The sequence below is a fragment of the Macaca mulatta genome, chromosome 13, assembly GCF_049350105.2.
Source record: "Macaca mulatta isolate MMU2019108-1 chromosome 13, T2T-MMU8v2.0, whole genome shotgun sequence".
NCBI lineage: Eukaryota > Metazoa > Chordata > Mammalia > Primates > Cercopithecidae > Macaca > Macaca mulatta.
This window is the reverse complement of record NC_133418.1, coordinates 10199805-10315652: the sequence shown is the minus strand read 5'-3', so window position 1 is coordinate 10315652 and position 115848 is coordinate 10199805. Positions and strand designations below refer to the sequence as shown.

Genomic DNA, 115848 nt, shown 5'->3' with positions numbered 1-115848 from the left:
GGAAATCTCTGATTTCATAATTGCATGGTATTTATGCTTAGAAGTCCTTCAATTACTACTTGGGGAATGTACTATATGAAAAATGCTAAACCAGATCCTGACTTGCTAAAATGGGATTAGGTAGCAGCTGTGATCACTTAAAAGTTAACACCAACATTATATCGCCCCTCAACCCACACACACACCTAAAACCCTAGCATTTGAAAAATATATATTTTGGATGAATAAGTTTTTTTGTTTTATCTGTACTCATCAAGTGATAAAACTAAGAAAATATATTTTGAGATTCTATCCCATATACTGGACAGAGGCTTTCTACATATAAACATCTTGTAATATAGGAAGTCCTGTTTTACACATGAGAAAATGGAGGTTCCATACAACCAGGTGCTGTGTTCTGGTTTCAAAGCTGTGACAGTGCAGGAATTTAGTCCCGGGTCTTTTTCTACCAGATGGCATTCTTGTTGTAAAATAATTCCACAGACTCCCTAAAAACCTATTTTGCTTTTACTGGGGAAAAGTTACCTGATGAAGAGAGGAAAAAGGATGACTTTTAAATGGTGGTTAGCACTGATTTTCCTAATGGTTTACACATTAACTGGTATCATAACCAAAATGTGGTGCAAAGCTCCCTGAACTCCTCCAGTGAGAAACATTCTTTCAGGCTGGGGGCTGGTGGAGGGGCTGTGGGCTGGACAGGCCTCCTGGCCTCTGTGGTTATACAACTTCAATTTGACATTGTGTACTTTGTCCGTAGTGTCAATTGTCATTTCTAATTTATAACTCCTCTCTATCCCTTCCATTTGCACATTCTAATAGGACTTCAGATAAGCAATTCATAGAACTGCTACTAACAAAGCAACCATTTTCTGAGAACCAGCTTTAGGCTAAGCACTAGACTTGTCATAATATATTTAATCTTTTTAATCCTAATTCTGTGAGTTACATATTATACCTATATAATGAGTAAATTGAGGCTCAAGTACTTTGCCTAAAGTTTCACCCCAGGTAGATGGTGGAGGCAGTGTTCATTCATAGTGGACTCAGACTCTAAGCCAATCTGCCCCTTCTCCCCAGGTACTGACAGAGTCACCTGCCCTTTAGCATTGCTATGAGGTAAGGAGGCACTGACTGGGTGTCATCTCTGACCATCAGAGTTAACAAGCTTTAGAGCATGCATTTTGGAGAGCAAGTTCACCAATTTTACCCACCTTCTGGGTCAAAGGAAAAAATAAAAGCCCTTTGTAAAATGTAAAAGTCTATACAAATATCCCCTTCATCATTTTTGGACAGGTAAATGGTAAGTGAATAGTAAATTCATAAGAAGCCAATAAACAAGTTAATGATAAGGCTCACATTTTAATCCATTTTAGAAGCAGGTGAGCAGAGGGAGTAGAGTTTAGCTAGAAGAAGGGAGTTAGGGCTCACTGTTAGGCCAATAGCCTCTGACCTCCACTCCCCTCCCCTCCTCCAGCCCCTCCCCACCCCCTCCGCGCAACAGGAAGAACTCTCTGCAGCAGGTCTCCTCACCTTGTTCAGGCCTGGGAATGTGAAGATGCGCAGGTAAGCTGTGGACCAGACAAAGAACAGATTCTCAAGGATAACACTCAGTACAAAGTCTGAAACTTTTATTGGAAAATAAGTACAGTCTATTGATCCGTGATGCATGCTGTACACGAATTTGGTGTTTTAATATACAAAAATTTGGCTTCTGCTGCAAAATTATATAAACAGGTTTAAAAAACTCCTTCATCATAAGCTAGTACAAACATAATTTATCAAAAATGTCAGTTAAAAAAATGGCTCAATACCTTTTCTTTTATTGCAAATAAGAAAGGCAAGAGAGGGAAAATATAAATTGTGCTAAACCAGTTTTAACAACCGGTAATTAAATATTTTGTTGCATTTGCAAACTCTTCTTCAACACTTAGGGCATCTTTTTAATAATACCATTAAAAACTGCAAGAAAATCTAATTAAAGTGGAAGGTATTAAACGTTTTTTGTTTTGTTTTAGTGGGGGGACAATAAGTCAAAGGAAGTTCACGGGGAACTAGGAATGTGTCTTCTTCCTCCAGAATCCAACCCTTGGAAGATAGGGAATAACTCTGCACTTTTCTGTTTGGATCCTCCTCCACCCAGGCTTATCCACTGATTCTTGTCCTTCCTCAAATTCCAGCTGCCATGCTACTTGTAATTCTTGGTCCTCGTCACCCCCACTCTCTGGCCAATTTTGTCACTAACCTGAGTTTCCAAATTGGCTTGCTTTCTTGGCACTATGGGTGCTCACACATTTTCTCGATGACAGACTAAAATAATCTGCAAAATTAAATTTGTAAAACTTCTAATAGGCTTTTCGGGACGTGACATCCCTGACCCATGGGCTTCCGGCTGCAGTCTGTGTGCCAAATGAAAGCTAGGCCCTGTCTGTTGGAACAGCAGTTCCCGAACAGCACTGGTCCTTAAAACAGGCAAAGTGGACCCAGGAGAAAGCAGGTGGAAAGGCAAGAGTCAGAGAGTTCAACTCAATGTGTTTTTGTTTAGGAGGAATATTATTATTCCAAATAAACGTTTGTGTTCACCCATATTAAATACGAGAAATATAAACACCAGAAGACCCGCCCATGTTCATACAACTCAGAAAACTGTGCTTGTGTCCTGCAATTGGTGGCATATAAATTTGGCTTTCTGGTTTTGCAGGGTTTCTCCAATTATTCTGAGGCCTGTCATCCCATTTTTAAAAATATTTTTTCTATACCAAAAAAAAATGTGCTTTCATTTTTAATGAAAATGAAACATTTTAAGAAATGTTTGCCTCTAGGGAAAGAATATATGAAAGTAGAAGAGTTTTTCATAAAATCTAAATATAATTTTTGAAAATTCCAACATTCAGAAGTTCGGAATTTGGTGTCTTGAATAAAAGCATTGCTAGACTCGGTCGCTTCCTAGCAAAATGTCATTTCTTCTCACAAATGTGCCAGTGTGGAGTGAGGGGGGACCATGATTGACCTGAAATCAAGTACTCAGAACACCAGACTAAAGCCAGAAATGAGGCTCAAGTCCTGGGTTCAACAGAACTTAGAGTGTGATTTTTTAAAAAAATAGGTCACTTTCTCTATGTATAAAATTAAAATAATTGCAAAAATTAAATAAGATAACTGGGGGATGTTTTTAAACATAAAGCACTATATAAATCTATGTTACATGTGCAAATTGCTCCTGGAAGGCAGTGAGGGACAGAGACAGCCACCCACGGCCTCTTCCTCAGACAGCAGCGATTCCAGCTGGAGGGAGACCAGCCTCCCTGACGTGCTCACTGCCGTCACTGCCGTGGGCCTGATCGGAGAGAGAGGGCTGGAGAGGGAGTCGCCTCTTAGGGAAAGAAAGTCTCCTGGAGACTGTGGAATTGGAGGATGTTCTGAATTTCGGTAAAATTCTGATCAGCTGGAGAAAGTAAGAGAAGGCCTTTTAGGCAAAGGAGGAGGAAGGGGGGCAGGCAAGAGCACAGACAGAGGAGTGCTGGGGGCAGGCGCCATGGCCACCAGGCCAACCTGGGAATTCACACAGCGGGACAGCAAGGGGAGGCTGGAGGACAGGGCAGGGAGGCGGGCTGGGAGTGACGTGCTGCTGGGAGAGCATGGGCTTCAGCTCCAACAGGTGGAGCCTGCGGGAGGTGTTTGAGCAGGAGCGGGATGACAGAAGAGCAGCATCACAGAAAGGACGGTTCATGTGTGGGCTATGCAAGGGACGTTGCGGAGGGACGAAGCCGTTAGGGAGCTGTCCCTCCGAAGATGTAAAATGCAGAATAATAACAAAGGACAGGATGGTCATGCCAGGGAAGAAAGCATTAAGAAGTGGATCAATTCCCTGCTACTGTTGCTTTTTAAGTTCTGTCTCTCCTGTGGAAAGCTAAGATGACTTCAAAACCTTGGAATACCAGAGAATGCCTTTGTTCAGTGAAGTGAGCTTTCAACATATGTAAAATAAAATTCGGTCTTTGGAAACTAACTTCTGCCTGGGGATGTGTATGGAAAATGCAAGCAGATGGAAAGTTCTCCAAGAATACATCTCCCTTCCTCAGTGAGGTGTCAGTCTCACTTCACCTGCAGCACCTCTCAGGAGAGCTGCTCCAGGGCCAGTGACTCCACGGGATCCCCAGACAAGGCACAGCCCCGCCCTTGGGCTGTGGATGACTTAACAAAGCCATCTATAGATGGTGGCCATTTCCTGCATGCCCTTTCCTCTAGTTTGCTGTCTCCATGCCTTTTCTTGGCAGTTCAAACATTCAGAGAGGGCATTTATTGCCTCTTTTTTTTTTTTTATTTTTTGAGATGGAGTCTCACTCTGTTGCCAGGCTAGAGAGCAGTGGCCCCAACTCAGGTCACTGCAACCTCCGTCTCCCGGGTTCAAGCAATTCTCCTGCCTCAGCCTCCCATGTAGCTGGGATTATAGGCGTGCACCACCATGCCCAGCTAATTTTTTATTTTTAGTAGAGATGAGGTTTTGCCATGTTGGCCGGGCTGGTCTCGAACTCCTGACCTTTGGTGATCCACCCACTTCAGCCTCCCAAAGTGCTGGGATTATAGTCGTGAGCCACCACACCCAGCCTACTGCCTTTCTAAAAGATCTTCCCAAGCCCTCTCCTCCGAAGTGCCCTGGGCTGCTATTGACATCATGGCTTATTCCCTTAACAATCTGATTCCTGATTCCAGGTGACCTCAGGGATAAAGGATGATACAGTTACATTCCATGAACTCTACAAGTCAGCATGAGGCACAGCCTGGCCTGCAACGCCATAAGATAGGAGGCACCCAAAGAACTCTTGGCAATTTCTCCATGCTACCCGAGAGGCACATGAGCCTCTCTCTGCAGTTTTTCCTTAGTGGCCGGTGACGGTAACTGGTGTTTAGATGAAGGTGACCGTCGCTGGACTGGCATGTGGTACCTGACATTCTTCCAGAACCTTGTCTTTGCAGACTGTGGCCCCTGTGTAAAGTCCCCTGACCAGCGGATAACCCCATGTTTCCGCTTAATGAATTTAATTGATTCTGGCATTTTCTCATAGTCTTGGATTTTCTCCAGCTCAAGCAGGACAACTTTAATTCCATCCTGAACAAGAGCATTATACATGGCTATTTGCTCTTCAGATGAACCACCCAGCCAGCTGAAGCCTGATATTTCTCTGACTAAAATGATAATCAGTCTTCTGCTTTTCTTTACGTTTTCATTAATGACCTCAACAATGTCTGAAAAACAGGAAGCACAATATAGTAAGTAAATTTCTATTTATCATCATTCTCTCCTGAACCAAAGTCACACACGGCTTTCTTCAACCCTATGGCTCCTAACGCCTCTTTCTTGCCTTATGTAAAATTAAAGGAGTTTCCCATTTTTAAAATTAATTAGTTAATTAATTAATTTTAAGAGACAGGCTCTTGTTCTGTTGCTCACACTGGAATGAGGTGGCATGATCTTGGATCACTGCAGCCTCAAACTCCTCAGCTCAAGCAACCCTCTCACCCTGGCCTCCCGGAGTGCTGAGATAACAGGCGTGAGCAACTGCAAACCTCCCATTTTATAGACGAATTCAAAAATTGGCCCTCAAAAGACAAATATGTCATTTAGAACTCAGAAAACTTTGTTGGAATTTTAAAAACTTACTATTCAATCATTTGATCTCTACCACTCCTGTTTTATTGTATCAGTTGTAAAGCAACTGTTGGGTTTAACTAGTCATTAAGTTTTTCAAAACGAAATGAAAATCACTTGATTATTTCTCTGACAAAATATGTGAGAAGTAAATACTTTGCATTTAATGTAAAAATCATCATACACTTCTGAAGAGGTTCTTTAAATTGTGAAACATATACCCCTATGCCACAATCTTCTGGAAAGATGGAATCCACATTTTACTAAGTAGTTTTATAACAATAAGCCTTTACTTTGTTCCATGACACACATACCTTCCCCAACGTAGTCATCCCTTCCAAAAATGAACAGCTTATATCCACACTGTTTTTCCAAGACCTCAGGCAAGACTTTAAACACAAAAATATCACAGTCAGAGGTAGACCCTTCCCCAGCTGTCTTTGGATACAGTATATATGCGTCATAGGTCTTTCCATCTGAAGCTAAAGGAAAAACATAATGTATTTAGAACCACAAGGCAAAAATAAGAGATTTGATAAAGTTAATATCACAAACATTCATTTCATAATGAACTATTCATCTTTTTTTGTACAATGGCATGACTGAAGCAGCAATACCAAAAATATAATCCCTTTAAAAAGTGTTCATCTCTTACAAGGTTTCTATTTCTTGTGTTTTACAGCAAATTTGCTCTTCTATTTGGAGGCTGCCTCGTATACTCTTAGTATAGAGCCATCCTTAAAGTCTCACTGTTCTCATCTTCTTCCCCAAAGGTCTCAGCCCTGAATTCTATCCATTTTTTTTAGACATTGTGGTATTCCTTTTTTTTTTTTTTTTTTTTTTTTGCAAAGTTTAAACAAAGAAGAGAGAGAGAACCTCCCCGATGCACAAAGATCTAGTCATTTAATTTCTTTCATTAAGGTAAGATCTATGTCTGTTCTACTCATCACAGAGCAAGGCCTCCCAATGGCTTGTGCATAACAGAATTTATAAACAGATGCTCTAAATACCTGTTTATTCTACCAATATGAATGTTGAGGCAGGAACTTAGAAAACAATGATATTCAGCCTAATGAGTTATAAAACTATAATTCTGTGTAAATATAACTAATATTCTTATATATGCCACTTTTCATTTTAGAACTTAAGTAAAAACCCTCTTAGTCATCTTCTACATCTCCTAACTATCCCCTATCTCCAACAAGAAATACTGCATGGAATACAAAATTATACCTTTTATTGGGAGAAAATCATAGCAGGAATCCCTGTACCAAAGCACAATGTCAACCTTGAAGATTTTATAGATGAAAACAGAACACATAATTATGACTGTCAATGTGACACATATACCAATCATGTGCTTCTGGAATTTAGTGACTATAGGAAAAAAAAGAGGAGAAAAAATATTAGAACCAAAAAGAATTAAAACTTTGAGCACAGCAAATTAAATATCTTCATCTCAGAAAGACCATATTTGGGACTGGCCTGTATTCAGACAGTATTAACTCATTCATGATTATCACTTTGGAATGGATACTAACGTACAAAGCAATCTAGCATGGATTATATAAAACTAAGGTGCATTCTATGAAGTTTCTACCTAAATAGTATAATATACAATAACACGGAAAAAAAATACCAAAGACCACAGGATACAGCATTCCACAGTAAAACAGGGAAAAGTTAAAATCACTCAAAAGCCTACAAAAGTTCCCTGAGGTCAGAGAGTCCATTGGGTAAAGACTGGTGGAAAGGGAAAAAGGTAGAGGCTTAGGGAAGTTTCACATTTCCACATTCTCCTGGCCTCCTTCTCTACTTAGTTATTCAATAATTACAGAGGAAGTCGGGGAGCAGATGGAGTAGGTGATGGGGAAGGAGCTAGAGAAGAAGAAACAGGAAAGAAAAAGAAAGTACCTTCTAAATATCAGGAACCATGTAAGCATCCAGAAAAGGGAATCTAAAAGCTTTATTTACTTTTCCAATTTAGATGATTTGGATACAAAATAGAAATCAAGTTATACCATTTTCCAGACAAATAACCAGCTGGCCCAAATGATAGTTCACATTTACGATCTTAAGTACTGTCTCTTCATACAAGATCATGATGCCTGTAGTAATAATCCTCCAGATTTATTTTTCCTATTTAAGACCACCAGGACTATACTTGGTCCTTTACAGTTCCCTGTGACTTTTACAGGTGTCCACAAAAACACACCCATACAAACACTGACTCTCACTTGCACAAATGCTGCTGAGATTTTGATTAAAATTTTTTGGAATCCATACATTCATGTCGGGGAGAACTGACATCTTCATAATATTGAGTCTTTCAATCTATGAACATTGTATATCCCTCCATTTAGTTCTTCTCTAATTTATCTCAATATTTTTTGGTTTGTATTACAGAGGTCTTGAACAACTTCTGCTAGATTTATTTTTAAGTATTTGATGATTTTTGATGCTACTATAAATGTTATCTTTTAAATGTAATTTCTATTTGTATGCTGCTAGTATTTAAACATAGATAGAAGTTAATTTTTAGGGTCTTTCAGATATTCTTCCATGCACACAATTACAATATCCTATTTTTAATTAAACCACAAATTACCTTAAAATGTTTCACAAATACTTTCAATATTATGTTTTATTATACCAATTCATGAAACCCAGTGACTTTTGATGTCCTCTTTGAAAGTGGATATTTATTTAATCTTACTCTATGTATCCATCAATGTAGTCACTTACTTCAAAATATTCATTAGGTACCTACAATGTACCAGACCTAACTTGCCATTAGCTGTGGAAATAGAATGATTACTAAGATAAATGGTTGCCACCATCACAGAATTGACAGTTAAGTATAGAAAACTAAGTACCAGAGATCCTGTGACATATGGTGCTACAGAAGTAAATACAGAGGCCCTAACCTCCTCTCTTTGGGCTGAGAGCTGGGTTAAGGGCAGGCAGCAGGACAGAAAAGCTTCCAAGAAGACAGAGTAAAAGAGAAATAGAAGTTACCTAGGTAATGAGGAAGTGAAGAGTGTTCTAAGCAGAGGAAATGGCATTTCAAACTTCAAGGTCATGGAATCTTACTACGGTAAAACAAAATTGTGTTTCAATTAGCTTGTTGTTTACCTGGATATATTAACTGGACATATGCTGCATCCATACCATGTGTATTCCTGGCTAAACAGGTAAATGGATGTTTATAAAATCTACTTTCAGTTTCTGATATATTAAGCACTGTGATGAGGGTACTCCTCCTTTTGTTTGCAGGATTTTCCACACTATTCACGAGAGAGAGTAAATAAACTTGTGTAAGTAAATTGCATCGATTACAAATACGACATGTATACCCTGTGTATTTCCTTATTGGTGACAAAATTGCAGCTGAAATAATCACCCTGCCCAATCATAGTCACAATATTCAGACTGCTGGCAACACTAATCTGAGATTTTACAACCCCAAGACCACTGTCAGTAACAGGCTCAGGAGCAGAGAAAGCAAAAAATTACCACTTCCAAGAAGAAAAATGTAGACCAATGCATTGTGGTCTCCATGGGGCACAGAGAATAATATACAATATACTAAACAGAGGAGATTGGGGCAGATGACAAAGTGCTTCGCAGGTGATGTGAAGGAGAAGTCATAGGACAGGAGATCCTTGTCCCATAGATGAGCAGTAGGAAACCAGTAGAGGCTTTTGACAGCAGTGTGGATTGCCTGATTCTTGAGCTCATTAATGAGTCTCTTCTAAGCTACTTGAGGAATATGAAGAATCATGAAAGATAATTGCTTCGTTGAAATGTTGCAACATGTATAACTTAAGAGAAAGGCTTCTAAGTGGCCTGTAATTTGCACCACAATGGCATGTACTTTTTATCTTAAATTTACAAGATCTTGTAAATTCTACTTAGCAAAATAAAAAGGGCAGCAAAGGGTGAGGAGCAACTAACACTTGCTTTTAAACTAAACCAACAAGTTTATAGAAAATACCATGTGGGATTTAATATCAAACTGTGAATGACTCTGAGCATACATACCTGTAATAGTCTTCCCCTAGCACTGGGTCATCTTCATCAATGAAGGACCCATTCCACTTCCAGTAGGCAGTGTCACTCAACTGGCCAGTGACATTACAGATCAATTGTATCTGGGATCCTGCAAAGAATGTATTTTTAATCGTAACATTAATTGATCTTTTCTGATCTATCTAGATTAATAAATGGCTATTGAATTAAAATTTTAAATATAGAAATGCACAAAGAAAAAGGAAAATTACCCTAAACCCACCACCCAGAGAAAACCACCATTAGTAACCTTATGTATCTCATTCCTTATCTTCTCTGTGAACACATGCAATTTTTGAAATGGGGTCTTATTGCCTACTATTTTGAAATTACTGTGGATTGGGAATTTGGGCCCACATGATTTGTCTTCCAAAATGGACTGTGTCATGGCTGCTTAGCACTCCATAATACATATACACTATGATTAACTATTTCCTATTGATGAACACAATTTCCTAATTTTTCATTATTAAGATTAATATTTTAATGAATATCCTTGTTTGTACACATCCTGAAGTACTAAAATCTGGAAGTAGGATTGAATTAAAGAAACATATTTTAAAAGCTAACCCCCTCTCTTTAGTGAGGCTGTATCAGTCTACATTCTCTGCAGTAGAGTATGTGAGCACGATTTTCCCCCAAACCACCAGATAACAAGTGTTTTTGGTTAGACATTGCCTTTTGAGAGAAGAAAATGTCACTTAAGTTTTCATCTACATTTCTTGAATTCATGGTAAGTCAACATGCTTTTTGTTAGCTTGGTGCTCATTGACCTTGCTTTTAAAAACTGTTATCCCTCTATCCATTATTTAATTGCATTTTTTTTAATGAGACAGAGTCTCGCTGTCACCCAGGCTGGAAGTGCAGCGGCGCAATCTCAGCTCAATATAACCTCCTCCTGAGTTCAAGCAACTCTCATGCCTCAGCCTCTTGAGCAGCTGGAACTACAGGCATGCACCCCCACACCCAGCTAATTTTTGTATTTTTAGTAGAGACGGTGTTTCAACATCTTGGCCAGGCTAGTCTCAAACACCTGGCCTCAAGTGATCTGTCCACCTTGGCCTCCCAAAGTGCTGGGATTACAGGCCTGAGCCACTACACCCGGCTGGATGCATGCTTTAAATTTCAGTTTTCCTGAGATTAATATTCAGGGTTTTGGTTTTTTTTTTAGTTTTTTTCCTCTCTTATAAATTCCACATATTTTCAAAGTTTTTCTAAGATATTTTATGGACACTTCTAAGACATTTACTGGTGCAAATGGCATTTGTTTTCCTATTATGCTTGCTAGCTGGTTATTGCTAAAAAAGTCTTATATTTTAGAACATTAATTCTAAATGTTAATTTGTTATCTGACCAATTTATATAGAATTAATTCTAGTATTTCCCAGCGATTTTCTTGGGATTTGTATGATCTGGAAACACTAATAAAAATGTCTTTTTTCCCTTGTGGTAAGCATACCTTGTTTTTTTCCTTCAATTGCATTAGGAGGCACTTCTAGACTGTGTTCAGTAATAGTGGTTACATGGGCATCTTTGTCTTGCTCTTGGCTTTAGTGAGAAGGTCTATAGTATTTCACCATTAAGAATGTTAGTGACTATTGGCTTGCACTGATGTTATTTATTAAGTTAAGGAAGTATCTCTCAATTCCTATTTTTCTAAGTCATCTTAGGAGTAATGGTATGGGATCTTATTGCCTATTTAACACCCTTCAGGATAATCTTACGACAGGGTACTATATGCTTCTGATCCACTGTCAATACAATACATTAAAATAATTATTTCCTAATTTGAAGCTTTTTTTTTTAGATTGAGAGATCAATGCAGCCTAGGCATCAGAGCCCTCAATTACACACTTCTGGGGCAGGCACTTCCAACAGGGGCTGTGGCCAGCAGGGCAAAACCTGGTTCTTGGGGAAGAGGCAACAAAACCTTAGATATTACATGGTTTGTGGTACTCCAAAGGGCCACAGTATATCAGCAGATATAAAAATCACTGTGGTATTGAAATTTGAAGACAGGAAAGAGAATTAGGTGGAGGAAGACTTTTTAGACTCTAAAGGGGAACAATCTAAAACAAAAAAGATGATTGAGAAACATTATTCTAGAGCCTATTGGCCCACATTTAATTTTGAGTTTTGACATTTTTGTTTCTATCTAAGAATGCCTTTCTACCACCTTCTACCATAAATAACAAGTACAGAACTGGCCAAGTACAGAATTCGCAGATCACAAACATGAACCTTCGAACCTCTGTATGGTTCTTGACTGCTGTCATGTAGTTACCGTTACAGAAGGCAATTCCAAGGCCAGCCTATTTTGGGTCCTCTGATACAAAGAATCACTTTTTCTCTCTGGATCAGTGGTTTCCAGTAGAACTTTCAGTGATGATGGAAATGTTCTATATTCGTGCTTATCTCTACAGTAGTCACTTGTCACATGTGGCTGTTAAGCCCTTGAGATATGGCTAATGTGACAGATGAACTAATTTTTAATTTAACTAAATGAATCGACTGACTTAATTTAATTTTACACGTCTGTAACCCCATGTGGCTAGTAACTACTGCACTCAACAGTGCAGAACTAGACGCTTGTGGGGTTCTTTATTCTTGAATAAAAAATGTTCACTAACTTGGAAAAGTACTTTTCTAGAATGACTACCATCTTTGGGGCCTGTAGTCTTACTCTTCTGACTCAAAGCTTGGATCTGGTCATAAGCAATCCAGTCCTGAAATTGTAACACTGCTGATGTCTATCGTACAATAATTAATTCTTCAGAAGTTCTCTAAGATGTCAAATATAATTTTTGTTTAATTCAGAGATAAGTAACACCTGCTCTATTGATTCACTATTACAGCAAACCCTAATTTTGTCATTAAATATTTTAACTTTGTACCAGTCAACAGCATTGCTGGTTCCTAGGCCTTTTAACCTTGGTGTCTGGTTGGTGTTTTCATGGTAGTAAGTGTCCACAGAAAAGTAGGGCTGGAGATATCAGACATGGCAAGATGTTTGCCATAGAGGCAAGAAATAGAAAAAAATTAAGATATAATTTGTGTCACTTTCCCTCTAATTATAGATATATGCAGTAAATGGCTTGGATTATATATAGTAAAGATACAATTTATCGTACTCTCACGTTTAAAAAAAAACTGATTCCAACATATCCTGACTGGAGCCCACTTACCCAAGTCTACTTCTATTGTCTCATTAGCTGGGCTCACAATCACAGGCCTTGTGGGTTTGTTTTCCTCTGAAAGAAAAACATTCATAAGGTTTGTCAGTCTCTTATAGATCAGAATCTCAAGTGACGACAACACTTAGCAAAATACACTAAATTACTTCTGGCCAGATACTCCATCAAGTGTTCAAAGCACATATGCCAGGAGACAGGAGGCAGAAAGTGAAGGAAGAAAGCTGAGGCAGAGGTCACAGCACCCTGTGAACCCTGGGGCAGAGCTAGACCTTGTGAACCCATAGAGTGGGGTGCAACTGAAAAAAAACACATCACCAGGTCCCTGGGTCCCCAGACAAGTGCCTCTCGTAAGTGAAAGCACATCAGGAAAGGCAAGAGTAGTGGGAAGTTAGTTCCTTGAATTGGGTGTTATTGGCCAGCAGGGCTAATCAGTACTAGACCTGCTTGCATTTAATGACTATGGTAATGACCCAGTAGTGAGAACTACAGGGTTATGGAATAATGCTGTAATTTATTAAAATAGGCAAAAAGAAGTATCAAGGAGCCCCAGAAATTAATCTGACTTCTTTATGAAAAGATTGGCTTCAGGGGTTGACCTGTGGCCATGAAGAAACTATGAGAAACTATAAAATTGAGTACTCGGTATTCCCCCAGTCAAAAAAAAAAAAAAAAGTGAACACCATGAAGGTAGGATATTCTCTCTTTTGTTCCCTAACGTATACCTATAACAGTTCCTGAAACATAGTAAATGCTTGATAAATATTTTTGAATCCTTGAGTGAACAAAAAGCACTAAGCATCATTGGGGTGGGCCTTGGGAAGAAAACAAAATATTACCCCACCCGGAGTAGAGTATATTGTTTCTACAAATGGGATCAGAAAAGGGAACAGAGAGTATCTAAAACACACTCAACCTAGCTTAAATATTCCCCAGTGCCCAGTTCTTTCTCAGGTTCTACTTGCTGGTTTGGTTGCTATGTTTCAGGAAAGACAGACCAGAGCTACCCAATGACAGGCTGCTAAAGACTCAAGAACATGGTTTGATACAAAGACCACTGAAAGTTAGGATTCACTGATGCTTGTGAATGGCAAGGACCATGGCAAGGAATTAACTTTTGTTTAATAAAAATATTTTTAGGAAAATAAAGTATTATATAACTAGAAAAGTGAAGCCATTTATAGGGTGATCATATTCTGAGATTGCTTGGGATAGTCCCAATTTATACCTGTTGTCCCAGCATAACTACTAATAGATACCCCTCTAACCTACAAAAAAGTTCTGGTTGGAATAACACTTCTTATATTACATAAAGCTTACAACATCTCATTATTTACAAAAAGTTTGAGCATTCTGACTATCCCCTGGTAATTTGCGCATTTTGTTTAATTTTGTTGTGATATAGTTTTCAATATGAAACATGGTTAATGCAGAATTGAAAGACACAAGAAAATGAACAAGAACAATCACCGTACACCTATTAATTGCATAGCTGTTTTGCACCAAGCATTTCTTTGCACCAGGCACACGAGTTTAGTGGACCCCATATCTCTAATCTTCCCAATAATCTTGGGAGATTGCATCATCTTGTTACAGAAGAGGAAACAGGCTTAGAGAGGTTAACACCTAACACAGAACAAACAGGAGGTAGATGCTGGAAATGTGACTTATTCCAAAGCTCATTAGTGTCCACACCCATGCTTGCTGCTAGACACTGAGACTCACTGAGATTCCCCAAGTGCAAGCTCTCAGAACATTCCCATATTCCAGCCAGAGGGAGCCCCAGAGCTTTCAGTAAGAACCATTTTTAGCCATGCCAAAGAACAACCCTCTTAGATCAGTTGGAAAACACAGCTCATAATGTCTCTATTTAATTAAAACTACATCTGAAGCAGGAATGGAAAACATTACATAGTGTTTAGTAACAAAAAAAACAAAACTAAAGCCATGTGACTTTTGTGGTATCACTGAGGTCGTCTTGGATTTTGTTTCTTCATGGACAATGAAAGTAATATTACAATCATAGTCTCTGGGCCTTCCCAGATCTAAACCTTCTAGGGCTGGAGCTATGACTCACCTAGAGTAATAAATTCTATTACCCGGGTAATAGGATATTGCTTGCCCAAGTATGTGTAGGATGCATGACAAGTATAGTTCCCTCTATGCTTTTCAGCCACATTCATCACGATGAGCCTATCTTTGACTCCACTAAAGTGTATATTGTCAAGAAGTAGAGGTTTGCAATCCTAGATAAAGGGAGAGAGAAGCATTGAAAACCAATAACCAATAACTTTCCCCAATCTACCAGTCAAAGGAACTCCATTTTTTTCACCTTAGCAAACGTTATATTTTTAGAAAGAGACTGGAAAACTTCCTTACATAGAGTAAGTTTTAATATTGGTTTTTTGGAAACAGTTAACTATATTCCTATGACATTAAGTTTTCAAGTCTATGAGACTTCATAGTACAAGAAGTGAATGCCAATTTATTTTACAGGAAAAACATGTTTGAAAAAAAGTTAACACTATATAGTTTCTTCACAATACTGCACTTCATTTCTTCATTGATATTATTTATTTAGTATGTCTTACGCTCTACGAGAAGATTCCCCATTTGAGTTCTACCAGACTAGGCAGATTAAAGATACCACAACATGGGGTGTTACATGGAAAGCTAGTCGACTCACTTTTAAGACAGTTATGGAAACTAGCAGGTTATTTGAAGACCATAGCTTTAATAAAACACACATAGTATATTTTATAATAAATAGTTATATCTTAAATACCTTAAGCTTATAATCAGCCTTCTCTTTAAATATCTATTTATAGTACTTTTCTCAATTACATCTTATTAAATTAAATAAAAACAATAGCAAGTAAGTTTCTAGTTAACCTTCAAATTAAGTGAATGCAGTCTTATTATTCTTTTTAGGTTCCCTATCAAGTGTCACCATTAAAGAGAAAACAATATGCAAAATAAAAAGGTACCTTGCAGATTCATTCTATTGTCCAGGGAACTATTTTATTTTCCGGAAAAGTGAAATGTCATATTTAAAATAAAATTACCTTATACCACAGTAATTTAGGTAACTCATTATTTTCGTCTTTAAAAAACTCCATATAAGGGCACACAAGTCCTCCATCTCCTGCAACGGGTAGTCTCTGCTTAAATATGGCTTCTGCATTATAACACAAGTTAGGCTCATTCTCCACAAATTTTGCAGTTATTTTAATTCTGAGGCAGTAAGATGAATTTCTAAAATAAAATAAAATAGGTAAGTTAAGCATTATTAAAAGTATTTCTGTCCTTAACAACTGCAGGAAACTAGAACACGTTTGTAACATACTAATTCCTCTCTCACCTTACCACACAGTAGTAATGTCCTGAATCTTCTACCTTAGCAGGAACAAACCAAAGTTTCTTTTTGTGCTGATGAATCCTGGAGGCTTGTTCTGTAGATATAGGTGTCTTGCTGTCATTTTTATACCATGTTATAGTGCCTTTGTATTCATTTGGGTTAAGAGGACAGGGACGAACATCAATTTCATTTGCAGATGACACTAAAATTATTTTTTCTTCACGTTCATTGCATTTATCTTTAAAAGGAAGAAGGGGGGAAGCAATTTATATAAAAAATCTGTCAGTGTCTCTTGATTTAATATCTACGAAGAAATACATCGATTATTAAATATATCAATTCACATTACATATAAAAGCTTCACAGCCTTGTGATAAGGGCATTATCCTGGGAGTCTGAGAAGCGTATTCAAGTCCAGCTGTGTCACTTACTGCCTGTGTGCTGTGCCTTTGGCAAGTTATTTAACCTCCTTCACCCACTTTTCACTCATCTAAAAACTGGGGATAATGTAGGAGAGTCATGCCTTTCAGCACAAGATGGAGTAACAGAAACTGGATTTACCTTCTCAGATGAACAACTAAAAAATGGACAAAATATATGAAACAACGGTATTCAAGACATTGAACATCAGAAAACAAAGGACAGAAATCCCAGAAAGATGGGGAAGAAAGGAGGTGAGCTCTACTGTTGTCCAAAATTACAGCCAGGCCATGACATTGCCGAGAAGAAACACAGGCAAAGCCCAGTGAGTTGAAGAGATGGAGCTGAGAACCTGGGTAGAAAAGTTTGCAGGGCAGAGTCCCCAAGTACTTAGAGCTGCATGATGACAGGGAGAAAGAGTCTCATGATAACTGAGAGTCTCCCCCAAGTTTTCAGCTGAGTATCTATCAGTCAGCGTAAGCATATAAGAAAATTACCCAAGGCCAGAGGGAGTATTGTCAAAAGAACTGGAGGGAGTAACACGTGGAGCACAGCCAATGCTGGAAACAGTTGCTGTTCCCAACAGCCAGAGTGGAAAGCCTCATGAATGACAAGGCATCAGGCGCAGTACCCAGAAGGCTTCTGACACAGGCATTCGGGAAAATTAGGCCTAGAATAAACTTTTTCCTGATCCTAATAAAGCTTAAAAGCAAGACCCGAAAGGATTAAACCATTTCCAAGTAACAATCATATGGCAGAACAAAGCTCAAGAACATTTTGGGGAATATGAAAATATCCAGCACCCAACATGGTAAAATCCACAATGTCTAACATTCAAAAAAATCATTAGGCATGCAGAGAAGCCGTAACATACAACCAATGATAAGGAGGAAAAAAATCGATCAGTCAAAACTGACCCAGAAATGACACAGACAATAGGCTTAATAAATTTAAAAATTAAAATAGTTTATTACTATTGTATTCCATTTATTCAAGATGCTACAGGAAAGATCAAACATGATTGGTGAAGACATGAAAGAGATTTTTAAAAACTTTTAGAGATGAAAACAATAATGTTGAGTTATAAAAAAACAATGGATGGGATTAACGGCAGATTTGACATTGCAGGGAAAAAAAAGATGAGTGAACTTGAAGACACAGCATTAGAAATTATCCAAAGTTAAGCACAGAGAAGAAAATAACAGAATAAAATGGGCAGGGAATTATTTTACTTAGGACAACTTCAATACATGTAGTATGAATCGCTGAAGAAGAAAAATGTGGAAAACAGAAAACATATTTGAAGTTTTCCAAGATGTGACAAAACTGATGTATACATAGGCTCCCAAATCACAATGAACCCCAAGCAAAAGAAACATAAAGCAAACTACAAACGCATAATAATCAAATTGTTTAAAACCAGTGACAAAGATAAAATCTTCTATGTAGCCAGGGAGAAATGACACAATTATTGCAGAGGACAAAGACAAAAAATGATGCAGCCTTCTTTCCAAAAACAATACAAGCCAGAAGAGAGTAAAACAATATTGTTAAAGTACTGAAAGAAAAAGTCTACTTAGAATTCCATATCCAGTGAAAATATATTTAAAATTTAGGAAAAAATATTGACTTTTTCAGATTTGCCAAAGCTGTAAAATGTCATCACCAGTAGACCTGCATTACAAGAAATATGTAAGTCCTTCAAAAAAGACAATATTCTAAGATGAAAATGAATCTACACAAAAGAATGAATAGCAACAAAAATGGGTAATTATAAGACCATCTTTCTTATTATTTAAATCTCTTTAAAGAAAACTGAGTGTTTAAATAAAAAATAACAAAATGCTATAAAGTTTATAGCAAAGAAGTAACACGTATGGAAAGAATAGGGCAAAGTTCAAGAAAGGAGAAATGGGAATATAATGTCTTAACTTTGTATACTATATGTGAAACTGTATAGTGTCACTTGAAGGCAGACAGAGATAACTTAGATATGGCTATTTAAGCCCCAGAGCAGTCATTAAAAAACACATACACAACAAACAGTTATGACTAAAAAGCCAAAAAGCGAAATAAAATGAATCCTAAAAATGCCAATTAATCTAAAAGGCAGCAAAAAGAGAGAAAAAAATAACAGAATTGATGGGACTAATAGAAAAACAAATAGCAAGATCCCAGAACTAAGCCCTAATATATGAATAATCACACTAAAATTTCAAATAGTCTAAACACTCTCATTGAAAGGCAGAAATGATCAGATGGGCTAAAGAAAGGCCCAACTATGTGGTGCCTAACATAAACACATACACCTACATACACAGATTTTATAAATAAAGGTAAAAATAGATTAAAAAGAAAAGAAAAATATTTGCCATGCTAACACTCATGAAAAGAAAGTTTGATTAATTAGCTAGGCTTAACCATATCACAATTGTATACATATACCAAAACATCACATTGTACATTGTAAATATATACAATTTTGTCAACTATACCTTAATAAAAATTAATTAAAGCTTGAGTGACTATTATTATCAAAGTAGATTTTACAGTAAAAAAAATTACAAGCAAAAAAGGGGCATTTCATAAAAATAAAGAAGTCGGCCGGGCATGGTGGCTTATGCCTGTAATCCCAGCACTTTGGGAGGCTGAGGCAGGTGAATCATCTGAGGTCAGGAGTTTGAGATCAGCCTGGCCAATATGGTGAAACTCTGTCTCTACTAAAATACAAAAAAATTAGCCAGGTGTGGTGGTGGGCACCTGTAATCCTAGCTGCTTGGGAGGCTGAGGCACAAGAATCACTTGAACCCAGGAGGTAGAGGTTGCTGTGAGCTGAGATCGTGCCACTGCACTCCAGCCTGGGCGACACAGTGAGACTTTGTCTCAAAAATGAATAAATAAATAAATTTTAAAAAAGTAAAGAAGTCATTAATCAACAGGAACACAATAATACCAAATGTTTAGGTAGTTGCTAACAGTGCTTCAAAATACATGAAGCCAAAACTGATAGAACTGCAAGAACTACAGAAACTAGTTCTGCAAGAAACTAGAGAAACCCCACTCACAAGGAGTGATAGAACAAGCAGTAAAATTAAACAATCAGTAACAACATAGAAGATTTGAACAACACTATCAACCAATTTTACATAATTGATATTTGCAGAAAATTCCAATCAACAACAGTAGAACATTACACTCTTTTATAAGTGCACACATAAAACTGAGCAAATTTTCCATATTCTTCCCCATAACCCAAGACTCAGTAAATTTAAAAGGATTCAAATTAAACAAAACTTATTCTCTGGTGACAATGGAATTAGATTAGAAATCAATAACAGAAAGATATCTAAAGAATCCCCATATATTTGAAAACTAACATACTCCAAGTAACTCATGAGTCAAAGAAATCAAAAAGAATATAAAGTATTTTATCTGAATGATAAGGAAAACATAACATATCAAAACTTGTGGCATTCAATGAAAGCAGTACTTAGAGGGAAATTGCTAGCATTAAATCCTATATATTTTTTAAAAATTTCAAATTGATGACTTGAGCTTCTACCTTAAGAAACTAGAAAAACAACAAAGTAATTCCAAAGTAAGCAGCAAGCAGAGATTTTACGCCTGAGTCTTCATTTATGGAGCTGACTGAGTGACAAAACAGAGACTAATGCCATTGAAAGATTTGTATTACTTAGTGGTTTGGACAGAAGGGGTATGCCATACCACGCAAAACCACAAAGAGAATCACCAGATTGGGTTAGGAGGCAGAAGCAGAAACAAAAAGAAAGCCTAGGCCAGAGTCTTCACTGGGGTTCCCATGGGAAAGGCAAGGCAGGACAGCATAAACAGCTTCAGACTGGGCTGTTTGAACCATTTTTGCAGGCTTTGGGCATAGAGGCTGTCCCTAGTTCTCTGGTACCTGGCCCTGTGTTGATTGAGGCTGGGGTAATATTGGTTTGGGTGTGTGAGAGTTGGATAAGGAGGCGAGTGGGGTACAGTCTTGGGTCAGGCAGTCTCACAGGAAGGGCAAGCTGTGAGCTGTCCACAACACACCTAGGAACTGCTTAGCCCTTGGTGGGCAGTCTCTCCCTAGATATGAAACACCTTCCAGAATGTCAAAATATGTAAGACACAGAAAATAAAAAACACAATTAATATAGCAGAAGTAAGAAGAAAATAGTAATATAGATCAGAGAGGAAATCAATGAAATAGAAAACAGAAGAACAATGAAGAAAAATCAAAGATACCAAAAGCCAGTTCTTTCATAAAAACAATAAAATTGATAAATCTTTAGCTAGACTAATCAGGGAAAAAAAGAGATGACATCTCTTTTTTAAATAATTTGTAAAGGGTCATGAGGAAATATTATAAACAATGTTATGCCAATAAATGTAATAACATAAATGAAATGAGCAAAATTTCCAGACTACTAAAGCTCCCTCGAGAAGAAGTACATAGCCTGAATTGCCCTATATCTATTAATACTATCTTCTATTCAAAGAAATTGAATTTGCAGGATTTCCGATATGGCGGGGGGCGGGGGTGGTCTCATAAACCATTCCTCCAAAAAAGCAACAAAAAGACTGGCAAAAAATTTCAAAAATCAACGGCTTGCAATAACCAGAAGAGCATTTATTAGAAAATAAGGAAACAAACAGAAACACGCCAAATCACAGATCAGCAGGGTTTGTAGCTTTATAACTTAAATGACTCCCATCCTACTCTTCCCAGCTCTACGACAGCCATGAATAGCAGGAGCTCCGCAGACACAAAGGCTTTGAAAACCAGCGGGCTTGCAAGAACAGAGAGGGTTTGGAGCACCTCAAAAAGTCCCATTTCCAGAGCATTGCCACTCTTTGACTTGACCAGTAGGCCCTCAAAGTCACATTCATAGGGTGGCGTTGTTATTGACCTCACCAAGAGCTCCACAGAAAAAGCACTAGCCCCAAGGTGTTTGCTGGAAAAACTCAGTGTTAATTGCTTTTTACAACTACCAAAAGCTGCAATACCAGAGCCATAACTTCCAGAGGGCCTTGAAAAGCTCTGACACATTCCTGGGGAACCTAGAAGGGTGCCCATGTATGCAGGGCTGTGTGCATGCCCAGGAAATTGCATAGAAGGCACCAGACTCTCATTTCTGGATGACTCTGAGGTCATACACAAGCAGGAAGTGAAGGCTAAGGCAGAGTTGTAAACAGCCTTAATGTTGAAGGCATGCTCCAACACACATGGAGCCCCTCAGCAAAGGGGAGAAAACTTACTGAACCAAGGAATTTAAGTCAATCTCTGGCTCAGTCCTTAAAGTTCTTACCTTTCCTAACTACACTCCATGATCCCATTCAGTCTCATGGTTCTCATACCAGCCGCTTGCTGAGGTCTCCAATTTTATATATTCAACCCAGACCTCTCCCTCAGGCTGCAGACTGCCTAGTCAAAGCCACCATTTAAACATCTAACGGAAGCTAAACTTAACACGTCCAGTCTGAAAACCTGATCTTCCCTATCCCATCAATGGCAGTTTCACCTTGTGTTTGCTGAGGCCAAAATTTCCTAAGATAATTCTTGATTCTTCTGTTTCCCTCACACCTCACATATGACCCAACTCCAAATCCCTCTTGGTTCTGTTCCCAAAATATTTCAAAATGTGTCTGCTTCACACTTCTCCTTGCTATGCTTTGACAAGCCATCAACATTTCTTGCCTAGATAAAGCCATCATCATGGCTTACCTCTTAACTGGCTTCTCTATTTCTCTCTTTGGCTCCCTCGGTTCTATTCTCAAAACAGGAATCAAAACATAAGTCAGATCACCTCTCTGGTTCTGAACAAAGAACCCTGCAGTTTTCCCATCTCAGCCAGACTACAAGCCAAGACCCTAAGAAAGGGCGCAACATTCTATATAATCAACCCTCCGCCATCTTGCCATTACCCAGATAGCCTGGCCCCTTATGACTTCCCTCATCTCTCACTATGCTCCAGCCTCGCTGATATTTTTATTCTGAAAGCACGCCAAATACTCTTGGCCTCTGGGCCTTTGCACATGCTGCCTGGAATATTTCCACACCCCAATCTGATATCCAAATAGCTCTCTTTTCCCCTTCCTTAAGGTCAACTCAAAAGTCAACTTCTCAGGGAGGTTTTTTCCGGCCACATTCAAAAAATTAACCTTCTGCCCACTCTAATGACAAAACCTTATACTCCTTTTTCCTGCTTTTTTCCTCCCTATACTTGCCATCATATGACACAATATATATCTACTTATCTGTTATCTGTCTCTTCTACAAGAATATAAACCCTATGCAGGCAGGTATTTCTGTCTGCACTATTCCCTGCTGTATCCCCAGTAGCTAGCACCTGGCACACAGAGAACAGATTAGAGAAAATGAAGAAATGGAAAGAAGAAGAAAAAGAACTGTATCTTGATGACTTCCAGCTGTGGGTTCATAAAGACTATACATAATATCTCCTCCAAATGAAAGTCAGAATTTCCTGTATCACACTTTCAACCAGCAGTCAAGTAGAAAGAGGCCTGAACCTAGATGGGAGACCTAGATTTTAGCTTTATGTTCCAAAACCAGCCACATGACCTTGGGCTCTTAACCTCACTGGGCCTCAGTTTCCCACTCTCTATGTGAGAGAATGAGAGGAAGATGCTGAAAGGAACTTCCAGCGATACAGGTCTATGACCAGGAGGCTCTGTGCCCAGGGATTCAACAGAAATGAGTATGAGAAATGACTGTTAGGGAAGGCACTTCATGTATTCTAAATAACAGATTTTCTTAGCAGACAAGAACACAAAGAAATACTTAACTTACCAGCCTCCAGAAAAGAAATCAGTAGAGCAATGAAACAAATAAGTCGGAGTAACACTTTCATATTCTCCTGGAGAAATGGAGGAATGGAAGAAAGACAAAAGCAAAAATGTTACTTTTCCAGCAAATCTCTAAAACTAAATATACCGACACCATCCCTGTCCCCACCCTCACCGCCAAGACAAACTGATGAATTGGTTTTTCTACATCATGAATGTTATCATGTTTGACTTTTGGTTAAAAAATGGGATGGGGAACGAAAAGGGATAAAGAGTTTTCACAAAATTGAGAACAAACTCAACAACTTAAGATTTTAAACATTTCTACCTTCTGTCCCATTATACATTTCCAGTCTTACATCCCATTTAAATTTCCCCAAATCTAGTTTACATCCAAAGTCAGCTATGCACTCGCCCCTAAACCAGTTCACCTCCGTTTGTGTGAGGATTTGTTCCCCACTTATGTCCCCTGCCATCAGGACCCATTTGCAAAAATCAACCCACACTTTTGGCCAGTTCAAAGGTCATGCCTTCATTTTATATTGCAAGATACTGAATTGCTTGTACAATAGGATATAGCTACATAGAAATTCACCCAAAAAACCTAAAAGAAATGATAACAACAATTAAAATTGGGTTGGGTGGGTTTCCCCTTGTCGGGGCTTTCTATACTTTCTAAAATATCTACAATGAACTTTGTATGAAAAAAAGAGGAAAGGACAAAAGAGAAAAAAACTCTTATCCCCTCTGCTCAATCTTAGGAGCAATGTCTACAGTAGACCATGTAATTCTGTGCTTTGAAAACATCTGCCTCTTAATTTTTACGGGAGATTAAATTTGCCTATATTCTTATCTGTAGCTATAAGTAAGTAAATAAATATGAAAACACAAAATATTTTAACACAACACTCATTCAGATTCTAATGACATGCAGTCATTTAAATATTAGCTGGAAAATGTCCTATTTAAGATGATGTATTGTGGCTGGGCATGGTGGCTCACCTCTGTAATCCCAGTACTTTGGGAGCCCAAGGCAGGCAGATCACTTGAGGCCAGGACTTCAAGACAAGCCTGGCCAACATTGTGAAACTCCATCTCTACCAAAAGTACAAAAATTAGCTCGGTGTGGTGGTGCATGCCTGTAATTCCAGCCACTTGGGAGGCTGAGGTAGGAGAATTGCTTGAACCCAGGAGGCGGGGGTTGCAGTGAGCCAAGATCATGCCACTGCACTCCAGCCTGGGTGCCAGAGTGAGACTCCATCTCAAAAAAAAAAAAAAGAAGGTGTATAGGTATTTTTTTAAGTTACAACATGCTTTTTAAAACAAATACAGGGGGGAAAAAAAAAAAAAAAAGATTATCTAACCATGCAAGACATACCCATTCATATTCTCTTCACTTTACCCTCAGTATCAGGATGATGATCCCTAAGCCTGGTTCAAGCCTTGAAACCTACCTCAGAGGAGCAAAACTGCATTCCTTCATTATCTTTTAACTCTGACCCTTTATTTACATTACTGGCTTCCCAAAATAGTCTAGAATACCAGTATTATTACCATATTTACCTTTAAACTATTTTCAGATGACTAAATAAGATAGAAGCCTTTGAAGCCCTGCAGCCTGGTCTATGAGCTCTTTCTGTGACTGCATGAAGTGTGTTTTAAGTCTTTATGATAGAGAGGAAGGAAAGAAGGGTTAAAATGTTTCCCAATCACCAGTTCCAGGCCAACCAGCTATTTGCATTAGTTTATCAACAACAAAATAAGGGCATTGCAAAATCAGCTGAACACTGCCAGCTGTCGGTTCATTTAGTTACAAGATCTGGTTTGTCTGATCATTAGGCAAGGGAGAAGAAAAAGAAGGCGTGTGACTGAACTTTATGGAGTGTATCATGAGATAATAATTCCAAATTAATTGTGGACAATGTTTAATCACAGGTCCGAGGTGGGTGACCTGTACCACAAGGCAGGGTGATATTGGACGCGACTCTCCCTGGGCCCCAGTGTGCTCATTTGCACAAGGGGTAATGAACCAGCTGAAGTTGGACCTCATCCTCCTCTAATAGACGATAAAAGGACAAAGGGCCATGACCCCGGGTCCAAGTTTACTTCTGCCCCAGAGCTGCTCTGGGAAACAGTCAGGGGGGGTGGGAGTGGCCCTGTCCTCTCAGGAGCAGGCTTGTGGGATCCATGTTGATCCCCAGGACCCTGGGGCAAGGAGTCAGCACTGAGCTTGGGAATGGGCATTAAGGGTCACATGACCAAAGGGAGCGAGGACATCAGAAGGGAAGGAGATGAGGGTTGTACCTAGATTAACCCACACACTCCCAACAAAAATCAACGCAAACCCCATTATGCCCCTGAATAACAGAAATTCCAAGGCAGGGCCAGGCTGACTGGCCTCCATAGTGCTCACAGTTGAATGGCCATACAAGTCAGAAGTCCCTCAACATAGATGGCACATTGAGTAAAAGCTCAGCCTCCATGCCCCAGTTCCCCCTTTTGACAAGCAATGCAGTGACAGCATGTCACTGATGGCGCTATGTGGGTGAAATCAATGGCCGCATGCAAAGAGCTTAGAACAGTGCCTGGCAAATGGTCACTCCCAAATCTTAGCTATTGGAAATCGGCCCATGCTCTGATGACAAATAACAGTTTTGATAGAATGTTTTCAGTTAACCATTCATGTCTTTATTCACTTACTGCTGCATTCAACAATCATACATCAAATATCTATTTGGCTCTGGGAACAAAAATAGGAACAAGGGTCCCACAGCCTGGCTCCAGGAGCTCAGCAGTCACAGGAAATATGGACACAGCGTTAGACTGTGATGTGGGGGTGTCTACCAGAAAAGCCATGCCCAGGGCAGGAGGGGAGACAGAGGCTAACTCAGCCTGGAGGAGGCAGAGGGGAGGGTCCAACAACATCATGTTCTGGAGCATAAACCAGAGGTGGGTTCTGAGGGGGAGACTGAGAAGCCCCAGGTTCCCACAACATGCGGAGGTTTGATGAGAAACTGGGACTGTCATTTGCAGGTGGCAGAGAAGCGTGTACAGGTTTTAAGCCATGGGCCAATGTATGTTAGATCTCCATTTTTTGCAGACATTTTGGCACCTGTGTGGAGACAGGGGAGCCAGGGAGAGCAGGCCACCACAGAGGTTCATGGGAGAGAGGATGAGGGCTGGGCCAGCTGCAGTGACAGACAGGCAGGCGGGGGCATATTTGAGAACGCCCGGGGCCAAAGGGGAGAATCAGGGATGGACTGGGCCAGACTCACTGAGGTTGGGGCAGGGAGGGCAAGGGCCAGGTTGGGGGGCAGGTTTAGGTACCCACAGATAGCTCAGAAAAGATGCTCAGAGGGTGTCACCCACAGCATCATAGACCCAGGTCTCCTGGGACGAGGTGAGCAGTACTGACTCAAGCAGAAAGCAAGAATTTGAACATGCAGTGACAGTGGAGTGAAAATGGACAGCAAGGCCTGGAAGGGGCTGAAATTGGGAGAGCTTGGACACAGCACTGGAACCCACCATTTTACTGTAGCACAGCCAAGGTGACCTGGGAAAGTGGACAGGCATTGACTCTTACTGGGGCTGAAGCCTCTTTCCAAAATTTAATAAAACCATCAAGCTGCCCCAAAGAGTAATGTGTCAACAGAAATAAAATATTTTTGCATACAATGGGAGATAGTCCAGGGCCCCTGGATCTGAGCGTGGAGGATTTCAGCTATGTGTGAGAAAACGCCGTCCGTGGGACCCTGGGGTGACACAGCCCTGTTACCTTGGAGAAGGCCTTGTCTTTTACCAAGGGGTCCAGCTTCTCAGGAGGGAGTCACCATCTTCAGAGGGTGCGTCTACCTGGGGAAGGAAAAACACATGAGTAAAGTGTGAATGAAGAGGTCCAAAGGCACCAACTGCTGTGAGGATCTCAAGAGGTGTGTATTAGTCCGTTTTCACACTGCTATAAAGAAACCTGAGACTGGGTAATTTATAAAGGAAAGAGGATTTAATTGACTCACAGTTCTACATGGCTGGGGAAGCCTCAGGAAACTTACAATCATGGTGGAAGTGGAAGCAGGCACATCTTACATGGCAGCAGGAGAGAGAGCAACGGGGGAAATGCCAAACACTTTAAAACCATCAGATCTCATGAGAATTCACTCACTATCATGAGAACAGCATAGGGGAAACAGCCCCCATGATCTAATCACCTCCCACCAGGTCCCTCCTGGACACGTGGGGATTATAATTTGAGAGGAGATCTGGATGGAGATACAGAGCTAAACCATATCAAGGTGTCAGAAAGGTCATGACATTTAAATGATCATGAAATGATCATGAAAATGAGTCCAACGTTTAACCAGTGTATGTTCCATAATCCTTGGGGACAAGATACTTTCAGGAAATCAAATCACAGGGAGAAAAGAATACCAAGAGCTTGACAACCACAAGCTATTCTGATTAAACATAGGGAAGAAAGCAGTGCAGAGCAGACCCTCCCGACTCCCACACCCATGAGGAGGCCCATCCTACACATCTTGCACATCTGTCGTAAGAGCTCAATAAATACTTGTAGAAGAAAGGAAGGAGGGAGAGAGGGAAGGAGGGAAGGAATCCACCTACCTACCTACCCACCCACCATTTTTGCATGAGACATACAGGGATGAAAACCCAGCCTAGAATCAAAGAAGAGAAAGGATGGAATAAGGGTACTGGATGTGGGTCAGAGAATAGGATTGCAAGGGGAACCGTCACTGGGGTCTGGAGATGGCCAGAATCATATAAGAGAGGGTAGAATCCTACATAAGGAGTTAGATAAAGAGTTCACACCCAGATGGTTATCGAAAGAGTTGAGGGGTGGGGATGACCCCAAGGAGAGGGAACTACAGGAATAGGACTACAGACTAAGAAATGTTACTGCCAGAAGGCATACTAGGTAAAGAAACCTCCCTTATTCAGAACTAGTTAATCAAAGTCCATTGTAATTTTTTTTAAATGACTTATAGTAACATTCAAAACGTATCTTTAGAAAATACCAGTAACAATAAAAAGTCACAGATGTGTGTATGCCACTGTGTTATTTTTCAGATTGAATTTTCCACATAAAATAAAACAAGAAAGAGAAAAGGATTAACTTACTGAATACATTAATAAGCCACAGCATACGGTTCCCCCTGTTTAGCCTTCAAGCAAGGATGCCTGTGTTATGTGTGAAATCCCCGGACTGGCTAACATCCTCTCCATAGCAACTTCCAAGAACGACAGCAGGGAGTGCTCAGATGCTGATGTCCAGACCCAGGGAGTCAGCCAGATCCTAGGGTGACCCGAGGCCTAGGCTGGTCATCCCCACTTCCGGAGGCCTCGTCCATTCACTGCAGCACACCACGGCTTTATGTGACAATCACATCCAAAAGCTTGTGATTGTGAAGATCTTCCCGAATACGGCCCCCATGGCTGTTTGGTGATCGTGACGTATTTGGAAACACTGGCGTATCACAACATGACTACAGCAGCACGTGCAACACACACAAAAAGTTATTTGTTGATTAAAGATAAAATGAAAATGCATATTTGTGGCATAAAGTAATTTCCCACTAGTCCCAGAAGGAGAAACTGTAATGTGAAACAAATTACAAAAGTAGAAATTAAGTACAAGAATTAACAATGAACATATTGGCCCCCAACAGAAGCCCCCCTTCCAGGAAATACTGACTTCATCCAACAACGCCTTCCTGTCCCTCTGCAAGGAATTTCATACCCAGGGCACGCACGGGAAAAGTGGCAGCTGGGGAGAGAGGGGCTGTCACAGGAACCCAGGTTTCTTCCTCAAGGCCTAGGCCTAGTGCAGGGGAAGGAGGCATTTTTCCTGCTCTGTAGCCACAGTGCATTTATTAAACAGCTTCTTTTTCTTGAGGAATTTCCCACAATGTTGAGGAATTCCATTCTTATTCTGAGTAATTCCCCCACATTGTGAGCCCTGCCTTCTAGGATAGAAGCTCGGCACAGGCAAGATGGCACACAGCAGAGGCACCCCTGATCGTATCAGAATCTCCTGGAGGTCCACTTCTGGGAACAGCGGCAGCAGAGGTGCCCAGAGCTGGGGGAAGCTCATACTGGCACCTGGCATTCCATGTCTGTCCAAACACAGGCTGCGCTGTCCTCACCATGAGACCTGCACACAGCAGTCCCACCGCGCGGCTCCTGCTGTGTCGAGCTACGTTAATCTCCATTCCTCTGTCTCCAGCCTTTCCTATTGGGAGGGGCCCTGAGCATGTACACGCCAAAGTCTACCTGTGTCTATCCCGCTCTGTACAGCCCTGGCCGGTCTATGAACCAGGCAGTAGAGTCCATGGGAATGACCACACAGGCCCTGGAATTAGGGCCCAGGGTGTTTGGGGAGGGAATTCAGGGGTCCCAGGTACATGAGGGACATGATTAAGAACAGGGGTGCTGGTGGATTAGGATTAGGCCAAGTGGGCACATCCTCTTGACCTTCCACACTTCTTGCCATGCTGAGGGATGTGTCTGTCCAAGCTGCAAGAGCAGAGCCCTCCAAGGCACAGGGCCAAACCTCTACAGAGGCCCAAGAGGAGAGAAGAGACAGCAGTAGGTGACTCCTCCTTCTTCCAGGGACCTGACATAGCCAAGCCCCAAATCTGAGATTTACAAGAAAATCCTCACTGCACTTTCTACATTTCCACCTGATAGCAACACACTCTTCTACCTTCCCATGCAGTGATGAGTAAATGCATTTACAGCATCATTTAATACAGCCTCTCATCCCTAATATTAACCAATATGTGCATATGTGTAGATCTGATGTAATGGAGAAATACTCAGAAAATTAGGCTCCAACTTATTTGCCATAACTGAGAAGTGGCCATGGATGAGTCCTGAAAAAACAAGAGCTAAAGCAGGTTCGTTAGCTCATCAAATGTCAGAGCCCATGTGTTCTACTGAAAATCGGTGGAAACTTGTACGGGGAATGTGTTACAGTACTGAAACCAAGCCCATAATTATGATGTTCTCCTGTTACCCTTTGTTTGTTTGTTTGTTTTTTGAGACAGGGTCTTGCTCTGTTGCCCAGGCTGGAGTGCAGTGGTGTGATGACAGCTCACTGCAGCCTTGACCTCCTGTGTTATTCCTTTGTTATAAGAATTCAGTCCTTAAAAAGTCCCCATCATTGTTAAAAACAAAAATGTCAGTTTGAAAGAGAAGATTAAAGGAACTTACAAAGCCATAGAACCACACACTTATGGAAAAGACAGTATTTCCTGGAAGGGGGGCTTCTGTTGGGGACCAATATGTTCATTGTTGATTTAGACATCCATACTTACCCAAGCCCTGGTTTAGAATCCACAAATTCCCAGGGAGAAGCTACAGACAGCCGGAGAGCCTGAAGTCTATCTCCCTGGGTTACTAATTTCACCCATAGATTTTCTCAGGGGAGTTATTTTTCTATTAGAGCAAACATGGCTATATTATGAAGCAGAAAGAAAAATCTCCACGATCTAAGATAAAACATGAGGCTTCAAAGAGGCATCACTTACAGTGAGCTGCTTTGGAGGGCTAGGTTGAGCCTTTGCTTTTTATTTCCCAGAAGGAATCCCTGGGAGGTAAAATCCGAGAGGCACTGTCCTAAGTAAATGTTCATAATAATCTCTATGCAATTCTGATGAGAAATGGAAGCATCAGGGCCCCACACACTCACACCTCTAATTAGAGTAACCAATAGGGGTAAAGTAACCTACCCCTAATGATCACAGAGCCCACCCAGGAACTTCCATACCCAAGCTAGAGCAGGAAAGTGTGGAAGTAACCACAGAGCGTGCTGGGGACCACTGTGTTACGTTCCAAACGTGACACAATGGTTTCCACACTGTGGAGATTAGTCACCCTCACGCTATCACATGCACACAACCCAAAAACCCAACTGTGTGTTCGATGTGGTCACCTCTGCTTTTCCCCCAGAGAAACAGCTCTACCAAACTATGAGCAAACACTCCCACGGCAGGGAAACAGAAGCTCACTCACCCTCTCAGAAAGCCCAGGAAACACCAAGCCTGGCAACATTCCTATCACTAGAGGAATTCTAAAGCCTCGCTCATAGTTATCAATGGCTTATTTACCCATATAAATGGGAGAAGGAAAGTTTTATTTTTCATTGAGGATGCACAAGGATATGAAGACAAAGTAAAAATTTCCCAAGAGGTTTCAGGTGTTGCTACGAAATCTCAATTATTCAGCTAATACAAGGCGAAAAGCCACAAGATTGGTGGTTTCAACTAAGGCATGTGGATTTTAAGGGCAAAAGGGGCAATGAGACACAGTGAGACAGGATCACTGTCACCAGATGCCACAGATGGGGATGGACCTACCCCAAGCCTCTTGACCACTAGGTTCTAGGTTGAAGTCTGACTTTTCCACCTCACCCCTACAAACCTCCTAGGGCTCCTGGACAACAGAACCAGAAGCCAGACACAGGGATGGGCCTCGTCTCCTGTCCCTTGTCCCCTTTCTAAATGCCCTGCCTTGGGTTTCCCAGCCTCCCCTGTACCTCCAACACACCTCCTCTCCAGCCACCAGGGGCTACGATGCCAAGGCCACTGTTGCACTGGACTTGTCAAAAAGTTGACTCAGAACCAGAGACCTTTCTCCCTGGGGCACTGCCTCCCAGTCAGGCAAGAACAGCTGTTTCTCAGATTGGGATCCACAGACAGTTTTAGAGGACTAAGCCTTCGCTACAAGAAGTGTTACATTGTTTTCACTTCTATAATTTTTTTATTGGGGTAAATATTTTTCACCATATTGCACATGGTGAAACACACAAAACTTAAGTGAACAGTTCCATAAATTGCCACAACTGAGTGTACCAGGAATACTTTATCAGGATGTAGACCTGCTACCCCTCAAAGTTCCCTTGTGGCCGTTCGCCCCCACGTACAAAGCACCAACATTTCTGATTTCTAATTTGACCTCTACGATCCTATAGCAAGTAACGGAAGTGCATTCCTGATGGCTGACTTAGACATGTCCGGTGCCCTGCTATCTCAGCACCCACGCCTGCAATGGCACTTTAATCACTCACTACCCAGCAATGCAGGGAAAGCAATGGTTCTCACTGGGGTGGGTATGACCCTTGAGGGAACATTTCGGAACCTGTGGGGAAGGGGACCCTGGGTGATCAGGATGCATTTAGCATTGGAGGCCATCGAAGCTTGACATCTGGAACAACACAGGCAGTTCTGCTCAGTAAAGACTTGTCCTGCATGACCTCCAGGGGTCTCACAGACGTTCCTACTGATGGAAACATATTTACAGTGTTTGAAACTAGCCCCCCAACTCCCTTCCACATTTATATAAAATACATACATTGTTGGCACAAGTTTATACACACTAAATTTTTCAGGAATGCAATCACTGTGAAAATTGAGAGAAGAATGGCCTTTGGCTACCATCGAGACCTTGACCAAGAGTCACTTATCCTTCAGTGGCATTTGGATGGCCACTGAGACTCACCTGTACCCACCCCATGCCAGCTGTCCTGCAGTCTACAGAAAGCACAGGCTCACCTCACTAGGTTGTAGTTCAGCTTAGCTCAAGCGTCTGCACACTGAAATGCATCATTTTAATACAAATTGCTTTTATTTCTCCTTAACATCTAAGCATTACATTGATTTTTTAAAGTTATGATGTAGATAAGTTTTATTATATTGTTTCAAAATTATAAAAGGGGTGTTTTAAAATATTTGCATTAAGGGGGGTGCTGGGTTTTAATGAAGTGAGACCCACTGATGGGAAGTGACACCATCTAACTTTTCATTTAACTCTTGGTCATCAGTCATTGGCTGTATTTTCAGGGATCTATGAGTTCTCATGTTTGGGATGCCAAATGTGCAGAGATCCGCATGGCTAGACTCTTCCTGTTCACAGCTCGCTAAACCATGATTACCGAACTGCACTTACAGGGAGGGTCATTTCAAGAGACCACCGAAAACTCACTATTCTCACCTCTTTTTCAGGGATCTTTAAAAGAAAGTTCCCACTTCTCTTTGTGCCAATAATGCTTTTGCTCCTGAGCACTTTGCTTTCATCTTGAAGACACTGCTAGCTGTGCCCTGCAGGGTTTCCTCTTTCCCATTGCCTACAGGAAAAAGCATTTATGTTGTCAACCTTGGCTATGCGTTAGAACTACCTGGGGGGCTTGGAAAACACCCCTGCCCAGCACGCCCCCAGAGATGCTAGTTTGTTTGCTCTGCATCCAGTCCTGGCATTTCCCTGAGTGCTTCAGGCAGTGCTAAGGTGCAGGCAGAGCTAAGACCCAGGCTTCCCTCCACATTCACGGCCCTACTTGGGTAACTTTACCAGCATCTAGGTCATCCAGGTTTACACTGCACATGTCAAGCCTCATTTCAGGCTCCACTCCATCTCCACTCTTGTTTTCCTTTTCCCCTACTTTTAATTTATGGGACCCCTGTCCTCTCGTGAGCATGAGTCCTCTTGGGAAGTGATAGGTGTCTCCATCAGGCCACCACTATGTGTGAGCTCCTGGATGTGCACGAAGAGGAGACAGCACACAATCCAATATGCAGGTGACTGGGGCCTCAAAGAGCTCCAGCCCCTTTCGGTACTTGGTAAGATAACTCGGTACCAGGGCTTTCCACGTGCTCCCTGCACTAGACATGGCCAGGAGGCTCCGGCAGCATTTCCTGGAAACACAGCAGACAACCAGAGGAAAAAGAGGCTGCTGACAGTTCTGATCCTCGTCTTGTGCCACCAGCCCACCTCACAACCTCAAGGAGATGAAAATGCAAACCAAGCACCCACTCACAGCAACAGATGGGCAGCATCCTGGAGCTGTGCCATGGCAGGTGAACCACAGGTGCCCCTGACAACTTCTTTTCAAATGGCAAGTACCTAGCATATCCATTATGTAGCATAAGAATATGAGGATCTCTGCACTTCTCCACCCACTATGCTGTTGTAGTTTCACCGCAATTGTCCAGCTTTGCCTCTCTTATTACTGAGATGTCTTTTCTGTAATGTCCCAGCTGGCAGGTGGACACTCAACTCGCACTGATGCATCCCGGCCACAGGGTTTCCATCCACCCTGGTCCCTGTGCATGGCCAAGCCACAGAGTGTAGCTCCACATCCTAGAGCTCCACATCCTAGGAATTGAGGCAAGGGACACCATGAACTTGGAGAATAGCAGCCCTGCAATTCTCTAAGGAACGGCAGAGCTGCATCTATGCCCATCATCTCCTGGTCCTCTCCACTGGAGCTGCTGAGTGGTGTCCTCTAGGCAGCCAGTGCATCCACAGCCTTGTACAAAGGGGCAAATTTCAAAGACCCCCCTTTTGAAGAGAGACTGCTGACATCCTATGTCTTACCAAGAAGACTCACATCCATGAGGGGACAGAGGTTTTCCTTTGTTGTACTCACTGCTGTCTCCCCACCACTCACCACAGTGCCTGGCACATAGTAGATAGTCAATAAATCTTTAATAAATTAGTGAATCTAATATTAAGCAGTGTTTCACCAATGGTGAGAGGTTGACTCAAAACATGTCACAGGTTTCAGAACCATTAAAAAAAAAAAAAAAAAACTTGATGTCACATTATGACATACAAGCAGGGACTATTAGAAACGAGGGGGGCGGGGGTGCTGCTCTGGGCCTGCCAAGGTCATGTAAGAATTCAGATCAAATACCCTTTCCTGAACAGCAATGGAGGCCACATGAGGGCGGACGGGTGCAGGAGAAGTGTCACACACAGCAGCTTGGCAGCTAGCCAGAGACTGAAAATAAATCAGAGTTCCACATCCCTGCCCCAGCAAACCCCATTCCCAAAGGTTCTACCTTTCTGTCTAGCATAAACGTTAACGTCGGATATGAATACAGAATATTAAATGAAATATCAAGTGAGATATCACACAATAAATTAGAAGGGATTGAGAAAGAAAACAACGCCAATAGCCGCTTGGTAAACTGAATGGCAAAAAGGACAGTGAACGTCCCCATGCCACCTCTGGCTTTCCTCAGATCATCAATAGTCATGGAATTCTGTTTCACACATTCCATTTCCAGAAGCCTGGCACCAAACCGCAGTGACTGAGACATCCATCACATTCCTGTGACAAGTGGACCCTTGCTCCTTGGTATCAGGAGCCCAAGTTCATGGTGTCCCTTGCTTCAGTTCCTAGAATGCAGAGCTAAATCACAGGAATGTGCCCATCTGAGGAGATACCCTGCCCCAAAGATAGCGCAGTGGACAGCCACCCCACCCTGGAGCCAGCATCTGCATGGCTTCCCAGCGGCCTTCCTTCCTCCTGGCAGTGCAGAGGAGAAAGCCCTGGCAGGCAGGGACGAGTGGGAGGGAAGACAGAGGAGCTTGGATGCAGAGGTCTTACCCTCCTTCAAGACATCATCCTCCAACAAGTTAGTCACCTAAGCTTCTGCTTCCTCCTCTGAAAAACAAAGGTGATGACAGCACCCTCCTCACAAGACTGTAGGGAGGATAAAAGACCAGTCGCTGTAAAGAGTCTTATAAACTGTAAAGTGCTGGGCATGCCTGTGGTAAATAATGAGTGTCTTCTCAGTGCCTACTTGCTTGTAGCTACATTCCCTAGCACCATTCTTTATCTGGAGGCGCAACAAGTTACCCTCCCCAGTACGGTTAAGGCCTCAGCCCTTACCTTGTTAAGGAGACTGACGGTCCTGAGCCTAACCTCTAAGAGGGACCCTCCCGAACCTGTAGAACGTAGCCAGATAGAAAACCTGACAGCCATTCACACGGGAAGTCACACACCTACTAGAACCCACCTCCAGAACAATCTGCAAGTTCCTTCCAACGACCTGAACAACGTTAACTCCTGCTCCACACAGGAAGCACAAGCAGACCTCACTGCCAGCCCTTCTTACACAACACACTCTGACAGCCAAGTACCACTCACGGAGGACGCTCACGGCGCCCTGCAGAGCGGGGCACTCCTAGGTGTCAAGGCCGGGTCCGTCTCACCCCTACCTAGTCCCCGGATGCTCCAGCTTCCTCGTACCTGGACGGGCGGCCTTGGAGGGTGATGGGATCCCAGCCCCCGGCGGAACCCGGCTCAGCTCGGAGGGGCGAGAGCCTTAAGAGCCGAGCGAGGAGTGCTTCGCAGTGCGGGCGCGCGACTGTCACATTCCTGCCGCTCCCTGGGGCGCGCGGGGCAGGCCGGCGCCCCCACTGCCCGGCCCGGCCGCCCTCCGGCTCCTCCCGGCCGGCGCCGCGCGCTCCGAGTCGGCTCCGGGCGGCGGGCAGTAGCTGCGCCCGCCCTCGCGGCCGGGAACTGCCGGGCGCGGCTCTGGCTCCAGCCCCGCCGCTGCGGGGGCGGGGAGCGGGCGGAGACGGCTCGGCTGGGCCAGTCCGCTGGCGGCGAGCGAGCTGGCCGGGTGTCCCCAGCTCGCCACCCGGAGGAGTAGGGGCAGCTGGACAGACCCCTCCGGACGCCGCCCTGCCTCAGGCAGCCCGCAGGGGTCCCGCCGGCTCCAAAACTTTGGAGAGCTGCCGCGCGCTCCCGAGTCGCAGCCCGGCTCCTCCAGGGCTGCGGCGGCTCCACTAGAGTTAGTTGAGACAACTCACCTAGCCACCACGACCTGGCTCTACTACCCCCATGGAGCCTGGCGGCGACCCGCGAATTGAGTTGGCGACTGCAGGGCATCAGATCCCGAAGCAAACGCTCGCCAGAGCGACCTCTGGAGCTTGGTACCTGGCCCCGGGCTCTCTCCGACTGGCTTTGTGCATTAATTTCTTTATACCTCCGTTTCCTCTTCTTTGAAAAGGGATCATAACAGCACTCATCTCATCTCCGGAGTAGTTGAGAACAGTAAAAGAAAAATGAGCTAATATATATAAAATAGTGCCAGGCCCAGAGTTGATACTACTCACGCGTCATCTGCTGGTTTCATTGTTGCTGTTACGCGCCCGGATGAAAAAAGCAATTTAAGTGTCATACCATAAAATCTTGATACCACACTTGGGGGCAGACAGGGTTTTTAAAATTTTAAACTTCAAACCCATTTATGCCCACCAGCTCACTTTGTCAATGAGAATTCACACCCAGGGGAATGGAAGGATGGCCAAGGTCATGCAGCGAACGCCTGGCAGGATCACACCTTGGGTTCCTTGCAGGGAGGGGAGGGGAGGGCGCTGTGGTCAAGTCTGCAGCTCCCTCAGGCTTTTCCCCTCCACTTCGCTAGTCTTCAGCAAGTGACTGGCCCCTCCAGCTTGTTTAGAGGTCTTCATGGGCCATCCTCCAAGAAGACTTTTAATAAATGATGATAGCTTCCTTCCTTCTAGTACACACCGCCCCTTCCTGCATCCCTTTCAGACTGGGCAGGCTCTTGCTCGCCTAACCCACCCCTGGATATGCCCCTTTAAAAACTCAAGAATTGAGGTAACCTGAGCCTCAGCTGTCCCGGAACAACTCCAGGCTGGAGGAAAAGATGAAGGAATGAGCAGCAGAAAGAAGCTCATCTGCCCTAAAAGCTGTCTTACAACCTGGCATGATGACAATTTCTCATTCTTAAACAATCTGGTTCCAGAAGCTTTTATAGTTCCTTTTTCTTGAGAAAGCAGGCTTTCATCAGAGGCCAGTGACGTAGCATGATGAGAATTCCTTAACAATCCCAGCTCTCAATATTCCTTTACACAGCAGAGGGTCTCACAGCCTTGACTCCACTCAGAATCACAGAAGGACATGACACTCCTGTATTCAGATCAGTTACATCAGAGTCTCTGGGGCTGAGGCCCAAAGGCAGTGTTGGTAAAGCTCCCAGGTGATTCCAGTGCGCAGCTAGGGTTGCAAGCAGTTGTTCCTCTAAGCTCCCACAGTGATGCCATTACTGTGAATCCTCCAACTGAAGGCCGCTTTAACCACAGGTTCAAATGGCAGTTCTGAAAGCTACAGCAGGTGGGCCTGGCTGGATGCTGTGGAACCAGCCCAGAAGCACTATGATGGTGAACACAAATTCGTCTTTCCATTTACATAGCAAAGGGTTTTAAGCAGTTTACAAGTAGGAAGTGAAATTGATTTGGGCAACCATGTAGAAATAAAATCTATAATTTTTCTCTTTTGTAAGTGTTGTCCCCTTTCAGCCACTCCTGCCCGGTGTCCTGTTAGACATGCAGGCCTCTAGACCCCGGTGGGACTCTCAAACACCCGCGCAACACAGAAATGGAATTGGAAGACCTCCTCTTTCTCACCTGATAACCACTGTTCTATCTGGGACTTGAAGTCACTTTCTCCCTCACTCAGTTGTCCTGACCACTTTCACTGACTCTCTCCTTCCCTTTATTTCCTTTCCTTGGATAACTGGTGTGCCTGCCTGCCTCACTCCATCCCCTGGATAGGAGGTTCCCATAAGGTGGAGACTATAATCCCTGTATCCCTATCTCAGCACCACAAAAATGCTCTGAGAGCACATCAACATGCTTCACTGCAAAGCCTACCGCTTACACTGACATTGTATACTAGTGACGCAATCCAATGGTCCACCTCTTGGACAAAAACTTACAAGACACAGAAATAGCATTCTTAGCCTCTGGACACCTTCCGGGGTGTCTCTCTCCCACCTCTGAAATGCTTATCATTCAGGAGACTTGACTGAGACCCTGTCCCCCCATTGGTTTTCAGTTTCTCCTCCACTGGTCTAGCTGATCAGATCCCAGGACCCTCTTTGGGAAGAGTCTCTGATAATGCACATGAAACAAAATCATATTGACCGACACAACATAATCCAATGCCTGAAAAATAAAACATCTCCTATGGCACATGTGGCAGGACATTTTGAAAGACTGTCCATTATAAACATTAAGGCTAGGCTTGAAAGAAGAAGTATTTTATGCTTTTCTTCATTGAACCTCCAAAGCCAAAGTATTGGACAACTTAGACCATAACGTTTACATCATAAACCATGGAGTACAGAAGAATGTGTGATAATGTCAAGCTATTTGTTTTTGTTCCCACTCCAAGGACTTGATCAGCAGGTGGGAAGGGGAGAAGCAGAGGGAGGAGGCTGCTGTTTACTAGACCCTGAAAGGTCTCTGAGGGGTGACTCAAAGCTTCCACTCTTCAGCACCACCTAACAAGAGAAATCCTGGTGTATTAGGCCATTCCTACGTTGCTGTTAAAACAAACAAACAAAAAAACCTGAAACCGAGTAATTTATAAGAAAAGAGGTTTAATTCTCTCATGCTTCTGCAGGCTATACAGGAAGCATGGCACTGGCATCTGCTGGGCTTCTGAGGAGGCCTCAGGAAACTAACATCATGACAGAAGGTGAAGGAGGTGCAGGTACGTCACATGGCCAGAGCAGGAGGAAGTGAGAGAGAGGTGTGGGAGGTGCCACTCACTTCTAAATGACCAGATCTCATGTGAACTCAAAGCAAAAGCTCGCTTATCACCAAAGGGATGGCCTAAGCCATTCGTGAGGGATCTACCCCCATGATCCAACCAACTCCCACCAGCCCCAACCTCCAACATTCGGGATTACGTTTTAACGTGAGATTTGGTCAGGGACAAATATCCGGACTGCATCACCTGGACTCCTCCTGAGGGAAGAGGTTGATGGAGAAGACTGGAAGAGAGGAATGCCACTTGGTTTCCCAGGCCTAGTTCTGGACTTCACCAGGGTCATAGCAAAGCCCTGTGTCCAACATGGCCTGAGCCAAAGAGCAGGCCTGGCAGCAGATATGCCTGGGCCTCGGGACAGGCTGCCTCGAGAAAAGTCCAGTGCATCCCAGAGTGTTCAGGTAAAGCAGCTGAGAGTCCCCAGACACTCAAAGGGGGCAGTGAAGAAGCTAAGAAGACCAAAGAGCCCTTGGACTTAGTCTGATGGGACAAGCATGGTCCTAGCTGAAGTTTTCAAGAACGGAGGATAACTCACGGACCAGAACCCCTCCTGGGACACCAGGACAACCATTCTTCAGCTCTGTCCACTTCAGCCCCACCACCCACAAAGAACTCCATTGATCCTTCAGAAAAAACAAATGCAGGGTTTGGAAGGAAAGAATTCTGAAGAGATTGTGTTCCTACTCCCAGAAAGACTGAGTCTTGAACCAGTGGAGACAAAACAACTCTAAATTAGCGAGATCTTTTTCTACCATCAGGTGGAAATGAGAATTCCTAAGTCAAGTTGACTTCAATTGTAAAGAAATAAAGAAAATTACATTTTTGCACAGAGGGCCTCTGTGATTCTTAATTTGCTACACATATTTTTGTTATTTATGGCACTGCCGGTAATCTCTCACAGAACCACAACACAGATTGGAAACCACTGTCCTAGATGGACTTCCTTCTACAGCCTAGGTTTGTTTTCCCACCTCTCATACATTTTCCATCTGCTGACTTTCAAGTAACTATTTTCTTATCTACATTTCGCTTTACTCTTTCTCACTACAACTTCTCAGTTTCAATCTACTGAACACTCTCCCTTTCCCTAGGCAATTGGTGGTGGGCTACTATGATCATCTTTCCATTCAAATTCCTCTGATTTAATAAGACCTTTACCAACCAGAAAGCCACATGTGAACAGGAAATAAGAGCTGATGAGAAAGTGTGACATATTTCATAAGGCGGTCACAGGCAATAAACCATTTCTTAACCTCTTTAATAAGAGAAGGAAGATAAGACATAAGTGACAGGCAGACCAGCCAACTGTTTGTTCTAATTGCAGCTTGAATCTTGCTCAATGAAGGCAAATGACTGAAAGAGGCTTCTTGCACCTGGTTTTTCTCATGTTAACAGATATAGCACAGTAAGTTCCAGAGGCCAATAGACTTGACGACATCCAAGTACTATTGCACCTAACAGAACCAGATTGGTGGCCTCTGTCTCTCATGCCACTGGCTTCTGATTGCTTTAACACATAGAATTTGAAGCACCAGGAAATGAACTGTCCATGGCCACCCAAGAGGCAGCCCTTCCCATCATCCAAGAAGTGGCTATTCTAACCTCTGTGCTTCATCATATGCCAGACATGTGACAAGAATACAACCCTTTTTAAACTTATTCTTAAATTTAATACTCTTTCCCTTGTAATTCCACACAGTCCCACCAATCTTTGGTTTTCTGCAATTTTTTGTAACTGATCTCTAAGTTTTGTCACTTTTCCTTTTACACAATCAATTTCCAAAATCTAGATTTTCATGTTGGAGTCTTTCAACCTTTTAATCTTTCTGAATATAACTGTCAATGTATTTTCTCTAGGTGGCTTCCTTTTAATAAGATCAATGTAGTAAACTAGAGATAACTGCAAATTCTTTGCTCCTCATCTAATTTAGAGATAAAGTCTAATTTTCCTCCTCTTGAATCTGGACTGGCTTAGTGACTTGTTCAAACAATTTCAACCAATAGAATGTGGTGGAATTGACTTTTTGGGATTTCTGACCTCAATCATAAAAAGCCTTTCAGGTTCTTCCTGGGCCTCTTAGAACACTCAGTCTTGATACCCTGAGCTGCCAGGTAAAGACCATGACTGTCCCGAGACCACCATAGTGTTAGGAAGCTTGAGCCACATGTAGACCATGTACAGGTGCTCCAATCCACAGCCCCAACAGTCAGCCACAGTACATTCCAGCCATGGGGTGCACCATCTTGGATGTTAGGCCAGTCAACTCTAGTTAGTGGCTGGCTGGCTACATCTGCATGACAGGCCCCAAAATGAGAACCACCTAGCTAAGCCTTATCAACCCACAAAATCATGAGAGAGAATAATACACTGTTGTTTTGAGTCATCGAGTTTCAGGGTAGATTGTAGCACAATAATAGACAATCAAAACAATAACTGTCATAGTTCTCCATAGCTTATCTTGTACTGTATAACTTCAGTCTAGCATGCAAGGTGTCTCAGAATTAAAATAACACCTATCCTCCCTTCTCCAGCATCACCTCTGAGCAATGTCCAATTATGAAGGGCTTCCTTAAGATTATTATTATTATGACCAGCAAACAAATAAAAACTGAGAACTATGAGACGGTCAAATAGGTTTAGTTTTGAATATACTATTTTGAGTAAAAGAATTAGCTATAACTATGTACTTTCAAGGAGATGCTAACTAGAATGATTTTGTTTCTAGTGTTGTTATTCAAAGATTTTCTAAGAACTACTAACACAGCCCATGAGAAGTAAGTCTCCACTAGTAAAGACACTTGGAAGAGTGAACAGCAGGCCACTATCAGCAAAGGAAGAATAAAAATCTGGTCAGATGCAGGAGTGCCATATTTATTTAATCATTTCCCTAATGTCCAAATATTACATTCACATCCAACCATTCCTCTTATATTTCTTCAGAACAAACAACTTGGCAACAGCTCAGCAATAGGTGAATGACTTTCCATCAAGAATTACTGTTATCCAGCTGGGCACAGTGGCTCACACATGTAATCCCAGCACTTTGGGAGGCCGAGGGGGCTGGATCATGAGGTCAGGAGTTCGAAACCAGCCTGGCCAACATGGTGAAACCCCGTCTCTACTAAAGATACAAAAAATTAGCTGGGCATGGTGGTGCACGCCTGTAATCCCACCTACTTGGGAGGCTGGAGCAGGAGAATCGCTTGAACCCGGGAGGCAAAGGTTGCAGTGAGCCAAGATCGCACCACTGCACTCTAGCCTGGGCGACAGAGTGAGACTCCAACTCAAAAAAAAAAAAAAAAAAAAAATACTGTTGTCCATGACTGCCCTGAGGGAGAATGGGAGCTAGAAAAGTTCCCTGCCTTGGCCCCAGGGGTTGGGAGAAGAGGTGATGGGACCACTGATTCCTTCTTTGCTTCTTGCACTATGATGAATAAATTACTATCTTAAGAGCCTGGATGGCAGTGCTGAGTTGTTCCTACTCTGGGATGGTTAGACCTGCTGATGAGCTCAGCATACCATCTAGAATATAAGCTTGTTTGTCCTCAGAGGCCAAAGCCACTGGATCTTGAGTCCTCCTGAGAGAGAGAATAATAGAAGCCTATCATCTGAATTCCCCAGTAATGGCATGAAAGTCTTAGGACCCAGAACTGGAAAAGATTTGGGGCAGAGGTTCCCTGAGTGTGACTTAGGCATGGGGTCTCAGAAGGTGGCTACAGGATTCCCCTTTTTTCCTCTAGATCTGTGCTATGCAATTCATGTAGCCTCTGGAAACATGTGACTATTTAAATTATTTTAAATTAAATGAAATTTTAAAATATAATCCCTCAGTTGCACTAGCCACATTTCAAGAGCTCAACACCCACACATTGCTAAAGGCTATCATATTAGACAGAACAGATATAGGACATTACTTCACTGCAAAATGTTCATTGGACATAACTGCTTAAGGTTTAGATAATTCAGGGACTCTAGAACAAAGGTCCTTCTCTGGAAAGCCAGTCTTCATCCAAAATGGACAATCTGGTCGTTTTAAATCCATACTCGAGCAAGAATCTTCTTCACACTCTTCCTCTTTCCTTTTGATCAACCAGGTGATCATTCATTTTGTATTTCATTGCTTGATCAAATCCTACTTGCTCTCACATGTCCTCTGGATATTAGGTTCTCAGTTTGAATAATATTATAATTGTTATATTCATTAACATAATACTTTGTAAATACAAGGATTCGTGCCAATATTCTAATTTTTCTAGTAAAAATAAATGTAAAATCTTCAGAGACAGGAATGCATGTACTTTGTAGGGGTGAGGAATTTCTTCATCCCCTATCCCAAAACACTCATGGGCAACTCGATCAATGCTCAGAATGTCAGAGGCAGTCAGCTAAAAAGAATGTAAAGCATTTTTTATTGTAGGTATCGCCCCAAATCAACAAGAGTGTTTATTACCTTTTGATTAAAAAAAAAAACAGATTTTAATAGCATTACATTAGCCAATAAAATTGTAAAATCTTACCATGTTCCTCATTTTGTCATTCCTTTTTGTTTATTCTCCAAGAAAAACAAATGAGTTATGGTCCTCTGCCCTGTTCCTTTGACATATTAACTGTGTGCTGCCCCCACAGTGATATCCAGCAGAGGCAACACTGTGGTTCCCAGGCATGGGGTCATAAAATCAGTAACAGAGTGTTTATTACGTTTTGATTTAAAACAAAACAGATTTTAAATAGTATTACATTAGCCAATCAAATTGTAAAATCTTACCACATTCTACATTGTTGTCATTCCTTTTTGTTTATTCTACAAGGAAAAAAAATGAGTTACAGTCCTCTACCCTGTTCCTTTAACATATTAACTGTGTGCTTGTAAATAACCTAGCAATATCCCAGCTAAATCCGGGCATGAAAATAATGACACAGGGAAACAGTCTCTAAATTAGAAGATGCCCATGAAAAAGAGGTGTAGGTATGCACCCAGAACCCAGGTTTTCCTAAGCGCATGAAGAATGAGTCCCAGCATGTAAAAGTTTAAATGAAGAAGAAAGTCACAAGTTTACTAGAATGAGAATTTCTTCCTTCTGCAGTGTCAAGAGAAGGAGAGACCCTCAGGAAGAACATGGTGATTGAGAAAGTATTGATTGCTTTTTCTGTTTTCTCTGCTATCTTCTTGAAAGTAGTGATGCCAGCCGGGCATGGTGGCTCATGCCCGTAATCCCAGCTACCCGGGAGGGCAGAAGAATCGCTTGAACCCAGGAGGCGGAGGTTGCAGTGAGCCGAAATCTGTGCCATTGTACTCTAGCCTGGGCAACAAGAGTGAAATTCTGTCTCAAAAAAAAAAAAAAAGAAAGAAAGAAAGTAGTGATGCAGGTATTTGAAGGACCCAGAAAAAGCTGGTAATTTGGAAAGACCCTGAAATAGACTGCAGAGAGAGCAGCCTAAGCCAGGAAGGGTGGGGTGCAGTGAACACCGACAAGAACAGTGTCAGGCACATCGTGGACTTGGGGGCAGAATAGTCTCTGCCATCACCACCACTTCACATACAGATCTTGCATATCTTTGGCCAGATGTATTCCTGTTTTTCATAGTACTGGATGCTATTGTGAAGGCTATTGTTTTTAAATTTCAATTCCTGAATGCTCATTGCTAGCATATAAGTATACAACTGATTTTTGTATATTGATCTTATAACCTACAAAACTCACTTATTAGCTCTAGTAGATTTTTAGTAGCTTCCATAGGGTTTCCTACATAGATTACCATGTTGTCTACAAATAGAATTTCTTTTCTTTTCTAATCTGGATACCTTTTATTTCATAGATTGACTTTTTTTTTTTTGCACCAGCTAGATCCCTTAACACAATGTTAAATAGAAGTGGTGAAAGTGGACGTTCTTGCCTTGTTCCTGATCCTGGGAGGATAGCTTTCATTAAGCATGATGTTAGCTGTAGACCTTTCGTACACATCCCTTGTTGGGTTGAAGAAGTTTCCTTCTATGACTAGTTTGCTGAGAGTTTTCACCAGGAACAGATTTTGGACTTTGTCCAGTGCTTTTTCTGCATCTGTTGAGACAATTATATGATTGTTTTTCTTTTTTTAGTTTCATTACTATAGTGAATTACATTTATGGATTTTTCCAATGCTAAGCCAACCTTACATTCTTGCGATAATACCTACCTGGTCATGATGCATTAGCTTTTTTATATACTGTTGGATTTGATTTACTAGTATTTTGTTAGAATTTTATATCTATGCTTATGAGGAATACTGGTCTGTACTTTTCTTGTAATGTCCTGTTTGGTTTTGATAGCTGGGTAACATTAGCCTCACAGAGTTGGGGAGAACTCATGAGTTGAAAAGCATTTATTCCTATTCAATTTTCTGGAAGAGTTTGAGTAGAATTACTATTATGTTGTTCTTAAATGTTTGGTAGAATTCACAAGATGTGTTGTCTGGGTCTGGAATTTGCCTTGCAGGAAGAATTTTTTTTTTTTTTTTTTTTTTTTTTTTGAGACAGAGTCTTGGTCTCTCGCCCAGGCTGGAGTGCAGTGGCGTGACCTCGGCTCACTGCAAGCTCTGCTTCCCAGGTTCACACCATTCTCCTGCCTCAGCCTCCCGAGTAGCTGGGACTACAGGTGCCCACCACCATGCCCAGCTAATTTTTTGTATTTTTAGTAGAGATTGGGTTTCACCGTGTTAGCCAGGATGGTCTCGATCTCCTCAAGATCCACCCACCTTGGCCTTCCAAAGTGCTAGGATTACAGGTGTGAGCCACCGCACCTTGTGGGAAGACTTTTAACTACAAATTCCATTTCTTTAATAGATAGAGGGCTAGTCAAGTCATCTATTTCTTTTTGAATGAAGCTGGTAGCTTGGGTCCTTCAAATAATTAATCTATTTCATCTAAGTGTATATGTTTTATGCGTAATTTTGTTCCTAGTATTCTCTTATTATTCTTTTACTATTTGTAGTATAGTGTAGTGATATCACCTAGTTCCTACCATTGATTGTTCTGTCTTCTCTTTTTAATCCACAATCAATCCAGCTAAAGGTTTATCAATTTTATTGATTTTCTCAAAGGTGTCATCCCTTTGGTGTCCTTGATATTCTTGATTGTATTTCTGTTTTCTATTTAGTTGCTTTCTGCTTTGATCTTTATTATGTCTTGTCTTTTGCTTGTTTGGTGTGTAATTTATTCCTTTTTCTAGTTGCTTAAGGTGGAGGCTATGGTCACCAATTTCACAATTTTCTTCTTTTTTAAATAGGTATTTAGTGCTAAAAATGTTCCTATAAATGATACTGTATCACCCTACATATAAGAACCCTACAGTAGTATAGTTTCATTTTCCCTTGCCTCATCTTTGTGCTATTTTGTCATTCATTTTACTTTTACATATCCTATAAACCTCACACTACATCATTATTACTTCTGTTTAAATAATTTTCATTTAAAGACATTTAAATAATAATTTGGCATTTCTAGTGCTCTATCCTTTGGATAGATCCAGATCTCCATCTAGTATCCTTTTCCTTCTGTCTGAAGGATTTCCTCTAACATTTTTGTAGTGCAGGTCTGTTGGTGATGAATTCAGCTTTTATATATCTGAAATGGTTTTATTGTGTCTTTGTTTTTGAAAGATATTTTCACTGTGTATAAAATTCTTGGTTGACAGTTGTTTTTTCCTTTAGTGTGTTAGAGATCATGCTCCAAACTCTTCTAGCTTGCATTGTTTCTGTGAGGAATCTGCTATCACCTGTGTCACTGCTGTTTCTTGGTAGGCATATTTTTTTCCTCAGGCTTCTAAGATTTTTTCTTTATTGCTGATTTTAAGAAATTTAATTATGGTGAAATGATGTGTTTGTCCTCAAGTTTCTTAAGGTTCACTGAACTTCTTGGGTATGTGGGTTTGTAATTTTCAGTTCAGCTTGGAAAAGCCCTCGCCATTATTTCTTCAAATATTTTTTTCTGTCACTCCCTTTTTCCCTTGAGTGACTTCAATTACATGTGTGTTTTCATGACTTGAAATTTTCCCACTGTTTCATGATGCTCTGTTCTCTACTTGTTAGTTTTTCCTCCTCTGTGTTTTTTTTTATATAGTTTCTATTGTTATGTCTTTAGATTCACTAATCTATTCTTCTGCAATATCTATTCTGCTATTAATCTCATCCAGTCATTTTTTTTTTTACCTCAGAAATTGTAGTTGCTATCTCTAGAAGTTAGATACAGGCATTTTCACATCTTTTACTTCTCTACTTACCTCTTTGTGTTTATGGAATACAGTTATAACAACTGTTTCCATGTCCTTGTCTGCTAATTCTAACATCTCTAGGTTGGTTTTAACTCATTTTCCTCTCCATTATTATCACCCTTACTTGCAGACCTGGTAATTTTTTGGTTGAATGCCAAACATTGTGGATTTTAACTTGTTAGCTGCTGAATATTTTTGTGTCTTGGGATGCATTTGAGTTATTGAAAATAGTTTGATTCTTTTGGATCTTACCTTTAAGACTCGGCAGACAGGACCACAGCACCATTCACTCTAGGACTCATTTTATCCCACTTCTGAAGCTTGACCCTTATGAGTCCTCTAACAAATGCCTGTGACTTATGAGACTTTCTAGTCTGGCTGGTGAGAATAGGAATTATTCCTCCTCTTGTCCACTATTTCATCTAATGTTTTAGGGAGGTGCTTTTTCTGACTTTGGGTAGTCTTCTCACATGCACTGGTGTGCCAAATTCTTGAGTGGGACCCTCTGAACTGAAGAGCTTTGAAGCTCTTCCTCTCTATAGCTTTCTCCTTTCCTGTGAACTGTAGCTTCCTTGATCTCCCTTGGTTCTCAGCTCTGTCTCATCAAGTCAGGAAGTTCACTGGACTCTGCCTGGGTCACCCTTCCCTGTGCCATGGCCTGGAAACTCCCTCACATCAGTAAGCCAGAGAAGTCATAGGGCTTTGTTTTCTGCATCTCAGGGATCACTGTCCTTCCTTAGCTGATGTGCGGTTCTTAAAAACCCTGGTTTTGTATATTTTGTCCAGTAATTTAGTTGTTTCTTATGAGAAAGTAACTCTAGGGCCTATTACTCAATCCTGGCTGGCATCAGAAATCAACTGACATAGTTTCTGAAGTTCATCAGTGAAGATGCCTGAGATTCTTTACACATGCCCATCCCCACCCTGCAAGTTCTTTTTTAAACTTTGGTTGAAAAGGTTTTTGATATCTTTATAAAACATAACCAAGAATTAATACATTTTAGTCAAAACCAAGACTTTTGGGGAAGGAAGTAAACTGTAAACGATGTCAGATAAAGAACAGCCTGGCAGCTGTCAGGCCCTAGAGGCAGAGAGAGAGAAGACGCACCGGCCTGGATGGAAAACCCCCAAGGTTGTGCCACCAAGAGTGAAAAGGAAAGAACAGCTGTCAAGGAAAGAGGAAAGGTGAGAGTGAGGAAGACATCTAAAGGTCAAATCTACTGTCTCCAGGGTTGCCAAATCTAAGAATTTTGAAAGAAGAATCATTAACAATTGTGACTGCGTGAACACAGGCACCAGGAGGAAGCTGAGAGGGAATATTGAGAATGTTCAAAAACATTATTACAAAGAAAATGATGTGATATTATTGGTTCTCAAAGGTTCCTGAGATCCTTTCAGAGTCCTCAAGGTCAAAACTACTTTCATAATAATTCAAACACGGTATGTGTCTTTTTCATACACATGTACAGGGGACTTTTCCAGAGACTGCATAATGTATAACTTCTCCAACATTGAATGCAGAAACAGATGTGAGAACTTATCTGTATTCTATTGAGCTAAGCATTAAAGAGATTCACAGAACAATGTAAACAAAGTAAAAAAAAGTAATTCTTTTTGATACTTTTGTTTTTTAAAAATAATTGTTTTTATAAAAGAGATTTATGTTAACAGGCAATGAGTGTATCAGCGTTTTTAAATAATTGCTAAAATTTTATTTTTTTGACTTTGGGCATGGGTGTGTGTGTGGAATGGGAGGGCGCGCTGTCCATGGGTGCCCCTGGCCTGTGCCGCCCAGATCTGGTGTTAAAAGTGAGGATCCAAAGTGAAACTCCAGTGAACCTCAGGACCACCAGGTGACCAGGAGGCAAGGTCTATAAGGATACTTAAAGCTCATTACACGTGGTACTCTATGGAAGGAAGTGTCAATGCTATGGAAAACAACCCCGATAGAGAGAACATCATGAGAGTTTGGAATGACTACGTTATTGGCAATGCCATCATTGTTACAGAAAAGCCATGAAAGCCATCAAGCCTGAAACAACAAATTCCTGCTGGAGAATGCTGTGTCTAGAAGTGCATGGCTTCACAGGATTTATGACTGAGCCAATCAATGAAATCGTAAAAGAGGTTGTGCGTATGGCAAAAAAACAAAAAAAGTAGGGGTAAAAGGTTTCAAGATATGGGTCTTGGATTAATTCAGGACCTAATAAACGCTACACCAGAGAAATTCACAGTAGGTGACTTGATGGAGATGAGTGCTTTCGAACCAGTGCCAGATGATGAGGAAGAAGTCATAGAGGATGCAGGACCAGGAAACAAGTTGACTTTAGACACTCTGGGGGGAGGGTTCCAGTTATTCAAGAATGCTTTTGACTTCTTTTATGACATGGGCCCTTCTATGATACAGGCAATAAGATTAAAGCAAATGATAAAGAAATATTCATACTGTATAAAAACATTTTTAGAGAAATGAGAAGACAGGAATTCAGATAGAAATTATGGTGTATTTCTGTAAAGTTACACCAAGTGTGCCTGCTTCTTCTGACTACTCTTCCACCTCCTCCCTATCTTCCACCTCTATCACCCCGAGACAAGACCAACGCCTTGTCTTCCTCCTCCTCAGCTTACTCGATGCAAAGGCAACAAGGATGAAGATCTTTATGATAATCCACTTCCACTTAATGAATAATAAATGTATTTTTATAAATTAAAAAAAATTATTTTTTAATTTCTCAGTTTTAATATCGAATGTGGTTAATAGCAATGGAATTAACCAGGTAGACGGAAGCTCTTTAAAGTTCTGGAGAGTTTTTAAGAGTATGAAGGGGTCTTTAGACTGAAAGTTGGAGAACATCTGCTGTACATAAAGCTTCTGCAGCCCTCTGAGACCACTGCGTAGTTCATGAAAGTGTCTACCTAGGAGCAAGAAGAAAGGACAGACCAAGAGGTCAGAAGAGAGGGGCACCCTCATCAACAGCTGCTTCATCCCTGACCCTGATTTCAAAGCAATACTTCGCAGCACAGCAGCCCCTGTCAGGTTCACCATAAGGACCTACGTCCTAAGTCATCACTGAGATATGAACTGCTCTTTAGGGGGCCCAAATCCTGCCCCGAATTCCCCAAAATCACCAATTCCCTTTCCAATGAACTGCACCACAGCTTTCTTAACTGTTCATCTGACCTATGTTCAATAATTGGCCCTTATGCAGGAATGAAATATCTAGATTTCAAGCACCTATCGGGTTCCTGACCATGATTTAGACACTTCAATAGGACATCACATTTAATGCTCATAAATATGAATGGTATTACTACTTTTGTTTGGGAGGGAGTTTTTTTTGTAGGTTTTTGGGGTTTTCATTGTTGGTTTCTTTTGTTTGTTTGTTTGTTTGTTTGTTCGTTTGTCTGTCGTTGAGACAAGGTCTCACTCTGTCACCCAGGCTGGAGTGCAGTGGCACCATCTTGGCTCACTGCAGCCTCAATCTCCTGGGCTCAAGTGTTCCTCCCACCTCAGCCTCCCAAGTAGCTGAGACTACAAGCCTGGACCACCACACCCAGCTTATTTATTGTTTACTTTTTTATTTTTGTAGAGACAGGGTCTTGCTATGTCACCCAAGCTGGTCACAAACTCCCAGCCTCCAGTGATCTTCATGTATCAGCCTCCCAAAACTCTGGGATTACAAGAGTGAGCCACTACACTGGCTACTACTCTTGTTTTGTAGACGGCAACGGACATCCTAGAGAGAAGTTAAAGAACTTGCCCAAGATTACCCAATGAGCAAAATAACTGAACCAGGATCCAACACACTCTCCAAAACTGATGGTTTTCCCCCTTCACATTGCTGCCTTTTACTGTTCTACCATTGACCACTGCCATTGTTTTTAAAGTTAAAAATGACCCTAAAATATGTAGGAGTTTGAGATTTGCTCTCTAGAACTAGAGGAAGTGCAGAATGATGGTTACTAACATAGGCAATAGAGCCCAACTGCCCCAGATGTATCCCAGCTCTACTATATACTGTCTGTGTGGCACTAAGAAAGTCACTTAACTTCTCTTATGCCTCAATTCCCTTGATGGCAAAGTAATGTTATCAGTAGTCTCCACCTTATTGGGTTGTTGGGAGAACCAAATAAGTTAACACATAAAAAAGTATTTAAACATAGTCAATGATAGAGATGATTATTATCTGCCAAACATTCATTATATTTGGGTACTTATATACTCAGCCTCTTTGAACTTTTACAATGAGCGTAATATACCTATTTAGTAATACCATAGAGGTATTGAGAAAATTACAGAAAATTCGTGTATCTGACAGTATTTCTACTATGCAAATAAGCAAATGTTACTGGAGCTTCATTAGGCATAAACTCATAGTGTGATGTCATTTTGGAATAGGGAGTTTTCGGGTAAAGAGCAAGCTAATATTTCTGGCTAACAGAGTATATACGAGTCACCACAGCCGATAAATTCCTCATTCCAAAAGCACCAACCGAAACCACATTTAAAAAGGAGGGTATTTCGACACAAATACTCAAGTCTAAAGTAACCAAGTGTAAAATGCATAAATAACTTGATCTCTGCATGATAGGACAGCAAACTCCGTCAATATGTGAAGAACTACTGAGAATTGAAATCTAAACACTCAAAGATAATAAAGAACTTAAAGGAAACAAAAGGTTGGCTTGCAATGAGAAGTTTCACAACATTTTTTACGTAAACTCAGAAATCTAATTATTGCCATGTCAAAGTGGTTTTGCTTCTCTTCATTTTCATTGTTAAAAAGTTCTATCCAAACTTGAATCATTTCCTGTCCTGATAATTGCAGTATGGCTTTCTCATTTCTCCTATACTACTAATATCCAAATCACTATTGCCAAAGAGATTTTCCTCTCTTGTTGCCAAATAGGTATCCCAGATCATTGGATGTTGCATGGACACACACACACACACACACACATCTCTGTCTTACCTGAAGTCCCTACTGGGGCTTCCTATCATGTGTCACCATCTGACTTACTGTATATATTACTTCTTGATCTTGTTAATTAACTGTCTATCCCCTCTAGAATGTAAGCTCCATGAGGGTAGGTTTTGATCTGTTTTTTACACTGTTGTATTATCATTGTCTTGAATGAAGCCTAGTAGGTGGTAGATGCATTTTATATATTTATTGGATGAATAAATGTGTCATTTAACTCTGCCCATTAAAGGTTCTTGCACTTGATTTCAATATTTTTCAATCTCTTCCATTTAATAATATTTTCTCTTCTCTCCCTCAACTCTTTTCCACAACCCATTATAGCTATCTCTGCCATCTTTGCCTCCTCTCACCATGCACTGTCCATGAATGTGCCGGTATTAATTTTAGGACAACCTGTCCTGGATCCTTCTGAAGCTAAGTGGGGAGCTGACTCACCCAATGGGACTTCAAAGGATTGAGACCCAGGGCAAACTGTTCCTCACTTTTGACAAAGCAGGGGGCCTGAACATGACACTGGGCAAAGCAGAGAAGGGAGAGGCTGAAATCTGGATCACCAGTCAACCATCTCCAGGACAGCCACACCCAAGGGCTCACAAGAGGAGTTTGCACAGGAGCTTAGAACAACCTTCTAGGCTGACAAGGGGGCCTCTGCATTAAAAGGGCCGGGAAGAGAACTGAACCTACTAACATTCTTCACTGAAACCCAGCACCTTCAAACCCAGACTGGACAGCCATTGGCCCAAGATATGTCAGAGGGATCCGGTGAGTCAGAGAGAGGCATGGCTTGAATCAGTGGTTCCCATGCCTAGCTGTGCAGCCTCTTGGACATTCTAGAGCCCTACCTGAGCAGAATCTCTACAGACAGTGCCTGGGAATTAGCTATAACCTAAGGGAGTTTTAAATACAAGCAGGAGTATTTTTGGTTGGGTGCGCATCTACCAGGCAGAAGTTGGGGCTACCAGACATTTTGCAATACCTAGGACAGCGCAGCACAACAAATTGTCCTCTATCCTAAAAAAAATAAAACCTTTCAAACATCTCACCAGACCTCAATGGAGGTAAAATCTGAGTTTGAAGCCTAGCTCTGTTTGTCATATAAACACAAAGTATTTTTTGCACAGTTTTAATATGCATTAAATTTTCTAGAAAAGCAGCTACCGTGTCAATTGAGGACAAGCTGAACTTGATTTTCTTCTGAAAGTTTATAAAAGATCTTTCACGATGGGGGGAAAAAAAATCACATCCCCAACAGGAATGCCACTCATTCTATTTGGCTCTCCAGCGAGGCGCAGGCTGTTTCAGTCTGCATTTGCCGCTGCTGCATTAAAGACCTCTGTGCATAGCTAAAGCATCTGACAACTTCTTTCTGTCTTCTAGCTCAGTCATGTCTACACGTGTATGTACGGAACTGAATATGGACTAGCTTTTATATCTTCTTTACATTATAGCTAAGGTAATATATTTAAATTTTTAATATCATGCATAAGTAGGTTATGTTGTCAATGAATTTCACTTAGAGGATATTACGAAATAGTTGTTAAGAAAAAGAACATTGTAAGTCTGAAGAACCACTGATCTAAACCTTCTAATTGGCCCCTCAAAAAAGCTAATGGTTGGAGCTGAAGACACTATTTTCTTTGATTTTTCCTGACTGTCTACTCATTCACTCTTGACTGTATTCCACTCCTCATCCACGGTTTGTGACCTATTCAGCAATAAGTCTTCTGGGGAGAACCATTTCCAATTCCGTGCCTTATTGCATCCCAGGCATCACAAAAGAGTTTTGTTCATGGATGGATCCCTGGGAAACTGTGCATTACAGACCCTCTTCACATTCCTCAGTTTTCCTTTAGAAGCACAGACGACTAATTAGACCTTGTTTTTATTCATGTGAGCCCTGATTTGAAATATTACACCCAAGACCACCAGGAGTACTGCACCTGACCATGTCAGCTGACACCCCAGCAGTGAGTGCCACAATGGGGCTGGAAGGGCCTAACAAGGCCTAACATTCTGTGTTTCTTTCTCCCTTTTAGATACCCCACTTCTTCCTTGTATCTTGCCTGGGTGCCACCCTGTCTATCCTGACTGCTACATGTGACTTCATTCTGAACATACCTTCATGACTGTCCTCAACCCATGCCAGAAACTCTCCCCTTCACTTCCTCAGGAAGCTCCCAGTCCATGAAACAATAAGAAGTTTATCAAGAAGAACAGGAGACCAAGAAGAACAGGAGACATTGTTTGTGCCAGTCTAAATCCAAGCTAGAATTATTCTTGATGCAAATATGAAGAATTTTCTTTGTTGGTTTCTTTTGTTTGTATGTTTGTTGTTGAGACAAGAATTATTCTTCATGCAAAGACGATGAAGGGAGTTGCAAGAATATGTTCTCTCCCGTGGTTTTCCTAGCAAGACACTCTACAGAGTAAAGGCAGCACGTGTTAAACAATCAATGAGTTCCAGACAGTTGTGTGGTAACTGAGGAAGAGCCACCATGAGAGGCTCCCAGCAATCAGCCTGGCAAGCCACAAGGGTGAAGATATGGTTTGGCTCTGTGTCCCCACCCAAATCTCATCTTGGATTGTAATCTCCATGTGTCAACAGAGGAACCTGATGGGAGGTGATTAAATTATGGGGGTGGTTTCCTTCATGCTGTTCTCGTGATAGTGGGTGAGTCTCAGGAGATCTGATTTTTTTTTTTTTTTTTTTGAGATAGGGTCTTGCTCTGTCACCCAGGCTGGAGTGCAATGGCACAATCTTGGCTCACTGCAACCTCTGCTTCCCGGGTTCAAGCGATTCTCCCACCTCAGCCTCCCGAGTAGCTGGGATTACAGGCGCCAGCCACCATACCCAGTTAATTTTTGTATATAGTAGAGACAGGGTTTCGCCATGTTGGCCAGGCTGGTCTCAAACTCCTGACCTTAAGTGATCCACCTGCCTCCGCCCTCAAAGTACTGGGATTACAGGCATGAGCTACCGCACGCAGCCAGATCTGATGGTTTTAAATGTGGCAGTTTTTCCTGTGCTCTCACTTCACTTCTCCCACCTGCCACCATGTTAGATGCACTTGCTTCCCCTTCCAAAATGATTATAAGTTTCCTGAGTCCTCCCCAGCCATGTGGAACTGTGAGCCAATTATACCTCTTTTCCTTATAAATTACCCAGTCTCGGGTATTTCTTCTTTTTTTTTTTTCTTTTTTTTTTTTTTTTTTTTTTTTGAGATGGAGTCTTGCTCTGTCACCCAGGCTGGAGTGCAGTGGCGCAATCTCAGCTCACTGCATCCTCCACCTCCTGGGTTCAAGCAACTCTCCTGCCTCAGCCTCCTGAGTAGATGGAATTACAGGTGCGCCACCATGCCCGGCTAATTTTTCTCTTTTTAGTAGAGCTGGAGTTTCACCATGTTGCCCAGGCTGGTCTTGAACTCCTGACCTCAGGCAATCTGCCCACCTCAGCCTCCCAAAATGCTGGGACCACAGGCATAAGCCACCTCGCCCAGTCTCGGGTATTTCTTTACAGCAGTGCAAAAACAGACGAATACAGATGGCTACCTTGCCAGCTCCCACACTACGCTTGCCTAACCTTTCCCTGCCTCAAGAATAGAGGAGGTAGTGTGTGAGTACTTTACTTAGGTGATCTCACCAGATAAACCCTTTTCTTTCCCTCTTCCCCTTTCCATCCCTTTCACCTCTCTCCTTCTCTCTCTTGTTCACCATCTCCTTCCTAATCTCTGCCAAGCCTCATTCCTTTCTATCAACCAAGAAAGACCCACATGAGGTGCTGTAGGCATATTTCTATATTTTTTTACAATTGAATTCATGTTACATTATTTTATTTTATTTATTTTGTTTATTTATTTATTTATTATTTTATTTTATTTTATTTTTTTGTTGAGACAGAGTCTCACTCTGTCACCCAGGCTGGAGTGCAGTGGCGTGATCTCAGCTAACTGTAAACTCCACCTCTAGGGCTCAAGTGGTTCTCCTGCCTCAGCCTCCCAAGTAGCTGGGATTATAGGTGCACACCACCACGCACAGCTAAATTTTTTTGTATTTTTAGTAGGGATGGGGTTTCGCCATGTTGGCCAGGCTGGTCTGGAACTCCTGACCTCAGGTGATCTGCCTGCCTTGGTCTCCCAAAGTGCTGGGATTACAACCGTGAGCCACTGACTGGCAAATGTATATACAAAGTATTATTTTGATACAATTTAAAAAGATTTCCCCTAGCCTTTTCATTTACCATTAATATTTATGCTAAATTCTGCTTTGATTTACTCTGATTTGTTTTAACCACGGACCTCTGGGTATACCTCATTCCATAAAAAAGTTAAATGTATTTATTAAAAAATCTCAGCTTGCTTCTCAAAATGAGTTTCATGACACTTTTTCCATAAGATACAAACACAACTTCACAGATAATAAAGATAGCATGGTATTATTACATGTGCAGTAATATGTCTCTGATTGATAAAACTTTGGCATTATACTACATCATCTGATGTAATACAATGCAATAAACATTACATCGGAATGCAGAAGTACCTTAAGGAAATAGAGTGAGTATCCTGCATTCGATCTTTCACGATTTCCATGTCTTTGGGTTGATGTTTACTCAGTTGATATCTGCTCAGCATGCCTGTATTTCGTAGTAAAGTAAACCAGTTTCCCTGATCCCTGCCTTCAGTCTACAGGCATGGGCCTAAAAGACACCCTGGCCATGACGGATGGGGCCATGAGAATTCACATGCTCTCCCCAAGAATTTCACACTGAAACTGAAATACGTGGAGTTAATGCCTATGTGTTATAGATGGAGTCAAACCAAAGTGTTTAGCATTGGACATCACTTGGGAGATGCAGAGTGGCTGTTTTCTGAAAACAAGGAAAGGTGGTTTTCAGAGAGAGAGAGAGAAAAGCAAGGAATGCCGACAAGAAATGAAGAATGATTCCTTCAGACCCTGGCAGACAACCTCCCGGGCTGGTCCCAGTTCTTCCAGAAACGTGGCTATGTCCTTGCTCTTGGGTTTCGCGAGGCCCTTCTGAATATTAACTATAATTTTTCACTTGAACAAACCTGGCCCATACCTGATCCTGGTGCTTAAAATCACCAACTCATAACTGAGCGCCCCTCACTCATGCCTGTTAGTAAACTGTTTTTTTAGATTCAGTTGCTATTGCCAGTTACAGCACTTCTCTATTTCATGTCCACTCGTTCATGATTGTCTGTGCACGTGTGCGCACAGGAGAGAGGGAGAGAGAGAGAACTGACACAGAAAACTGACTTCATTCTAAAAGTTTTAGGCCTGGATCTCAGCAAGCCTGACCCAGAAATGCAGGCCCTCCATGTCTCACACTCATAATGTTCTCATGAGACAGAGGCATGGAATGGAATTCTGCCTTATTCGTGGAAAATTACATCTATAACTGCCAAAGGGCCAAGCTATTCTTATTTACTGACCAATATGTTTTCTTCTTCCAGGAAGGCCAGGCCCCTATGAGATGGACACATCTTTTCTTTGGCCTCATTTCAAAGTATAGCATGGAGTCCCAGCTACTCGGGAGGCTGAGGCGGGAGAATGGCCGGAACCCGGGAGGCGGAGCTTGCAGTGAGCCGAGATCTGGCCACTGCACTCCAGCCTTGGCGACAGAGCGAGACTCCGTCTCAAAATAAATAAATAAATAAACAAACAAACAAACAAACAAACAAAGTATAGCATGGAAACCAGTCCATGGCCTTAAGGTGGCCCAACCCCGTGTGTATTGATTCAAAGGGTGATCTTAGATACCGGGAATCCTATTTTTGAATGTCTGAAACAAACGTATATCTTCCAGGGCTGCCCTTTTCTTGATTCTGGTTGCCTGGCAGCTTGACAACTTTAAAGGAGGGGCATCTATTACCTTGAGGTGAAGAAGATGAAGGCTGAGAACAAAAAAGGTGTTGCGTGGCTTTAAACTCCAGTATAGAGTTTAAGTCCATAGTAAGACAATAGCCTAAGCAAAAATATCATTAGCTGTAATATGTACAATAAGAAAAAAAATGCTGCCAAATAACTAGGACCTACTATCCACTGCAAGATGCATCCTAATTTCAGAAATATTAAAATGTGGTTTTAAAAAATGTGGTAGGCTTTGTTGAGAGAGAAAAAAGGGTATTTTTTTGAAATCCCCAAACTGGGCTTGACATCTCAAGAGTCATGGAGGAAGACTGGACCCATAAACCCTAGAGTGAGCCAGGCTGGACTTGGACAGTGGAGACCTTTTGACCACACAGCCAGGGAGGCCCTTCCTGTAGAGCTAGAGGGAAGATCTGCAGAAGGAGAAAGAAGGAAGGCAAGAGCTCAGCTCTGATGGTCAACTCTGGAAGATGGAGTAGAAGCTGAGTCACCGGGCTGGCAGAGGAGCAGCCTGGAAACGGCAGTCCCCTTCCAGAAAGCAGTGCTCAGTGACACCTGGCTCCACGGCTGCAGGGGCTGCCTCTGGCAAAGTGGAGGAAGCTGACAAGAATTCCTAGGTGCCGAGGAGGGGAATAGAAGTTGCTAGAGAAACCAGAGGAACAGAAGAGGCCTGGAAAGAAACCAAGGGGTTGGCGGAGGCACATCTGCAGGCAACAGCAAAGTCCACGGTGGTCAGCACCGGGTGGCTGGATGTCCCAGACCCCTGGGTCAATAACATACAGGGCACAGCCTGCAGCAAGGACCCAAGGGCACAGCATGGCCATTGACCAAGCAGAATGAACCATCTCCCTGGGGCCAGCTCCATGATGACAGCCTAAGAGGCAAACCCTTCAGGACGCAGATTGACACTAGGGCCCGACAGGAGCAAGAGGAAGAGTCCCCAGGAAGCTGCTTACCAAGACCTGCTGAGATTTAAAGTGAATTGTGACAGACGTCATATGTTCCTATGTTCCGCTAAAAACCTGGATGTGGACCAAATGTGCCAGAGCTCATTTACTCTTGCATTTGATCATTAAACCAATTTTATTGTGTGCACACCATGTACCAGGCAGGGTTCCAGGTACTTGAGGTGTACCTGGGAACAAATCCGACAAATCCCTACCCACCTGCAGAGCATGGAGGGATAATACATGGCAAACATAACAGCAAAGGGGATTGTGTAGTGTGTGCAAAGGTGAATTGAAGAAAACAAGCTTCTGCTTCAGGAAACCTGAATTGAGAGCAAATTCGTGTTTAGTTATACAATACATGTTTCCTATCTAAGCCCCACATTTTATGCTGGAGTTGCCTGCGTCTGTGTGACACTGAAGGACAGAAAAATGAACGCAACACAGGCCCTGTGCCTAAGGAATTGACAGTTCACCAGTGAGTTTACACAGTGAGCTTCATGGAGGCAGGAATTCCGCCTTTCCTACATGTCACAAATGTTTACTAAGCACCTAGTAAAATACATGCCAGGTACTTGGCAGATGCACACAATGCACACATGACACACATTCATGCAACCCACACCCACATAGCACATGAAACACACACAAAACACACACAACAGACAAGTACATTCACACCATACATACAACACTCATATACAACATATGATATACACTGACTCAACACACATGAAAACCCACACATACATTCATAAAACTACACATGAACACCCACACACTCAAACACGTACACTTACACAACACACACATCAAAGGTTTCATGCTAAAGACTTTTCACTTTTTTCACTTTAAAGACCACTGAGGGCTGTAGGTCGATCTGGCCAAAGAAGCACTGAAAGTTAATTATACTGAGGCAGTAAATGAAAGCTTTGATGCCTCAGGGGGAGGTTTGCAGACTGAGCCATTTCAGGAGATCACCACTTGTCCACCTGAGTTCCCAAAGGGGCCATGACAGAGTTCTGAGAGGGGACTAACGACCACAAGAATGATTTACAGAAACTAGAGTGGTGGCTGCCAAGGAGGGAAGGGGGAAATGGTATCAAAAGGTATACATTTTTCATCATGAGATGAATAACTTCTGAGGGCCTAATGGACAACGTGGTGACTATAGTGAGTAATACTGTATTGTACACTTGAAGTTTGCTAAGAGAGTTGATTTTAGCTGTTCTCACCATGCACACACAAAACAGGCAACTATGTAAGGTGATGAATGTGTTAGCCTGATTGTGGTGATCATTCCATAATGTATACATACAACAACTCCTCATGTTGTATACCTTAAATATACACAATTATTGTTGGTCAATTGTACCTCAATAAAGCTGAAAACTAAGATAATAAAAGAAAATCTACCTATGGAACCACAGCTAACAGTCTGGGGTTCTTATGTAACTTTTGTTTAAGACTCTTCAAACTATGTCCCTGTTAGGCTGAGAAAGCCACTGAGCCCCAAGTGGATCAGGGATCCTTCCCAAGCCATGGTGTTTAATGAGTGCAACAATTGCATTCTGAAATTGCATCATTGGCATCACAGTTCCAGAACTTAATCTCATGTAGTTAAGTTTAAAACAATAACCTACTGACTATACAACATTTCTTTTCTAATTTTCAGCAGACCAAAGGAAATACAATTTGGTTTCCATAGCAAATATTCCAACTTCATGAGGAAGCACAAAGTGTTTTGAGAAGAAATGCCCTCCATGGACAAAGGAATATTTCTGAAGTGCAATAAAGAACTTACAGTATCACTAGATATGCTTGAATTATCGAAGAGAAGTTACCACCCAACATCAGCATGAAGTTACAGTGTTTACCACCATTACCCTCCCATAAATGTTTTCATTGCTCTACACAGCAGATATAACCTCAGATATGCTTATTTTGAGTAATCTAAAATAAATGTGAGATGGATAAAAACCAACTATTTTTCCTTTTCTATACCTGCACTCCACACACTTCTGTGACCAGGGATTGAAGGGATGTCAACGAATACTCTGCCACCAGCTGAATGGCACCAGCTGAGTGTCCTAAAATTCAATTCAATTCTGATACTAACCAGAGTTAGCACAGACCTCAGGTTGAGGGTTCAGTCCCCCAAGACTGCCCCCTATTTCAGACACCAAATACAAGTGCCAGGTTGTCACCTATATGTCTGACTGACTGGCTGTAAACCAGGATTCCTACAATGCCCTCCTTGGGTTTGATAATTTGCTGGGATGGCTCACAGACCTCAGGGAAACACATTTCCCAGCTTATTATGTGCTAAAGAATATGATCAAGGATACAGAAGACAGCCAGATGAAAAGATACGCAGGGTGGGGTGTATGGGGGAGGATGTGCGCTTCCTTGCCCTCTCCGGTGGGCTACCCTTCACATGTTCAGCAGCCCTGGAGCTCCCCAAACCCCAGAGTCCAAGGATTCTTACAAGACTTTGTTACTTGAGCATCACTGATCATTAACTCAATCTCCAGCCTCCAGGCCTTCCCAGAGGATGGGGGTAGGACTGAAATTCCCAAGCTTCTAATCTGTTCTTTCTAGTAACCAGTCTCCACCCAGGAGCCTCATTAGAACAAAAGATGCCTATCACCCAGGAAATTCCAAGAAGTTAGGAGCTCTGTGCTGGGAACCAGGGCCAGAAATCAAATATATATTTTGATTATGTCTCTCTATATATTATATATATATGTATATTTCCTATATATTTTTCCTATATATATATATATTTAGAAAAATTATATATTTTTTTTCTTATTCCTTTACAAACGTATTCTTCACCATGCCAGAGGACTGATTTTGACGGAAAACTCCCAGGAAGTCACAGTTTTGGTACTCTTCCAAGGTCCTAATAAACGAAGGTAACTATGGAAACTCAAGCACTCGGAACACTGGGCAATGTAAACGCTCTCTGCTCGGCAGGGTTCCCTCACACGCAAACACCATTTCTGAGAAATCCTTAGTACACCTCCCCGAGGGGACCGCACAGACTCAGACCACATCTAAACAAGCCACAGCCTTGTTCCAGTTCTCTTTGGAGTGGGTGAGATTCACTAGAATAAATAAATATGCAGGGAACAGGCCAGAAGAAAGTTAGGATGGATATTCAGAAATAGCTCTTTGTGTACAGAAATAACTGAAGGGAAATGTTGGTAGCTATTTAAGGGTCCAAGAAGTTGGAAGACACTAAACAATAATATTTGCATCCATTTTATTTTGTAATGTCAACAGGACATGTCCACGCCTGCAGAGGCCACAAACAGCACCAAATCACTGACAGGAGAGGCCCACGGTGACCCCCCGCCCCTCTCTTTCCAGCTGTTTCATCAGCTTCTCTTCCCTCATCCGTTCATGGGGATGACAATGTCCACCTTGGGGGAAGCACAAGCATATGGATGAATACAGACCGAGTCCTTGTTGTGGTTGTTGGCACTCAGGGCTTTGTGGTGTTGTTTGGTCAAGCCAAAAACAGAGAGGCACCATGATTGCAGGCGTACCATTAAGTACAGTAAGAATGTCTTCCTAATCCAAAATTGGACATGCGGTTTGATGAGAAAAGGGATAAACTTGAGATGGTGTTACCCAATATTTAAAACCAAGACGTCAATATTTTATTTTCTTACTTAGTCATGTGTCTCAGATTCATGTCATTAAGCATTACCTTTTATTATAAAAGTCATTTTTTCCTTCCCCACTTATCATGAGAGTCTTTCAAACTCAGCCAAACACGTCACAATGGAATTATGAATGAACATGAGAACAGTAAGAAGTGGAACTGAGAAATTAGAGACATGCAAATTTTATCTAGGAAAATGTTACCAGGTCATAAAGAAGACAGTAGGACAAGAGCAGAAAGTGCTAATGTAATTTCACCATTTCCCCCGCTAGAAGGAAAAGTGAACCCAAGAGGAAGGAGGTTTTCGGCACGGGAGGGTGACCTTTCTGCTGCTGCTGTTGTTTTGTTGTTATGGTTGTTTGTATCCTCTAATGTTGCTAACACAGTAAAAACCACCCAATTTAAAATCAGACTTGGAAAAAGTGATCTCAACTTTGCGAAAGTTGACCTCCCTCTACTCTTCTTTTTGGCTAATCACTAACAGCACTTATGAACTTTATTACAAATAAAATTATCAGAATACATGCAAGAGCAATTAGATGTAATAAAATTAATCCAGAAATGCTATTTGTAGAAGAGTCAGCCATTTATGCCAAAATCTGGCTTCCCTTAAATTTTATCTTCATATTTTGAAAAGGAAAAGCAAAAGCAGTTACCATATTTACTTGAGAGTCAACACAGCCAAAAATTTTTAATGCCATGCTAAGCAATCCAGTCTCCGAACATCAACACTTCTTTCTATCTCCAGGGTTCACTGTTATTACTTGCCAAGATTATGTGGGGGAACAAGAAAAGCTCTTAAACTTTTTTCTCAGCATGGTGGTTGAAGAGAGACAAAGAAAGTGTTGGAAGCTAGAGAAACGGAGAGATGTCGAAGGCAGCAATGCATTGGGGGACGTCTGAACCATCCCAACCCAGGGCAACTCACCCACCTCGTCAATGCAAAGTTGAGGATACTGCAACTATGCAACCTACATGGGCCACACAGTGAGACAAAAACACAATTTCCTTCTAAATAATCCAGATTCACCATATAAATACTCCTGAGCAAGCTCCTACTTGCTGTTTGCTGTAAGCTTGGATGTCAAAACCTGCCATGCAGGACTCCACTCTCTCCCAAACAAAGCCCAGACCACTCAGTCTAGCATTCCAGATGCTCCTCAATCTCCCTTGATCCTACCTTTTGGAACATGTCCCTCTCCTTGCCCTTGATGGGCCTATGTTTACTATGCACCAGTTTCCTTGCAAGTTTCCCTCATCTCTACCTCTTTTCTTGCTCATGCAGTTTCCTCTGCCCAGAATACAATCCTTCTTTCTCCTCCAGCTCAAGTCCTCTTCTTCCTCCTTCTTCCCCTCCAACACCTATCCTAAATACTGCACCACTTCTTTAGGGTTTTCCCACCCCTCCAATGAAGAGAAACAGGCAACTATCTCTCCCTGCTCTGAAACCTTGAGGTTTTTCATCTCTCCGTCTCCGATGGCACTCTGCAGCCCCTACTCTGTATTGCTTGAGTTCTCTCCCCTGCTGCACGGTTAATATGCTTAAAAGTAGGCTGAGATTGAGTACAGCTTGAACAGAGAAGATGTTTAAATATTTGCCAAATAAATGAAAGTGGCTACGTTTATACAACTTATATCTACAGTGCCTTAAAAAATTGAAAGCACACTTACTAGGTGGAGAGCCCTTGATAACTTCCAGTACAAAGTTTTCTGGGGAAATAGTCCTAAATTCCCCCACCAGGTCAGATTTGGCAATCACTATGGACAGGTTTGGTCTAACCAGCTTCTTGTTTACTTGGGTAATGTACTGACTCGGTGACTGTCTACTTCTCGGGTCAGTGGTTCTCAATCCACATTATACTAACTGCACAGTATGATTACCTAAGGAGTTTAAAAGGCCAGGCTGCATGCAGTCCCATCACATTAGAACCTCTGGGGTTAGGATCCAGGCACCAGTGTTTAAAACGCTCCAGGCACCAGTGTTTAAAAGGCTCCCAGGTGATTACAATATGCAGCCGAGGTTGACAACTACTGGCCTAGATGACAAAGAGTAATTCCACACAGCAGACATTTCCCCTATTTGTATGTCACTGAGGCAACAGCAATGTCCACTTTCAACACTGATGTGGCGGACTGGGGCCCAGCCAAGAAAGAGAGTTCAACTCTAGAGGCTTATGTTCACACACACTAGGTTTCCCTAGAACAATAGTTTACAATCTGGACATCAGTTCCAGACTAAAGTCAATGTCTGCCTCTACCTCCAATCCAAAGCATTTTTTACCTTCCTATGAGCCTAGGTTCTATATATACACACACACACACACACACACACATAAATTTTATATATATACACACACACACATATATATATTAGACATATACACATATATATTATACATATATAAATATATATATCACATTTCCTTACCAACTTAAAATAAATTTCAGCTGGAGAAAAAAAGAAGCTTAGAGTTCTGATCTTGCAGTTACATAAATCCCAGAGTTTGAGGTTGATGATAAAGATTCAAGCACAGTGAGTGATACTGAGTGTAATTTCCCACATTATCAAAATAGCAAAAATGTAACCCCCCCCTTCTCCCTGTGAGTCAGTCCAGAAACCCACTGTGTTAATCTTGAGAAATGCTTAAACCTTGAGGGAAACTTATTCAAAGAGGTTGTCATGGCAGGTTCACATGAGACTTTTTAAATCAAGTAAGTTCCAGTACACATTTCCTTCACTGTTGACAATCATCACATATTTTCCCTCCAGGAAAGAACCCCTGTGAAGTGAACCTCGCGTGTGGTTTTACAGATTCTTTAGCAGACAGCTGACACTATTTGTGAAACCAAGTTTCCCCATGGACTCCACGCGGTGTGTTTAACCATTCCAGAGAAACACCTACAAAGTCCCTACTTTATTTGAAGTTGTACTTTATTGTGATATGCATTTCATTTGTATTAATTTGGGCTTCAATCTTATATACTGATCATTTCAGTAATCATATCTCTTTTAAAAACTAGTTTATGGGTACCATGCACCAATTTTGATAACTCATAGAAGTGGCAGAAGAGAGCGTGAATGGCATGCTCGATATGAATGGACTCAAAAGCCAGTGCCCGAACAAATATGACTGCTTGAAGGACATCTGAGAAAGAGCTCTTCCATAAACTGGTGTTTCCCTTCCTCATGTTCCTTACTATTTCAGCATAATGATGTGTACAGAGCTGAGAGAGTCCAACAGACCCATGTTCAAATTCTGACTCTTGTTTTTGATCTGCCGCAACCTGAAGAAACTCACCTGCTATTTTTAAGCCTCAGTTTCCTTAGAGACAAATCAAAATCATAAAGCCTGCGTAAGGAACACAGACAATGTGTAAAGCTCCCAGTCATCGTGGGGAGGAGACGGATGGCTGCTGATCCTGGCTGGTTCTAGAATAGCAGATGAGGTGGGTACCCGCGCTCCAGGACGAGGAGGCTGAGCGTCATTGGTGCAGCCTCCAAGATTGGCTACTAATCAGCCTAGAGCAGGGCAAGTGAGACTAAGGAGACAGCAAATAAAATCGCAGGCAATGAAAAGTCTAGAAAAATTGTTCCAGGATTTCCAGTCAAGTTCTACCCTCTCACTAACTCCAGGAATAGAATGAGGGAAGCCACATCAATATTCAGGGGGCATAATTGTGGCTTTGGAATGTTTTGGTTTTGTGGCCCATGTTGGAATATGTTATTGGTGTACATGACCAAATGGCTCTGGTCACCAAAAGCAACACCGCCTCCCTCAGACAAGAAGAGACTCATGGTTAAGACGTTCAGCATTTTTGGAGAAAAGATGGGTAACTTATAAGCACATTCACTGCTAATAATTTCTCCCCAAAGGATAAAAGAAGGCAAACTTCCACAAAAGACATAAATGTGCTTTGAGCCTATTCTATAGCAATGGCTCATTCCCTTGTTCATTGATTCAGGAAACAGACCTGAAACTTAGTAAAATCCTTAGTCATACCATTGTCACCGGCTGCTTGAACACAGTGTCTTAGCCTGGGCTGCTGTAACAAATGATCACAGATTGGATAACTTAAGCAACAAATATTTGTGTCTTACAGTTCTGGACACTGGAAGTGTAAGATCAAGGTTCTGACAGATCCAGTGTCTGGTGAGGGCCCACTTTCTGGTTTGCAGACAGCTGACTTCTCATTGTATCCACACATGGTAGAAATAGAGCTAGCTAGTTCTCTGACCTCTTCTTATAGGGGCACTAATCCCATTTATGAGGGCTCCACCCTCATGACCTAATCATCTCCCAAGCATCCCACCTCCTAACTCCATCACTGGGATTAGGGTTTCGACATAGGAATTTAGTGGTGGCTTGGGGGACACACAGATATTCAATCTATTGTACACAGATAAAGGAAAACCCAAAGCCTAAAAAGAAAATCTATTAATCTTAAAGTATTTATTTCCATTACAATTAACACAGACACATTTCAACTTTTATAACTACATTTCTAGACTTTTCTATGGTAAACACACCTTTTGCTGCCTCTTTCACCTGGCATTAGCACTTGACAACCCCCATCCCATGTTGCATCTGATTGGGGCAATTCTGTCTGCGTTGAGTACCTGGAATTCACCAGAAGTCCCTTCTCAGAAGCAAGCCCTGCCCTCCTTTCCCTGGACTGGGAGGTGAAGCTCACTGAAGGGGGTGAGCTGACTTTGCAATCGTCCCACTTCCTGCCCAGATGTTCCTGTGTCCGTGGAAACCTGATCCATCAGTACCTCCTCAGGGCCAGCAGTTCCTGAGACCTCCCCCAAACACCTCCCACAACACACACACTCACACTTGCGCACACACACACACACACACACACACACACACACACACACACATTAATCCCCACCCTGTGCTGGCCACAAATGATGGTTTATGACAGTTTTGCTTCCAAAATGGGCCTGAGTGTCTTATCAACAATATTTTGTCTCAGTCTCCTATGTTTCTTCACACAATGGAAGCACCTCTGGGCTTAGAGTCACCAAGACCCTAAGACTGGTAGAGTACACACCCCTTCCCCAGAGCCGTGACAACACTACAGACTCATAAGCAAAGCAGCCTCATCATCATGGAACCGGGGTGGCCAGCATGAAAGACGATGCATAGTAGAGACACTCTCCTCAATTCCTTCCCCAGGTGGTTGGGCTTCAGGAATTTTGTTCTATTCTGAGCACAGAGAGCCATGGCCTCAGATTTCAGGGGTGGGAGGAAAAGTTCCAGTTCTCTTTGCCCACTCAGTGGTCCTGAGGAAAGCTCTTAGTTGGTCACCTCTAAAGTTAGAAAGATAACCCTACCTACACCTGGAGAAAAGGATGTCAGAGAAGCCCTACTTGCGGCTCTCTCCTGAGACCCCATCCCTGAAGGACTCCCTGGCACCAAGCAGGCCCTGGGGGCAGATTTACCCGTGCTTTGGTCCAGAACCTAGAGGTGGCTAGGTCCTCTTCACCGTCCCCTTCCTGCGTTCCTTCTCATTGCTGACATTTGATTCTATCTCGCAAATGGACTATAAGCTGCTCTGAATTTTCTTCATCTTTCTATTTCCCCTTCCATTCCTTCTTCCTCTCACCATCCCCAGCACTTAGCACAGGGCTTAGCACAGGTTGGACATGCAATAATAATCTGTCAAAATTATCAGTCAGTTTATTAATGCATGAGATAATGAATGAGAAAGCCCTTTATAAACTGAGTTTTATTTCAGAGAGACGTAGAATGTATTTTCGTAAACTGTCTCCACTTGTCTCACACGGAGGACAAGGCTGGCCAAGAGAAACAGTGTTCTGGTCGCCAGCCCTATATGCAATGTCAGCCCCATCGTGATCTCTTGTGGCAAATACAACACAGTCTGACAGATGCTTGTGTATAGAACCACACCTCCCTGGTGTCATTCAGGTGGGCATTTACATCTACAAGGTAAGAGTTTACAGACCTTGGCACCATCTTCCCAGCCCATGACTAAAGTCAACCTGAAACTCACAATAAAAGCCAAACTCTTACCATGGCCCTAAACGCCCCCCATCCTCTGGCCTCTGCCTGTGTCTCCGGCTCACCTTGGTCTCCCTTCCACTCTCTTCACTGGCCATACATAGAGCTGCTTTCTGCTCCTCATGCTGGGCTTCTATGATCTGCTTCTTCTGCCCTCTGTCTGGCTGGTTCCTTCTCATGCCTCAGACCTTATCGCTTCACCTCGAACAGTCCCAATCACCAGGCTAATGTAGATCATGGCTCCCTAGTCGCTGTCTCTGCAGCCTTTTGTCTCTGTGTTTCACAGTGCTCAGCCCACGGGTGCCAACTCCTGCGGCTGCCTAGCTGTTTCGTGCAACCCTGGTGGGGTCCACTCACCCTTGTGCCATCCCATGACTGGACACACAGCAAGGTCTCAAAACACAATCATCAAATGAAAAAAGTTGTGATTGCAAATGGTTTTAAACCAATTGAATAGATGCCCAACCTGAGTCAACAAAGTACATGTCAAACGTGGTTGTATTTGCCACAAGAGATCACAATGGGGCTGACACTGCGTGGGTCATGATATGAGATAGGAAAATTCAGAAAACTTACTAAGTTTGCAGCTTTTTCCTTTGAGACTGCCAAAGTCTAATAAAAACCAGTTTGTTAGCAGGCACTGTTGACAAGCACATGGAGAAGCATTCTTTCAAACATTCCTGGTGGTGGTGTTAATTGGTGTGACCTGGTAGGGTGGGGGTGGGTAATTCTGAAATATATATCGAAATCACAAGAGTACACAGCCTCTGACCCCGCAATTCTGCTTCCAGGAATTTAACCAACAACTTGTAAACACTTCCGCAAAATTACAAGGGCAGGCTGTTACTGGTTGCAACATTGGCTGAAATAACAAAAGATTACAAACAACCGAAATGTCCAGTGAGAGGCTGAAAATGCACCTCCTTTGATACAGCCATGGATCAAGGTACAGAAGGTGCACACTATAAGTATGAAAGAGGTGGAAGAAAAAACTAGAAACTATTAACCAGACTCACCTATTGGTGACGAAGAGGGAAAGAAGAGTCTGCAGAAAGGGAGGAGAAGGACACTTCCCTGAGGAACCTTTTAAATTGTGTTACCCCTTCAAAAGCAAATAAACCACGTGTCATCTGCTCAAAAAAATTAAAGAGTTTCAAAATCATATGGAAAAGTTTAACCAAAAAAAGTAAAATTCCATTTTATAGTCTTTTCCCCCGTTTTATAACTGGAAACACTAAGCAAAGGAAAGGGAGATAAGTTGCCCAGGAGAAATGAAGCTGCCCTTGGATCCCAAGCTAGCACTCACCATACTCCATCCCAGCCTCCTTGGAGACATTCTCTGGAGTTCCTTGCTGCAGATACGGAGGGTCAATAGACAGGAAATATAAAGAAATATCTCTCAATATTTTAAACGCCCATCATGTCTGGGTTGGCGTGATAAATTGGATGGTCCTTCCAGGGAGGATCTGGTCTGAAAAATCAAATCCATTTCACATTGGCCCATGTGGGTTCAGAGAAGCTGAGGCTGAGCCCTGCCTGATCCCCAAGTTGAGGGGTTGTTGGGGCTGAGTTTTCAGGTTCAACACCTCCAAATGCAGTAGAACTGGACTCTCAGCACCTTGGGATGGAAGAACCGAGTAAATCGGCACTCAATTGTCCAGGCCAGCGTGGCTCAGGGGCTCAGAAGGCACATAGACTTGGCGCAGGCTGATGGATCTCTCCTCACTAGCCCGCAGCTTTGGGAAACTGAACTTCTCAGGGTCTCAGCTTGTCTGGACCTAGAGTTGGAATAATGTTTCAAGGTTGTGAGAAAGATTCAAGATAATATACTTAAAGAACCCAAAAGAGTGCATGTTCCTTTAGTAGGTGACTCAATAAATGGTAGTCATATGTGCAAATAAACAGCACAAACATCACCAGTGGCCTAAAACCATGTGACATTGTCTCTAAAGTTCGGTCCGACCTACCTTCACTGACCCACGGGCTCCAGAGTGAGCCTGTCTGCATTGTAATTCCAACTCTGCACTAACTACTGGTATAACCCTAGCAAATCACTTCTCTGTGCCTGTTTCTTAATCTGTAAAATAAAATAATAGTACTGATTATTTCATACGAGAAGTACTTAAAACCAGGTCTCCTACCTAGTAAGTGCTGTATTACATATTAGTTTTTATTATTATTATTCAGTGCCAAGTTCAAACCATGACTAAATGTCAGTTTGGTCCTGATCTCTGCAGCCCAGCACTGAGCTGGGAGTCGGAGTGAAAATCGATGCCTCCTTAAAGTTTTTGACATTCATGCCAAGTCCATGACACTTGTACCTATAAAGACAGTGTTCTCCATTTTCCTGGTCCTATCCTTGGCTTGCATTCATTTGTTTAATATCCTTTCAGAGCGTTAAAGATTTACTCAGTAGAAACTGAGACTCACCCAAACTAAACTAAATAAATAACGAGTTGCCCCTAGAAAAGCTCCATTTAGGTTGTTTTTTTTTAATCTTCTGGGATTCCTTTTTGGAATATTCCTTTCTCCACAGAACTGGGTAAATATGTTTCTACCTCCCTTACATTGACTCATTTGAGAAACATTGATTGATCCCCCCTGTGGGTGTCAGACCCCAAAGCAGGCCCTGGAGAGAGGTATACACATGAAACCAGCCCCTGTCTTTGAGGAGCTCTCACCACTGGGGAGTTGAGCAAAGCCCATGGATGATGAGAATTCTACAGGAGGGGGATGGCTGGTTTTCCTCCAAGCGAATGAAATAGATAAGCAACAAAATAGAAACCTTTTTAATCTAAAATGTATCCATGCACTGCTGGAACCCACCAAACACTGCTACTGAATCTAAGAACCAAGAAACATAGAAATATGTTATACACACCACATACACACACACACACACACACACACACACACACACACACACACACACACTTCCCAACTTTAGAATTAGAAGACGTCAAAATTTCGGCATGCAGCTCTCCAGAAACTATATATTTTAGAAGGCAAGACTTATCACTAAACTTTACAGTAACAACAATAATAATAATGCCATTTTGCATTTTTACTTTTCTACTATTCAAAAAGCTTGCCTCTATCTTGCCTCTTTATAATCCCAGTACAATCTTGTGAGGTGGCTAGCACAGGCCTTCTCTCTACATTTTATAGCTAAAAAGGAGACAAAATCACAAAGACTGAGGTTTGTCCCAGGTTACTCAATCAGTAAAAATTCAGAGCAAAAGCATCCAGTTCTCTCTCTCTCTCAGCAGACTTTCTGAGAGACATCAAATGAGGTCAAAGTCCTCAGAAATTAGGTTGGCAGAAGTTACTGTTAGAGGTGACTGCCTTGGCAATGAGTAACCAAAAAAGATGAGAGGCTGAACCCAAAGGGGCAGAACTGGACGCCAGCAGATTTTGCAAAGGGTTTCCTTAAGGTAAATTAAGACAACAAAATATACCTTTGCCTATTATTAGAGTAGTACACTTTTTAAAAAATTATAAAACCCGATGCCGATGAGAGTGTTAGAAAATGTTCACACAGTGCTGGTGGGCATGTAAATTAATAAAACTTTCCTAGGATTAATTTAGCAGCAGGGATCTAGAGTTTCTAAAATGCCCATGCTCTTTGACCCCTACAATTCTACCTCTGGGGATTTATCTCACGGAAAACTCATGAGGAGATGCAAAGGTTTAGCTGCAAGGGTGTTAGTTTTAGTACTGTTAATAAGAGAAAAACAATCAACCACCTGCCAACAGGATTTAATAAACTATCTATGCAATGAAATGGAAAAGCTTTTGTAAAAGAAAATTCATTCTCATGACAAGATGCTCGTAATACATTGCTGTGAGGTAAAAGCAGATAACCGAATAGCATGTAGAGTACAAGTATATTTCTTCAAACCATAAATGGACTCAGAGACAAATGTACCTACCAAAACGTTAACAGTGTTTATCTCACAGTGGTGTGTTTTTACTTCTTGTCTTTTACTATTATCTCTATGTATTTTTTTAAATTTTATTCTTGACAATGAGCTTGTGCTGTTTGTGTAAATGTTTCAAGGACGTATTTTAGAAGTATACCCTCACTATTCTTTGAGCACTCATGTCAAGTTCTCCTCCTAAGTAAACTAACAGTCTTGTGCCCAGTTGGGTTTGTCAGTTCAATGATTAACAACAGCATGTAGCATTAGTAAAGGTCATAAGAATCTTCTTAAATTCATCACTGCCACTAGGCAGATCAAATTCATCTCAAGCAGTTTTCTTGGTTCTTTCTGGACAACTTTGTCTTCTTCCTTTTCCTAACGGATCAACACATTTACAGTAAACACCAATCTCCTGCACTGAATGCACACACACACAGATACACACACAGACACACACACACACACACACGTCACTGTTCTCCAGCTGTCTCACAGGTGAATGCCATGACTCACCAAACCAGTTGATCCTTAGCTGTATTTTTTGAAGCATCCTTCCCCACCATCCACTCCTCACACCCTCACCAACACAACAAAAAATTCACATTTTACATAAGCAATAAGGAGTTATAAATTGAATTGAATAAGCTTCATTTGGTTCTTTTTGTTTTGTTATTTTCTTTCCTTAATCCTTCAGGTTCAGTCCCATTTTCTCATTCTGATGCACAACAACACTATCAGTAGGAATTATGGGGATCAAGGATAAATGGAGATCAAGGATAAATTATGGAGATCAAGGACAAAAATGCAAGACAATGTTTATAATCCCCTCTGAGAGTGCACGGTCTTCTCTATAGCTGTAGGTGCAACACTGGCAAAGCTTCTGAGTGGGGGTAAAAAAACATGATCAGGCTTTTAAGATTACCTTTGAAGTCCTTATTGAAGAAAGTGTATACAAGTTTTGCCAATACAATGCATTATACCTTTAAATGAAACCAATAGAGCCTGCTGTTAATAATATAACACCTTCAGGCCGGGCGCGGTGGCTCACGCCTGTAATCCCAGCACTTTGGGAGGCCGAGGCAGGTGGATCACAAGGTCAGGAGATTGAGACCATCCTGGCTAACATGGTGAAACCCCGTCTCTACTAAAAATACAAAAAGTTAGCTGGGCATGGTGGCACGTGCCTGTAGTCCCACCTACTCAGGAGGCTGAGGCAGGAGAATCGCCTGAACCCGGGAGGTGGAGGTTGCAGTGAGCCAAGATCATGCCATTGTACTCCAGCCTGGGTGACAGAGCAAGACTCCATCTCAAAAAAAAATAAAAAATAAATAAATAAAAAATAGCACCTTCAGTCAAACATTGGGTGAGATTACGCCTCTCTAACATTGTAGAAGCTTAATGGAAAGTGATAAAACAAGTCTCAATTCTTACAGTAATAACAGTCTTATAAAACGACTTCATTTACAATGCCTTTCACTTCACATCTCTTACCACATACCAAAAGTCAGGTAACTATTTGTGGTTTATAAGTAATATACAGTTATAAAGCATATTTCCCATATATTTCATAGTTAAGTCTTCCATAGGTAATCACAGTTGATCTCTTAATATGGCTCATTAACACATCTTAAACACATCTACGCTCTGTATAACACATACAGATAACACATACGCTCTGTATAACATACACATATAACTTCAAGAAATCCTTAAAATGTTATTTCAACAAACAACATAACATAACACAACATAACATTACCTTTTATCAGATTCCGTTTGTCTTTCCTAAATACCTCATTAACGTGTGAGTAAACCCCAAAAAAGGAGGGAAAAAAATGCAGAAGCAAAAAACCTGCAGTGCAATTAATCATCTTACCATCTCCGTTCATCCTTGGGGCGTTTGGGAATGGCTGGCCTCTCAGGAGGTGGAGAATGTCGGGGTAATCGGACAAGGTCTCTTTTCCCAAATGAAGCCTGCTGAGCTGATGTTGGTTATTAAAAACGAAAGTGCGTTTTGAAGTCAGCCCTGGCTAGAGTTGTTCATTCAGGTCTGTGCCGCAGCAGACTGACAGCTCACATCTTGCCAGACGCCCCAGCTGGTGCGGAGGCTCAAAGGAAGGAGAAAGTGGGGTTTTGGAGATGGCTGTGTCACAGCCTCTGAGGCCTTTAATCCCTCGGCCATGACACATCTGGGGAATGATGAACAGAAAGCTCAGAGCCAGGCAGACAGCCAGAATCACTCAGCAAACGTGCCAGATCCTTAAGAAACACCAACACCCACTACTGCACCAACACCCTCTACTGCACCAACACCCACCCTCTACTGCACGGTAACCTCTAACGCTTCCCGAAGCTGGTGCTTTCCTCTCATGACTTTGTGTTGAACCTGGACAAGGTCTGCTGGCTGAATCCAGCTCATTATCATGTTCCCATCATCAGAGTATTGACCGGTCAGTCCCAGGCCTGTGGTGGTATAAGCTTTTCCTTTCTGCCTACCTCCCAATCCTGAGAGCAGTCTCCCTAGAGGCAGCCCAGGCCATGCTGCAGGACTCTTTATTCAGGTCTGCTCATGTCCTAGATCCCGGCCACTTCTCATGGTGCCCACCAGCCCTGCCATGTGTACTGAGAACTCTGGAAGTCTCCTTTCACCACACCCTGGAGGTAGGGTGACCACTGATCACCCCTCAGCTCATTGGAGATGAAAGCCGGAGCCTCCGGCTTCCACAAACGCAACCAGATCCACCTAGGAGAGCTGGTGCTGCCAAGCTTCCTCCTTTTTTTTTTTTTTTCCTGAGACTGAGTCTTGCTCTGTCTCCCAGGATGGAGTGTAATGTCACAATCTTGGCACACTGCAACCTCTGCCTCCCAGGTTCAAGTGATTCTCCTGCCTCAGCCTCCCGAGTAGCTGGGACTACAAACGCCCGCCATCATGTCTGGCTAATTTTTGTATTTTTAGTAGAGATTGGGTTTCACCATGTTGGTCAGGCTGGTCTCAAACTCCTGACCTCAGATGATCCACTTCCCTTGGCCTCCCAAAGTGCTGGGGTTACAGGCATGAGCCACTGCACCTGGCCTGCCTCTTCTTTTATTTCTCTCATACCCCTTCCTGTGCCCTGCACTCAGATGAACATTCTCAACATGATACAGCGTCCAGCCTATCACAATGCTACTCAAAAATCTGCAGTGTAGGGAGGAAGAGTCAAGCCTCCAATTCTAGCATTCAAGGCCCGCAGACATCTGGTCTCACACGCTTTCCTGTCATTGTTCCATTACCCTTTCCAAGAACCCTTTGTGCTCACCTGGATGGGCCGCCTGCTGACCCTGAGAGGCACTGCTCAAACCTCTGCTTCAATGCTCTGCAGCCTCAATTCTGCCACTGCCGCTCCTTACCCTAGTCAATGTGACACCACCCAGCATGACACAGCCCACCTCCTCTTTGCTCCTTCTCCTTCTTTCCAGTTTTCACCACCATTTGCTCAAGCAGACCCCTACTCAAGCATCCTGGTGTGATTTTCCCGACTCTGAACCTGTGCCTTCTCTCTGTGATGATAACGGAGATAGCAAAAGTGAGCACTTACAGGTGCCAGGCATTCTTCAAGGAAATTTAAATTATGTATTCATTTACTTATTTATTTTTAATTTTATTTTAGGTTCAGGGGTACTTGTGCAGGTTTGTTATATAGGGAAATTGTGTATTCAGGGGGCTTGGTCTACAGATTGTTTTGTAACCCAGGTAATAAGTATGGTACCCTATAGGTAGTTTCAATCCTCACCCTCCTCCCACACTCCACCCTCAATTAGGTCCTGGTGTCTGTTGTTCCTTTCTGTGTGTCCATATGAACTCAGTGTTTACCTCTCACTTATAAGTGACACCATTCAGTATTTCATTTTCTGTTTCTGTGTTAGTTCTCAGAATAATGACCTCCAGTTGTATCCATGTTGCTGCAAAATACATGATCTCGTCCTTTTTCATGGCTGCATAATATTCTATAGTGTATATGTACCACATTTTCTTTTTTTTTTTTTAATTTATTTATTATTATTATACTTTAAGTTGTAGGGTACATGTGCATAACGTGCAGGTTTGTTACATATGTATACTTGTGCCATGCTGGTGTGCTGCACCCATCAACTCATCATTTACATCAGGTATAACTCCCAATGCAATCCCTCCCCGCTCCCCCCTCCCCATGATAGGCCCCTGTGTGTGATGTTCCCCTTCCTGAGTCCAAGTGGTCTTATTGTTCAGTTCCCACCTATGAGTGAGAACATGCGGTGTTTGGTTTTCTGTTCTTGTGATAGTTTGCTAAGAATGATGGTTTCCAGCTGCATCCATGTCCCTACAAAGGACGCAAACTCATCCTTTTTGATGGCTGCATAGTATTCCATGGTGTATATGTGCCACATTTTCTTAATCCAATCTGTCACTGATGGACATTTGGGTTGATTCCAAGTCTTTGCTATTGTGAATAGTGCTGCAATAAACATACGTGTGCATGTGTCTTTATAGCAGCATAATTTATAATCCTTTGGGTATATACCCAGTAATGGGATGGCTGGGTCATATGGTACATCTAGTTCTAGATCCTTGAGGAATCGCCAACCACATTTTCTTTATCCAGTCTACCACTGATGAACATTTAGGTTGATTCCATGTCTCTGCTATTGAGAATAGTGATGTAATGAACATCATGTTCTTATGGTAGAATGATTTATATTCCTGTGGGAATATACCCAATAATGGGATGGCTGAGTCAAATGGTAGTTGTGTTTTAAGTTCTTTGAGAAATCACCAAACTGCTTTTCACAGTGGCTGAACTAATTTACATTCCCACAAGCAGAATGTAAGCATTCCCTTTTCTCTGCAACCTTGTTGGCGTCTCTTATTTTTTGACTTTTTAGTGATAGCCATTTTGACTGGTGTGAGATGGTATCTCGTTATGGTTTTGACTTGCATGGAAATTTAAATTCTTTAGGCCCATTTTACAGGTGAGGAAACTGATTGAGATTATGTAAGTACTTTCCCCAAGCTCCCTTAGTCAGGCAGGGGTAGAGCCCAGGTGGAACCCAGGCTTGCATTGCTCTTCAAGTGTTACCAGGGATCCACCGCAATTTACTTGACAACAGGTCTTATCTCCTCAGGAACAGTGCAAGTTCCTAGCAGCCATTGTCTCATACTTCCTGGCACCCTTTCCGGAGAGCACCCCAAAGACCTTCCAATTCCAGGCTATTACCAAGCAGCTGGATTAATTGGCAAATTATTAGTTCAAGGATTTTTCCGGCCCTCTTTTCCACTCCAGACAATTTCTTCTGTCTTCCTCCTTCCCAATTCTCAAAAAGGAGAAAAATTTGAAGAATCTGCACTGTTTAGCTAACATGTGTGAACACACACGCCACACACATGCGCTTTTGCCTGGGTTTTCTCAGCTGTATTATTCCCCTACAGAGTTAAGGGAAAACAAATAGTCATAGTTGGCAACAAAATTTCAATACCAGAAGTTAATGGATAATCTCCCAAACTCTAGGGTCCTTTATGAATGCTAGAGTCTAGAATTCCCTGAGCCAAGCCCAGAGCTTTTAACATTTAAAGTATCAGAAGGCGTCATTCTAATACAATTTTATCAGTAACGTGGTCTTTGCCGAACTCTAGAATGTCTGTGTTTATACATAAAAGGTCAGAAATAACTCAGTATTTTTCCATAATATTCTTATGGAAAAGTTTACACATTCCGAATTGATTTGTATTTATAAATGTCTCTAACGTGGCTGTAATCCATGTGCTTCTTATACCTCCCAGTTGAAAAAGGAGAATAGGAAGAAGCACGTTCAGTATATGTGTGCACGCGTGTGCATGAGCATGTGTGTATGTGTGTGCATGTGTGTGCAAGTATGTGCATCCTTAGAATCTAACCTTGGCTCCCCCTCAACATGCTACAGGTCATTAAGAGAGCGCAGGAGATTGCTTTCCTAAGTCCAGCAATTCTGTAATTAGAGAGACACCAACCCGGACGCCAGCAGACCTGGGTTAAAGAGTTAGCTTTAACTTCATCTATTTATCTTTGGGAAAATCACTTCACCTCACTGGATCTCAGTTTCTACATCTGACAAAAAAACTAAATAAAACAGAACAAAATAAAACAGTATAGTCTAAACTCTTGGGACCCAAAGTGTGGCCCATGAGCCAAAAGCATCACCAAGGAGCACAATGGAAATGCAGACCATTAGGACCCACCCCAGAACCACTGAATTCAAATCTATATTTGACTAAGCTTCCTGCGTGACCTGTGTGCACATTAACATGGGGAGCACTAATTGACCTGATCTTCAAAATGCTTTCCAGTGTGACACATTCTGTTAATTTAACCGTTGTCTCTTTACACTAGAAAAGTAACCATGCCATCCCCGATGGCCACTGGCAACCTTTGTGGTCAGGCCCTAAGGATCTGGCTTGAGTGCCTGGCTGCTTATCATACTCCTGTTGCAGGCAATGATACATGAACAATTCATATCATCCCCATGACTCTTCCAGACCGCACAGTGTCTTCAGCTTTCTATCAAACCTCTGGGGAGAATGCCATTCCTTAATTCTTCATACCTCCAGACAGACAGCTTCCACATCCATTACCGAGTTTAAGGGATTTTGCAAGCACAGATGAGGGAATGGGAAATATTCTAGATGAATGATTACAGGGATAGTCTTTCAGCACTTAATGAAGCCACCATCGCCAAGGGAAAGCATGAACTGACTGAAAACAAGCCAGGTCTGGTGAAGCTCATGCAATCTTTTGTTTGATGGGGTTGTTAGATGGTGAGATTACCACAGTTAAATGCTGTAAACTTAGTGAATCAGAATTTCATGTAAGTATCTGCAAACATCTGTCTTGTGAGTAAAATGAAGAATATGGTTAGTAGAGTTGGATACATGTATAAACACCCATACTCAATGGTAAACGAGTCCATCTGAAGAGTGTGCTCTACTGGAAAGCCTCAGGCTCAGTTCCAGGTATTCGGTTCCATCCTAGCTCTCAGGTCTGGAGCTGACCTCTCCTCCAAGAAAAGAGGCAGCCAGGCTGGGCATGGACATGGCCATGGCACTCTTCAGTTGTGGAGAGTACAGAGCAGAGGAATGCAGGAAAGGAGGGAGGGTAGGGAAGAAGGAATACATTTTCCAAAGAAAGCAAATACAAATTTAGAAAGCAGAACTGGAAACTGAAGCCAAAAAAACATTATCAAGTGAGCATTGGCCAAAAGAACCAGATGATGTGCAGATGGTGTGTGGTAATATTCCTGGAGGCCATGAATGCAGGAAAGGAGAATGCCTGGAGGCCAAGCCAGGGGCTGGGGAGGGAGCTACGAGGTACAGAACAGGTTTCTACAGCAGAAGGGCAGAGCAGGCAAGCTTACCACATTCTGGGAGTCCTGGAGTTAAAATGGTCTGTGAATTCACTGAGAGAGCAAACCAGGATCCCAAAAGATGCCATTAAGATAGAACCATAGGCTAAATCTAACATCGTGAGATTTATCACAGACAAATCTAAAATCCCATTCTTATTTCCCTAACCTCATATTGTTAAGTACAGGACAAGGCATATGAAAAAGCAAAGCACTGGTGGAAAACAAAACCAAACAAATGCCAGAGTCTGCTGACCAAGACGTCCACAGTGAATCATGTGTGGTAGGAGGCTGTGTGCTTAGCTGCCCCAGTGGGAGTGTACCTTCTGATACGAAGGAGGGTCACACTGGAGAAAGCCCTCAGACACGCTCCTGTCATGGCATGCAGAGAAAACAATAACAAAGGCTGTTCATGGCCAAAGAAGACCAGCTAGGCTCTCCCATGGGCCCTTAGGCTAAGAAGATTGATATCCGTACACCTGGAAGCCACCAGGCCATGCCAGGAATCATGGTACCCTAATCCAGAGACAGAACGAAGGCAATGGGGTAGATGTCCAGGAGGCCAATGTGAAAAAGGTCTTTGTAACAATACATTGAGCACTCAGCAATGCAGAGACAGTGTTTGCCCCATCCCTGGAAGAACTCAAACAAAGGCCACTTGGACGAGTATGAACAGCCAGTGGAAACTGCTTCTACCATCTCTTCTAGGCCCTCTAATTTGGGGTTCAGTTTTGGGGTTCTTTGTTTTGCCCTCATGACAAATCAATGTTATAAACAGGGCACTTTCTCACTATTCACATTTTGAAATAGGAAACCAAGCCTAGTATGGGAAAGCCAAGACTAGGATTTGGATCTACAGACTTTGTTTAACTCCTTTTTCTTCTGTTTTACTCTATCACAATGCCTCAATGTACATTTCTGTGAAGTTTGGGTGCAGTGCCATTTTCAGTTATTTTAGTGAATAAGGAAGTTATTGTGTTTCATAAGGTAAGATGATGTCTTACCAGTATTCATTATATGTCAGGTTCTAAATATGAGTCATAACCCAATAAATGTGTCTGACTTACTGTGCAGTTAAAGGTTAGGTGAAACTGTATTGTCTACGAGGACTCTCTGACACAAGTCAACAAGCATCACTAACTCTGCAGGAAGATTCCACAGGTTCTCATTAGTACAAATTTTAAAAATACTTTTGTTATAAAAAATATAGCCACAACGCAGAAGATATGGGACATAAAGAATACATGGAAAATTAATTCATGATCTTGCCACCTAACCCCCTGTAGCACTAAGCAATATTCCCATCTACTCTTTTTTTCTATGCACATATATCTTTGTAATCTCTTTTGACTTAACAAATAGTTTTTATGCTATTACCTGGCTCTCATAATCATACTTTTCAGTGCAGTGTATACTATGCAGTTCAATAGGGATTTGATGAAAACTTATTCCAGAATTCTTGACTGTCAAATATGATCCAGCTTCTCAACAGTAAAAAACAAGCATTTTTTGGTGGGTTTACCATGTAGACAGGTCATATTATCTTCAAATAATAATAGCTCTGTTCATTTTATTACGGTGTTTTTTACTTTTGTTATTTTCTTATCTTGCTGCATTGGCCAGCAACTCCAGTAAAACATTAAATAAAATAATTGATAATAGTAATTCTTGTATTGCTCCTGATTTAAAGAGAACCAGTGTTTTAAAGAGTACGAGACTTACTTCTAGGTTTTCAGTAGACATCATTTATCGGGTTAAGAATGACCTCCTCTCTTCCTGGTTTCCCAAGAGAGTATCAAGAATAGATATTGGATACTATGATAAAACTATTTTTGCATCTATTAATATCAGTTTTTCCCTTACTCTATATATGATATACAATATTAATAAATTGCCTGAGATTAAACCATCCTTATATTTCTGGGATAATCATAACATGGTCATGGATCCTCATCTTTTTAAAATCACCATGGGTTATACACTGATAATTATATTTTATTTTAAGATTTGTACCTCTTGGTTGAAATACAATATTATTTTCTTATACTGGGATTTTCTAGTTTTGGTGTTAATGGTATTCCAGCTTCATATAATATATTAGAATGTGTTTCTTTTACATTTTTATCCTCTAAAAATTTTGTATAAGATTGATGTTACCTGTTGCTTGAATATTTGGTAGAACTCACTCAAATATCATTTCGGTAAAATACTTTCTTTGTAGAATCTATTCTATTTTCTTTATACAAACTATTCTTTGTAGGATAGTTATAATATGAATCAAATATTTAATATTATATGAGACTATTCAGATATTTTATTTTTTCTTTAGTCAATTTTGATACATTATGTTTTATTTGTTCTTTGATCTAAAATTTCAAATGTTTTGGCTTAAAGTCATTCTTGGTATTCTCTTATCTTTAAATATTGCCATGTCCATAGTTATACATCCCTGTTCATTCCTAACATTTTATAGTCTTTTTTCTTTCACCAATATTTCTAGATGAGGGACTTGTACAAGCAGATATCAAAACTTATTACAAAGCTTTAACAATTAAGGAATTGTTGCAAGGATATACAAATAGACCAGGAACAGAATAAAGAAACCAGAAAGAGGCCCACACTTATATGGCAGAGACAATAAATGGTCATTAAATATGTATACGTGCTCCCCAAATTTGACAGCCTCCCTTGTTTATGGTTGGGGCCAGCCATAAGCCCCAGGGCAGTTAAGAGCCCATGTGACTTTCCATCATCCCAATCTTTCTCTTATATGTGAAGCTATGGAAGGAAACAATTCCCAGCTTATAGGGTTGCAGGAAGGAAACAGCCCGGATCCCCGATAAAGTCACCATTCTAAGAGAACCACCAAAAAGAGCCAATGACCAACTTCAGACTTAACAAGCGTGAGAAATAAACTTGTGTTGCGCAAAGTCACTGAGATTTCAAGCTTTGCTACTTCATTGTAATGTTTCCTATCCTGACAAATACGTATGGAAAGTTAGCACATGACAGAGGTGGCAATGCACATTGTTCAATAACAATTTTGGGGACAACTGGCAAAGCATATGCTGAGGAAACAGAATTAGTTCCTTATTTCATCCCTTGCAGAAAAAAAAAAAAAAAAAAAAGATCCACTTCAGATGAATCACATACTAAGGCAAAACTTCCCATCTTTTAAAATAAAATACAAAAGAATATACTTATCTAAAATAAGGGAATATCAGGATGGTAAAAATTGAAAGCTTTTAAAAGACTCAAAGGTTTTAAAAATATATAAAAAGTAATAAATTTGCCTACATTCTTATTAAAAACTTCTACTCACCAAAAGACATCGTTTAAAAAAATAAAAGACAAGCCAGAAGAGAAAAATATTTATAACACAAATAACTCACAGAGAATTAGTAACACAAAAATGTAGAACGCCTAGAATCAGTTAAGAAGAGAAAAAATAACTATTAAATAGACAAAAAAGACAAAAACAGGCATTTCACAGAAGAGAAAACCTGAAAGGCCAATTAACTAAATGAAAAGATACTTAACTTAAAAATCCAAGGAAATTAGAAACACAAATGAGAAACTATTTTACATTTCCTAGGTAGGCAAAAAACTTTCAAGTCTAACAAACCAGATGTTGGCAACAAGTAGAAACTCTGTTTGATGTGATAGAAACCGTTGCAACCACTTTGGAAAACAATATGAACATGTGCCTGTCTCAAGATTCAGCTTATACTTTGTCTAAAGAATACCACAAGTACACACCCTATAAAGCCAGTACAAGAACACTCAGAGAAACATTTTTCATAAAAGCAAAAATCCAGTGAAAGTGCCCAAATCCATTGACTGTAAAATGAATGCACCAGTTACAGTATATATTACACCACTGAATAGGACACAGTGTGAAAACTAAGTTGTGCTACATATATCAGCATGAATGTAGCTTAAAAACAAAACATAAAATGAAAAAAGGAAGAATAGCGCATTATTTTTATAAAAATTTTTAAATGAAGCAAAATAATATATGTTTTGCATGCAAACATAAATGCTAACACTATAAAAACACTAACGTTCAGGGGAGTAGCTATCTCTGGGGGGAAGCAGGGAGGTAGAATGAGAAGTATACAGAAAACTGCAAAGATGCCGATTATGTTCTATTTCTCAAATTACTTAGCAAGCTCATGGGTGCATGTTGTTTTCAACCTAAGGCCTTATACGGGTCTTATACATTACATTTATTCTTCGTAAGTTTCCAGTATCCTTTAACGTAAAGATTTTTAATTAATCAATGTCCTCTCATCTTCTTGTTTTTAAAGAAAAAGAAAACATTTTATAGTGAAACTTCATCAGAGGAAACAGAATTTATAAGCAAGTGGAAGTTTTTTCCTAACAGATAAATTGGCTTCCTTTCCTGCATTCTTTATCATCGCTGCAATCTCTTTTTGCCATAACACAAGTTGAGTGTTCTGTTTTATGCTTTTCCCATCACTATCACATACACACATGGCACCATCATGACTTGCTGTGCAAGGGTTGTATGTGTGTGACTCAGGGGAAAGACTGGTTTATGATGTGGCAATGAGAAAGGACACTGTGTGAGTGGTAAAATTTCACTCAATCTTGAGTAAACCTCTATAGACAAGATGTACTTCCTCTGGCTGAAAAAAAAAAAAAAAAATCATAGTCATGGAACTAGAGAATGGAAACGCATCTTCCTTTGGACACGGCTCCAGCCCTATCCTTTCTTCTCTCGCTGCCCTCCTACCACCACTGTTTTGCCAGTAAATTCCAAACCTATTCAGCAAGAGTTCACTGCTAGAAGAATTAGTGTCATAAACGTGATTCCCTTTGCCCTGTTCTCGGAGTTTATATGAGGTGTGCAAAATAGAATTTTCAATGTTATGTTTAGAACAGGCCAAAGTGTTATTTAGCTCATTAATGAGGAAATGAATAGGGAAAAATCCCAAAAAGAGTTAGTTTAAAGAGCACTTAAGAAACATAGATTATATAGCCAGGAAATGAATATCAAAATAAGATTTTCAAGAGCTTCTGCTTCTTGGGAGGATTTCATTGATAAGTACATGGATACATTGAAGAAGGTGTATTTTTTTAAGAATCAAAGAGCTAAGAAACTACTAGGAGTGGGAAAAAAATTTTCAGAGAAGAGACAATGACACTGATTAAGATGAGAACTGATGATTGCCAGCCACATTACCAATTTGGGCTGCAAGCTGAAGACTTGGCTTAACCCAGACAGAGGACCTCTGCTGGAAAAAGAGAAACCAGGAAAGCTTTTAATGGTTATGTGGGGCTACTCTGACAATCAAAAACTCGAGGGATTTCAAACAAATGATGAGTTTGCGAAATAGGGATTTCCTGAGCTCTGGGGTAGTGTAGGTAGCTGGAGAAGGACATGGAAGCTCTGGAAACGGCAGAGTAAAATCTCATGAAGCTTTAAGCTATTACAAATCAAAAACCTTCTATTCGGCCATTAAAAAGTAATGGTTTTATGTCATTTGCAGCTACATGAGTGGAACTGGAAGTCATTACATTTAGTGGAATAAGGCAGACACAGAAAGACAAATTTTGCACGTTCTTCTTCATATGTAGGAGCTTAAAAAGTTAATCCCATGAAGGTAGAGAGTAGAATAATAGATACTAGAGGCTGGGAAGGCTGTGTGGGTAAAAGGCGGTGAGAAAGAGAGCTTGGTCAATGGGTACAAACCTACAGTTAGATAGCATAAATTCTATTCGATAGTAAGATAGGGTGACTATAGTTAGCAACAGTGTATTGTCTATTTCAAAGTAGTTACAAGAGAGAAATTGAAACATTCCAAACACATAAAAATGGTAAATACTCAGGGTGATAGATACTCCACATACTCTGACTTGATTATTATACATTCTATGAATGCAACAAAGTATCACATGTACCCCATAAATATGCAAGATAGTATGTATAATTTTCAAAAAGAGAAAAAAGGACACATTATTCATGAAACTGCCTTGTTAATTTCCACTTTATCAAGATTATAAAATCCACTTCCACTTTATTGAGATTACAAAATCAGTTTTCATAGGATAATGGCCAATAAAGTGAATGTATTTTAGAAATTACTGTGAACCATAGAGGCAATGCTTGTCAAGTTCATACACTCATAGGCTATCCAAGATGCTGTTAAAGATTGATAATTAAAAAACAAAAAAATCTACTAGAAGCAGCAGCTCTGCCTCAAGCACATAACCTGTTTTCCATCAAAACATTTGCCAGATTTTTCATCTCTATGAGACCGATCACTTGAGATCTGGACTGTGACTCTCTGGAGGGCATATCTGGTTCTCCCAAAATTTCTTGGAACTAAGGCAAGAGAGATTCACAAGGCTCTCTATGAAAAGCCCAGAAAAGCCTCGAATGAGAAACACAAGTAAACCAAGATCTAATCTGTTTTTGTAAAATGGAAAATTCTGGTCAGATTGAGTTTACCAATACCTCATTCCATCTGCTGAACAGAAAAGAAGAAACTCCCTGATCAATAATAACGTTAGCTGAAGCCTCTATTGTCCTCTCATACACATTGTCTGACAAAATTAAAAACTTACCAAAGAGAGAAGAGAATATGGCTAATAATTAAGGGGAAAAAAGCAGAATATGGAAACAACTCACATATAATCAAGAAATTATAGTTAGCAAATTAAGACTGTAAAATAACTGTGATCAATACCCTCAAAAAGATGGGGAACTAAATAGGTAAAAGGACAAAAAATACCAGCAACGAATTGAAATCTATAAAAAGGAATCTAACAGACAATCTAGAACTGAAAAATATAATAGCTGAAGTGAAAATTCAGCTGATGGGTTAACAGCTGATTAAACACAGCAGACCACAGGGTTAGTGAATGTGGAAGTAGATTAACAGACAATATCTAAACCAATGCATAGAGAGAAAAATAATAAAAAGAGCATAAGAGATATGTGTGATATACCCAAGAAGTCTAATATATGTATAATTAATCTTAGAAGAAGACAGAAAGAGCAAATCAGAAGCAACGGTTGAAGAGATAGTGGCCAAACATTTTTCAAAACTGGTGAACCACATTTTCATGGAACTTAGCAAATTCCAAGTTGGTTGGAAAATAATATTTGATCTGATGGACTTATTTGTTATTACATACCCCCAACACAGAACCTTTGTGGGGATTTAGGTTCCTGTGCCCAAAACTCCCCATGGTAGGTGGTGGTGGTGATGAAGGAGGGAACAAAGGACTAGAAGACCAAATTACTAAAAAAAAAAAAAAAAAAAAAAAAAAAAAAAAAAAAAGTGTAGGCCAGACACAGTGGTTCACGCCTGTAATCCCAGCACTTTGGCAGGCCAAGGCGGTCGGGTCACGAAGTCAGGAGATCGAGACCATCCTGGCTAACACGGTGAAACCCTGTCTCTACTAGAAATAAAAAAAAAATTAGCCAGGCGTGATGGTGGGTGCCTGTAGTCCCAGCTACTCGGGAGGCTGAGGCAGGAGAATGGCATGAACCCGGGAGGCAGAGCTTGCAGGGAGCCAAGATCGCGCCACTGCACTCCAGCCTGGGGGGCAGAGCGAGACTCCGTCTCAAAAAAAAAAAAAAAAGGATAAACCAAAGATAACTATACCTTGACCCATCTTAATAAAACTCTTGAAAACCAAAGACAATAAAACAACAATTTAAGAACAGTCAGAGGAACAAAGGCATATGTCATTCAGAGGAAGACTTACAGCTCTCTCCTTGATAGAAACAGTAAAAACTAGAAGACAATGAGGTACAAACAGACCTCATTTTATTTCATTTTGCTTTATTGTGCCTCACAGATATTATGGGAGTTTGGTTTTGTTTTACAAATTGAAGGTTTGTGGCAACCCTGCACCTGGCAGGTCTATCAGCTCCATTTTTCCAACAGCATGTGCTAACTTCATATCTCTGTGTCACATTTTGGTAATTCCCACACTATTTCAAACTTTATTATTATTCTATGTTATGGTGATCTGCAATCAGCAATCTCTGATGTTACTATCGTAATTGTTTTGAGGTGACACAAACCACACTCATAAGACAACAAACTCAATAAATGTTGTATGTGTTCTGGCTGTCCCACGGACCAGCTACTCCCCCATCTCTCTCCTCCGTCCTATTCTCTGAGATGCAACAGTATTGAAATTAAGTCAATTAATAGCCCTACAATGACCTCTAAGTGTCCAAAGAAGAGTCACAATTCTCTCACTTTAAATAAAAAACAAGAAATGATGAAGCTTAGTTAGGCATGTTGAAAGCCAACATGGGATGAAAGCTAGGCCTCTTGCACCAAATGGTTAGAAAAGTTGTCACTGCAAAGTAAAAATACTTGAAGGACATTAAAAGTGCTACTCCAGTGAACACACAAATGACCAGAAAGCAAAACAGCCTTACTGTTGATATGGAGAAAGTTTTGGTAGTGTCAATAATGGATCAAAACAGACCCAACATTCTCTTAAACCAAAGCCTAACACAGAGCAAGGCCCTAACTCTCTTCAATTTTAGGAAGGCTGAGAGAGGTGAGGAAGCTGCAAAAGAAATGTTAGAAGCTAACAGAAGTTGGTTCATGAGGATGAAGGAAAGACGCCATCTCCATAACATAAAAGTGCAAGATGAAGCAGTGAGTGTTAATGTAGAAGCTGTAGCAAGATCTAGGTAAGATCATTGATGAAGGAGGCTACACTAAACAACAGATCTGCAATGTAGACAAAACAGCCTTCTGTTGGAAGAATATGTCATCTAGGACTTTTATAATGGAGAAAAGAAGTCAATGTCTGGTTTCAAAGCTTCAAAGGACAAGCTGACTTTCTTATTAGGAGCTAATACAGCTGGTGACTTTAAGTTGAAGCCAACGTCCATTTCTCATTTCAAAACTTATGCTAAATCTACTCTACCTATGTGCTACAAACTTAACAACAAAGCCTGAATGACAGCACATCTGTTTACAGCATGGTTTACTGAATATTTTAAGCCCACTGTTGAGAGCTAGTGCTCAGGAGAAAAAAAAAAAAAATTCCTGTAAATATATTACTGCTCATTGGCAATGGAACTCGTCATCCAAGGGCTCTGATGAAGATGTAAAAAGAGATTAATGTTTTTTCATGCCTGGTAACACAATTTCCATTGGATCCAGAGGTAATTTTGACTTTCAATTCTTATTATTTAGGAAATACATTTTGTAAGGCCATAGCTGACATAGATAGTCATTTATCTGATGGAACTGGCAAAGTAAATGGAAAACTTTCTGGAAAGGATTCACTATTCTACATGCCATCAAGAACATTCATGGTTAATGAGAGGAGGACAACATATCAACATTAACAGGAGTTTGGGAGAAGTTGACTCCACCCCTCATGGATGACTTTAAGGGGTTCAAGACTTCAGTAGAGGAAGTCACCGCAGATGTGGTGAAAATAGCAAGAGAACTAGAATTTAAAGTGGAGCTTGAAGGTGGAATCAATTGCTGCAGTCTCATGACTAAATTTGGATGAATGAGGAGTTGTTTCTTATGATTGAGCAAAGAAAGTGATTTCTTGACACGGAATCCACTCCTGGTGAAGATGCTGTGAACATTGTTGAAATGACAACACAGATACATTAGTTCATTTTCACTCTGCTATAAATAACTGAGTAATTTATGAAGAAAAGAGGTTTAATTGACCCACAGTTCTACATGGCTGGAGCGGCCTCAGGAAGCTTGCAATCATGGAAGAAGGTGAAGAGGAAGCAAGGCACATCTTACATGGTGGCAGGAGAGAAGGTGAGAGAGCAAGGGGGAACATGCCACACTTTTACACCATCAAAACTCATGAGAACTCACACTCACTATCATAAGAACAGCTCCCATGATCCGATCACCACCCACCCGGTCCCTCCCCTGATGTATGAGAATTACAATCTGACATTAGATTTGGGTGGTGGCACAGAGCCAAACCATATCAAAAGGATTCTGAATATTACCTCAACTGAATTGACAAAGCAATGTCAGTGTTTGAGAGGACTGACTCCAATCTTGAAAGAAGTTCTAATTTGGGTAAAATGCTATCAAACAGCACCACATGCTACAGAGAAATCTTTCAAGAAGAGAAGAGTTTATCACTGTGGCATGATTAATTGCTGTCTTATTTTAAGAAATTTCTACAGCTACCCCAACCTTCTGCAATCACCACTCTGGTCAGTCAGCAGCCATCAGCATCAAGTGTAGATCTCCCACTAGCAAAAAGATTACAACTTACTGAACCCCAGATAATTGTTAGCATTTTTAAGTGAAAAAGTATTTTTAATTAAGATATGTACATTGTTTTTTAGCCATAAAGCTACTGTACATTTAATAGACTACAATAATTTACATGCCATGGGTAACCAAAAAAAAAAAAAATTGTGACTTGCTTTATTGCAATATTCACTTTTCTGTGGTTTGGAAGCAAATCCACAATATCTCTGAGATACACCTACAATATATTTAATGTGTGAGTGGAAAATAATTGCAAAACTAGAATTCTACGTCTTAAAAAATATGGGCTTCAAAAATGTACGTGACTCTGAGTAGGTCCAGATGTTGTACATCAATATGCTCAAAAAGTAAAGAGAAACATGTTCAAACAATTTTTAAATAAGATATTGGTGAGTGAACAAATATAAAATCTTTGACAGAGAAAGGAAGGCTCTATGATGTTTAAAAACAGCTGGAAAGAACAGTAGCTGGAATTTTTAAATTTACGAGGTAGTTCCCAGAGCAGATTAGTGATAGAAAAAGAACTAGTGAGTTTTTTACACAGTTGAAAGATCACAAAGAAAAAAAGACTGTAGAAAAATAAACAGAGCCCCTGGAGACTTGTGAAATAATATTAAGCTACCAAAATATATGTAATTAAAATCCCAGAAAGGAGGGGGGAGAAGGGGGTAGAAAATATTTAAAGGAATAATGACTGACAACTTTTCAAACAGTGAAAAATATTAATTTGCATATTCAACAAACTCAACACAACCTAACAAAGAATAATCACAAAGAAAGCACATCATAATCAAAGTGTTAAAAGCCAATGATAAAGAAAATATCCTGACAGCAGCTAGAGAAAAATGACCCATCACATACAGGAAATACAATGATGTGATTAGCAACCGAATTCTCATGAGAAAGTATGGAGGCCAAAAGGCATTGGAACGACATACTCTGAGCACCTAAAGAAAACTAACCTGTCAATTAAGAACTCTTACCCAGTGAAACCACCCTTCAAAAATTAATGCCATTATTTGCAGATGGCATGATTGTTTTTCTGGAATATTCACAAGCATGTACAGATTATTAAAATCAGTAAACGAGTTTAGCAGTGTCAGTGGATAAAAGGTCAATATGAAAATCACCTTTACTTCTAACAACAAACAGGTCATAAATGAAATGTTTCAAAAATTACATTGTATACAATCTCACTAAAAATAGTAACCACCTAAAAATAAAGCTATCGCTGCCACAAACAGTGATTCTTCTGAAAATATGAAAAACATGTAAGTTCTCTACACTGAAAAATTATGAAAATGGCCAAGAGAAGTTTAAAAATATCTTATAAATGTAGATATATACTGTAGCATGTTCAATAATTGAAAGATTTGATGTTGTAAAGATGTCAGTTCTTCCCAAATTGATTTATAAATTAACTGCAATCCCAATCAAAATCTCTGTTGGTATTTGGTGGGAATTGACAGGTGATTTTAAAATTCATGTGAAAATATTAAATGCAAAGAATTGCTATGGCAATCTTGAGGAATAGTAAAGATTTACCCTACCAGATATCATGTTATATTAGGGCTATAGTAATTAGGACAGCATTTCAGTGAAAATTTATACCAACTGACTAATACAATAGAATAAATAGTCCAGAAAAGGACTCACACACACATACATAGTTACCTGATTTACACCCAACACAACACTGAAGTGAAGAGAGAAAAGAGTATTCATTTCTCTAAATGGCACTGAATCATCTGGATGGTCAAATGGAGAAATGAAAATTGAACCTTGAGCCACTACTTAATACCATATCCAAATCTTAATTGTTGGTCTGCAGATCTGAATGTGAAAAGTAAAACAATAAAGCCTTTAAAGAAACGCACAGGAGAAAATTTTTGTGACTTTGGAGTAGGCAAATAGTTGTAAAACACACACAAAATATTCTAATAATCAGAGAAAGACTATTGATAACTCAAGGTGTGTTCATCCAAAGATACCATTAAGGAAATGAAATGCAGTCCACAGAGTTGAAGTAGGTATTTGCAATAGATATTGCTGACAAAGTGTTCTTACCCAGAATGCATTAAAAACCGCTGCAAATCAGTAAGAAAAATCTAGGTCATCCAATAGAAATGTAAACAAAAGACTGAACCAATCCTTAATGAAAGAAAATATTTAAATGGCCAAAAAAGTTTTGAAAAAGTGTTCAACTTCATTAGCCATTGAGGAAATTCAATTAAAGCCAGAATGAAATTTCAGGACACTCTTACCAGAATGGTGAAAATGAAAAAGAGAAAATATTCAATGTTGGTAAAGATTTCCATCAGCTGGAACTGTCAAACAATCCCACTGGAAGTATATATGAGTAGAACCATGCTGTGTGGCAGTAACTACTGCTGAGGAACAAATACATATCTTATGATTCAGTAATTTCACTCACAGGTACAAGACCAACAGAAAATAGTTGAAATGTCAACCAAAGTATGTATGCAATAATACTCATAGCAGCCCTATATTTATTAGCCAAAAACTAGAAACTACCCAAATGTTCATCAGCAGTACAATGTATTAATAAATCATAGCATATTCACAAAATGTGACTTTGTGAAAATTAATTTAGTGGCCCATGCTGAGTTCACTGTTCTGTATGTACATTATACTTCATTTAAAAGTTTGTAAAGGATCCATATTATGTGTAAGACTGGTTAACTTTGTACAGGGCGATAAAATCATATCATCTTTGGGGATAATTTCTCAACCAGAATTTTTACTACTGTCAGTTGATTCTGAGTAACTTCTAATATTGCAGGGCTGTACACTGTGTGTATTTATTTAAGTTATTGATTGTGTCAAACCAGACCACCAGGCCAGCTTATTAGAAAATGCCCTAGCATGGTACCGAGAGAATCATCATTTTGCTGTATTTCCATGTTTAGAACAAATGCCTCTTTTTCCAGAGTTCCTGGGAACCAAGGAGGAAATGCATGAAAGATGTCAACAGGCTCTTTAGTTTAACTGAGCTTCATATTAATTGATTTTTTAGTTAGGGTTTTTGTATGACCTTTCTCATTTCCTCCTCACATTGTAACTGCTATGTCTTAGTTCTGCAAACCAGAAAATTGAGATTCAGAGTTGTAAGAGATTCAGATTCGCGATGAGACCTTGATCAAGATCACAGAGCTAAATGGTAGGGCAAAAACAACAAAATTAATATTTAGCTAAAGCACATATTGCTATTTCCACCTTTTTTTTATTTTTTGTTTTGAGATGGAGTCTCACTCTGTCACTTAACCTGGAGTGCAGCGGCATGACTTCGGCTCACTGCAACCTCTGCCTCCCAGGTTCAAGCAATTCTCCTGCCTCAGCCTCCCGAGTAGCTGGGATTACAGGCGCAGCCACCACACCCAGCTAATTTTTTTTTTTTTTTTCTTTTTTGAGATGGAGTCTTGCTCTGTCGCCCAGGCTGGAGTGCAGTGGTGTGATCTCGGCTCACTGCAAGCTCCGCCTCCCAGGTTCATGCCATTCTCCTGCCTCAGCCTCCTGAGTAGCTGGGACTACAGGCACCTGCCACCACGCCTGGCTAATTTCTTGTATTTTTAGTAGAGACAGGGTTTCACCACGTTGGTCAGGCTGGTCTTGAACTCCTGACCTCTTGATCTGCCTGCCTCGGCCTCCAAAAGTGCTGGGATTACAGGTGTGAGTCACGCGCCTGGCCAATATTTCCACTTTTAAAAAGCATTAGCACAGCTTGTAACTGCTTCTAAGTACCTACTAACTATAGTTTTAGGTACTTGAGGAAAACGCCTAAGTGTGTCATCAGGTGTCAGACCAGAGGGACCCAAGGATGGAAGAGCCCGTATCTGCTTGTGTCAAGACCAGCTCAGGATTACTCTTGACCACTCAGACCTTCCAGCTACTTTATGAAAGGGAGTTAGTAGGATTACACACAAGGGAATAATATTATTTCACCCAGAAATGCCTCCGCGCTTTGGGGAACACACCATCCATCTGGGGAGAACCCAAAAGGAAAAAAAAAGTTCTATTCTAGACACTGTCAGTAGAAGTCATCAGCTGATGGGTAGGAGAATTACATCTACCTTGCATTTTTTTTCCCAAACACCCACTCAAAGAAAGTGTCCTCTGAAGTGTGGAAATGAGTCAGGGCATGAATCTCACTTTCCTGATGTGGCCCTAGAACTTCTTAGAGTTTAGAGAAGGACTAGGTGTCCTCAGGAAATCAGTCAGCACTTGCTGGGTGCAGAAAATCCCTTTCCGCGGACCATCAGGGGTGCAAAGTCACGTGACGGCCCTACAGACGCTTACCATCCCTGGGAGTGGCCCCCTCTGGTCCTCATAACCAGGAATCCTGATGTTTTTGACATTGCTCCTGTTCGCTCATAGAACTGGCTAAGGTCCAAACCTCAGCCTTGAGTACAGTCCCTGAGAGGAAGTTGTTCTTCATACACAAAGCTCCGGTTTCCTAACATGGTTAGTGATTAGAAAACTTTTTAAAACTCTGAACAATCTCTGAGAGTACCCAGCCAGATGGCCTTACAGCGAGGCTATCAGCTCTCATTCGCACTGACCAAACAACTGTCTACAACCTCTCCCAGCACCAAATAGTTCAGTGAAGACAGCCGTGCTGATGGCATGCTCACCTGAAGTATTTAAAAAAGAGAGAGAGAGAGAAATACTAGGGCACAATAGGACTCTCCGTCTCCAGGGTGTCTGTTTCGTTTTGTTTTGGGTAATGGAGGCTGAATAAGAAAAATCAGGAAAACCACCACTTTTGTTATCCCCTACCTCATGTTGAGCGCATGGAATTATCATGACACTATTCCTAAGAAACTACATTTACTTTATGCTGATTCTGAAGTTATTATACCAAGTAAATGAAAGACGTTTGAAAACAAAAAGAAAGCAAATGTCCCACCTCAATCCAAAACATTCCAAGATGCACTATACATCCTTGGCTTTAGAACAAACAAGATAATCCCTTTTGAGAAGATTATCAGCAATTTTTTTCTCTTGTGTTTTTCTAACGAAATGGACCACATGGCAAACATGTCTCCAGAAATCATGTTTAAATAAAAGGATTAGATTTTAAAATGTAGTTAAGGCAATGTATAGGAAGGGAAGCAGCGACAAAGATAGTTATAAAGCCAAGGAGAAACAGGAGAACATTTGAAGAAGGAAAGGGAAGAGGAGAAAATGAAGAAAAGCTGGAAGTGAATGACAAGGTGTCAGGTTATTTGCCCACATCGACTGACTTAGCAGCTCCAGAGATGGGACCTAGGAATCTGTGCCCTCCAGGTATTCTGAGGCAGGATAACATTTGATAAACAATACACGAAAATGCTCTGTAACCCATGTTTTAACTTTTTTTAAAGTAGAACTGCCTTTACTCTTTTTCATTCTTCCAAAGCATCCCAGGCAAATGGGCCATTGATAATGATGACTGATGACACTGAGTAGTTCATCTCACAGCCACCAATGTAATCAAGAGAGGAAGCCACTGGAGCTGCTCAACCATTAAGCCCAAATCCACTATCAGACTGAAGCCATTATGACTTCCAGTGTAGGCTGCAACACATGTGTTTCTCTGATATTCACATGAGAATCAAGTTGCCATTCAGGCCTAATTTGCATTGGGCTTCTAAACGGAGGCGGCGGAGGGGTGGCGGTGAGCAAATCCCCTAGCCCTTTCCTTTGTCAGGAAGCTGGATATTCACTGATAGATGAGGTGCTTTTCAAACCCCTGACCCCAGGACAGGGAAGGAGCTGTTATTTCCTGTCCCTTGTACAGTTAGTGTAACTCAATCCTCATTCGTACTCTAGAATGAAAACTTGATAATTTGTAGAGCAATGCCTGAAGCCACTGTGGAGCCAGGCCGGTAGATGCCCTGGTACATTGCAGGTTGGAAGATTATTTCCACGGATCTTGGGAGAGCACCAGATGCAGGCCATTGGGTGTGGTTCAAACTCTCCCACCCCAGGCTCCCTTGGCTGGTTTCAACTAATTCAGCATATTTCTGCAGGATTTGCAAAAATCTCTACACTCAGAGACAGATATTCTCATATATTCTTATTTTAATGAGAATTTTACTGAGATGTCATTCACACACCATAAAATTACCCTTTTAAAAGTGTACAATTCAAAAGGTTTCAGTGTATTCGTAGAGTTGTGCACCCATCACCACTATCCAATTTCAGAGCATTTTCATCACCCCCAAAAGAAACTTCACACCCATTAGCAATCACTCTTCCTTCTCCTTTCTTCCAGCCCCTGGCAATCTCTATACTACTTTCTGGTTCTATAAATTTGCTTATTCTAAACATTCCATATAAATGGAATTATACACTGTGTGGGCTTCTGTAACTAGCTCGTCTCACTTAGCATAATGATTTCAAGGTTCATCTGCGTCGTACCATGCATAGGTAGTACTTCACTCCTTTCTACGGCTGAATAATATTCCGTTGTGTGGATATACCACATATTGTTAGTCTATTCATCCATTAATGGACATTTGGGTTGTTTCTATGTTTTGGTTATTTTGAATAATGTTGCTATGAAAATTGGTGTACAAATTTTTGTGTTAATTATGTCACATAGATACCTAGGAGTGGAATTGCTGAGTCATACAGCAACTCTATGATGAACATTTCAAAGAACCACAAACTATTTTAAAAGTAGCTGTACCATCTTACATTCCTTCCAGTAATAAACGAGTGTACCAATTTCTCTGTGTCCTCACTAACATTTATTATTTCTGGCCTCTTTCATTCCATCATTCTAGTGGAAGGTATCTTAGTATGTTTTGCTTTGCATTTCCTAATGACCAGTAATGTCAAGCATCTTTTAATGTGCTTAGCAGCCACTTACCTATCCTCTTTGGAGAAATGTCCATTCAAATCTTTTGCCCACTTTTTAATTGTGTTGTCTTTTTATTGTTAATTTATAAGAGCTGTGTGTATATTACGGATAGAAGTTCATTATCAGATAATTTGCGAATATTTTATACCATTCCATGAGCTATATTTTCACTTTCTTAAGAGAGTAATTTAAAATATGAAAGGATTAAATTTTGGTGAAGTGCAATTGTCTATTTTGTTGTTGCTTGTGCTCTGGCGCTGTATAGTTAAGGAATCAGTGTCCAATTCAAGGTCACAAAGATTTATGTTTATATTTCCTTCTAAGAGTTTTGCAGTTCTAGATCATGCATTTAGTTCTAGGATCGCTTTTTTGAGTTATTTTTTGTGTATAGTACAAGATAGAGATGCAAATTTTTTCTTCACATGTGGATATCCAGATGTCCCAGCACCTTTCATTAAGAAGACTATTCTTTCCCCCACTGAATTGCTGAAATCAATTGATCATAAATGTAAGGGGATGTTTCTGAACTCACAATTCTATTTTTATTGATTTTTATATTTCTACTCTGAGAACATCCTACTGTCTTGAACACTGTTGCTTTGTAGTAAGTTTTAAAGTGGGAGTGTAAGTCATTGAACTTTGTTCTTTTTCAAGATTGTTTTAGATATTCTCCATCCTCGGCATTTCCTTGTGGATATTATGAGTAGCTTTTCAATTTCTGCAATAAAGACAATTTGGAAATTCATCAGGATTGTGATAGATCTGGGATACATTTGGGGAGTACTGCCATCTTTAAAAATATTAAGTCCTCTGATTCATGAATATGGGATGTCTTTCAATTAACTTAGCAATTTTAAAATTATTTTCAATAATATTTCATACTTTTAGTGTACAAGTCTTGCGCTTCTTTTCTTAAGTTTATACTATTTTATTCTTTTTGAAGCTATTGTAAGTAGAATTGTTTTCTTAATTTCCTTTTCAAATTTTTCATTGCTAATGTACAAAAATACAATTAATTTTCATATATGGATCTTGTATCTTGCAAACTTACTAAACTTGTTTAGTAGTCTAAGTTTTAAGTGGATTCCTTAGAATTTTCTATATACAAGACCAGGTCATTTAAGAAAAGAGCTAGTTTTTTCCAATGTGAATCCCTTTTATTTCTTCTGGCCAAATTTCCCTAGCTTGCATTCCCAGTACAATGTTGAATAGAAGTGGTGGGAGTAAACATTCTTCTCTTCTTCCTGATCATAGAGGGAAAGCTATTGGTCTTTGATCATTAATGTTAACTGTGGGGTTTTTTGGATGCCCATTATCAGGTTAAGAAAGTCCTCTTCTATTCCTACTCTGTTGATTGTTGTTGGTTTTTTTTTTTTTTTAATCTTGAAAGGGTATCAGATTTTATCAGACATTTTGTCTGCATCTATTGAGATGATGATGCAATTTGATCCTTTACTCTATTAATATGTTGCATTACATTGATTGATTTTTGGATGTTGATATAATGTTGCATTCTTAGGATAATTCCCACTTGGTCATGGTGTATAATTATTTTAAAGCTGCTCTATTTCATGTCCAGTGTTTTGCTGAGGATTTGTATGTCTATATTCATCAGGGATATTGGTCTTTATTTTACTTTACATATGATGTTTTCATCTGGTGTTGGTACCAGGGTAATAATACTGGCTTCTTAGGATGAATTGGCAAGTGTCCGTCCCTTCCTTTGCTACTTTTGAAATAGTTTTTTGAAGGATTGCTGCTCATCTTTTTTAAATGTTTGGTGCAATTCACCAGCAAAACCATCTGGGCATGGGCTTTTTTTTTTTTGTGGGAAGTTTTTCGACTACTATTTCAGTGTCTTTCTTTATTACAGTCCCATTCAGATTATCTATTTCTTCTTGATCCAGTTTTGGTTGTCTTTCTAGGAATCTGTCCCTTTCAGCTAGGCTATTTAATTAGTTGGCATACAATTTTTTCATAGTGTACCCTTATAATCCTTCTTATTTCTGTAAGATTCCCTCTTTCATTCCTGATTTTAGTTATTTGAGTCATCTTTCAATTTTTTATCAGTCTAGTGACTGCTTTGCCAGTTTTGTTTATCTTTTCAGAGAAGAGAACCTATATTTGGTCTGTTGATTTTCTCTATTTTTTTCTGTTCCCCATTTTATCTATTTCTACTCTGATCTTAATTATGTACTTCCTTCTGATATTTGGCATTTAGTATTCTCTTCTTTTTTAGTCTATTAGAGTGGAATGATAAGTCATTTAAGATCTTTTTCTGTAATACACTCATTTATTTCTCTAATTTTTTCTCTATGTATAGCTTTAGCTGCACCCCATAAGCTTGATATAGTGTGCTTTCATTTTCTTTAATCTTACAGTACTTTAATTTCTCATTTAATTTCTTCTTTGACCCATTTGATATTTAAGAGTATATTGCTTAATTTTCACATATTCATGATTTCCTAAATTTTCTTCTTTTATTGATTTCTAATTTCATTTCATTATGATCAGAGAACATATTTGTATGATTTCTCTCTTTTTTAGTGTATTAAGCATTGTTTTATGTCTTCACATAGAGTCAACCCTGGAGAATATTCCATGTGCAGTTGATAAAAATGTGTATTTCACTGTTCTTGTGTGGAGTGTTCTGTATATGTTAGGTCTAACCCGCATGTCAAACTCACAATTCCTACAATCCAGTAAAAAATCACCAAGCATGCAAAGAAGCAGGAAAATATAACCAACAGGAGGAGAAAAATGAATCAATCAAAACAGATCCAGAACTAACACAGAACAAGAATTAACAAGCAAGGACATGAAAACATTTATTATGACTATTCTATAAGGTCAAGATGCTAGAGGAAAGATCAAGCATGTGGAATAGAGACATAAAAGAGATTTTTTAAGGTAAAATAACTAATTGAGATAAAATCATCTATATCTTGGATTTAAGAAAACACATTAGATTGTATTATGGCAAATTCACATTACAAAAGAAAAGATTAGTAAACTTCAGCCGGGCACCATTGTTCACACCTATAATCCCAGCACTTTGGGAGGCCAAGCTTGGTGGATCACCTGAGGTCAGGAGTTCAAGACCAGCCTGGCCAAAATGGCAAAACCCCATCTCTACTAAAAATACAAAAATTAGACCAGCATGGCAGCAGGCACCTGTAATCCCAGCTACTCGGGAGGCTGAGACACAAGAATTGCTGGAATCCAGGAGGTGGAGGTTGCAGTGAGCTGAGATTGCACCACTGTACTCCAGCCTGGGCAACAGAGCAAGATGAAGGAAGGAAGGAAGGAAAGAAGGAAAGAACGAAGGAAGGAAGGAAGGAAGGAAGGAAGGAAGGAAGGAAGGAAGGAACGAACGAACGAAGGAACGAAGGAAGGAAGGAACGAAGGAAGGAAGGAGCGAGCGAGCATTATTAAACTTCAAGACATGGCAATAGAAAGTACCCAAAATTAAGCAGTGAGAAAAGAAGATTGAAAAAATGAGCAGAACGTTAATGAATTGTAGAACAATGTAAAACATCCAAATATATGTGTAATGGAAGTCCCCCAAGGGGGGATTGGGAGAGAAGAATAGAAAAAAGAAAATTTGAATAAATAATGGCTACAAACCCCCCAAATACAGTAACTGCAAGCCCACAGATCCAAGAAGGGCAACAAGCCCTAATGCAAAAACTATGAAGACTATACTAAGGTACATAACAATCAAACACTTACAATACATGCTAAAGAGAAAATCTTAACAGTTGCCAAAGAACAGCAAAAAAAAGAAAAAAGAATGACAGTAGATTTCTCATTAGAAACAATGCAAGCCAAAAGACCCTAGATCAATATCTTTAAAGTGTTAAAATAAATAATTCTAGACCTATAAAAATTGATGCAGCAAAAATATCTTTCAGAAATGAAGATAAAATGAAGTCATTTTCAGACATCTATAAACTGAAATGTTACCGGCAGACCTGCCCTGTAAGAAATGTTGAAGGAAGCCCTCTAGATAAAAAGAAAATTATACCAAATGGAAACATGAGGTGGGCGAATCGCAAGGTCAGGAGATCGAGACCATCCTGGCTAACACAGTGAAACCCCGTCTCTACTAAAAATACAAAAAATTAGCCAGGCGTGGTGGCAGACGCCTGAAGTCCCAGCTACTTGGGAGGCTGAGGCAGAAGAATGGCGTGAACCCAGGAGGCGGAGCTTGCAGTGAGTGGAGATAGTGCCACTGCATTCCAGCCTGGGCAATAGAGCGAGACTCCGTCTCAAAAAAAAAAAAAGAAATACAAAACAATAGAAATGGTAACTACATGGGTACATATGTAAGATATTTTTATTATTTAAAATATTTCAAAACAGCAAAATTAAAAATGTATTATGGGTCTTATAACATATGTAGAAGAAAAATGTGCAGCAATAATAACACAAGACCAAGAAGGGAGAAATAAAAGCATTGTAAAGTTCTTATATCATACATGAAGCAGTACAGTATCACTTGAAATTAGTCTGTAATAAGCTTCAGATGTTACTGTTGATCCCTCCCTGGCACAGATCAATTGGGAAGCTCTATGATACATGGCCAATAGATTGATCATCTTAAAGCCAAGTGTGCCACCCATTCGATGCTAGAAATTAAAATGGCTCCTCATAGCCACTCCCAGTGAAATCTTCGGTCTTTAACCTGTATTTTCATTCCTATCTGCCAAGATACGCTTTACATTCCCTGGGAAGAAATTAACTTCTGTCATCTAGGCTTCCTGGACATTTCTAGGAACTATAGCAGACAATCAGGAATGTGTGGGATGGGTGTGCACCAAAAACTTGCAAACCAGTTGCATGCAATGTATGCAATGGGGTTCTGAGATCAAGAACTCAGAATATGTGTATTTGTATAAAGAACTCTAAAAGTGGAAATCTAATCTCCTTGGAAAGAGGTGAATTTTTTTTTTCAAATAACTGGTAATCACCAGTTATTTAAATTTGAATTTTTATTTCTCTTTTAACTGTGTTCTTTCAGCATTTGTTATAATTTTGTGCATCATCATAGCTCCCTGCCAGCTCACAAGCTCCTAATGGTAGGATCCCCGGATTTCCTCAGTGCCCTCTATGTCTACACAGAGCCAGTGTCACAACACGCTCATCATGCATATGTGTTGAATGAAAACATTTTCCTGTGCAAACTGCTTAACAGAGAAACTTAGTAAAGAAGTGTTGGTCTGGATTGGATGAGGTCAGAGAGTTGAAGATACGGTGTCTGGGAAGGTATCTGGAAGCCATCTAGTCAAACTCCCACCACCAGTAACATGTTTTACTTGCCAATCCCATAGATGTCACATAACTGATTAAAGTTAACACACGGTAATCCAGGTGTCACCACTGACTTTGCCAAGGTCCAACTCAAAAAAAAGAGAAAAGTGTATAAAGAATACACACAACACACATTTATATATAAACACACATACATATACATATATAATGAAAATACATATTCAATGAGCTAGATATTTAATGAGTTATATATAGGTAGATATTTAATGAGTTAAATATATATCTATTTAATGAAATGGCATCGTTTTTCTGATTATAAAATGATGCACTGAAAAACTTCATGAAATGCAGAAATGTTTAGTAAAGAAGAAAATAAAAATCACCAAAAGGTCCTCCATCTAGAGCAGGCCATGTTTTAAATGACAGCAAAATCCTTTCCTGTATTGCTTTACTTTTCTAAAAACCATTGTGAAAATTCCTTCTACCTCTTCACTTAGCAGAAGGTCAATGAGAAAATGGGTGCTCCTGATTGGATATTGTGGTGGATTTAAAGGGGCTGCAAATTCATTGTCACTTTCGCCTTTGAAAGAGGGACTTTGTTTTCCTCCCAGCTTGAATTTGGTGTTTCTGCTTTACCCACAGAGGGCAGAGGAAGGGATGTTAGACTAGCTCTGGGCCAGCACCTCACAAAGGTTGAGCAGCTTCCATGTCTACGCTTTTAGGAGCCCCAAACTACTGTGTAAGGAATAGGCCACCCGACTGGAGAGAATGCAGAAAGACCACATGGAGAGGCCTGGAGACAACATGGGCAGAGAGGCCCAGTCATTGCAGCATGACATCTGAGCCCAGCCTCCCAACTGTCTCAACAAAGCACCAGACATGTAAAGGCACCATATGGAAACTCACCAGCCCAAAGAAGCATCCACAGGACTGCAGCCCCAGACCACATCATGTGGAGCAGAACTGCCCACAGAACCATGAGGAAAGAGAAGATAGTTGTTGTTTTACTGGATTGAGGGTAGGGGAAGAGGTTGTTACACAGCAACAAATCACCAAGACAGCTAGCAAAATTCTTAATATTTGAACTTCTTCGAGAGGTATCAAAACTAAACCCAAGGAGTAAATCCTAAATTATATTGCAAAGCTAGAAACCATGTGCTGGTCATCACTGACAAGATGAAAAGAACATGGGATTCGAAGTGGCACTACTGGGGCAGAGCTCCTTGGGACTGAGCTACCAAGACGTTCGACTGGAATAAGTCCCTTGACCTGTTTGCTCCTCCATCCTCTCATCATAAAAGAGGGGCATTGTTGACGTCAATTTTAGGGGGTTTTAAGAAAGGGTGAATGAAACTCTATAAAAGGAGTTTTTTGGGTTTTTTTTTAACTGCATAAGGTAGGGTTGCTTTTTGCCTCTTCTCTTCTTTGAGCTTAGAGATTTGTTGACCATAAATGGTGGCTGTCAAATGAGTATGGTATTGTCTCCTACCTTGGAAAGGCAAGAAGAATTCAGACATAGGTATAAGAGGCAATATTTTATCTATTTGGCATCCAAGAAAGAGCCATGAGGGTGGCTCTCGTGTATTCTGAGGTTTAAGCAATTTCATTGAGGTTCTGTGAAAATGCAGAGTAAGGGGTGACTAAGGCAGTGGAGAAGGCACATGGGCTTCTGAGAAGCCACCAGTGCATCCCTGTCAATAATCATCAGTCTCCTCTAAACTGGAGGTTGAGGGAAGGGAGGGAAGTAACTCATCACTGAGATTTTTCAGAGACAAATGATTAAATCCTTGCTCCTATTCCATTTTGCAGGGGCCATAGCCTCTCTTTCCACCCCCAGCTTTTTTTCCACAGTCAGCACTTTGCCTACTGGACTTTTTGGTGCTCAGATGAGTTTGTTTGTTTATTTGTTTGCCTATCATCCATCTCCCCCAGTAGAATGCAGGCTACATGAGAATAAGAATCTTGTCTATGACGTTCACCGTATTGTATCCATGCTCCCTAGAATGATGCCTTGAACCCTCATGAAATATCTGTGGAATGAATAACCTCATGAAATATCTGTGGAATGAATAAATGCTGACACTTTCTTTCTCACACGTTTTGGCCCCAGACCTACTGCAGCAGAAGTAGAGCCTTGGGAATCTGCCTTTTACTGAGTTTTGCAAATAGTTGATCCCCTGGCTCATAATGCCTGGATTAAATGAAAACATTTAAGAAAAATGAGAACAGGGAAAAGGCGTCGTAGCATTCCAGACCCAAGGAGAAAGGGAGTTTCTATACCCACAGCCCCAGGAACTGTTTACATTTGACTCAGCTCAAGCTCAGAACTGGTCGGAAGTGCCTGCAGTCAGTAGGCTGTGAACACATCTTCCCTAGACAGGAAGGACTTCTCAGCATGACGTTAAACTCAGAGATGGTAAAGGAAAATTTCTCATAGTTTCAGCTACATAAAAGTGAAAACTTCTGCATGGAAAAGACAACTTGGAAAAAAAAAAAAAAACTAAGTTTGGCAAATAAATGAAAACTTAGGGAAAAATATTTGCAACATATATTACCGATCAAGGTTTAATGTTTACAATAAACAAACGATTCTCACAAATCCAAGAGAAAATACTGCAAAAGACATGAATAAACAGTCCACAGAAGAAAAAAGAAAAAAGCAAAAAGCACAGCCAATAAATGTGAAAAATATGTTCAAGATCAGTAATAACCAAAGAAATGTGAATTAAGATAATAGAAAAATGCCATGTTTTGGGAGAGACTAAAAGATTTCTAATATTCCAGTAAGTGAGGCATAAGAAACCGGGCACATCTATTATAAGTGTAAACTATTAAAATCTGTTTTGGAGGATAGAGTGTTAAACTTTTAAAACCCATATTCTATTTGGCCTAGCAATATTATTTCTAGTTTATCCTAAACAGATAATTGCCCAAGTAAACAGTGCTATATGTAAAGTGTAAGAATTTTTTCTTTCTTTTTTTTTTTTTTTTTGAGACAGAGTCTTGCTCTGTCACCCAGGCTGCAGTGCAATGGCGCAATCTCAGCTCACTGCAACCTCCATCTCCAGGGTTCAAGCAGTTCTCCTGCTTCAGCCTCCCTAGTAGCTGGGATTACAGGCACAGGCCACCATATCTGGCTAATTTTTTTGTATTTTTATTAGAGATGGGGTTTCACCATGCTGGCCAGGCTGGTCTCAAACTCCTGGCCTCAGGTGATCCACTCACCTCAGCCTCCCAAAGTGCTGGGATTACAAGCATGAGCCACCACACCCGGCCAAGTACAAGGATTTTAAACATTATTTGCAATTTTGAAAAATATGGACCAATTCTAAGGGCCCATTGTGGAGGATGTATAGTCCAGGTGCTTCCTTGGAAAATGGCTCTTGGCAGCCACTGATCTAGGAGAGGACACCGGCACCCTGGGGTTCAACCAGGGTGAATCTCACGCCTCCTTCTTGGCACATTAAGGCAGGGCATTTCTCCCTCTTCCCTCGCAAGAGGTTGTAAAGCCTGGTGCCACTACAAAAACCATTTTGCCACCATAAAGGGGAATAATCTTCAAACAAAACCAACACACAGAGGAGGAGACGTAGAAGGAAATGCCAAATGCTATGCCAGTAGTATGGAACCCACTCAGAAGCCACTCTTTCTTTGAACTTCAGTTACATGAGATGGTAAACTTGTTTAAGCCAGTTTGGGCCACTTTCTGATACTTTCAGCCAAAAACCACATGATAAAGCCATCACCAGGGAACTGAATACATAAATTATGACACAACCTTACAATAAAATGCCACGCAAGTGATTTATTTAAGAATAAAATGCCATGCAAGGGATTTTTCAAGGAAGTATGCTCTATATACAGCGCCATGCATAGATGTCCATCAGTTGTCATTAATAGAGGAAAATGTTAGGGAATGATATGTCTGATATAACCGCATTTAGTTAAAAAGGCAAATTGAGATACACATAGAGATATAAATTTGATACAAATTAGAATCAGAGGGGAAGAGGGAGCTTTTATTTCTTCCTTTACATACTTCTGATTTTTGAGGTTTTAGCAGTAAGTATTCCTTAATTTAGATATATAAGTATACAGATATATTTCAGCTTTGGAGCTCTGAAGTACTCTTGGTAGCATGATTTTAAAAATAATGATATAATATATATTGATGCCTAGTCTTCAAATATCTTTGTGGTTTTTCTTTTTTTTAACATAAGATCAATTTACATAATGTTATCCCTATTTAACTTTTAATCCTTTTTGCCAGTTCCATGTCTATCTTGAAAAAGAATGTGTCTTAAGCTCTAGAATAAAATAAATAAGAGCTACCTCTTAGATATACACCTTCCCCAAGCCACCCCAACCCTCATGCCTGAGATTCCCACCCAGAAAATAAAGACAACCATGGTATATCTTCATGAGTGTCATAAGGGAGGGGTGAACACAGGTGTTCAAAGTCTCCAGCACAGGGCCCAGCACAAATGGCTCATCAGTGGCAGTTTTTGTTGTTATTCAATGTCCTCAGAGTAAAGCGGCCCCTTCTGGACATTTATTTTTGCTTGGAGGTTCAGTGAACCTTACCCTGGCTTTATGTCTCTTCTAACACCCTAGAAGCAGAAACAATTGCCTGGGGCCATCTCTGGGCCTTCTGACTCTGGAAATGACACAGTCACAAACTACAGGCCCGAGGGAAGCCAGGGAGGGCCCTTTGAAACCTTACACTCCTTGACTCCAGCAGCTGAGAGGGAACCTTGGCAGTCCTCTGGCCAATGTAATCATCTTTCACATTAGTCGAGACAAATGCCTTGGAATTTTCCTTAAACTGGGTGTCACCTTCCATTTTCGATAAGAAAAGATATAAGCGAAGAGCTGCCAGTGGGTGGAGTCTTGGGCCAGGTCCCCGGATACGTCGGGCTACTTTCATTTTCCAGATATGGGAGAAGAGAAAAGTAGGCCAGGCCAGGGCTGCAGTGTCCCCAAGAGGTCAGCCGCTCCAGGCTCTGAGCCTTGCTTCTGGGCTGCCTTCCAGTCCCACTCCATTCCAGTTTGCAGTAATGAATGTTATGCACACACACCAACACACACACATACACACACACACACACACACACACACACACACAGAGGCACTGATTTTTTTTAGGAGCCTTCAATGAAGTTTTAAGTTGTTGACAATCAGTGTTGGTCATCAGGCCAGCAATTCTTCCAAGTGAAATGTTGAACAAGGCTGGGCCTCAAAGCTATACAGATGTACGGCTTCCTGAAAGCCATATATCTGTGTGTGCCTGGGTAACTTTCAGGAAGCCGTACATCTGTGTGTGTCTAGGTAACCTGAGAAACAGTACTATGATTGTGATCAGTGTGCCACAGAGACTTAGGAAAGATAGGAAACTCCTTACAGATTTTTCACTTAAACAGGTAATGTCCTCTTGAAAATGTTATTAAGTACAAACGAAACAAATGTTCAGGGTGCACCTACCTGACACATCAGGGGCACTCGACAAATATTTCTGGAATGACAGAATTGTCAATCTTTGCTCTGTGGTCTCGAGCAAATGACTTGCCTTGGTTGGGTCCCAGTCTCCTTTCTGAGAATAGAGGTTATCACACCTCCTCCATGGGTGGTGAAGGCTGAGGAAAAACTCTTTGTCCAGGAGAGGTGTGCTGCAAATAGGAGAGCAGATCTGGGGGAGGTGGCCAACCTTGGCACCCACCTGGGCTCGCAGAAGCCAATGGGAGGTATAAGATAAACTGCCCAGGGACCTCCCCAACCGCCCTTCCATCTTATCTGCCCTGTAGCCACGTCCTCCCCTGCAGTCAGGCTGCTTATCGGGGGCTGACACCAGGCACAGCCAACATTGTGCTTTGATTCCTGCCAGATTTCATCTGTGGAAGGCGTTTCCAGCCCCTGCACCTCCTTAGCCAAAGTTTGCCCTTTAAAGTCAATCTCCGGTCACACATCTCCAGGAAGCCTTCAAACCTCACTCCAGAGCCGCCTCCCTCCTCCATCCTCCCCTATGCCTGCTGCCCCCACACTAAGGCAGCAGGCTGCATTCCCCGGGCATTGCCCTGACAGGAGGGCAGGTGCAGGCTGGAGTCTAGAAACCAGCATAGCCACCAAGCTGATTTTTCAAAATGTAAATCCTAAAAACCTTGACTTTTAAGTCTGCCACTTGAGAGAGAAGAGTTTTGGTTTTATTTTTGCTTTTACTTGTTGGAACTCTAGAACATATCCTTATATATCAAGAGCCTGGAGCATAAGGTTATGCCATAAACCAGAGAGTTCCTGTTCAAGGGAGGTACATGTTTGAACCAGCACATAACACAATGAATACTGAGGGCAGATGACTAGGGTTGGGCCAGAAATGGAAGTTAGGGAGCAGGGGGCATGAGGAAAGGAGGAAACTGTGTTGATTTCCAGGCTCAAGCCAAGGAGACTGCAAACCTTGGATTGAAAGATTGAAACCCACCTACACAATGGAGCATGTGGATGGGCAACAAGGGGGTTGGCGGTGGGTGGGGGAGGGAGGGATACCTGAGGGAAGTCTCACGGTTCAAATCACCCCAGCAAGCTACAGAAGGGTTTTGGAAAGTTCCCGGGCTATTCCTACAAAGCACATGCCTCATGGGCCCGGGAACAAGGCAGGACACATAGAAATCAACAGCACAAGGTGTAGTGACCAGGTCCATATCACTGAGCAGCTCCCATTGTGGGCAGCAATGAGAGAAGAGAGGAGAAGGGGCAAGGCAGAGAATCTTGAGCTCCTTCAAGCCCTTAAGGAACCATCTGTAGGACTGAGAGGACCTGAGTGACCCTGAGATGGTGTATTAGTCTGTTCTCATGCTGCTAATAAAGACATACCCAAGACTAGGTAATTTATAAAGGAAAGAGGTTTAATGGACTCACAGTTCCACATGACTGGGGAGGCCTCACAATCATGGCAGAAGGCAAATGAGGAGCAATGTCATGTCTTACATGGCTGCCATGGCTGTGGGCAAGAGAGTGTGTGCAGGGGAATTGCCCTTTATAAAACCATCAGATCTCGTGAGGCTTATTCACTACCTTGAGAACAGTATCGGGGAGACTGCCCCCATGATTCAGTTATCTCCACCTGGCCTCACCCTTGACACATGGGGATTATTAAAACTCAAGGTGAGAGTTGGGTGAGGACACAGCCAAACCATACCAGCTGGAAAAAACTGAATTTTTCCACCATAAGCAGAAGTAGGGATTCATGAGCTAAGTTAAGATCAATTATAGAGAAAGAAAGTCCCATTTTAGTGTAATTATGACTAAATGTCACACTGCTATCTTCACGCTGGCCCCTTACCTTCCTGGATGACCAACCACCCTGGTTTGCCCAAGACTGTCCTGGTTTTAGGATTGAATGCCCTGCAGCCCAAGAGATCCCTCAGGCCTGGGGACACTGGGATGGTCAGTCACCCCACCTTCACCTGGCACCAATGCATCATCTGTCCAGGATGTCCTGCGGTTGTTTTGTTTTGTTTTGTTTTGAGATGGAGTCCTGCTGTGTTGCCCAGGCTGGAGTGCAGTGACTTGATCTTGGCTCACTACAACCTCCACCTCCTGGGTTCAAGGAATTCTCCTGTCTCAGCCTCCCGAGTAGCTGAGATTACAGGTGCCCAAAACCAAACCCGGCTCATTTCTTGTATTTTTAGTAGAGACAGGGTTTCCCCATATTGGCCAGTCGGGTCTTGAACTCCTGACCTCAGGTGATCCACCCACTTCAGCCTCCCAAAGTGCTGAGATTACAGGCATGAGCTGCCGTACCCGGCCATCCCTATTTGATTTTAAGTGAAGTGAGGAAAGGGACCATGTGATGTTCAGACTGTTCATTCAACCAGCAAAAGTGATTGCAGTTTCCCTGCACTGAATTCTGATGGGCGAGACCGACTCTTAAGCAGATAATTAAAATACACTGTGATAAGGGGGAATGTAAATTAATGCAACAAGCGAGCACTGCACACCTACCAGAATGGCTAAAATTCAGAAGATGGGCAAGAACAAATGTTGGCAAAGATGTGGAGCAACTGGAGCTCTCTGCATTGCTGGGGAGAATGCTCAGTGCTGCAGCTACTCAGGGGAAAATGCTGGCACTTTCATATAAAACTAAACATACACCTGTCTTTGACTCAGTAGTTCCATTCCTAGGTGTCTACTCAAGAGAAATAAAAATATCTGCCCATGAAACAGCTGTACTGTACAGTAGGCTTACGAATAATAGCCCAAATTAGAAAGTGCCCAAGCTGCAGGAGAACTGGTAAACCAACTGTGGCATAGTCACATAGTGGAATAGTGCTCATCAAGAAAAGGGATGATCTACTGACGCACACAACATGAATGGATCCCAGAACATCATTCTGAGTGCAAGCAGCTAGACACACACAAGCACGTACTCTGTGCTCCATGTATATGAAGCTCCAGGAATGACCATCAAATCTATAATGATAGAAATCAAACCAATAATTTTATAGGACTGGGCTAAGGGGGATTGACCAGGAAGGGGCACAAGGGAATCTTCTGAGGGGTTGGAAATATCCTATATCTTGCCTGTTGTGGTTATTACACAGGTATACACATTTTTCAAAATACATCAAACTGCACACTTAAAATGGGTGCATTTTGTTTGTGAATTAGAACAAAATAAGTTGATTTTTTAAAATCAGATTGAGAAAATAAAACAAGACCTGAGAAGCACTACAACAAGCGCACAAAGTACCCGAGGGGTAAAGGAAGCCTTCGCAGCTGGGCAGGGACTGAAAAGTCAGAAGGGGCTGCCCTGGACAGAGAAGAGGACAAAGCGCATGGCAGAGGCCAATAGCATGTGCAAAACATGCAGGGAAAAAAGCAGACGAGGCTCCAGGAAAGGCACAAAGTTAGGGTAGGGTGGTGGCCACTGTTATAAAAAAAAAAAAAAAAAAGGAGAGAGAATAGAAAGGTAGGTCTCAGCGAGTTTGGGAAATGCCTCTATGTCCTGCAAAGCACGCTGGACTCTGCCTCTGGGCTCGCATTGCTCGACCGCAGTGTGCTGACTCACTGAGAGCAGCTGGGCAGTGTGGCACAAGTGAGGTGCTGCTGGTTAGGACTCCTCCAGCTGCTCCCTGCAGTGCCCCTACCCGGCCCATGCAGTCCCCTAGTCCCCTTAAGCAGGGATTAGGGGCCATGAGCACTCCGGGAAGGGTGCTGCCCTCTGAGTGAGATCTGCCCCACACCGCAGGGGGACAAAGGCTCAGGGACTATGCTTGATAACAGGTTGTTAATTTTTTCTCCCACAGAAGACTCTGTTGGGAGGGACCTGTGCTTCAGAAAGATACTCTCTCTAGAAAGCTGGGAGAGAGTTGGAGTAGCGGAAAGTAGAGGCAGGGAGACCAGTTAGTAGCTGGAACAACCATCCCCGGGGCTTGATGAAGGGGATCTAGGCTAAGGCAGTGGAGACGGAGGGAAAATGCACATTTAACATGCTTCAGAAAGCAGATGCAACAGCACTGAGAAGTTGGGAGAAGCTGTGAAGCATTGACACGGTGAGGGCTCAGACCACCCCTCAAACAAGCCGGAGAACAGGGAGGGCGGTGGGAGCGGGTGGCATCACGTCAACCCACTATCAGCAGTGCCCATGTTCATGATCTTCTCTGCCCCTTACCAAAGTCACTGTGACTTTCCTCCGGGCCCTCTACACCACACATTCATGTTACATGAGGTTTCCCAGAAATATACCCTCTTCTTCCCAAGTGCACCCTCTTCCTGCCCCCATTATTTCCTCCTCTCCTCAACCATGAAATGAGGGCATGATAGCAGGGAAGAGAGGTACCCTAGCGCAGGAGAGCCTCTCATGGCCCCATTATCCCTTCCCCTCCACTCTCCATGTCCATGACTGGCTCAAAATTTCTCTATGCACTCTGGGCTGCATGTACATAGCCTATGTCTCTAAATAAGTCCAATAAAAAGGTCCACCCTCATGATGGGCAATGGGCCCTATCCATTAGAAACAAGCCGCTCTGTAGGGGGTTCAGCTCCATGGCTCTTGCTTCAGGGTGGTATGAATAAAACACGGCACATGGAAATCATATCACCAGACTCTCCCAGCTCAGAGATTCCTGGAAGCGAGTTCAGAGTCCACACAGCCCCAACGCTGTGTCTACACCATTATTAGCCAGGCTTCCTCGTGGGGTTGCTAAGAATTGACAGAAAGTTCGGAATATTGACCATGTGTGACTTTAATCATACGTCTGCAATAAAATGAAGCTCTTTCCCTGAGAGCAAGGAGGCAGCTAGGCAGTAGCCGAAAGACAGAGTTCAAAGTTACGGTCTAGAGCAGTCCAACACAAACACAGCCTTCTCGGAGCCTTACTGTAGAGCGTTTTTGTTGCGGGAATGGACACTCAAGCCACACATCTGGTAAATGATTCCCGAAGAAGAGATGGGGTTGGGAAAGAGAAGATAAAAAGTAGGTTGCACATGTGTTAGCCAAGCGTGGCATGACTCAGCGATCACCCTGGCTTCTCAGAAAGAAGAGGCCGGTTCATCCCCTTGACTCAGCATTCCTCACTTCTAAGCAGCCTCAGCCTGCAGTCACCCAGGGACCCTAGCCACAGAGCAGGGCAGCACACCGTGTACTCTCAGACCCTGTCCTCAGATGCCGTCCTCCATCAGACTTGAGGCCCCGCCTGGCTGGCAGAGAGGCCACAGCCCTACGAGGGAGGGTCTCCTACTCCAAGCAGGAACAGAGCACTCTTTAAGCAGCGTGTCTGCAACACAGCAGTGACCCCACCCTGGCCAGATACCTGTGAGCTGGAGGGGGCAGCCACTCGCTCTTGGGAAGCCTAACTCTCCCTCTGGAATGTTTTCATTTTCTTCCTCCCTTCCCTGAGGCTAAATGAGCCATCAGAGGCAACCCGCAGCCCAGGGACAAACACCTTTGCTGGGTGGTGGGTGACAGGAACTGGGTCAAGAACTGGGCTGAGAATTAAGAAAATTTCAAATTTTCTGAGCTCACAGTTTTATCTGTTGGAAAATAGCGGGGCTTATCTTGTCAGGAAAAGGGAGGGAGAAAACAGTCAGTAAGACTCAGGGCGTCTTACTTATCACACAATTCCTTTTAGAAATATGTTGACGGGTTTCCCGGACTGAGGAGCCCTTTGCATGCCAGAGCTTCTCAGTGCAGCCAAAGTGACAGAATCAGGAAGCAGTCTGCAAGGGCCAAGACCTCAGAGCCAGGGTGGAGCCTCTACTTACTAAGGACCTTGGGCAAACTATTTAGCCTGTCAGTGCCTCAGTTTCCTCATCTGAAAAGAGGAATGATGCATAATGATGGAACCCAATGCACAGGGTCCCTGTGGGGCCCACTCGCTTGCTCATGCACTCATGAGTACCCACCGTGTGCAAGCACAGTTCTAGGGGCTGGCACATCAGTGAGCAAAACCACGTGGATTCTGACCCTGGTGGAGAACAAAGCGAGGTAAATAGAGCAGGGGTTTGGTGGGCTGGGGCTGGAACTAGGGGAAGGCAAGCAGGTGCCTAAGGCCCCAAATTTAAGGGGCATGCACGCTATGGGCAACTGCACGGCCCCCAGAACAACACCGTAGCCACCTGGGACCAGGTTGGGGTGAAGATGGAAGAGTCACAAAAGTGCTTGATCAAAGCAGGTAAAGTGCTCAGTGCAGTGCCTAGGAGACTGGCCCTCAGTTAAGTATCAGCTGCTTGTAAGAGCATTAGGAAACGGAAGAGGCAGAAAAGAACTCCAAAAAGAAAATATAAACTCTCAACAACTTCAGCAGGATGGGCCATTTAGAGTTGGGGCAAACACCTGGACACACCTAGAACTCTGGTTGCCACCTTGAGCTGGTTGCCATCTGAGCTCAGCTGAAAACAAATCAAAACAGAAACGTCGATGCTGGAGCAGCAGCAGCCCTGGAGATACTGATCTGGCTGGTCTTGGATGGGACCCCAGCATCACGTTTAAGACGCTCCTGCCAAGGGATCCTAGGGCACTATGTGCCAAGCCTCATGCCAAGGGCTTTCCGTAAATCATTTCATTTCCCCCTCCCTGAATCCTACAGGCTCAGGACTACTCTTATCCCCATTCACAGATGAAGAATCGGAAACCTCAAGATTTTTTTTTTTTTTTTTTTGAGACGGAGTCTCACTCTGTCGCCCAGACTTGAGTGCAGTGGTGCGATCTCGGCTCACTGCAAGCTCCGCCTCCCGGGTTCCCGCCATTCTCCTGCCTCAGCCTCCCGAGTAGCTGGGACTACAGGCGCCCGCCACCACGCCTGGCTAATTTTTTGTATTTTTAGTAGAGACGGGATTTCACCGAGTTAGCCAGGATGGTCTCGATCTCCTGACCTTGTGATCCGCCCGCCTCAGCCTCCCAAAGTGCTGGGATTACAGGCGTGAGCCACCGCGCCCGGCCCTCAAGATCTCATAAATTTCATGCTGTCTGTCT

General features: G+C 41.4%; 1 protein-coding gene across 11 annotated transcripts; it reads right to left on the bottom strand.

The window, feature by feature from the left end:
* Nucleotides 1-1611: 1611 nt before the first annotated feature.
* IL1R1 (interleukin 1 receptor type 1) lies at nucleotides 1612-76022 on the bottom strand. 11 transcript variants are annotated; one of them, XM_015113020.3, is made up of 13 exons: nucleotides 75454-75766; nucleotides 70961-71432; nucleotides 27276-27352; nucleotides 23505-23571; nucleotides 16271-16505; nucleotides 15975-16164; nucleotides 14987-15155; nucleotides 12904-12969; nucleotides 9692-9809; nucleotides 8783-8934; nucleotides 6881-7024; nucleotides 5962-6129; nucleotides 1612-5244 (listed from the first exon to the last, which is right to left on the bottom strand). In XM_015113020.3, exons 4-13 carry the CDS (start codon nucleotides 23563-23565, stop codon nucleotides 4838-4840), a joined length of 1710 nt encoding a protein of 569 aa, XP_014968506.1. In that variant the 5' UTR covers nucleotides 23566-23571; nucleotides 27276-27352; nucleotides 70961-71432; nucleotides 75454-75766; the 3' UTR covers nucleotides 1612-4837. The 11 variants fall into 11 exon arrangements, with proteins under 11 accessions (XP_014968506.1, XP_014968507.1, XP_014968505.1 ...); XM_015113021.3 differs by having other exon boundaries at nucleotides 70961-71125; nucleotides 75454-75682; XM_015113019.3 differs by lacking the exon at nucleotides 70961-71432 and having other exon boundaries at nucleotides 75454-76022.
* Between the last annotated feature and the right edge of the window lie 39826 nt (nucleotides 76023-115848).

Coding starts and splice junctions, on each gene's coding strand:
- IL1R1 (XM_015113019.3), bottom strand. CDS start 23,565: ATGAAAGTGTTACTCCGACTTATTTGTTTCATTGCTCTACTGATTTCT. Junction 16,165..16,270: donor CATTACTACTGTGTGGTAAG/GTGAGAGAGGAA, acceptor ATTTTATTTTAG/AAATTCATCTTACTGCCTCA. Junction 12,970..14,986: donor AATAGAATTTATTACTCTAG/GTGAGTCATAGC, acceptor TTTTTCTTTCAG/AGGAAAACAAACCCACAAGG.